We start from the raw sequence: 144,179 nt of genomic DNA, 5'->3' as shown, positions 1-144,179 counted from the left end.
AAAAGCAAGCGGTACTATAAAGATTATACAGGCGGCTTAAATTATAAAAAACCACAATGAAAACACGCTAATATTTTATTTCATGTATTTCAAAGGACTTATGATTTTCAATAATATTCTTATAACTTATACAAAATAATTTCCTATTTTTGCATATATTTTGCATTGCTACCATAAATCAGTAGTTTCTAAATCATATGCTAAAAATACTAGGGGAAAAAATGCGAGTAAAATACGGAATTCCATTTTCCCCCATAATATTTTAAATACTGCTTGTTGCCTACAAACGTTCAATGAATCTATGAACCACTTTGATGACTAGCTACTAAAAACGGCTGATTTCATCTATAAATTATCACATACTTACCTGTCATGGCTGAAATCGAATTTTTTTTTTCATTAATTTTTGCAAATGCATCGTTTTTGAATTTGTCTATACAACAATGAAGAATATTTTCAGTATTTATAATATGACCACGTTTATCATATATCTAGTTTATATATTCATAAATGTAGGTTCCAAATAAAATGCATAACTTTTGAAATGTACATATTTTCCTGGGTCTTGCAGAGAAAGAATCAATCTAGTTATATGTTCCAATCAACGACTGTTACGTAAAATTGCATATTAATACGCGCATATAAATACGGCAAAGTTTAATTTTTAATGGACTCAAATCAAATATTATCGATATTAAACTTAAAAACAAAGTGACTCGATACTGTATATTTTATTTGTGTTCATACTTTCTCTTTCTGGCAACTTACCAGACTTTAAAAGGCTCCAAATCTTCCGCAAAATCCTCATAATCCTCTTTTTCAGCATAAAAACAAAGATAGGTGGTAATAATATTCCTGAAAGAGAGTTGTCCAGCCGTTCTTAATTGGGCTCTTTCCTTTAGTGCGTATGCAAATAAGATTCTTATTTCTTAGAGCATTCCTTAGAAGGCGTTAAAGCAATGAAAATATGCTTTAAATGTACGAGTACAGTGTACGTCATGTCATAGACTATAGTCGTAGATTCTATGAAATACATTTCAAGGAATAACACAGCAAAAATTTAATGTTTCTCCATCAAAGAACTATACAAGCAATGAAATAGCGGCTCGAAATCCTTGTTTACATTTCTTCTACATATATTGCGAAATACTTGTTTACATCTTAAGTCTTATAAACTTTAAGCATATGCTTCATATGTGCTTATGGTTAACCATAACCATAATCTAATTTATAACCATAAGCATATGGCCGGGAGAAGACATTACGAGCACATTCAAGCTCTTGTGTTGTGCTATGCTAAATATTATCATTTAAGGCAAGTTTTATATTCATAAATAGTTTGTGGAGTTATTTTAGACTAACAGTTAATTTTTAGTTAAAGCAACTCTCCTGTCAGTCTAGTTTTTACTCACGCTTTCCTGACAGAATGCTAATCAGATAGCGCGCATGTATTCAAAATAAGAGTAGAAAGAAGTGCTCTTTAAGCAAAGATTTTGGAAAATAATTTTAGAGCGATTAAGCTTATTTTGGTTTATACAGCTGTGCATGCAAACATACAGTATGATGACTGGTGCAAGAATCGGCAGGCTCATCCATTAATTTATTAATCCATCTATTTATTAGCCAACATTTAATTCTTTGTTAGTAAGATAAAGATTATCCAAACTCTAATAACCTTCAGTTGTTAAAACTAGATATAAATTATCTTCTTTTGACTTAATACCAGTATAAAATTAGATGAATTTTTGTTAGCATAAATTTAGGTATTTTGCATAATGAAACTCGAAAGGCATACGAAACGAACGTGCGCCAAGGTATATATTGGCTAGAGAAAGTAAAGCTCGTGTGCAATGCAGTATATTTGATTTTCACCCTAGCTACTTGTACCTGGCCAAAGGTCTAATCCAGTAGTACTTTCTTCTCTTTCAGGTACGATGGTAAAGTATATTCCTGTTTATTTTTCTTATTGCCTAAAATAGGTAAGCCTGGTGATTTAGGACTGATGATGATTCTCTGTAAGTTATTCTTTTCAATACTTCAGTGTTTTAATGTCCTTGAACATTATTACTTTTTGTTATAGTGAAGCAAAATTATCCTATTTTATTAAATAAATATTTCGTAGTTAATCTTTTGACTTATGATTCTTTAATTCTGTGCTTGAGGAAACATACTCATTACGCCTTCAGTGCTAATGCACAACCAACATAAGATTATGAGACCTGAGAAATTGAAATTTTGTAATGTTGTAAGATTCCAGCGGCATAAAGTGTTAAAACTCTTTGTTGAAAAAAAAACTAGTTACAAAGTTTATAAGAATAATTGTAACAAGTAATAATGTCTATTCTAAAAGAATCAATTTGTATAGAAAAATTAACAGATGAAAATTATTCAGTGTGGAAATTTAAAATAAAACAACTTCTAATAAAAGAAGGTTTAGATGATGTTGTATTCGAAGAAAAACCGGAAACTGATACTGATATTTGGTTAAAGAATGATCGTAAAGCTAAAGCTTTAATGTGTCTAAACATTTCGGATTCGCAAATTATCCATGTTTTACATAGTAAATCTGCAAAAGAAGTTTGGCAGAAGTTAAAATGTGTCCATGAACGTGTAAATTTAACAAATAAGTTATTTCTTCTTGGAAAACTATATTCCATTAGATATAATGAAAGTTCTAAAATGCAGGAACATATCAAAGGAGTACTAGAGTTGGCTGAAAAGCTGCGTAGTATAGATGAAGAAATTAAAGAAAATAACTTAATAGCAATACTACTATGTTCTTTACCAAATTCATACAACTCCTTAATAACTGCAATAGAAAGTAAATCGGAAGCTGAATTGTCGCTAGAATATGTTAAAAACAAACTAATAGATGAGTATTGTAGACGTGTGGAAACTAAGAAAGTTCAAAAGTACGATTCAGTTGCTTTAAAAAGTAAAAGCGAAAATAAATCAAAGTATGTTACACAATTTTGTACTTATTGTAAGAGAAATAACCATACGATAAATGACTGTTTTCATTTGAAACGCAACGCTAGAACCTCCCCGAAAACAGATGTAAATAATAGTAAAGTAAGAAATTATTCTCAAAATTATAAAAGTAATGCATGCCAAATAGCAAATACGCAAAGTGTAGAAAACATAACAAAACTTAAAGAAAATAAGTATTTTAAAAGTATTGAAACTGAAAATTCGCAGATTCAGTTTAATCAAGTTCTAAAAGTGGAAAATAAACATGAAAACACGCAAACGCAAGAATGGGTTATCGACTCGGGAGCCTCAACTCACATGACTAGTGATAAGAATTTTTTCTCTCAGTTAAATGACTCTAATAAACAAATAGTAACTGTAGCCAATGGTGCTAAATTAAATTATTATGGTATTGGTGAAGGCTTTTTTAAAGTTCAAAGCTTAAAGGGTCAGGTTACACAAATAAAATTGGAAAATGTATTGTATGTACCAGGTTTAGATAGTAATTTACTTTCTGTTCAATCTGTTACCAATAAAGGTTACATTGTTACATTTGATAGTAATAAGTGTTACATAAAGCGTAACAATATACTCGTAGCCGACGGCAAAGCTCAGCAAGGTTTATATAAATTGATCGTAAGCCCAATTGATGAGAAAGCATACTTAGTTAATAATGTTTCATGTTCAAATACGAACTGTATACTAAAATGGCATCAAAGATTAGGCCACAGAAATATAGATGCCATAAAAACACTTGAGAAAAATGATTTGGCAGACGGCATTAAACTTGGCAAATGCACTCATAGTGTGGAATGTTCTACTTGTGTAAAAGCGAAAATAACTGAAACACCTTATCCCAAAACTAGTTTTAGATCTAAAAATCCACTGGATTTAGTGCACACGGATGTGTGTGGGCCAATTGAAGTCAACAGCTTAGGAGGGAAAAGATATTTCGTAACTTTCATTGATGACTATTCGCGTTATACTCAAATTTATTTTATTACTTCAAAAGATGAAGTATTCGCCAAACTTAAACAGTATGTTGCATCGACAACAAATAAATTTAGAAAGAAAATAAAGGTTCTCAAATCCGACAACGGTACAGAATACTGTAACGAAAGTACTGAAAATTATTTATAGAAACTCGGCATTTTTCACCAAACTTCGGTTCCTTATTGTCCAGCACAGAACGGCGTCGCAGAAAGGAAAAATCGCTCTTTAATAGAAAGGACAAAAGCTATGCTAATAAACTCTAAATTACTGAAAGGATTCTGGGCTGAAGCAGCAGCTACTGCTGCATATCTTCAAAATAGGTTACCAACTAAAGCCACAGATAGAACACCATATGAATTGTGGAATGGTAGAAAACCAAACTTAAGTCACTTACGAGTATTTGGCTGTACAGCATTTTATTATGTGAGCAAACAAAAACGGCGTAAATTCGACAACAGAGCTGAAGAAGGAATATTCGTAGGATACGATTTACGAAGTAAGGGATACAGGATTTATGTAGGTGGAAGGAATATAATAGTAAGTAGAACTGTTAAATTTTCAGAAAACGCGTCTTTACCTGACAAACTTGCAGAAAGTAATGCTGAAGATTTAGAATTAATTCACTTCAATAACTCGCAAGATGATGAAGAAAATAATGAAGAAACATCTCTTGGCGATGATTTTACAGAAGATTCAAAAAGTTCCGAAGAGTTAATTAAATGTGAAGAAAATGTAGAAAGAAGGGTTTCTAGCAGATCAACCAAAGGGGTCCCACCGGAAAGATTCTCTTATAAAGCAGAAGACGAAGAATCAATCTTACTTAAAATTAAAGATCCAGAAAGCTTTGAAGAAATTCTAAACTTACCAAAACGTGAACAAGAAGCTTGGATCAAGGCTATGCAAGAAGAAATACATTCTCTAAAAGAAAATGAAACCTATAAACTTACAGAATTACCACCAGGAAAACATGCAGTAGCCAGCAAATGGGTGTTTAAGACAAAATATGATGAAACTGGTAAAAATATAAAATATAAAGCACGCTTAGTAGCCAAAGGATTTACTCAAAAATACGGCAGTGATTATGATGAAACTTTTTCACCAGTAAAACACACTACGATAAGAGTTTTCTTAGCATGGGCAGCGTATAATAATGCCAAGGTACATCAACTAGATGTTAAAACAGCTTTTTTGTACGGCAACTTAAATGAAGAAATATATATGGAACAACCAGAAGGATTCGTGGTTCCAGAAGAAAGACATAAAGTTTGTAAATTACAGAAGTCGATTTATGGTCTCAAACAAGCAGCTAGGTGCTGGAATGCAGAAATTGAAAATACACTGAAGATTCTGGGGTTAAACAAGCAGCTAGGTGCTGGAATGCAGAAATTGAAAATACACCGAAGATTCTGGGGTTCAGTCAAAGCAAAGCAGATCCGTGTCTTTTCACAAAAGTGGTTCGTGATAAAAGAATTAATTTAATAGTGTATGTTGATGACATCCTAATAAGTTCTACAGAAGAAGGACTAATTCTTCAAACAATTAATGATTTAAAGAAACGTTACCAAATAACGCATCTTGGTGAAGCTAAATATTTCTTACGCATGGAAATAAATCGCAAGGAAGATGGAAGTTATCTCTTATCACAGAAAAATAAAATAAATCAACTTGTCAAGCAATTTCAACTTGAAGAAGCGAAACACGCTAGCACACCAATGGAAACGAACTATTATAACCTAAACAAGGAAGAAAATCTCCTAACTTCAAATGATAAATTTCGCCAAGCTATTGGAAGTCTTTTGTATATATCGTCTATCACAAGACCAGATATCACAGCTTCAACTCACATACTCAGCAGAAGGTGTAATAATCCACGTCAAAAGGACTGGAATGCTGTTAAAAGAATCATTAGATACTTAAACACGACAAAGAATCTATCCTTACAAATTTGGTCGAGTGAAGAACCTAATATTACAGTTTATTCAGATGCTGATTGGGGACAAGATATTGAAGACAGAAAATCTACATCAGGAAGTGTTATTTTATTAGGAAGGAACTGTATTTCATGGTTTTCAAGAAAACAAACTTGTGTTTCTTTATCCTCAGCAGAAGCTGAATATGTTGCACTATCGCAAGCTAACTATTATGGCTATTAAAATTAACAGAAGATTTCAATCTACCCCAAACTCTACCGATAAAGGTATTTGAAGATAATCAGTCAACTAAGACTTGTAGAATCTGAAAAATTCAGTTCACGCACTAAACATATTGATACAAAAGTTCATCATATACGCGACTTGAACAACAAAGGAATAGTAAAACTTGCTTATCTTTCAACAGAGGAAATGGTTGCTGATATTATGACTAAACCAATTCCTAAAGCTAAATTTCAGTTTTGCAGGAATGAATTACAATTGGTATGAGTTTCATTAGCAAAACAGGGGCAATGTTAGCATAAATTTAGGTATTTTGCATAATGAAACTCGAAAGGCATACGAAACGAACGTGCGCCAAGGTATATATTGGCTAGAGAAAGTAAAGCTCGTGTGCAATGCAGTATATTTGATTTTCACCCTAGCTACTTGTACCTGGCCAAAGGTCTAATCCAGTAGTACTTTCTTCTCTTTCAGGTACGATGGCAAAGTATATTCCTGTTTATTTTTCTTATTGCCTAAAATAGGTAAGCCTGGTGATTTAGGACTGATGATGATTCTCTGTAAGTTATTCTTTTCAATACTTCAGTGTTTTAATGTCCTTGAACATTATTACTTTTTGTTATAGTGAAGCAAAATTATCCTATTTTATTAAATAAATATTTCGTAGTTAATCTTTTGACTTATGATTCTTTAATTCCGTGCTTGAGGAAACGTACTCATTACGCCTTCAGTGCTAATGCACAACCAACAATTTTAATGAACTCTTTATCTGGCACGGTTGCTCAAAAAGCAACACGTGTTTTGAACATGTTACAATAAAGGGCTAATTGTATTTTTAAAACATAAGCATGCATTTACATATATAATAATATGTTAAAAAAATTGTCTTGCAGGGAACACGAGAAAGATGGTCCACAGAATGTTCTAATTTACTATAAAACGGTCCTCACTTGAAAAACGTTTGAGAAACACTGTTGCATAATGTTATGGTAGGTTCACTGGAGTTAATCGAAGCTACAGAATGAGCATGATGTCTGTTCATTGCTTCCTCAAAAACAAGCTAGCAAGCTTGAAAGTACTGCTGCTTTGCGGTAAATACTAATATGTATCAATCCTTGTTAGTTTCTGAAGCCCATGCAAAATCGTCCACTTATTCCCTGTCTTTATCGATGTGTACATGGACAAAGTCAAGGGAGTACGCAATGCCGAGTTTGTGCAATTCTTTATTCTTTGTTTTTTTAAGTGGAAATAGGTCGATGTATACATGGATATCGAGTTTGTACAATTCCTCTGACTTGTTACTTTCAAGTTGGCGATTTTGAAAAACGCGCTTAGCAATAGGTGGTTCTTCATTATTTGAAAACATGAATGTTCTGCTATCCCCATCTGAACTGTAAAATAATCTTTGAAGATATGTAGATATTTAAAAGTAATAGTCCTCTTACTTGGGTTACAACTATGCTAATGCACATGGAACAACTGAAGCAAAAGATACCATCAAAAAGAGTGTAATTTTTTTTCGGCAGAGGAAAACGTCTTCATCAGCTACTTGTTATTTTGCATAAAATCTTTCTGCTTCCACTTCTCGTAAAATAGGATTTGCTTAAGAGTTTTGAAGGTAATGGATCGTAATAGCAATGCATTTTAATATTTCAAGCACAAACTTCCAAAGATCAGTGATGCTAAAAATAAGGAAAGCATATTTGTAGGTCTTCAAATCAAGGAGTTGATGAAGGATAAAATATTTGAAAAGAGCTAAATTTGAAAGAAATGTCTGCTGGGCCGTCTTTCAAAAAATGACCACAAACTTTCTAGGAAACTACTGATCTAAGACTATAGAGAAAATGTCAGTCAACACTACAGAAACTAATGAGATGAAACATACTTCCTAAAGCATATTTTGAATCTTACCTCGACCTTTCCCTGAAAACCGTAATGATGTGTCTAATGAATACCAGGAAAATTTCCATCAAGAAATTACAGAAATTGAAAGACACTACCAAGGAAAAAGCAATCGATATATGTTAGCTGAATACGGCTGTCTACTCAGAAGGGATTTTCTTGAAGCAAAATACATCTTAAAATCTACTTCTGGTGTTTAATGAATGTAAATGATGTCAATTAAGATATCCTAATGCACTGCAAGCAATTTCATCTTATTTATATTTCTTGAACTCATGCGATTATTAAAATACCCTGGATTATGGGAAAATTTTATATACAGAATTGGAATTAGAAGAAATATTGTCTGCAAGAATCACTGTTTTACTTCCATTTAACAAGCAAGAAAAACATTCTACTTGCCAATTCAAGAAAGGTTCAAATTGGTTTTATCAAATTCGCATTGTTATTTTATTTTGGAATTTTGTTCTTTTCTTTCAAATTTAACAACACTTTTATAAAAATAGTTAATCAGAATTTTAGACATTTGGAAAACATATTTCGGAGAATTTTTTATTACTATCATAATTTTCTTAAATTATTTTAATTCGTTAAGTTTTACGGTTTTTTTCGTTATAATGTAATTTTATTACATTGCGAGGAATGAAAAATTATTAAATTGTGCTATATGTTTATAGTCAATTTTTTTATAAAACTTTCCGAATTATTATTCTTCAGTTTATAAAAAAGAAAGTATTCACTTTCTGTAATCAGCAAATTTGGGTTCTTTTAGCATCTCCTTAATTATAAATTTCTGATGAAATATCCTTCAAAGCTTTCATTTATTCCTTTTTGTTATTAAAAAGTATTCTTTATACTCCTTAGCGTTATTTTGTTCAATTCACTTTCTAATACAAATTTATGATGAATATCCTGAATACATGTATCAGACCCAGACTTGAAATTGTCAATAATTTAACATAGAAAATTTTGGGGAAATAAATTAATACAGCTTAACAAATCCTGTACAATTTTTTTTAAACTGATTTTTTAGCGTCATGATGAAAAATATATTTTATAAAGTACACCTACTTATGATGGCATGCAAAACTCTACCCACTGTTTATAGAGTTATTAGTAGGTAGTTGCATTATACAAAACACGTGGGTTGTATTTGAATGACCTTTCTACTATGCAAAGCTGATGGTAGGCGAAGATGTCTTAATTTTATATTAACTATTCGTTTCACAGGTCATCAGTATTTTTAACACTCTTCGGGGTTATTATTTTTCCTTCAACTTCGGAAGTTCAGCGTACAGAACAGTGAAAAAGGTAATGACAGCTTATTAGTTCACTGACATATTTTGAAAGTACTACTCTATTAAAAGTTCGTAAATTATTTGTAAATAAGAAAGATGAAGTTTCAAAATGCAGGGACAAAATGTTGCAAATGGTGAAAAGAATTATGAATATAAAATTTTGACTTGAAGGGAACTGAATAGTCATAGGAAATGACGCAGAAAACTGCATATAGAAATTTTTCCGTTTTTGTAGACTAGATTGGATTACGGGCAAAGAACACTAAGGCTATCTGCTTAAAGTAAGGGATCATTTATACAGAATTGTTAAAGGGAAACTTCTCGCATTAACGTTTCGCATTAACTTCTCGCACACGAGAAAAATTATAAAAGCTCCCAAGCAGCCAGCCCAATCACCGAGATTTGAATTCGGAGAGAATTACTAGTGTTTAGTTATTTTACCGCCACTGGTGGATCTGAATTTTGCAGAAACAGTGAATATAAAAATTTGTTTCTATGTATTCTACTTCCATCAGCGCTTCATATTTTAGGTTGTTTAGTATTTCATCAAGATGATAATTTCCTGACAGAAAAAAAGAATTTGTTAAAACACTTGAATAATTTTAATTCTGTTCCGCATAATCAGTTATGAAATTCGCTTTAATAAACACCTCTTGTTCTTGAAACCCTTGACCTCCCGTTCTTGAAAGCACTTATAGTTTTAAAATTGATTTCATTTACCATACACAATGCATTAAGTTTGGATGCTTTCCCAAAAGAACTGAAGTTCTGAGCCGAGAAAGATAATCCGAAGGTCGTGAAAATGCTTTACGGAAGTGTCACAATTCGAATGAACGAGGTTAACGAGACGGGCTACACGACGGGAGTTTGAGATTAAAACGATTGAGACAATCCCCAGAATGGTATATACCGATATACTTATTTAGCATCTTCACTCGACAGCCTTGCTATTGTCATGGACCTCTTAAGCGAGTCCATGGCTATTGTGCCTTGACGTCATAACTGTACGATGATATTGTGTGCTCGTAAAATTTTCTCTAGACAGAAAATCGGTAACACACAAGTGCACAGCTTGATTCAGACATTTGCGATTAGGTGTTTTTTCAATTTCGTATTAGTTCATAATTTCTAATAGTGTTGAATCCAGATCTGAGATCAAATTTCTTGCTCATTAAATTTAATATCTCACATGTGCACTAGGAACTTAATTGTTGTATCACATTTCTTCCATGTTAGCGTCCAATTTAAATTTCCAAATTGATTTCATTTTTAGACATACAAATGAATACGCAGAAGAATAGTTTCATTATTGCTTGAAACTTTGTAGATTTCAGAATTTTCTTAGATTTTCAAAGTTATAATTCGATTTTGTAGTCAGAATTGTCAGTGAAAGATGTTTCTCTCATTAGCAGGAGTTCTGATACTTCGCTCATCCCAAAAGATAGACCAATGATCATTCTAATAAATCCACATATCTAAGTACCTTTCATTTTAGTTTCTGAATAACTCTTCTTATCTGCTATTCAGGCCCGCGCCAAGCCTAATGGTCGCCGTCGTGCTAAGGTCTAGCGACCGCCTTTATACAGTGACGCCTTTTGCTTATGGTTAATATTTTTTAGCCTTGGGTCTTGAAATTCCAGCAGAGGTAAATGTGAGTTAAATCTGTTTACGAACGTCAAGAAACAAATTGTATTGTGGAGATTTATTTAATTTATCTAACAGTCAATTTTTATTTTAAAGCATTTTTCTTTTAATCCTTATTTTCACCCACGCTTTCTTGGCAGAATGTCAATAAGCTAGCGCACGTGTATTCAAATGAAGTAGAAAGAAGTAGTATTTAAGGTAAGGTTTGGGTGGTTATTTTAGATCGCGTTATGACTATTTGAAGGCTACGTTGCTATCTTAAATTACCAGCGATTTGATTTCTATGGCGATGAGCGCTTCTAGCCAGAGTTTTCCTGTGTGTTAAATTATCTCGTGAGCCGTTAGGTTAAACTTACTACATTTAATTTTTAAGTTCAACGTTACCTGTTTGAGTTAAGCCGGAAGTGTTGGCTTTTGCATACGCCCAAGTGAGGCCATCTGTAAACTTATATTGAGTGAATAAAGAGTTCTTTACACCCTTTTATGCTTAAGACTTTAGAATAATTTTTCACACAGTCTTCTAGGTCTCGTTAGTTTATGCTACCCAAGTCTACGAGACATATAGTACAATCGTAGTTTCTTAAGATTTATACGTAGGAGTTATATAAAATTTATTGCAGATGAACAGATATAGAAAAGTTTAACTAAAATAATCATGAATTCAAAAGGTCAATTTATTTGTGAAGCAATATAAATCCTATGCATAAATTGTATCACACATAAATTTAAATAAATAAAGAGAATAATATATTATTATTGTAATTTAGTAATGTAAATTAAGTGAATCGTTGCCCCTCTTCGTAGTTAAAGAAATGGCAGTATACTCCCGGTTAACCAGAAATGGATTAATAGGGACTTGTCTAAAAAATTGTTTAAGTTTGTTTGTTATATTAGTTTCGAGCCTGCGGAATTTGAAATAAAAATGTTGCAAATAGCCTTTGGAATATGGGACACCTGTTAAATTTTTAAGGAATAAAGAGTTCAGGAGCTATTCGTGAGATAAAAGAGAACTATGTTTTGTATTATTTTGAGTATATCTAAATTAATTTGGCAGGAAGGCACATACATTTCAATCTCATGCATGAAAGCATTATGGGACAAAATAGGGTTTTCATGATAAGCAGTTTGTAGCTGATTTATAAAAGACTTTTTTGGCTACTTAAGAGATAGTGTTTTCCAAACGTTTGAATGATTTTATTATTAATTGTGATGTGTGGAACTTACGTTTCACGTCGAGGATTCCTCAAGGTTCTTGCTTATACTAAATGATAATTACTTAGTTATTGTACATTTAATGAGATAATTATTGTATAAATTATATTCCATAATATAGTGAGATAGTCATTTATTTTATTTAAGTTACTTCTGTTTTACTGATTCACCTTGATTCTCCCAGAAAATGCAAATTTTAGGAGTTTTATATTTGTAGAGTCTGAAGCAGAAAGAGCTAGGAATTCTTGATTGTTGGTTCATCACGGTTCTGCCAAGATGCCTGGCGTTTAACTAATTGCAGCAGTTTATCACCGTATCTGATAATAGGACTGGTAAGTTGGAACTGATGTTTTATTGACATCGAGTTTAGATTCCGATAAGAATATTATTTTGAGCCTTTGAAGAACTTTTGATTTTTTTTTGGGGGGGGGGTGCAGTACCGGTGCCAGTACTGGCGAAGTTGTAATATATGGCAGAATTTAGAAACAGCAAAATTTTGGAGTCATCGGACATCAAAATTTAAGAGCAGCGGATTGCATTAGAAGGTAAAATTCCTGAGCAGGGCCTCAGCGGCGGAGATTGCATTGGGAGGTAAAACTCCTGAGCAGGGTCTAAGCAGCAGTGCTTAAATTTATACTTTTTAACTTACAATCTAATACATTAGGTGCATTAGGTACTTTTTTTAAAAATTTTCATCTTTGAATAGTTATGTCCATCTCTTCTGGGTTACTTCATTCAGATACATTCTACTAAGTTTATATTAGGAGATAATATAATCAATATTACTTTCGTAAATAAATGTATACATGTATTTTTTGAGATTTGCAAAAGAAGGAAGGGGGAATGATTTTTTAGCAATGGTGAAAGGAGTGCATAGGGCAAAACATGTTGAGAAGCATTTTTTCAAGATCTAGTTTTGAGAAGAATGAATTTAGCTAAGCCCCTAAGTTAGTTTTCGTTTAAGCTTGAATAGCGTTGTCGTATTTTTATTTACTTTTATTTTCCAATATAAAAAACAAGACTTGAGTGCTCTGATTTAGATTTGTTTATACAGCTGAAATAAGATCGTCACGCTAACAGGATGTTATATGCAGTGGTTTCAAACTCAAAATACATGGCGGCCGAATGCTCAATCTGAAAGCAGCTGACGGGCCAAGAACGTTTTTTAAACAAAATCTAAAAACGCTTCTAACGATTAAATAAAAGAACTAAATTTTGAATTTCACTTATAATATTTTTCAAAACATATATAAACAATGATAACAATAATAATGCAAAACAAGAATTCAAATTTTTGTTTATTTTCTGTGTAGAGACATTAGGATTTTTTTGGGGGGGGGAAGCAAGCAAGATGAGCAATCGCTTTCGCCGGGAATCGAACCACGGACTTCTGGAACACCTGCCCAGCGTACAGAACCACTACACCACGAAGGCATGCTAAGAAAGCGGGAGAAATACTTTATATACTTCCCCTTTTAAAGGGCGACTGCGGTTTTTAAGGGACCCAATCGCCAAATACTGGGTGAGGAGAATCATCATCCAACACCCTTTTAGTTCGAGGGCCACTGTAGAGATATTAGGTATTTTTTTTTTTTTTTTTTTTTTTTTTTTTTTGTATTTTCCAGAGGTTTTGGTATTCCAGAGGTCCGTGGTTCGATTCCCACCAAAGGCGTTTGCTCATTTTTCAAGTCTCCTGCTTTTGGAAGCAGGCCCAGCGTGCAGAACCACTACACCACGAAGACACGCTAAAAAGGGGCAAGAAATACCTTATATCTGTTTGAAGTCTAAAAGTTTGTACTTGCAAGAAATTCATTTTTATTGGTTATACTTTGAACTTCAAGCGTATTGACAGCTAAATATTAATTTTGAACTGATATTTATTTCACGTAACTCCAATATGTCGGATGAAACACTAAATAACTTACTTTTGATTTTAATTGTAAAACCAGAAATTTCAGAATTCTGAAACGGCACCATCTGTCGATTAGAAAACTAAATTTACTAACTGTACCAAAGTTGGAAATTTCCCCACCTTTAGTCACGTGACGTCCTATGGGTGTTAGTATAGTCCCATCAGGACTTGCCGGTATCAGTGCTCACCGGTATAATGCTATCCTAGTATAGTACCGACCCGCTATAGTGCAGTCAGCGTAACTGACTGCCTTACTGATGGGCTCGGGCTCGAAACCCTGAGAAAGTGTCTGTACGGCAAGGGCGCAATCAAAATACACGGAGAGTGAGAAGTCCTGTCGAGTGGCTAGTGGTAGAGGAAGAGGGATAGGCCACCCCCCGTTCCCCGGGGTGCTATCCATCAAAATCGGCGCTTAATTGTTAAACAAGGCCCAATGATACCTAACATACCTTCGGTCTACATCTATTGCTATCGTTAAAATTGGGGGCGGAACAGTGCTAAATCGCACTGACACCTGTAAGATGCTCAAGGCTGTTGCCAACGGCAGGCGTAAACTTGTGCTCCTTGCCAAGAGGAATTTATTTCATGGGCTTGAGCTAACTGTAGGTCAGACGAGTGAGCATTAGCAACAACAACAATAAGTCTGACCTTACAAAAGTGAAGCCAAGGAAATATCAGCAACGTGACAACACGATTTATCATAGCCGCCATACAGCGTGCGGATAAGACTACGAAACATATTGTTAAATAAAATTACACTGAGAACAAATATCAATGTCCGCAGGGTCAGAAAAGTGTCTTTACGCATAATTACCATAACATACCAGTGAAACTTCATCTGATCTTCCAGGTTTTGCCTTGTATACATCTGTGTTATAGTTACCATTTATACATTTTCATGTACCTAGATTTTATTTAATTTGAAATAGTTATTTGCAATCTTTGGGATTTTTCTATATACTAAGTAGAAAATCTTTTATGTTAAGAATTAAAATTAGAGGGGGAGACGTATAAACTTTCAATGATGAATAGCTAACATGTAGACAACACCGTCCGCTTATGGCAGAGGCCATGATAACACAGCCAACTCTATAATGGCCTTGAAGCGCAAAAGTCACGTGATCGAGATGGTCGATGTGTTGTTGTGGTAGTGTATGGTTGTGAATCCGTGGTGGCGGATTTTTTAGATGTATATTTTGCTATTAAGTGATTTTAAATCACTTACGCTAAGGTAAATAATATTTTTATCTATACTTTGTTTTATACTTTTTTAATTTTTAGATTTATTTGGGAAAATTTGTAGCTGTTCTCAATCCTATTCAAGTAATTTCGTTTTAACATAACATCGAATACATTAGTTTGGACGTTTTGCATAGTGTTGTTTTGAATATTTGTTTGGAATAGTACATTAGGAATTCCTTATTTTGATTATTACTTTCTAATGGCATATTTGACATTTTGTCCCAATAAAATAAACTTTATCACCACAAACATTTCAGGCATAAATAACAACTATAGATGCATTCATTCAATTGATTCCATGTTTGTTTCAAAAGTATGAAGCTGAATACATATTTATGATAAGGATTCTATCTTTACTTTTGCGAATATTAATTGATTATTAAAATTTACTTATTAATGAATTTTTTATAGAAAATGTTTTTTCTGATATTTTAGCAGTGCTAGTTTATGTTTCAGGTTATGATGCCATGAAAAAATTAAGGGTGATAAAATGCAATATTTGCCAGGACTTGTTGCAAAGTACTCATTCAGTAGATACAGCAGATGATATTTTTGGTTTTCTTAAAGAATTAGATTAGGGGGGAAATTAAAAATTTTCCATCTGAAGTTACTCTATTAAAATCTTCAATTGTATATTTCTTATTTGGTGAAATTCTTGGACATGGAAAAAACATGGAAAACGCATTTCTTATGTCAGGAAAGCAAATGGATATTTTATATAAGTTATCTTGCATACGGTTAGTACACTATACAGTTACTTTAATTTAACAGATTCTTGCACTTGTGGAATGACTTTACAAACTCGGTTAGAAAATATGTTTGATAATTTGTAAAATAATGTTAAATAATTATACAAAATATAAAAATGACAAAATTAATATAAAATGTTCATATAAAAATGTTAAAAAAATTTAATTTCAGTTAATAACTCAATTGTTTATTTTGATTTATGCTTTGTTTCTGCATAGATTATGTATAATATGTAGCATGTATGTATATGGTACAGCTCCAAGTTTTATGAATTTAATTTTAATAGTGGTATAGGCCTGTAATTTGGGGAAATCACTTTAAAAAAACCAAGCCTAATCACTTATGTCTTGGATGCTTTGGAAAAAGTGATTCAACATAAAATTGGAACTGGTACAAATAGATGGCTATCCTTTTTTATGAATGCAATTAGCATTTAGCTCTTTGAAATTATCTTGAAAGATTTATTTATAGTATAACGTGCATGTAATTTCATCTTTATATTCAAATTTTCTAGCATTTAAGGAATTTTAATTCATTTTCCTGTTTTGATAAAATTGAGATATGCAGATTTTATTAGTGAATGGAGTGAAGAGAGATGACTATGGGTATTTGACTTTTAAAAATTTATATAGCTGATGCGATGGTAGCGGCATGGAGTTTTACAAAATAATTCTTCCCTTAATATTTATTTTACTAGTATGAAAATCTAAAATTTGCATCCATAAATCTATTGAATTCCCCCCTTATGTGGATTTTATATTATTTTGGCAATAAATTTGATTCAGATTACATAAATGAATTTCATTTTTATCAAAATTACATAAATAAAGTTCGCATGAGGTGATTCTCAATGATATTTTTAGTTACATAAACGAAGTACAAATTGTTTAAAAAATTATTGAAAATATGCATTTTTACCGCCTGTAAAAATATTGCACTATGAAAAATTTAATGTTAATCATACGACCTACTCACGTTTATTAATTTTACTTATATTTATTTTAATACAAACTACTATTTTCGGTAAAGTTGAACTCCGGGATTATGGTAAAGAGAAAGAAATCGACTATTTCGATCACGTGACCTTCCGAAACTGATTTCGCTTCAAGGCCATGATACAGTCGGCTGTGCCATGATAAGTTGTGACGTCACACCGTGACGTTTCATGGCTTCATCTTCATTTCACAGGACGTATAATACACAACTGCGCATCAGTATCGCCACTGAGGGAGGGGTTTCAAAAATGGACCAATGAGCTACTACTGCTGTTGTGGCGTTGAATCTTTGAAACTGTACATATGAGCGCATGTTGTTTTTTATGAGTCATGATCAGTTGATTATGAACAGCGATGGCTGCTAACAGTGACGGACGTACGAGCTCTGAGCTCCGTAATGTCAATGCAAATGGTATCCTGAATACGGCGCCGCCAGCGGGCAATCAACCTTCTTCTCCTCCACCTTTACTGATACAAACCGAAATGGAAGTAACAGCAAATACTCCACCTGCCTCTCCTTCAGCACTAGAGTTATCCAAGAGCGCAATCCAGATATACTCACTCAAGAATCGGCACACAGACCTCCTTTTCGATATCCAGCGTCTTCAACGAACAGAGACACCGAATAAGGAACTGATGATCAAACAGTTACAGGATGAGGGTGAGAAAGTTTTATTTTCCTTACATACCCTCTGCTCTAAACTCGGCATAAATTTATTCACCCTCCCGGCCACCGAAGAGGAATTCTTCAAAGAATGCAAAAAGACTTCTAAAACCCCTGATTCGGATCCCAAAACTCAAAATTCTAACGCCAAAACTCAAATCCACCCTCATCCTCAGCCAATCAAAATCCTCCAAAAGAAAATACCAAAAATGATTCAAAAAAACGAACCAGACCAACTGATAATGAAGGATTTGCAGTTCCTCCTAAACATTTAATTGCCAAAAAACCACTTCCCAACACTAATAATAATGAAAACATTACAACATCCAATTCTTTCACAAACATACAAAACTCTGATAACACTGAACACTCAACGCAGCAGCCGGCTGTCACTCAAACACCAAAAATTCAAGCACCACCTCCAATTTTCATAAAACCGCGAGCTGATTGGTTCTTTCTCCTCAATCAGTTACGCCGACATGCACCAACTGTTCTTTCCAAACAAAACATAGATTTTCTTAAACTCACCACCACTAATGAAACAGACTATAGAACAGTTGTTAGATTCCTCACAGACAATAACATTGAATTCAAGTCCCACACACTCAAATCAGATAGACCACTTAAAGTTGTCATTAGGGGATTACCCTCAAATACACCTCTCAACGTTGTGCAGACTGCGGTTGAAGTGCTTGGCTTCAAAATTCACAAAATCTCTCAACTAAAGAAATGGAAGACCAAAATGCCAATGCCTCTCTTTTATTTACAAATCTTCAATAGCCTCAAAGCCGAAGAAATCTATTCAATAACTGAACTCCTTGGAACTGAAGTATCCATGGAGCACTTCAAAGGACAGAAGGGTCCCTCCCAATGCTGGCGTTGTCAGGGATTTTTTCATTCATCTGAAGTTTGCACCCTACCAAGACGATGCGTCAGATGCGCTGGGCCGCATCAAGCCAAGGAATGCACTAAACCCTTTGAAGAGCCGAACAAATGTGCTAATTGTTCGGGTAACCATGCTGCTAACTGGCGTTCCTGCCCGAAGTTCCCAGGCTCCAAAAACAGACAACCTCCAAAGCCAAGTACCAAACCCAGTCAGACCGTTGACAACACAAACAAATTTAACTTACAACATAATACATTTCCAGTTCTGCCGGCTGCACACACTCCCAGTGCAAATAATACTCGCCCTGGAGTATCATACTCTGCTGCCCTTACGGGTATGCAACAGACTGCACCCCAAATTCTTCCAAATTTATCGGTCCCCTTAGGAGCAAACTCGACTCTAAATTGTACCGAGATCCTTTTGGCTATAATCCAAATTTCAAATCAGCCTGGCATTGACCAGAGCAAATTACTTCTGGCATTCAAAAACGCCTTACCGCAGCTCAGAGTGGCTCCATCTGGTGCTGACGCGGCCTACTACATCTTTGAGAGTTATATTACTCTCCAATTCTGATTCCCACATTCATTAAAATTCAATACTTTGAAAGGGTTGAAAAATCTCAAACTATGCACCTGGAATGCTAATGGCATTCTTTCCAAATTCCATGAGTTTAGAGACTATATAGAAGAGAAGGATTTTGATATCATTTTTGTCCAAGAGACCAAACTCCAGCCAGGGAGAGCTCCCAAGCTTGTAGATTATGCACTATATAAAAATGACAGACAAGCTTCCAATACACGTGATGTTTATCATGGTGGCACTTGTATTTACATAAAGAACTCCATCCCGCATCGTAGAATTGACACACCAAATATGAGCAAACTTGAAGCAACAATCATCGAAATTTTTATTCAAAATTCACCATCCCTAGTTATGATCTCTGCCTATCTCCCACCAGGTGGAAATTTTCCTGTGGTAGACTTCAATAAACTGCTCAATTTTTCAAATAATCTTATCATAGCTGGTGATTTAAATTGTCACCATCAGCATTGGCGTTGTCATAGATCAAACCCTGCTGGTCGTGGCCTCCTAAAATGGGCTCAGTGCGCCCAAATTAAAATTATTGCGCCGGATTCCCCTACTAGATATGGTTCACGGGGTGCCCCTTCATTCATAGATTTGGCACTCTTTCGAAACATCCCTTTTGGATATCACGTGACTGTTGAAAACTGTTTATCTTCAGATCACAACCCCGTAATCATAGACCTTAACTGTACTACTTTTAATCAAAATTCTCCGGCACTCGTCTCTACAAACTGGGACAATTTTGGTTTCAAACTCAAAAGTAAAAATTTGCCCTCCCTTAAAATTAAATCCAGCCATGATATAGACTCGGCAGTTGATCACTTAACGACCATTTTAACAGATACTTATAAGGAAGTATCAAAACCCACCCTTAGACCCAATTTTCGTAAATTACCTCAAGAAATTAAACTCAAAATTAAAGAAAAGAATAAAGTACGGAGACTTTGGCAAAGAAATAGAAATCCAGGTTTAAAAATTCACTGACTGACTGTTTGTATATTGCCAGAATGCAGCACATGGCCGCTTGTCTGGCTCCATAAATTACCATGAAGGCACATCGCAGTAGTACAATCATCAGTTTAGAGAGGTAGTTGGTAAAAAGGGGGCCAACATCGCAGACCAAGCAAGGAGACGATCATGGACAGACGGGTAGTGTGTAAGTCATCATGTGCAATAACGAGAAACATAAATACAAAATACATAAATAAATACAACTTTTAAAATAAAGATACAATCATAAAGTAAAAAATAATATAAATTACAAGATGCTTTACAATATTTACAATTCTTGATTATGTTGGAAAATTAGAGTCGTGAGTGAGGTGAGCCGCGAGAGGTCTCAGTTTTTCGTCGTCAGAGAGGATAATATACTTAAAAGTATCAAATATAGCAAGATGGTCACAGTTTAGTGCTTTATTAAAAAATTGTGTATTCAGCTTGTGCAGATGTTCTTTAATTGAATGGAGTTGAAAGTCATGATGCAATGTGACGTTACTAACGTACATATGTACATTAGTCATTTGTCTAAGCATTTTATTCTGTATAATCTGTAACTGGTTAATTTCATTATCTTTTACAGTGGCCCATGCAGGTGACGCATAAGTTAAAATAGGCCTGATCATGGTAATATATAGAAGTCTTTTCCTGCGAAGATCCAGGCTGGAGTATTTGCCAAGTAAAGGCCTGAGGCAGTTAATAATGCTGTAAGCTTTTCTCTTCAAGTTTTTGATATGATTTTTCCAGGTGAGTTGTCTGTTAAATACAACTCCTAAGTAAGTGGCTTCTTCAACATGCGGGACTGTTTCCCCAAACAGTGTAATATTTTCATTTAATTGTATAAGTCTGCGTTTCTTCCTAATCATTAATAGGTTTGATTTCTGTGCATTAATAGAGATACGCCATCTTTGGCACCATTCTTCAATGTCAGGCATGCGTAGTTGTAGCTTGAAAATAGCATGTTTGGCGCTAGCGGACTTAACGGCTAAAGCCGTGTCATCCGCGTAGCAACCAAGAAAATAGTTAGGATCATTGTCAACATTAGGGAAGTCTGCAACGTAAAGGAGATATAAAATGGGTCCCAAAATTGATCCTTGGGGGACTCCAGCATTTATTGGTTTGACACAAGAAGAGTCATCTCCTATGGAAACTGAAAAAGTCCTGTTAGAAATGAAAGAGACGATAAGCAAGATGATCTCTCTGTCAAGATTGTGATGAATTAATTTGTAGATAAGTCCTTCATGCCAGACGCGGTCGAAAGCTTTCGCCACGTCCAGCATGAGGAGAGCCACATTTTGATTTTTGTGCAGTGCGTCACCGCAAAACTCAACCAATCTAATCAGTTGCTTGGTGGTGGAAAGTTGGCTGCGAAAACCGAACTGCTCAGGTGGAAGTACAGATAAGTATGGTCTTAGTCTGGTAAGTATAATTCGTTCAAAAATTTTCGCAAATCCGGCGAGCAGGCTAATGGGCCGGTAACCATCCGGTTTTGTGATGTCTTTTCCGGGCTTTGGAATTAAAATCATTTTTGCATGCTTCCATGCAGTGGGAAAATAGCTCATGTTCAAACATGCGTTAAGGATGCTTGTATATTTAGTGACACAGTTATCAGGTAGATTTTTGATAGCGTTGTTGCTAATTGTATCATAGCCAGGTGCTTTCTTAGCTTTGAGTCTTTTGATAACTTCTTTAACCTCAATAGGCGAAGTGAACTTGGTAGGATTTCTAGCGGTCGGTGCATTTAGCCAGTCTCTAATGAAATAGGAAACTTCATAAGTAAAATTGATGTTTCTGGGTTCTCTGTTCGGCATAAATTGTTGTTCAAAATGATTAGCAAAGATCTGTGCTTTTTCACTATTGGTGGTGGCAACGTGATTGTCCGAATAAATAGGCCTATTGCTGCAAGGCTTGCGTTTTAAGTTTTTAGCAAATTTCCAAATAGAGCCGTCAGCAGGGTTGAGATTGAGAAGTTTCTCTTCCCAAACTTCGTTACGGTATTCAGCAATTTTCTTTTTAATATCTCTGTTTAATTTATTCCAGTCTCTTTTAACATATGGACTCCAGGTCAAGTGCCATCTTTTGCGTAATTTATTCCGTGCGGAAATAAGATCTCTAATATTGCGGGGGAGAAAATTGGCGAATTGCTCTCTGCTAATTTCTTTTGAGGCATTATTAATGGCAGATTTGACGCCATTAGTCAAGTTTTCAATTGCAACGTCAACATCTTTCCTGGTTTTGAGTGGACCGATATTCGGGGGATTAATCTGAAGAATATCTTTATAGAGATTCCAGTCAGTGAGTTTAATTTTATTTGCATTTTTATCCCTGGCGACTCCTAGGGTGGCAACCACTGGCAGATGATCAGACGTGAGTTCGTGGAGAACTTCAATAGTCATGGGAAAGGAAGTATTAGTAAGAAGGAGATCTAAAATCTCTGCTCTGCGAGGATCATTTGGCCGGTAAGTATATTCAGCTGGCGCCTCTAATGCAATGGGGTGATTCGTAATAAAATCATGTAGAATTTTTCCATTTTTATTTGTCTGTCTACATCCCCATTCTTTATTTTTTGAATTAAAGTCCCCAGCAACGATAAACTGATGATTGTCAGGGCAAATACTTTTCAGAATATCTTCATTAAGCTCAATATCGGGTGGGTTGTAAAAAGCACTAAAATAAACAGTCCCTATGTAAGGTAGTAATATTGAAACTGTGACCATTTCATTTGTGGAGTTTCTTTTATCGGAAATAAAACAAGATTGCAGGGAGTTACGTACATAGATTGCGACTCCTCCACCTCTTTGATTCAAGCGATCACATCTATATGTGCGATAATTATTAATATTTATGTTCTTACACGGAGTGGCGTAAGTCTCAGAAATTAAAGCGATGTCAATCTCATGAGTAGTGAGGAAATTGTGTAGTTCCGTGATTTTTTTAAGAATGCTGTGAGCATTCCAAAAAACTGCTCGAATGGGGGCCTTATTAATGTTGTGATTGGCCATTATGGTCTCCGGATTGATGAGTTTCTTGAATTACCGCTTTGGTCTGTTGAATTTGCTGTGAAAGCAAAAAGCCTGAGCTTTTAATTACATTAACAAGTTCAGCCAAGTCGGCGAACACCTTTTTCGCTTCACTAATCGTGTCAGAATATATTCCAGTAGAGAGAGCTTGTGCGTAGCTTTTGCTTTCTACTACTCTGCTTGTGTAGGCTTTTACTTTCTCTTGTTTTTTCTTAGGGAATTTGTCACATCCTCTAAAATTCGATGTATGTTCTTGAAGGCAATTGGCACATTTTGGTGGTTTTTCTTTATTTTTATTTGGGCAAAGATAAGATAAATGTTCTTCAGCGCACCGAACACATTTGGGCGTAAAGTAACATCCTGCTTGAGTGTGGTGGAACCCCTGACAACGGTAACATTGTAGGGGCCCAGCTCTACCCTTATAATCTTCAATTCTTACTCTAAGCCCGCATAGGTTAGTAATGTTATGTATTTCCTTCGATTTATCCTTTCTGGGTAGTGAAACAAGGAAAAGAGGCAATTTAATAATCTCACCATTTCTCCTGCTAGTCATTTGTTTGATAGAACTAGCGACGAAATTTTTAAATTTTAATTCCTCATTAATTTCTTTGATTTCTGTATCATGAAGTAGTCCCCTAATGACTACTTTAATATCTTTATCTTGTGGCAAGATAAATGAGTGATGTTCAATTTTTGTGGCTTGAAGCAGCTTAACTATCACCCTGTAGTCTTCGTCATCTTTAGTCATAATTCTAATGCCTTTAGGAGTTTGACGGCTATCTACTTCAATATTACGCTCTTGAAAGGTTTTCCTGATATTATTCCAGACCTTGTTAGTCACTTTAATGGTAATAGGTGGAATTTTATATTTTCTGACAAAGTTTGTGTCAGTTATCTCATTTTCGTCTTTATTTTGTGGGTGTGTTTCGGTTTGAGAGTGTTCCGTTTCCGGAGCAGTCGTATCCATTGTATCATTTTCGGTTTCAGCAGTAGGGGGTAATCCCTGTTGGTGTTTGCTATTTTCTGTTGACTCATGTTGTTTATCTTTTGATTGTGTGTCATCATTAGATTTCTTATCAATAATATCAGAGTTAATGTGCCTAGTGGCAAGTGGTAAGTCAGTCGGCATATCTTGTTTTTGCTTTTTCGCCGGCGGTTTTGCCGATCTGGTGCGTACTGTCTGGTCGCCTCTTCGTTTAGTATAAAATTCTTCGTCAGAACTAGATTCCTGATCGAGTGTGATTTCTTTTTCGGAGTTTGTTTGGTCATTATCATTAAATGTTAGTGGACTGCGCGAACGTTCGTTGTCACTTATTTTATCAGCTTCGTCAGTTTTTTGTGTATGTTTCGTTTTATTAGTATTACTATTTCTGTCAGCTAAGTATGCGTTGATGCATGTAAGCATGTGCACGTAGAATTTGTAGTCACGTTCTTGTTCGCAAGTAAGCGCACCATCATCGCAACGCTTATGTTCTAGCTCTTCAATGAGCTGCTCAAAAACTAGGCTAATTCTGTCCATGATCGGTCCGAAAATCCAAAAATTCGCAGCGCCCAAGTACGCAGTAAGACCCGCGCCCTGGAACCGGGCCCGCTCGACGGCGTCCCGGCAGACAGATGGGCGGGCGGAAACTCACAAGGCTCCTGACAATCACCTGAAGTGAGAGCTAGGGAGTAACTATGTGAGTTGAAATCCAGCAAGGAAACAATCAAATAGCAGTAAACACTCAGCAATTAGGCGTGATAGCAAGAATATGGCAAGATAAGCAAGGCATAATCATAATCCGAATAACCGTCACTGCGTTAGCACGTGTCCGTGCTCATCGAAGCGTGAAAACGGCGATTTGGATTTGGCGGAACTCCCCACGATTACGTCCTTCGCAAGCGAAGGCAACCCTGAGAATGATAAAAATTCAACTCCGTGCTCTCCAAAATGAGATCAAGGCATCATGTGACCAGTTCTTCCAATCACAATACACGAATTACATTCAGTCCCTAACGACCAATGATAACAGTCTTTGGCGCGCATCAGCCCGCCTACGCAAACACAAATCTAACATTCCGTCCTTAGCTACGGACGCAGTGGTGGCTCACGCAGACGCTGAGAAATCCGAATTAATTGCGGATTCTCTTCAAACTCAATTCACACCACATAATGAAGGAATTTTTGCGAACAGCGCAAGTTCTTTCCCACAAGATGTTGAACGTTTCCTCTCCTCGCCTTTCGCGAGAGATATACACTATACATCCATGAGCGAGGTAAGTGAATACATTACCAAGCTCAAACCCAAAAAAGCCCCTGGTATCATCCATGAACCGGCAGGTTCCTATCAACGGGCGCCAGAACTGAAGTGTCCTATCCCGATCGACGTCTTTCTTTGCTTTTCGATCCTTAGTCTAGTAGTTTTTGTATGACATATCTTTTCAGCTAGGATACGCTTGTAGATGTTTCGATGATATGGCATAATCGAAAAGTAGGATGATAAAAAGCGACTGCAATTAGAAGCCGGAGGGTAAGTCCGCGGAGGCAGCTTTTCACGGTCGGCGTGCAGTAAGGCAGAGCTTCCTTCCTCGGTGAAGTCTTGACTGGAACTGGAGTAGTCGCGCTGGCGTGTTGGAGGAGCTGGTGGCTGTCACGTGCATGCGGGCATCCAATGCCGTCTCTTCGAGGCGAAAGATTGTAGTTTTGCTGAGGGGTATCACATGCAAAGTGTTTGGATTGGTGGAAGTGTTTGTAATAGTTGTTACTGTATGTTGAATAGTGTAATGTGCCTTAGTCGAATGAACCAAAAAGAGTTTTTCCTTTTTTTTTTTTTTTTTTTTGTCAGAGATTTTTCAAAGTATTTTCTATTATTTTTTTTTAATTTTTCTAGTTCATTATATTTTTCCATTTTTTCCACATTTTTTTTGATAGATTTTCTTAGATAAACATATAAGTACATGTAATCTATGTATATATATATATATATATATACATATTTTTTTTTAAATATTTATACCATGTTTATGACTAAGGCACAGTTCTTAAAATGGCTCTTGGTCGTCTTCGATTGGCGGGAAGGTTGATGTCATATGTGAGTGCTGGTATGCTAGGATTATTAGATTTATGTAAATTTGTGTAGAATTTAGTGGATACGTGTTTCATGAATTCATATATTTGGGTAATGTTTAGTTCTCTATGAATGGCTTCGTTCCTAACATACCAGTGTGCTTTTGAGATGATGCGTAGTGTGTTGTTTTCTAGTGAGACAAGTTTATTGAGTTGAGTTTTGCATAGATATCCCCAGGCAGGGCAGGCATAAGTTAGGATGGGACGCAATACGGCCGTGTAAATGAGTAATTTATGGTCTAAATCCAAAACGCTGTTTCGAGTGATTAGGGGGGGGCAAGTGTATGTCTACTGCCTCGAAACTTTGAGATTAAGTGGTTGATGTGGGGCAAAAATGTGACTCTCCTATCCAAAATAACACCTAGGTATTTGGTCTGCTTGACCCAGGGGATCCTTTCGTTGAACATAGTTAAGCTGAATGGTATATTTCTTTTCCATGAGAAGAGAATAGCTTCTGACTTGGTTACATTAATTTGGATTTTCCAGGCCACCAGCCAGGACTCGATAGCATGAATATGGTCTTGTATCTGTTGTATTGCTGAGCTAAGTGTAGCACTTTGCGTGAGAATCGCTGTATCGTCTGCGTACATGGCGAGTGTAGTGTTGTGTGTATGTGGGATATCGTTCGCATAAATATTGAATAGTGTTGGCGAGAGAAGGCATCCCTGAGGGGTGCCCGCTCTGATATGTTTTATAGTAGAATTTGTTTTATTAATGCGAACGACAAATGTTCTATCTGCAAGATAGGATTTAATGATGGAGATGATATGTTCTGGGAAACCCAGAGTAATAAGTTTGTATATTAGGCCTTCCAGCCAAACACGATCAAATGCTTTGGCTATATCTAAGAAGACTGCAGGAGTTTGCAAATTATTTTGAAGACCACTGGAAATCTGTTCAATCACCCTATATAGTTGCATGGTGGTGGAATGATCCTTCCGGAAGCCAAACTGTGCAGGAATAATAAGATTTTTTTCTGCTATAAATTGGTTTATGCTATCTAAAATCACTTTTTCTGTTATTTTGCTGAGAATGGGAAGGAGGCTAATTGGTCGATAGGACGTCACGTGGTCTGCAGGTTTATCCGCCTTCAAAATTGGTGAGATAACTGCTATTTTCCACGCCTTGGGAAAATATCTAAGGTTCAAGATGCCTTGAATAATCCTAATTAACCTGCAGAACATGAGTGCCCCCATTTTTTTGATCATATTTGCACTGATATGGTCTATTCCTGGACTTTTTTTCTTTTTCATCTGCTCGATATAGCCAAATACATTCGACGGATTGACTAGAATCGTGTTGTCTGCGGGTGTATTTGTAAAATAATGTGTAAGGGTTTGTGAAACTGTGAGTTCCGTTTGAGGGTGTAAAATGTTGTTGAGTGTAAATTGAGATGCATAGTAATCCGCGAGGGACTCAGCTTTCTCAATATCTGTGTGAGCGATTCCTGAGGGGCCGTTAAGGGGCGGAATGGTTTTGTGGCTTACACTATAACTAGAGATCGCTTTCCAGAGCGAATTAAAAAGCCCCTGGTATGGACTCTATTTCTAATCGTATGATTAAAAATTTACCCACCAATTATCTATTTTTCTTAGTAATGCTTATAAATTTTATGATACAGCATTGCTATTTTCCTCAAAGCTGGAAACAAGCACTTATTGTGCCTATTCCAAAACCAGGCCAAAGCCTTTCTAATCCTCAAAATTATAGACCTATCAGCCTCCTATCCTCGTTATCTAAGATATACGAGTTTGTGTTACTTAAACGCCTGAATGATTTTCTCCGAAATCACAACGTTCTGATTGATGAACAATTTGGATTTCGAGCAAAACACTGCACCACGCACCAGCTGCTGAGGACAGTGGAGTTCATTCACGAAGGGTTTCGTAACAAAATGCTTACTGGCGCTTTATTTCTTGACATAGCCAAAGCATTTGATAGGACTTGGCATATAGGAATTATTATCAAGCTCATACGACTTGACGTTTCGGCCCATTTAATTCATATTATTAACTCGTACCTCACTAATAGATCTTTTTCTGTACGAGTTAATTCTTTCATTTCGGCACCCCGTCCTATACTAAGCGGCGTCCCCCAAGGGTCACTTTTAGGCCCAATTTTGTTCAACATTTTCATAAATGACATACCAAAATCACCTAGTATCACTCTTGCACTTTATGCAGATGATACGGCCATCCTAGCTCAACACACACGCCTTGAAAACTTGGTCCAAATCATTCAGAGATATCTCTCTAGCCTTGAGCACTGGCTCATCACTTGGAAAATAAAAATCAATGTTGCTAAATGTGCTGCTATGATATTCAAACGTAGCCCCCTCCCGTACCCTTCCATTAATTTTAAATTCTTTGATGACTATGTTCCCTGGTCAAATTCTTACAAGTACCTAGGAGTTGTACTTGATTCAAAATTAACCTGGCGCCTTCACATTGAAAATGTTCTCAACAAAGCGAAAGGTGCTAGAGCCCAACTTTACCCATTTTTAGCTCGAAAGAGCAATCTGTCAATTAAAAACAAAATCCTTCTCTATACATCCATTATAAGACCTGTCTTTATGTATGCATGTACAATCTGGGGTACTGCTGCAAAAACTCATGTGAAAAAACTTCAATCTTTTCAAAGTAAAACCTTACGTATGGCCCTGAATGCAGCCTGGTACGTCCGTACAGATGTGATTCATTCGGACCTAAATATTAAACCTGTAGATTACCATATTAAAAAGCTTAGTCAAAATTTATTCCTTAAAATTGAACAGATTGATAACCGAGCACTTCAGCAGATTCCAGCATACGATCCTGCTATTCGCAGCTCACAGAAGAGACCGAGAGCCGTGATTGGCCGAGAGTTTGGCATCTATCCGCCATCCAAAAGGGCAAGACACGCCCTCTCAACTTCAGGATTGTCGTCGTATCCCTCGTGAGAGTAGCACGTCGCTTGCGAGTGCTCGTTCCACCAGATCCGGTTCTTCGATTTCATCACCCTGTCCTAGGCCTAATCTCCGCGCTTGCGTGGCCACGTGCCCAGAGATTTCGAGTTTTGACTATCGTACATGTAAGACGTGCATCTGCTCGCTCCTGATTTTGTGATATTAGAACTCTTCTTTTATTATACCTGATCAGAGTGCATGCCGCTGTAACAGTAGGCCGGCATTGCAATAGACTCTGATTGCTTTCCCCGTTGCTATATTCTCTGCCATCCGCTCCACCATGGATCGAATGATTGATTTTATTGCCGCTGAGATTACCAACTTAGAATGCGTTGAAGAAGCTGATGGATCTCTCTCATCTAAAGATGCACGAGACCTTAAATTCCTTCGTCGTCTCAAACTTTTCATCGACAGAGAATTGAATGCTGATCGTTCTTCTACTTCTCTTCCCAAACCAAACATAGCTCCTAAGGTTAATGACAACGATTCTTCAATAACTGGAATCAACAAAACTAATGCCAGACGAGCCAGCAGCCCTGCGCGCTCAGATGAAGAGCAATCGAAAAAATATAAAGCATTGGATGAAGACAGCTCCGATACGGACTCAGGTCCTAAAGGAGATATTACTAGAAGACCAAGAAAACCCTCTCGAAAGCCTACCCTGACGAATTCCTCTGATTCGACAGCTGAGCCGACCACGGAAACAACTTCTGATAATATGGATACAGCCCCAGAAGTACAGGTCGCAGATCCGGCTACCGAAACACCAAAAAATAACGTCATGGACACTTCTCCCAGTCCGCAACCAATGCTGACGCTACCATCGACCAATCCTAACACGAGCTCAAGAAAACCACCGCCTATCATGGTTAAAGATGAAAGATTCAAATTTTCAGAAGTTAAAGCACTCCTCATCGGTTATAATCTGCAGGCTGAAAAGGATTACTTTGGTCAATTAATTCAGAGTGGATTTAAAATCCATTCCAAATCCCCTGCGCTTTATAAACAAATCGTACAGGTCTTCAAAGACAAAGGTATTCGATATCACTGCTTCGAATTGCCTGAAAACAAATATGTTAAGGCTGTTATTAGACATCTCCCCAATGACACGGACGAAAGCGAAATTGCTGAGTATTTAACTCAAAAAGGTTATAGCATCATCAGAGTGAATCAACTCAAACGAAGACGAGACGGAAAAGTCATAAATATGCCTCTCTTCTTGATCACCCTGGATCGTAAGGAAAAAAGTAAAAATATCTTCGACGAAGAATTCATCCTAGGAATGAGGATTAAAGTAGAAAGATACCGAGGTAGAGCTGGACCCCTGCAGTGTTTTCGCTGCCAGGGATTTCACCATGCTCAGACACATTGCCACCATGAACCTCGGTGCGTTAAGTGTGGAGACGCTCATCAATCGTTTTTATGTAAAAAAGACAAGAATACTCCCCCTACGTGTGCGAATTGTAAGATGACTGGACACACTGCGAACTTTCGTGGTTGTGAAAAGTTTCCAAAGCCTAAAGCTCAGGTTCAGCCATCATTTTATGCAGATCGAGTAATTAGTAACAAATCCTACTCGCAAGCCTTAGCCAGTGGACTTGCCCCTGAAGCGGTAAGCGAAGCTAAAACCATTCTACATGAACTTAAAAGCTTTGTCGCAATTATTCAAAATTCTGGACTTCCCCTGCTCTTCAAGCAACTAACCCAAGAAAAAAACGCTCTACCTCAAGAAAATGTGATCTCAGATAATGGGCCAACACACTAATAAGGCAAATTTAATCCGCTTCATGGTGTGGAATTCAAATAGTCTCCGCAATAAAATCTCAGAACTGCAAGAATTTCTGTACGAGCACGATATTGACTTCGCGCTCATTACTGAGACACATGCTCAAAGATGTTACAGTCTGAATATCTCCAACTACAGAATCTATCGCTGTGATAGAACTAGCCATCGAGGCGGAGGTGTCGCCATCTATGTGAAGAGAAATTTACCATCTTGCCTAGTTAAAGAGTGTAAAGACTTTGGTTGCGAGCTGATTACAGTGTGCATTACCCTTGCGGTGTACAAAAATATTTATTTCAGTGCTTTTTATAATCCACCGCATAATGTGTTAACTTATAACCTACTAGACTCAATCCTTCCTCCTGATACTCCTACGATCCTGGCAGGAGACCTAAATGCCAAGAGCATCGCATGGAATTGCCGTAAAGGAAATACAAACGGTAAAACTCTACAAAATTACATTTTAAGCCATCCTGTTGTTATTTACACACCGGACGAATACACTTATCGCCCGGACAGAATAGAATATTCCGACATTCTGGATATTGTTTTGTCCACCACAACTATCCCTATCACGCTTGAAGTATTGCACGAACTATCCTCGGATCACTTACCGATCATTGCTACTTTAGGAGTGAACAAAAGTAATACTGCTTCCACTAGGAAAATTACTGACTGGCAGCGCTATGAACTCTTCATGAAAGACAGTGTTCTTGATGTCAGAAATTTGATCTGTGTTGATAACATCGACTCTGCAGTATCCTCATTTACCTCAAAAATTCAAAGGGCTATTGAAAATGCTAGTGATACAGTTGTAAATACAAACACGCTCTTCCGACTGCCGCCTAAAATACGTCAAATGATGAGGCATAGAAATCGCCTCAGAAAAATTTACAACCTTACCTGGGATCCTGTCGCCAAAAGGGCGATAAATCGCCTAAACCGGGACATCAAAACTGCTGTGAAGCAACACAAGGACGAACTCTGGTGTGAAAAAATGTGCAACTTAGATTTCCGTGACGGATCTCTTTGGACTTTAATAAAAAACCTCAAAGCAAATTTTGTTACCAATCGTCCCATCTTCCATAACGGAGTTGTTGCCCTTTCAAATGAAGATAAAGCAAATGTTTTCGCCTCGCATTTGGAACTACAATTTACGCCAAATGATTGGCCTGTGGACAGAAACTTTGAACTTTTCACCCTTACTCATGTGAAAGATTGGCTAAATGCCCCCACAGCACGAAATATTCCCAAATTTGCTACCCCTGTAGAAGTGTCTCAAATTATTAAAAAACTCAAATCACGCAAAGCTCCCGGAAATGATGGCATTTCAAATACTGCAGTTAAAATGTTACCTCCCTGTGCAGTAGCGAATTTCACTAGCATTTTAAATGCGTGTTTATTTAACTCCTACTTTCCACAGCAGTGGAAAAGTGCAAAAATTATTTTAATTCCTAAACCTGGAAAGGACCACACGAAACCAGATGGCTATCGACCTATTAGTCTCCTGCCTGTGCTCGGAAAAATTTATGAGCGCATTATTCTCTCACGTATGCAATCCTATCTAAACATGTTGCCTCCGGAACAATTTGGTTTCCGCCAGCACCTTTCTACTACGAAGCAGTTGTTACGCATTACTGACTTTTGTGGCTCTGCTTTGCATAACAAACAAAGTGTTGCTCTCCTCATGTTGGACGTGGCGAAAGCCTTCGACCGCGTCTGGCATGAGGGGCTCATATCCAAATTAATTACTGCTAACGTGGACCGAGAAATGATCTTGACAATTCACTCCTTCATTACAAACCGGACTTTTTGTGTTTGTGTGAACGGTGCTATCTCCTCGTCTAGAAATATCCATAGCGGTATTCCGCAAGGGTCAGTTCTAGGACCTTATATGTATCTATTTTATGCTGCTGACTTTCCTCAGGCATCTCAAAATAACGCTATTTTGGCCTGTTATGCAGACGACACTGCCCTGGCAGTAAAGTCTGTTAATATGAATCACGCCATCAAAACACTACAAGATGTCATTCCTAGCATCGAACGATGGTGCGCGCAATGGAAAGTCCAAATAAACGCAGCCAAATCTCAACTTCTCCTCATACGCAGAAATAAAAGGAACACACCTGTCAAAAGAGGACTTTATCTATTTAACGAAATTGTTCCCCATGCCAAGTACCTCGGAGTGATTATAAATGATCGCTTAACGTGGACTAACCATATAAATTACGTCAGGGATAAGGCCTTACAAATTATCAAATGTCTCTTCCCAATTATTGGTAAATACTCCACTCTCGACCTGGGAAAAAAGCGGCTCATCTACATGTCTGCGATCAGACCGATCATGACTTACGCCTCCCCAGCGTGGGCCGCCCTGAGCAAAACTGACCTCAATAAATTATGTGTTGTGCAGAACCGCTATCTCAGGATTATTACGAATGCTCATTATTCCGTGACAAATAAGTGTCTACAAGATGACCTCAAGATCGACCCCTTAGATAAGTTCATCGCAAAGCAAAATCGGAATTTCTTCAGAGAAGCCCAGGACTGCAATCATATGCGTCAATTTAACCTCTTTGAATATGAAATATTGCACGAAGACAGGCACCTTAGACCATTTACTGCATTTATCCTCAATGAAAATCAGAACTTTCCAACCTAAGTTTTTACCCTGTGTTTACTTGGAAAACTGAAATGCTTAAAGTTAAGCAGCCACTATCGGGGTCAAGGCACGGGAGGGTGACCTCCCACGGGACTACGAACTAAAGTCTTCTACTGCTTACTGTAGATCTCTCACTGCTCCTATTGGTTTCAAATTTCTTTTATTTTATTTAATTTAACTTTTAGTTTACTGGAAAGTATGTTTTTATGTCTCTGCAATTGAATATTTTGTAAATAGCAAATTCTCATGATTTTCGCATACACGTCTCAACAGCCAATCAAAAGACCTCTACTAAGAGATATCTTTGACTGCTTCTGCTGGACTCCCTGCGGAATTTTACTTTTGTATATAGTCTTTCTAGTTGTGAGAAAAATGCACTTTGATGAGTTTATGCACTGAATATTTGTAAAAATGCACACTGTACCTGAAACTCGGACCAGCATCTCTCCAGCCTACCAGACACCGCTATAGCCTGACGTGACAAAGTAGTCACACCTTCTTTCATCTTGCATCCTGTCCTCCGGACACACTCAAGCATTGTAATGCACCTGCAATGTACTTTTTAATTCATGACAGCCGGTATACAGCTTGCTATCAGCAAGCTACACACGGCAATAGTGGGAAAAGGAATCTCAACTTCAGTTCCAGCCCCCGCGCCATGAAGGAAGGACGTCTCTTCAGCGAGCTGCCATATAATTGCTTATTTCATCCTCTGCTACTACCATCAAGATCTTCAAGCAAAGTTATCAATCTGTTTACTTAAGAATCACATCTCCCGCAGATTTCAAATCTGCCTAGGAATTTTTTCATCGCGATCTCAATAATTATTTGCACTCTCCAACACAAGCCACATGCCAATGAGCCTATTAATCGTAAAATCTTTCCTATCCACTTTTTGCTTTAGTGTTTGTACTGTGTATAAAAAATTATAAAAAACCAAAAAAAGTATAAAATATAAAATACAAAAAAATTTTAAAAACCTAAAAACTTATAAAAAGATTATGATACTTAAGTTTTTATTTTCTCATCTCTATCCCTAAACTTTCTTGAGCCTGTGGCTCCCTCTAGTGTGCATCAAGTAAATCACTTATGCCAAATTTTTCCTATTTCTGCTCGCTTTTAGTAATTCTGATGTGGAGGTAGATGGTTTTGAACCATAGGAACTCCGAAATTTTTAAATCATTGGCATTGTTGTTTTTTATGTTTTATTTTGAATTTATTTCGAAGTTATAAATATATGGCATATAAATGCTGCTTTCATTTTAGTAGAAGATGTCGTAGTGCTTGCATTTTATAAGTTTATTTAGTCGTCAACATTTCACTTTTACGAAACTTATCACTCACTGATATTCGGATTGCAGTGTAAGATTCAAAATATGCATTATGAATGATCTGATTGTACTCATTGTTAACATTAAAATTATATATGAATAAATTAAATATATTCGTTGTGAATAAGATAAATTCATTCTATTTGAAGAGTATTTATTGTTCAGGCACTACATTTAAGAGTGAACAGTTATTAATGTGAAATTTAACACAATGAACGTGTAGCAAATTAGAAAAGTTCACCTTGAATAAAACCGTGATTTGTTTATTATTATACAACATCTTTTCCACATAGACTGCAATAAAAAATGCTAAGACTTCTACTATTGACATATATAATTATGCTTATATTTGATCTAACTTCACACTGAAAATTTTCACAAGGAATCCACGATGCTTTAGTTATTTTGCGCAGGAAATTGCGTAGCAAAACATTTTCAAGCATCTTGCTTAAAGCGCGGCAAAGGTCATGTCAAATAACTGACATATATCTGGAAACCCATTGATTCATTCTAGAAGCTACTCCCTCGGTGGCGATACAGATGTGCACTTCCGAAATATGCGCACGAGACATATGGGGAAGGCTTAGTCTATTAATTCTAACCTCCTTGGCAATATTATATCCTGCAAATTTCTTGGAAGTGTGATGTCTATAGGAGAGGACTTGTCAGTCGGCACTCTAATGACCCAACCCATTGTAAGCCGCAAACGTGAATATTTTGTGTCAGGTGAATCTTGCGCAAAGGAAATATATGTCAATCCTCAGGCTTGTCAATATGCGATTACCTAGTCTCAAATGTGCGTTAATAAACCCACGAGAGTTGACAAAGTCAGTGTAAAATTACAGGAAAAATCTACCGCTAACGTATCTAAAGAGCAGTTTAAATGGTTCAGAATGCTCGGAAAATGTGTTATTCAAAAGGTTAACGTTTATTACGCCACTGCAAATAGCATTGGAGTAATAAATGACATTGTATATATTATTGTTTGCTAATATAAAATGAATATTTGAGAAACATTTCATGATGTTGGTTTCAGTGCGAAACTCGTCGTTAGGTCTATTCTCCAGTTTCGGCATTATTTTCACATTCTCCAGTTTCGGTCTTTCAAGGTAATATATATATATATATATATGGTAAAATGTTAATATATCATATACATATGATGTAACATAGTTATATAATGTATATTTATATATACAAAAATGTTAACACTACATTTTTGTATATATAATTTCGATGTCTCCTATGCAGTTGTTCGGAATAATCCTGAATTTTTACAGTAATATTTATTAATAAAAGTATTCTGAAAGTCAAAATTCTTTTCCCGTTAACGCGAACGTCCTTGAAAATTCCACGTTTTTCATTTATGTAAATTGAGACACATAATTTTCGTATCGGAAACTTGAAGTCAGTTTGGTATTATAATAATGGTTTTCAAGGGATGCTTGTTACGTATTTCAAATAAAATGCGTCATATCGTAAAAAAAAAAAAAAAAAAACTGAGAAGAAAATTTTTTAGCATTGCAGACACAGCTGAAGTATTGGACATAAATTCTACATTAGACCTGATAGCAAATTGCTTACTAACAAATAAAAAGCATATATGTGACGTTTAATAGTGTCCTGATTCTGTATCTGATTCCTGGTTTTATTTCGAATTCGATCGGGATTTACCACCATATGTACATACCATATGTATATTTTAGAAATTCAGATAAATAAAAAATATGCACTTCAGTTTGTCTTTTTATTTTTTTAAAATTTTTTTTACTTATTACGTGCTCCCCCCTTAGGCACTACACGGAAAGGAAGGGATGCGCCGTGGAGATCTTTTTAAGGGAAACCGGCTCGTATCCACGTTACACATGGGCAAAACCACGAAAATGCCCATGCAGCCAACCCGTTCGCCAAAACTCGCACCCCGGACCGAACTATCAGTGTTCAGCGCTTTTACTGCTCGGCCGCTGGTGGACCCACTTCAGTTTGTCGCTCGAATATTTTCTTCGGATATTCAACCTTCTGAATCGACTTTTCCAGAGCTAATTGGTTGCAATGATTTTTTTTTTTTTTTTTTTTTTTCTTTTTCACAGCTTTTTCCATGTACCATGCAAATTAAAGGTACTTCTTCAAAGGCCGATTACTCTCGTCCGCTTAATAGCTTAATAGAGAAGAAGAAAATTTCAGACCTTAAAGGCGAAAGCGAACTGTTTGTGGATGATTAGAATAATATAGAAACCAAACACGAACTAGAAATAAAAATAAAACCAGTGTGACATTTCTAGAATTTAGGGCTGTGTGAAAAGGCAAAAAAGTAAAGTATTTCGTTATCTATTAGCAAGTAAATAACCATGTTTTTCAAAATTTTATAGTAAATGTCATTAAATTCAACCATCATATTCAACATATTTAAATTAAACTATCAACTATCGTAATTAAACAATGTTTTAATCTTAGAAATATTATAATACTGTTATTAATGAAAGCATAATACGATATAGAATTTTAATATAATGCACAATAAAGCACTTAAATTAGTTTAAAATTATCAAGCTTTAAATTGAGGCAAGAGAATGAAAGTAAATTTTTCTTTCATTTCTCAAATCAAAGGTCAATTATTTGAAATAGCTTTCCTGGTCCTGTGGAACTTCGAAGTATAAAATATATCTTGTCTGATATACAGCCATACAAACATGGGCAAAATTATTCTATTCAAAAGCTATGCAATTCGATCTGTGCAATCTATTTCCAGGAAATTATCGGCATGGTACGCAGCTGCCCTATTAACTATGAAACCTTCCAGCAAAAAAATACGTTTTCTAAGATATTCTTTCAAGGGAAAAAGAAACCGCTCTCTGTAGAATAAAAAAAGGTCAGTGTTTTTTTTTTTTTTCGTCATTCTGGCAGAAGCGGATCGAAAGACAAAAAAAAAAAAAAAAAAAAAAAAAAAAAAAAAAAATTATTAATAGTGAGAAATGTGGATTGTAGGACCTGGGTCTCTCATTTAAGGGCGTCTAAATTCTTCTTCACGACTTTGGCAAAATGACGGCCTGCAGCGTGGCTGACCGTTTTCACGAAGGTTACCAAACATTTAACCTTAATTGTCCTTTGCAAATGAAAGCATAGAATTGAAACCTTTGTTTAAATCCTTCGCAGTTATGAAAAGGAATAATTACGTATTAGTTCTGCTTTGGACGTATCTAGTAGAAGGGGCACCCTCAATATGTGAACCATTAAGTTCCATGTGCAATTTCTAAGAGCAATGAATATCTTACTAATCACATAGCTTGACGGTTCACGTAGGACATGGTAGGCTTCTTATATGCAAGAGCAAGACTACCGACGGAAAAAGTTTTGTTTATCCTCTATAGAAATAAAAAAATGAATCAGTTTGTAGAGTTATTGGCTTTTTTTGAAGCAGGAGACGTGAAAAATGTGCAATGCCCTCGACGGGATTCCAAACCTAGACTTTTCGGATGCGCGTCGAGTATGCTTCATATTACACCACGAAGGTATGAGGAGAGGAGGGAGAAAATACCTTATAAGTTTATAAATTATTCAGTGCTGGAAACATATATGGCATAGTAAAAAGGAAATACAAATAAAACTATATTACTAAATCAAGATGGCGAAAGAAAAATTTTACCGATAATTTATCCCCATCACCGAGAGAAAAAAAAACTGCAACTTGCTACTTTATAAGAAACAAATAAAGGTTTTAAATGCCTCACGCAAACATCTACAATTCTCAGAAATGCCATGCAGTAAACTGTTCTAATAGTTTTTAACTTGACTGCTTCCAGCGTTTGGCTTTATAACAGTTTATGTCGAAAAAAAGATTATCCAAAACTCAAAATGGAAACGAGTATATGATTTATTAAATTAAAAGAAATCAAAATTAAAAAACAGACTCTGAAAAGATCTTGTCATTTTGAAATTTCAAAAACCTGACATTAGTAGATTATGAAGTTTTTACTTAATATTTTTGTACTGTCTAGATCTGTATTAATTTTCGGGTCAAACCGTTTAACTTGGCGGGAAAACGATTGGTGAAACGGGCCGAACTATACCTTAATAAATTATTATATCAATATTTAATAAAACAGTGCTTTAAAAACGGGAAAGCAGAATATAGCAATTTTAATAATTGGGATAAAATCATAGAATTTATATAAGATTTTCCTCACATGAAATAACAAAGTTTGAAAGTCGCACTAAACGTGAAATAACCATGAAATACCTATAAATAGAAAGAACCAAATGAAAAATAAAATATTTTATAGGACTGTAAAGCTACTGGAGATTTGTCGAAAACAAGATAAATTTTCTAAACGATTTAATAGGCATCCTTTTGTCATACACAGAGTTTAGAATCGTTATCAGAAGTATCAGAAATTTCCAGAAGACATGAATCTGAACATCTGATGATTACATTGCTGGTTCTTGATGGTTTTCTGTGTCAAAATGGAAGGTTTCATAGGTCGCAGATAGCGCAACAGCTCTCTTCGGACCACTCTGTGTTCACAAAGAACAACAGGATTTTGATGAACTATCTCTTAGGTTTCCAAAAGCTGAACTATATAGAAGTTGCCTCTGTTCTCTGGCGTTGTCAAATACGTGCAGTACCTTCTTAACGTGTGGCACTATGAAACATTGCCTGGAGCATAGCAAGCATAAGGGACCACATTTTGATAAATTTTATTATTATTGTTTAGAGAGTTCGAGAAAAGGGTGGGCTCGACTAGTAAAAGCCCAGCAACACATGATTTTGTTAAGATGGCTTTGATTATTGGTCCGTTTAAATTTAGCCCAATTATTACAGCCTAATTACAGCCCAATTATTTTAGCCCAATTACAGCCAATGAATTAGTGTTTCTTTTAAATTTATAGTCATGATTTAATCTTCGAAATTAGTGTCAACGACTTTTGTTACAAAGAAAACTTGTAATCGAATAGAAGTGACAAATATCTCAGAAAGTGACAATGATAGAGGAAATAATTTATTAAAAATAAAAATACGGTAGGTTACATTCTCTTCACAATTTAGGAAAAAATGTTTGTTATTAATTTTCGAAATTTGATCACCTTCAGAGAAAATTCTTGCGATGCTACTTATGATTTAGTTAAATGTCTTTTGTTTGTATTTAGAGGGTATATATTTAAAATTATTACCTTCTATAGTCTTTCTAGTGGTTTTCTGATTGATAAATTTAAAGAAAAATTCTTAATACCAATTTACTTAATATTGCGTACCAAATTAATACCAAAGAAGATTATTGAAGCCGTGACAGATAAGAACCATGATATTCTATAGTAAAGAAAGTCGAACTAATTGACTTCCTCTTAATGCAAAATCAACGCCGATATTAAACATGCTCAAATAAATAAATAAATAAATAAAATTTCCTCTTAGTGGCAGTATTTCAGAATATTAATGAGTACACAAAGGAAAAAATTCTGGAGTTCTAATTGCGAGAAGCTCTTCAAATTGCAACAAAAGCTTATAACTCAATCTGAGTTTTTGGTACACAGAACAGGTCAACCAATAAAACATCGATAAAAATATGATGAAAGATATAGGGAGATACAATTAAGATGAGTAGTATCTTAGCTTATTTTATTTGTTTATTGGAGTTCTTCCATTCCCAAGACAAGCATTATCTGATTTTCAAAGGTCTTGAAATCACAACATCTTAACTCTATAAATAAATACACAACTATCTAAAATGCCATGTCAGTAACGTCACATTTCTGCTGATAAGGGTTCTATCAACATAATACAGAGATAATCATATTTTCTTTATTATATCCTTCGTACACGGTCCATGACAAGCGTCATTACCACCTAAACCCATAATGAAGAAGTTTAATGCGTTTTAGTTTAATTTTGAATATTACCAGAGCAAAATTGGAGAGTATGCTGCCATCAGAGCAAATTTAATAGCAAACTCTGAAGCTTCTTTGGGAAACGCTAGCTGCGCATGTAAAAGAGTGCGAAAGAGAAAAAAAAAAAAAAAAAAGTGGGGGGGTGGCAGTTCTTTATCTCTTGTTCTACTGGGCCGATTGACAAAATTCAAATTGCGTTTTTAATGTCTCGAAAGCACGGCTTAAGATATATATTAGATTTATATATAGCACTATTCTAACATACGTATTTTGACACAAAATAGGACTGTTTCTGAAATAACAAACCATTTTTATTACATGTTTCGATTCTACGACTCAAATTATACCAGACTGCCAAGTTTTGTAAAAATCGTACGAGTAGTTTTTAAAAAATTAACTCAAAAAAATTTTAGCTCCTTAATGTTAATTGAATTAGACATATATTAATTAATATCTCTTTTTTATTAAACTTTTTTATTCTTCCTTTCACATTTCGAAACTTAAGTTCATCCAAATAAAATTCAACCATTTTTTATGTTTTATTTTTAAAATTTCTATTTTTAAATAATTTTTATAAATTTTTCGAAAAAAAAATTTAAATTATAACCTATTGAAATTTAGCATCGTTTTTTGAGCGATAATAATGCCAAATGTGGCTTATGGATTTTTGTTACAGTGAATTGCCACCTATTTTTAACCTTAAATTTCAAATAACTTTTTATGGAGAATTAATAATATGAAATTTTTTCCCTCGGTGATGCGTAATAAATATTTATTAATACTATATGAAAAGCTATTTATTTTAAAAAATATAGATCATATTATTCAAATTTTTAACCTTTTTTAAAATTTCTTTCGCTTTTCCTTTTTTTTTTTTTTTTTTTTTTTAATATTTGTAAATTTTTACCAACGGCGTGTTATCGTCTGCTACTTTACTTTGCATTTAAATTGAATTGTCTAAAACTGAGAAAGTTCGTTTGATGTTTATTTTTATAATTTTTTTAAGCAAATAGGAAGTTGAAAGTTTGGGTCATGTCCCTGCTTTAAAAAATATATACTATATAAATATAAATTTTTACATAAATCCTCTTAAAGAATGTTTTAAGTAGTAATTTTCTCTCGTGTTGTAGATTATATAAAAAATAATATAAAAAACATGTCTTTTAATATAGAAATTATTAGGCTTAAAGACTCTAAATCAGAGGTGGGCAAAAGTCGGCCCTTTTGCTTACTTTATCCGGCCTGTTGAAAAATCCTGCATGCAATTTTTTTAATCTCTTATATGCCGTAACATAACGTATATATATATATTATATATATTATTTTATAATAATATATATATATATTTTATTGTAATAATTAAATTATTTATTTGTAGGCCTTTGTAAAATGAGTCAATCTAAAAAAAAGAAAAGCTGATTTGGAGTGCAGAAATTTCAATGAAGCATGGACTGTAAAATACCTTTCTTTTTACAAACATTGATAAGAGAGCAATTTGTTTAGTTTGCCAGGAAACAATTGCTGCTTTCAAGGAATACAATTTAAACAGGCATTTTAAATCAAAACATCCAAAATATGCATCACTTTCTTTAAAAGAACTTCAAAGTGCAGCAGAAAACATGACAAAAAACTTAATAAGCAACAACATATTTGTACCAAACAAAGTGATATCGAGAAATATCTACCACAAAAGCAAGTTATGCTGTTGCACACAAAATTGCTAAGTTCTGCAAACCTTTTACTGAAGCAGAATTTGTTAAACAATGCATGAAAGAAGTGTCGGAGATATGTTGTCCTGAAAAAACAAAAAAAAAAAAAAAAAACATATTTTTGAAAATGTAAGCCTTTCGAGAAGAACAATAGTACGACGGATCGAAAATATTGCAGAAAATTTACTTGACCAGCTAACAAAAATTTCTGATTTTACATATTGTTCTCTGGCTTTAGATGAGTCCTCCGATATTACTGACACAAGTCAATTATTAATATTTATCCGAGGTATTAACAAGAAATGTGAAATTAGCGAGGAACTTATTAGTGTGCATCCAATGAAAGATACAACTACCGGTGAAAACTTCTTTATCGCTGTTGAAGAGTGTTTAGTTAAAGTAAATTTAGCTTGGAACAAAATAGTAAGCATCATTGCGGATGGCTGTCCTAGTTTAACAGGGACAAATGTGGGTTTACTAAAACGAATCAGCGGCAAAGTAAAAGAGTTGCAGCCAAAACAGGGCTCACCAGCGGCCGAGCGGTAAAGTCGCTGAACACTGGTAGTTCGGTCCGAGGTTCGAATCCCGCGAACGGGCTGGCTGCATGGGTGTTTTCGTGGTTTTCCCCATGTGTAACGTGTATACGAGCCAGTTTCCCTTAGAAAGTCCTCCACGAAGGCATCCCTCCCTTTAGGCAGATAGCCCTAGTGTGCTTTGCCATAATTAAATACACACACACATACACGCAGCCAGAACAGGATATATTATGTTTGCACTGCATTATTCATCAAAAATTGTTATGTAGAAAAGTCTTGAAATTGAATCACGTCGTTACTGTTGTGACAAAAGTTGGGAATTTTATCCGGGGACGTGCCTTAAATCATCGACAGTTTGTTGAATTTTTGAAAGAAATTGAAAGTGACTTTTACGAAATTCCTTATTACATTGAAGTGCGATTTCTTAGCATCTGTAAAGTTTTGGACAGGTTTCAATATTTACTTGATGAAATGGTATTCTTGTGGATAAAAAAAAAAATAAATAAATAAAATAAAAAAATAAAAATAAAATAAATAAATAAAATAAATTTAAAAAAAAAAAAAAAACTACATGATTTTCCTGAATTGCAAAATGAGGCATAGCTAAACGATTTCTCGTTTGCAGCAGATACTGTAAAATAGTATTTGAATAAACTAAATATAAATCTACAAGGGAAAAACCAATTCGCTTTCAATATGCACTCAAACGTCAAAGCATTTATGATAAAATTTAATTTATTTGCTAAAAACTTTAATAAGAAATTACTATTTCCCTTCATTACAAATCATGACGAAAATCATTGAAAAATACCGATTTTCTTAAATATAGTGCAATAACACAAGACCTGCATTCTGAATTCCAAAGAAGGTTTCAAGATTTCAAAGCTATTGAAAAAACTTTATCATTAATTAGTCAACCTTTCAATTTTGACGTGCAAGAAGCTCCTGTTGAAATTCAACTAGAATTAATTGACTTACAGTCAAATAATTAACTAAAAGAAAATTTTCACTCAAACGAGTTGAGTGTTTTATACGGTGCTTTGAATACAGAACATTTCAAAAATTTTTTGAACTATGTTCAAAAATACCTAGTTTTATTTGGTTCAACATATATTTGTGAAAGAACTTTTTCGTTAATGATTTACACGAAAAATAAATATCGATCACAATTTACTGACGAAAATCTACACTCGGCATTAGGGACTGCTACAAGTGATTTGGATCCAAATTTTGAAGAAATAATATCAAATGAACATTCCAGATTTCATGTTTCGCATTAACTAAAACTATTCTATTTTAACGTTTGATGTTTGTCTTTCCTTTTTATAATTCTATTTACGGTAGGGTACGAACTGCGCCAAATTTGATCGAAGATTCCCGTCCCCTCTCTCATCTAATCCACAAACTGCGCGACGTTTCCTGTCCCCTATTTCTTTCCCAAGAAGATTGGGTGATACAAAAAGTCATTTATCTCCATTCTATTGAGACTGCAAGCCTTTATTTTCGTTTATCAATATTGTAAAAATTGTGCATGCAAAAGAAATATTAATTTAAAGTCTGGCGTGTAAAGTAAAAATAAATTTCTTTTACACACATTTTAAAGTTTTATGATGCTTAAAGGAATGATGAGCCAGATCTTTTTTATTCTCTGTAAGAATTAAAAACTTTCCAAGTTGTAGATTTTAGTCGCTGTAATGACATACACAAAACTGATACATAATCAACCTATCAAATATCGGATTTGTAGCTCACCTTAAATAAGTTTCTTGTCTAGATAAATATTAACAAATCTTCTTAGATAGCAGAATGGTTTTAACTTTCAAATTTACCATTTTAGGTAAACAATTCTAAGTTAATTTAAAAATTTCTCTTTATTAAATCTAAAAATTGGACTTCTTAAGTCGTTCTCAATTCACACTAATATTATTGCAATACATTCCCGTATTAAGCTTTCCATTTTTAGTCATGGAAGTTATTTTAAGGTTATTTAACTTGGTTACAAATTCCATATTTTAATACTAGAAACGTTTAAATATTTATTCTGTTTTCCACTTGATGTACTTTGGCATACATTTAATTTCTAATACACATTTAATTAATAAATTAATAATTATGAGCGTCAGCAAAATTTTCATAATTAACAAAAAAAAAAAAAAAAAAAAAAAAAAAAAAAACTCCCTTATATTTATATTCTGGGATTTTCAGTTCCCTTTTAATCCATTCCTTTTTCACATATTGTTGCACTGTACTCAAGTTTTCATGTATGTAGAATTTATATATTTTGTATTATATTTAAATGATAATTTTTACGAGTTCTTGCATCATAACTCTAGTTAAGAAAAGATATTTCTAACACCTTGGTAAAGCTTAATCTTCAGCATGTAGCTTATTTTCTAACCTAGTTTCAGGCTGAATTATTTGTAAAATTAATTACTTGAAATTATTTGTTAACAAAGATGGTCGCTAAATCACGCTAATAATACTTCTAACTGCTGTAATTTATAATGCGACGAGTTCGTGTGATTTATAATATAACTCATTTATAATTTTTTCAGCAGTATTGAAATTAATACCAGGTACTGTAATGTTATACATTTAGATTACAATGATTTAGATTGCCATTGCCTTCTTCACTCATGCTTTTATGCTACATTCCTAATATTTCATAATGGCATACAGGTAAGTTTAACTCATTCATTAAACATGAAAATCTTTAATTTAGCCCACTTTTTTTCTTACGTGTGCTGTCTCTTCTATTTTCTTTAATATATTGTTCAGCCTAATTTCAAAAGGTCTTATGATCAAGCGGAAAAGTCACTAAACATTGGTAGTTCGACCCGAGTTTCTAGTCCCAGTGATCCCCCAGCTATTTCTTTTTTTGTACTTATTTACTGTGTAAAAATTTCAGTTCATGAAGTAAAAATACTTTTTAATTTATTCTTTAAAAATATTGCAAAAGTTTTCACCTTTACCTTAGCATATCTTTTTACAAATCCCTCTAATAAGAAAAAATAAGGAAAAAAATTAACTCGGTTGCGGTGATTGATACCTCAGTTCAAATTATATGTAACATTTTTCCAAAAGCATAGAGTTTATATGGATATAAATAAATTAAGGATTATTTCTCCATCTAATTTTCTTAACATGTTTATTGCAGAATTTTCTTTTCACACTGTAGCGCTTAACTTTATGAGTCTTCTATAATCATTCAATTTCTCTAGCCATGGCAGCTTTGCATACCTTTTGACAAGTAGTTATATTTTTAACCACTGTATTTTAATTCCTGTTGACTATCAGTACATTATTCACTTGTTTCACAAGTGCAACTTTTATTTTATACGCAAATTTACGTAAAATAGCATTAAAACTTCAGGTTATGCGGAGCTCCTAATCGATTGCTTGTTTTAGATTGAATGAAATTAAGCTTAATGTTACTGTTAATCAGCTTCTTATTAATTTAATTATACATTTCTAATTAATTATATGTTCAGATATTTCCAAGTATATTACTCAAACTTTTGCATCCCAATTTTTAATTTTTGGTTAAAAAATAAACTTTTATTTATTGAGAGGCCTGATTGATTATATTAATTTGCAGTATTGTTTATCTAATTCCTTTCTTCTAGATAAATTTTAGAAAAAACTTCTTAGCATAAGAATTTAAATTTACTTACAATTTATACGTCAGTGTTCCAAATGCATAGTAATGTTGTAATAATAGATTTCACGCTAAGCTTTTTTTAAATTTAACTAAATTTAATTTCTGCAAACATTTACATGATTACTTTAATTAACAAGAAATATTTTTAGCACATTTTAACACACTTTGATATGGAATAATTTTTTGCACGCTAGTGAACTCTAGTAAATTTTCCAGTCTAGTTCAGACATCTTGACTATTATTGATGTAATTTATTAAAAATATAATTTGTATGCTTTATAATTATTTAATTTATGATATTATTATAATAAATGAAAGATGTTTATAATGCTAATATATATGTTTACAAATACCTTTTATTTTCTTTGTTAGCTCTCACATTTATTATTGAGGCCCACCAGCGGCCGAGCGGTAACGTCGCTGAACACTCGTAGTTCGGTCCGAGGTTCGAGTCCCGCGAACGGGCTGGCTGCATGGGTGTTTTCGTGGTTTTCCCCATGTGTAACGTGTATACGAGCCAGTTTCCCTTAGAAAGTCCTCCACGAAGGCATCTCTTCCTTAAGACAGATAGCCCTCGAGTGCTTTGCCGTAATCTAATAAACCAAACCAAACCATTTATTATTGCTATTCAAGTAATTAGCCTGCTTGTTAGATATTTTTTACTTGTTCTTGTGATATGTAATTCTATTTATTTATTTTTATTTTCCTCTTGGCTACAATTGGCTTCGAAGAGTTAAATTGTAACCCTGTAGGCAGGAGGGGGAAGAAATTTTGATTGGCGCAGTTGGACTATAGTTCCACACGGGGGGGAATTTTCATTAGCGCAGTTGGAGTACACCCCTATTTACTATTATATTTACAAAATATAATATAAATATAAAAATGTAATAACTCTAATCAAAATAAAATAATTAGTATCGTTAAGATATAAATAAATAAATATCAAAATAAAATAATTTGTATCGTTAAGATATAAATAAATAAATATCAAAATAAAATAATTTGTATCGTTAAGATATAAATAAATAAATAAATATCAAAATAAAATCTTTCATTAACTGATTTATTTAATGACCATTAATTTAATATAATAGATCATATTTCTTTAAAAATTACGTGACATATTTTACTGGGCACAAATTGTTCGCATATACACCTAAGTAAGACAATTTATTATTACTATTATCTTTTATAAACTGTTCAATTTCTCTGTCCGAATGCTTTAAATTTAAGAGTTTAAAATTTTAAAGTTTTAAATTTTAAAGTTTAAAATGATACTTATAGTGTTTTTGTCAAAAAAATGTCTTGGGTAGGGAAAAAACTCCATTCAAAACATTCGCGTGTGAACAGCATACGCGGTATAGTCCTCCGGCCTGAGAGACATTTTAAAAATTTCATTTTGTTCCGCGCTTAAAAGTATTTGCTCACCACTGCTCTAAATAATACGATTTAGATTGTTTGCACCCGATATAAAAATCGGGCCACTCCGTGGTACAGGATAAACGCTGCTGGAGTGGTTTATTTCTTTCTCATTTAAAAAGTCATTTAATTCAAATATTTATCCTTTGGACTTTGCTTTAAAACTTTATTTATAGTTAAAATGTCTGGAAAATGAAAAGCTATCTTCAGCTGAAAAGCATTTGATGCAAAGAATATTTTAAAAAATTTGACAAGAATGCAAAATTTATGGAAGTGTAACAATCGAAAAATCTTAATTTTCTTGTGTCAGCACTGAAAATAAATGTAGAAGTAAAGAAGAAAATTGGGGGGGGGGGAAGCATAAATTTAAAGAGAATCTACTTCAAGGAAGTTAGGTGTTCAAAGAGAAAACACTTGGACGTGCACACCAGTAAATAGCAGCAATTAAGTTAGCACTAACGGAAAACACAAAAACCATATCATTGCAGTTTAAATTGAAGAGCGACTGGTTTTCGACTATATGGTTGTATAAATTTAAGTTACGTCATAGAGCATCATATCGAATCATAGACGGAATATCTCATGATTTCTCAGTCGAATTATTTGAAGATTCAGGAATTAATATTCTTGGAATATGTGCTAAAGAAGGAATGTTCTCGGAAGATTAAAGAAGTGTTTAAATCCAGTGATATTAGGTTTGTCTTACAAGCTCAGGTATCAAAACGATTTTGCAATTGCCCGAGTAATTGACTTGTAAATGGCTGAGAATTAAGCAGATGACTTTTAATCCTACGTTATCCAGTCAAAATTGGATTATTTAATTATGGCATAGCACACGAGGACTATCTGCCTAAAGGGAGGGATGCCTTCGTTGAGGACTTTCTAAGGGAAACTGGCTCGTTTACACGTTACACATGGGGAAACCATGAAAACGCCCATGCAGCCAGCCCGTTCGCGGGATTCGAACCTCGGCGTTATTCAGTCAGAAAACGTATTCCAAATGTTTTGTATTGCACGACAATGCATCTTTTCATTATTCAATAAACCAATCGGAGAACCGCTTCCGTTCCGAAAATAAATATTTGTACTCGATCGTCCTGCATGTTCTTCAAATTTGTCTTCTTGTGATTTTTTTTCTTTCCCAAAAAACTAAAGTTGCCTCTCAAAGGAAAATTTTTTGATATGGAAGAGACAAAAGGAGTCTACTTTTAAAGGCATGTCAAAAACAGATCTCTACAGGCCTTCTCTTCCATTACATGCTGTGCGTTCAGACAGAAAGTTGCATCAGCGTAAATTCTGTAATCTATTTTTATTACATTCTGATTACTTTATTAACATACAGTGAATATATACTAAACCTTTTACTTAAGCTTCAGTAATTCGGAATTTGTGACGGAACTAGGATTTAGAAGATAAGTCAAATTGAATATTTCGATAAATCGAATAAATTCAAGGTCGAATTTTCAATATTTTATTTTCGGAGGGAGGGGAAATTTTTTCAGTTTTGGTCCATTATCCTAAGTATATTTGCATTGATTTTTTTTTTTTTTTTTTTTCATAAAAGGGAAAATCTTACGCATGGTATACATATAACGCATAACTTCAAATTAAAATTTAATAATATACAGGGTGGTTATAATTAAAGTTCCACTTTGAAATGGTCATAAAAGGAAAACTACTGGGCCAAATGTTATCAAACTTAGTAATCCTGTAAAAAAGGCCATGGGAATTTATTTTCCGAGAAAAAAAAAGAAAGTTCGAAACCTCACCACCAGGGGGGAATGGCGCTGTATGCAATGTTGTTAAACGAAATAAGGGTCGAAATCTAATTTAACCTTTTGTTATACGGGTTTAACATGTTGTATACCCTTAAGAAACTTTGAACTAAGCAAATTACCATTTAAAGGCGTTAAAGTCGATAAAAATCGAGTGCGCCATCTGTGCAAGGGAGGAATTCGGCCTTGAAAACCACGAATTAGCGATTAGAAAATGTGAGATCGCAAATAAATCGCAAAAGTGCGTACAATCTGGAAGTCGTTTTCTTACAGATCGCTAATTTGTAATTTTTGAAGCCTGAATTCGGCCCTAAACATGAAGATACTGATTCAAAACGCTTTTAATCGATTTGGGCCAAAGAAATCCCTCATGCTATGTACCTAATTCCATTGCATTCTCCTACTGCATTCCATTGCATAGCATTCATTCCATACCGTTTGGTGTGGAATGACAGCTAGTTTCATAACTGAACTATTTTTCTTTGAAGAGCAGTAGACAGCTGGACCCCTGTGACTGCAGCTCGCTTAGAGTCAATGTTAAAATTGTTCGTGCAGTAAAGTGGTTTTATGCGGGGCTGGGCCCCACCTCACATGTGTCGCAGAACATTTCACGAATATAGGCCGACACTTTCCCACTTCTTGGGCACCTCGGTCACCAGACCTCAACACCTGTGACTTTTTTTTGGCTATGGAGTTATCTCAAAAGCACTGTTTATGGTGATAATCAGAAATGAAAAGTGTGATACACCGACATGTCCGTAACATTCCTTCTGATATGCTAAGAGCTGCTGTTGAGAATGCAGTAACAGGATTTAACTTGCTTTCGGAAAATGCTGGGCGCTACATTGAACATGCTTTGTAGCACGTTTCAGAAACGATTAAACATATTTTAAACCGATGTCTTTATGTCTTATTTCATTGACCGATGTCTTTGTGTCTTATTTCATCACTCATTTCATAGAGCGTCATTTCCCCCCTGGTGGTGAGTTTTTGAATTTTTTTTTTTTTTCCCCCGCTGAGAATAAATTTGCATAACCTCCTTTAACGATTACCAAGTTTGGTAACCATTTGGGCCGGTAGTTTTCCTTTTATGACCAGTAGTTTATTATTTTCAAATTGAAACTTTAATTATAACCACCATGTAAATTAAACTTTAAAAGTTTGCCATTTTGGTTCAAGTTCCAGCTTTAAAAATATATACTTTTATATTAATCCTCATAGAAAGAATATTTTAAGAGGCTAATTTTTTTCTCGCATTATAGATTGTATTAAAAAAATGACCTTTAATATAATTTAGATTGTTTGAGCCTATATAAGAATCGGGTTACTCGGTGGTACAGAATAAATACTGCTGTACTGCTTTATTTCTTTGTCATTAAGCAAAAAATCTTTTAATTAAAATATTTATCCTTTGGACTTTGCTCTATACTTTATTTATGAAAATGAAAGAAATGAAAATCTATCTTCAACTGAAACGCAGTTCATGTAATTGATATTTAAAAAAAAAAAAAAAAAAAATTGACAAGAATGCAAAATTTATGGAAGTGTAGCAATCCAAAAATCTTAATTTTCTTGGGGGTGAGCAGCGGAAATAAATGTAGAAGGAAAGAAGAATATTAGAGAGAAAAGTAAGAAAAAATTTGAAGGGGATTTTGGCTGTCAGAAATACCAAGGTGTTTCGAAATGTTGGATACACTAGCAAAACGTTGGACGCGTACTTTAGCAAATACCATTAATTGAGCTTGTGGCTAACGGAAAAGACAAAAACGATATTTATTGCAGATTGAAGTGAAAAGCGACTGGTTTTCGACTATACGTTTGTATAAATTTAAATTACGTTATAGAACATCATATCATCATAAACAAGGAATCCCATGGTTTCTTAGTTGAATTATTTGATTATTCATGAATTTATCCAGTGATGTATACGTTCTACCTAAAGACGTTTTCTCTCTTGATGAAACCAGTCTTTCCTTTCATCTCATGCCTTAAAATGCTTAGCCTCTAAAGACTGATAAAGGCTCTGACCAAGTACTGATGAAATGGATTGAATTGGATTATTAAGTTACGGCAAAGCAGGACTATTTGCCCTAAAAGGCCTTCGTGAAGAACTTTCTAAGGGAAACCAGCTGGCATACACGTTACAATGAGAAAAACCACGAAAACGCCCATGCAACCAGACCGTTTTCGAACCCCGCAGCGAACTATCAGTGTTCAGGGACTTTACCGCTCGGCCATTGCTGGCTTTATGGAATGGAAAGCGATAAATTTATTTAAAATGAATGTCAGAAATACCAAGATGTTTCGAAAAGTTGGATGCTTTTTAATATACTTGGAGAATGCCTGAAGGAAAAGGATAAGCCAATAAGAAGAAAAAATAAATTTTTGCATAAAATTTGGTATTGTTTTAATTTAAAACTTTTTAATCGTATGATATTTGATTCTTGCGATTTCAAAAATAAAATATTTGACTAAAATATGAATAACATTTTAAGAAACTAGATGTAGGATGATAAAATTGTCTAAAGCAATGAGCACAATGTTAAAGCTATTTAAAGCAATATATGCAAGTCATCTTAAGTTAAAATGTCGGTTATACATCTTTATCTTTTCTGAACGGAACATTGAAAGGCGTGTTAACTGTGCTTTACTGTATTTTCTCTTTTAATATATTCAGTTTTCAGATGCATCGTAGTCTGGAACACAAAGTATTCTTCCAAAAGAAACGCAATTCAAATAAATAAGTAAAAATAGTCAATTTGAAGAGACAATGCAACACAAACAATTAAAATAAAAGTCTAAAAATTTAAAAATTACCTAAAATAATAACTGTGATAAAAATAAATTATAAAGAAAACTATTTGAAAATTATAATGGTAATAATAATAATAATAAACGATGCACCTTATATTTAAACTACTCGATTCAAATGGGTAAATAAAAATTTTTAAAACAGTTATTCGAAAGAAACCATGCAACTTAAACAATTAAAATGAAATTCGAAAAAGAAAAAAATATTTAAAATAGTAACTTAAAAATATTATATAAAGAACATTATTTGAAAGAAAGAAAGTTGTGATTTTTTTTTCCTCTCACGGAAAAGGAAAATAGGTTGCCATATATTAAGAAGTTCGCCACGTGAACTCTTCTTGGCCCAAATTGAAAAAAAAAAAAAAAAAAAAAAGCGCCAACATAAATTTGTGAATTTCTCCATAAATTTCTTAACAAATTTTACAAAATTTCATATTTGGCATAATTTGAGTCGTAGAATCGAAATATGTAAAATAAAAATTGGCATGTTATTTCAGAAAAAGTCCAATTTTGTGTCAAAATACCTATGTTAGAATAGTGCCATATATAAATCTAATATATATCCTATATTTATATATATCCGCCTTATATATATAAATCTAATATATATAAGTCGCGCTTTCGAGACATGAAGAACGCAATTTGAATTTCATCAATCGGCCCAGTAAACGAGAGATATAGAACTGTCCCCCCCTTTTTTTTTTGTGCGCACTGTACATATGCAGGTTTATTAAGCAAACGATATCATTAAACGTGGATATTCCATCTGCATCATGTACTGCTCGAATAGCTGTAACGACTGGTTTGATTATGGCCATGTGTTTTGATTATGATTTGATTATGACGTTATTACGGAGCAAGCTAACCGCAGGCGATGTTTTTGCATAAGTTAAAAAATCTGATGTGTACACCACATGACTTCCTTGCACGGAATATTAAATTATACGCATTTTTTCTTGCATTTCATTTAAAGAAACTACTCTGATATGCGCCCTCAAGTCGCCAAATTTCTCGCCAAACATGTTTGGCGACAAACTCCAAGCTGCCATATTACTATCTAAATTTTTTGTTTACATTTCGAACTTTAAGCCTAAAATGACTCCAAAAACGCGGTTTTCGCATATGCAAAAACCACGTTTTGAACATACAATTTAAGCTAAAAATCCGAAACAAAAACAAAAACTTTAGATAGCAAAAACGTAAAATTTCTAACCAAAATTATTTGACAAGAATCCATGTACACAGCGATATGTTTTAACTTAAAAAAACATCTACGAATGACACAATCTAGGCAACGAACGATTCTACGAACTATTCGCACCTCACTTTAATAAATTAACATAACAACAATAAATTTCAAAGAATACCATATACACAGCATCCTGTTTAAACATAAAAAACATCTTTGTATTGCACAATCTAGGAAACAAACCAATCTACGAACTACGCACACCTCGCTTTAATAAATTAACAAACAAAAATAAATTTCAAAGAATACCATGTACACAGCGTTCTATTTCAACTTTAAAAAACATCTACGAATTGCACTATCTAGACGCTATGCACTTTTCAACAAAATAAACTAAAATAACTAAAAAAATTTCGAACAATTAAAAAAAAAAATAATAATAACAATAACGACAGAAATTCATACTAAAAAGACAATGAACATAAAATTCTACAAAATAATAAGAAGAATAAAATAAAATGCACTTACCATAAATTAATGCTTTTTCGAACAGCAGAAATACCAATTTCATTACACTACGTAATCACTATTGTATTTATATGACAGCCAGGCACACTATCCAGAAAATTCATACTATGGTTCACAAATAAATAAAATCACAAATAATCACAAATCCCTACTTCTATCATGCACAGCCACTAAAAATAATCTCCCAGACCCTCTTTCCACACCTCCAAATACCCACTGCCCCTCAACAGGATGGCCACGATGATATTTCCTTTTGCCGAACTTCACCATTTTATCTTTCCCCCCTTATCTTCGCAAACCAACGAGCTCCAGCGAAAGATTTTTCAACGTCAACAGGGTTGTCATACAACACACAATCGCGCCAAAAACCAGTGCAGAACACATATCGCCACATTTAATGAAATTAGGGCGTATATCAGAGTTGTACCCATTTAAACGTATTGGATTGAATAAAATGTATTTCGTCGATAGCACATAAACAATAGAATAAATGCACTCTTTAAAATTTACTATATTTGTTTACCATAGCGACACTCTGGCGCTAGCTTCACTTAATAGCGTTACATTTCGTTCATATTATAAATCAGAATGTATATAAATTTATACCATTTGAAGAATTATCTAATCGTTGTCACATGTTCTATTCAAATACTATAACAAATCTAGAACGATGTATAAAAGAAATTAAGAAAACAAAACAAAAAGAAACAGTTTTTTACAGGCGATTGAGTATTTCTCATTCAATTAATTCAGTTCTCACTTCCCAACAAGGCAAAAATACATAAAAACTCAAAATATCTATATTAAAAATTACGAAGTAAATCTTAAACACGTATTTCCTCGAATAAATTCCAGAATGGATTAAACATGATTTAATTTGAAATAATAAAAGAAGGTTGTAACTGTTCACAATCTGCCATTGAAATAATAATAATAATAATAATAAAAGAAGGCGTTATCTTTGTTGTTCCGAAGCTTAGTTTCTGTAGATTGGCAACAAATCCGCTATTTTGCCAAGTTTGGAATGTAAACAAACATGCCCGCCATCGCTAAATTCATTAGGCTTAACTGCACTTGGACAACTTTTAAATTATTGATAACTCCACAAATATTGCATGCAGATTTACTAAAGCCATAAAAACCTTGGTGAATCTTTACATTATGGTAACTTGGCAATTTTTTGGCGAAAATTTGGCGACCAACCCTGCTACAGCAACTTGCTAGTTTTTTTTTTTTTTTTTTTTCAACGCCATTTTGTTTTTACGAAGTAAAGGCATGTTTTTTATTTTTTATTTATTTATTTTTTTTTTTACTCAATTCAATTCAAAATTTTTTCCAACAATCTGCTAGCCGAATTACGCTTATGCTAGAACTTTTATGGAACAAAAGTGCTTAATCATGACGAAGATTAGGTGCGAAATTGGGAGAAAGTGCAGAATCGCCCACTGCTTCGCGCGTTTTAAGAATTGCACATACGTGATATCCATGTACACGTCGACCTATTTTCACGTAAAAATAAAAATCCCGTAATTGCACAAAAATGGCATTGCGCACACGCTTGACTTTATCCATGTACACATCGACCTATTTTCACTTAAAAAGTCAAAGAAAATTGACAAAAATCCAATTCTTCTTACTCTTGTAAAAAGCTCCAAACAAATAAGTGGGCAATTCTGCACTTTAGCAGCGAAATTGTTTCTAAGTGCTTATTAGCTAAAATCACGATCGGAATTTTCCGGAAAATGTCACATGACATGTCTCATGATCTCTGATTTCTCTGAGACAAAATAATCTGTGATTCGAACTGTGTAATTCTCAGATTATTGCTAAAGTCCTAGCTAGTAACCTTTATCGCCTTACCAAAATGTTGCCAAACTACCTGTTACCATATTCTAAAGATTAGCCAAAACCTTAACCGAAAGCTAAGAACAACATAATTCAATCATTTTTAAAGCAAAATATGCACAACTTACAAACATATAAGAGTAAAGAAAGTGAGATTACTGAGCCAGTTAACAGAGTGGATATATATATATATATATATACATATATTTATATACGTTTTGGTGCGACCGATTGCAACTAAATTACAAGGTGCACATCTACATGTTATAGCAGTCCTATATACGAAATTTCAACGTTCTGAGGCTACTCATTTTTCAGTTATGCGAAATACGTACGTACAGAAGCCACGAAAAATTCTCTTCAAAATTCAGTTTTATAATTTTTTTGGGGAAAAAGAGTCTTTTATTCTGTCCTTACGTACATATGTCACGCAAAAACATCGCTAAATTGCATTCGACAGCGGTCAAAATGGATATTTTCGTTGAATATGATGCCTTCTTATCCAGGTTGTAATTATTAATACTGTTGGGGAATTGCCTTGCTTTGGTTCTGAATGCTTTAAGTTTAATTCAGCTGAAAAATAATATAGTATACTGCTAGAAGAAGTAGAACAACTGCAAATAAATATGCTAATAGAAGTAAAATGAAACCTTATAAAATTTCGACTTCATAATTGAGTGATTCTGCTATGCAAAAAGAATACTTTAAAGTAACTTGCTCGCAAAGAAAAGATTTCCAGAAACATCGAATATTTTGGAAGTAACCTAAAACTCAAGGGTGAATGCCTGAGATTATACAGGTACTTGTTCATGAAAAAAGAATAATGAAAAAATATTTCCCATCGAATATATTCGCTCTCTTTTATTTGGGGGGGATAAGTAGATGGTCGCAAAGTTTTTTAAATTCTTTTTTTCCTTTTTAGTTAATAATAGGATTTTTAGTTAATAATAGGAGTTAAAAATAGGATTTTTTTTCACATTTTTTATATTTACACATTTAACTATTTTTACTGATTTCATTCTTCCTTAATCAGAAAGGTATATTGTTTTATGTACATAACATCACTTTCTCCAATCAGATTTTCTTTTTCCATCAATAACTAAAGCATATAATAGAAAACAAAAACATTAAAATGCCTTTTTCCATTACATATTATTACATAAAAAAATTATGTACATGTTAACAAAATTAAATTAAGAATACTAATTATTAGTTAAGAAACTAAGGCGAATAAAATAAATTATACATCGGTTGTTGCTTTCATCTCTTTTCTAAAAATGATAAGTATTTCACTCAGTACAACACCTATTTCAGCTAGTGGAGATGTAAATGTATTATAGCAGATTAAACAAATGCATTCATATATCTTGTATTAGTACACTGGCCTCTGCCATTTGGGCCCACCAGCGGCAGCGTGGTAAAGTCGCTGAACATTGGTAGTTCGGTCCGAGGTTCGAATCCCGCGAACGGGCTGGCTGCATGGCGTTTTCGTAGTTTTCTCCATGTGTAACGTGTATATGAGCCAGTTTCTCTCAAAAAGTCCTCCACAAAGGCACCCCTCCTCTTAGGCAGATAGGCTGACTAGCCTCCTGTCGAGGATTTGTCGTATATCACATAAACCACACTAAAACAAGCCTCTACCATACGAAATGCCTTTGAACTTGGGAGCACTTATAGTTCGACGGTATGAATGTTTACGGAAATGGTGGTGGTAGACGAAAAATTCTGAGACCCCTGGAATTCTATCTCTGATTTCTTCCCAATCAATGAAATGTAGCTTGGCCAAATGTTGCTGCCAGAGCAAATACAATTTCATTTTATACTTTCATTGTCAATAAAATAGTTAGTGACCAACCTTGAGTTATCTGAGACGAAAAATTCCAATCGAGCTGAAGTTTACAATTCATTTTTATGCTGAAATAATTATACCTCCAAATAGTAAATATGTTAGAAGTCAAAGATTTAAATTTTTATTGCAACAAATTATACATTTGACAAGTTATGATTTTTAGCTAAAATGAATTGATTAGATTTTATGAACCTGGCAGCAAATGCAAATTAACATTTTGGTACTCCATCTTTATGGATCACGACTGAAAATTTAATTTTTTTAAGAAGGATTTACTTTACTTTCCTCGGCCTTACATTTGATACATTATATTTGATAATTAAAAATGTCAGAAGATTCATCAAACTAAGAAACAGTGCGTAGGAAACATAGAAATAAAAATTAAGCATTAATAATTGGAAATTTTGGCAATCCATTCGTAAACGCTAAAGAACGAAGGTTTGCGCATCGTTGACCTATTAGTGTACCAATTTTTATCTTTTCTTAAACGGCGCTACAGCCAGTGCAAACGGTGCGGCTGCACTGAGCGGCAGAATTTATGGGAAGCAAAATTTTCACAATTTAGAGAACTCCAAGTAGCAAAATTTAGGGAAGGCAAAATTTTTAGAATTTAGGAAGGCACCGGGCAGCCTAAATAGAACTCGCGGGCGGCAAAATGCCTAACGCCGACCCTGATTCCACCCTAACAATTAAAACAGGGGATTTCCATTAACAGTTGGAAATTTTATATAATGTCGTATACTATGAGTACATTAATTATCTCCTAGTAAAATTGAATTATTGCGAATTTTTATTTAAAATTTTAATTACAATTAGTTTCTTCAATGCACCGTTTTCCTGTGTTATTTATATATTACATTTAAAATCTTCAAATTGAATTTATGCTTGTAATTATATAAATAAGAAATATTTATTGAAAATTCTGATTAAAAGTATTCTTTATCGCAACATATGAGCAAGCAAACATTCCCAATGAATTCAACTTTTTAGCAGCTTCCAGTCTCACTGCTCTTCTACATCAGAAACTTTCCTAAGTTTTGGGGAACAGTGTCGCCATCTATGTCGACCCCTCCCATGCCTGCGCCTGAACCTCTGTAAGCGTAGCGAATTTTTCCTGCTAGTCTCGAAAAGTGTGAAAGTTGCGAAGTGTATTGAAACGGAACACTTTTATAGCTCGCGGTCATTTCAAAAAGTGGACTAAAAATAATTTCACCATGGCATATCAAGGACCAGCGTATGGTCTTAGCCGGGACTGTATGCTAAAGGTAAAATTTTCTGAAATTTATTAAGTTTTGGTATTTAGATATGTTAACAGGTGGCTGTGTTAGTACAGTGCCGCTGCGAACCATGTTATAAGAGCAGGAGTTTCAGCGCGTGGTTTTGTTTCATAGTATACACATTGTACCGATTTTAGATGAGATTGTAAATTAAAGGTAATATTTTTAAAAGTATGTATAATTTTTCTTAACAAGTGTGTCATGCTCAGAAATACGGCATCGCTGTAAATCATAAAAACTATCAAATCATAGTAACCGGATAATGTTAATTCTGTTAATCGCATCCAAGCTTAAAAATAAAAACTTAAAAATGTTGTTTTCAAGATGAATATTGTTTATTCTTATTCAATTAGGTTAAAATTATAAGAAATATTTCATAAATTTTGTTGCTGTTGTTATTTTGAGCTTTCCGAAACAATGTTTTATAATCCTATATAAAATTAATAAGAAAAAATAGCATGCTATTAAGTGTGTGGAATTATTCAAATTGATGCGTGTTAATTTTTAAAAATAATTTAGTAAATGGTAAGTCGTCAGTTTTATTTGTTGAATTATACAAGGAATTGATTAAATGCATGATTCATAGTTGTTACTTTTGCTGTAAGAAAGTGGTAAACTTATTTACAAATAATCTGCCTTTCATTAAAATGCATCCTATATAATCATTATAAATTGGGTATTTTTGTTAAAAAAGTATGCATGGAAGCTAAGACTTTATATATTTTATTAGAAAGAAGGTGTAATCAAGTTTTAATTCCATAAAATAATTATATAAATTTTCAGAAATTTGTTATTAATATTTATATTACTATAATATTAGCATATAGATGATTTTACCAGTGCAGGATTTATGTATAAGCTACACAAGCTATAGCTGATACCCTCAATAATATTAAAATATAGTACAACTACAGTGTTTGTTCTCATTATAACAACAACCAATTTCCATGTAATAGCAAAAGAGGGGAAAATACATATTATTTTTTAAAGGAACTATATGAAAGATGTGTGAAAAGAGCAGATAGTTTTTAATTTTATTTGAACTGGTTAAAACTTTGCTGTAAATTTTTATTTTAAATTTACAAGAAATTATAAAAAATGCTAAAATTTTTTTCAGAATGCAAGATTTTATTTTTAAATTTAAAAAGTGAACCTAAAATTGAAAAAGTTCTAAAGTAACTAATTAATATCGTAAAAATTTTAGCTAATCTCAGTATTTTTTATGTGAATTTGAAATTTAATTAGGGATGCATCACCATAATTTTTGATTTTTTGAAATTTCAGAATTCTGTAAGAGTTTTAAATACTTAATAAGCAAAGACTGATAAATATTTTTAGTATATACTGTGAACAATAAATGTAAGAAATTCAAAGCATCCTATTTGTTATCTTCTGTATTCTGAGAATCAAAATAGCTTGAAGCAAGGAAAAATAAAAAATTGAAAAAAGTACTTTTACAGTTTTCATTTTAATACTCCTTTAACATATTGATGGTATTCATGTAAAAATTTGAAAATTAATATTTTAAAGAAAACTCTCAAAAATTGTAGTCTACCCTCTTATTCTACTCAGCTTGTTTGTCGTAAAAAAATCATTGAGCAATAATTTATTACATAAGCCATATTTAATATATATTATGAATATTAGTTCAATATACAGGGTGCTTATAAAGTCCCAGACACATTTTGATGTTTAATAACTCATAAAATAATAAAGATAGATTAAAATTAATAACATAAATGGTCAGACTCAAAAAGTTTCATGACCCTTGTCAATGAACTTCCACGTGTGCCATCTTCGTTGCACGGAGAATTTCAAGTCTATGTTCAATTTCACGCCAGGCAAGCATGTCGGCATCCACAGAGGCTATTGCGGTTGTAATTCTAATAAAATTCTGGAATAAAACATCACATACAAAAGTACTAGAACAAACACATCAAAAGTAAACATAACATTGCAATAGTTGCCAAAAACACAAAAGAGAAAAATGTAATTAATAAGCAGACGATATTTAGAAAAGTACAGATATTTAGACTGGAAAATGAAATTATCTGAAATTAACTACATGCGCAAACGATATTTACAAAAGTAAAGATATTCAAACCTGAAAAGGAAAATATATAAGTTATTCCATCAATAAATGCCATAAGTTTGTTTATATCTTCATTATTTTATGAGTTATTAAACATCATAATGGGTCTGGGACTTTATAAACACCCTGTATATTAATTTATTAAATAATTTCTAAATATATTAATTTTATATGCTTAAAAATAAATATTCAAAAAACTTTTAATAAAATATCACCTGTTCTTCCACTAATAATTATTTATTTTTGAAAAACATTGTTTTTTATTAATTCTATTTCATAGGAAAAGGAAAATCTGAGTTGCTTAAGAATTCAAGGTGCTATAAAACTGTCTTTTCAGTCAATTAAGGTTAATTTATTTCATACATAAGCAAGATGCTTTTGTGATAATATTTCTTTAAAAAAATTTAGCTAATACATGTAAAGTTTGTCCAAATATATTTTAATTTTTAATAACAGATTAACCATTAGTTTTATTAAATGCAGTAAGAAATTTATATAAAAAGTATTCACAATTAACTATAATCCTAGTATAATATTTTCAAGATTATGCATAGCTATTAAAGTATGAGAACTTTTATTATAATCTGATGTCATTTTTAACGGATGAAATTTACCTATGCATGTTAAATATTGTTTTGGAGTGCAGAAACTTATTCTTGTAATGTTGATGAAGAACATTGTTTGGCTTGTTTGTAGGCTCAAGCAAAATTTGACTTAAAGCAAGCCCTTGTTGCTCTAGATTGGATCAGAGATGTCACAAAGTTAAATCTTGACCCTCGGAATCATGATGGTGGCGTAAAAGATCAGTTTGATTTTGCAGATGTGTTAAAAGATGGAACAGCATTGTGCACGTAAGTATGGAGCCTGTTTTCTAAACAGAATTGCTTTTAATCTGAGTGATAAATTAAGATTATAAATTCGATCTTTTCATATATTTTTTAATAAATAAATTTCATTTTGTTAAAATAAAATTCACATTTGAAATAGATCCCTATTTTAATTGTCATGTACATATTTATGCGAAATATAGCTATTCTTTTGTTAAAATTGTAAGAAAGGCTTTATGTATGTGGCCTTTTTTATGTAAAGATGCGTATGAAAACAAAAATGATTACAGATATTAAATTTCTGCTCTGACAACATTTAAGAGTTTTAATGTTTTATGTGATTTTATTAATTAGAAAATTTATCAAACATTGAAGGTGACTCTAATAGTGCAGTAGATAGCTTAATATCATGAATGGCATGCTTTTCCCCAAAATAAGTAATTTTCAGCATTTAATGTGGAGTCACTATTGTTTAGGTTGTTCAGTTATTGAAAAATTCAGCTATGAAGTAATCAGATAATCAGTTCACTAACATGATTTGTTCAATATCTGCATGTAATCTATCAGTTTAATATGAATATTGTGTGTCCAATATTAATTTAGGGAGTTAAAAATAGTATTTAAATATAATTAAATGATACCAGGAGAATAATATCCCAACAGTTTATTAGTTCAATTTTCCCCCAGATTGTATTCATAAATTCTGTTAAAAAATCTTTTTACCTTACCTTTTAAATTGCTCATGATTTATTCAGAAAAAGAAATTAAATTATTATTAAATACAAGTTTATTGTATATTATATATTAAATACAAATCAGATAATATAGTATGCATTAAATACACATTGGAGATAAGCTTTTACTACATTTATTTAAACAGATATTTTTATTTCAGTATATATTTCTTTTGATAGTTTTCTTAGTAACTACCTACACACAGGACACTTATAATGGCTACTAAGTAAACCTTTATTTACACCAGTCAATTAACGCTCTTTTCCCCTTTCGTTCCAAATCGTACAGAAACTTCAAATTAATCTTCATTATTACATTCAGCCATTCTACCGTCTAAACAATAAAACCAACACACCTCACAAAACATCTCATGATTCAAAATTTCCCAGAATCATGCACCCGCTTACATCACAATAGGGTTTCCATAACATTCAACTACTCAGGCTACCATAAATGAAATAACAACTTCGCCATAATACAAGGGGTACCTTAACTCTATTCTAACCGAATATTTTGACACCTCGCTGAGATTTCGCTAATCGAAAAGTACCATTAACTTTTTTTTTTATTATTTTAGTACAATTATCTTTTTTCCCCCCCAAATATATAAGTGGATAGCTTTCAAAATAATGTAAAAATTATTGAAGCTGTTGCTTTGCATGAATATTTAATTAATTTTATTTAAAAAAAATAAATATATTTGTAATATTATCAGTATAATATAACTGCCAACTCTCCTGGTTTTTCAATGTGTCTCCCAGTATGTCATTGTATTTAAGATTTAATTTTTAGCTTATAGTAAAGGAATCTGCTAAGAAAAATGTTTCCTTACAGTTAATGAAATTTATTGAATTACAAATTGCATTTACCCCATACACTAATAAATTTCAGAATAATTTTTTTTTTAAAAATTTTATCTGAATTGTAGTTTTTTCTTTTTATCCCATTTTATCTTATCACACTTTTATCTGAATTGTTTGAATACAGTATAGACATTTGCGGAACTTTATATGAAGAATCAAGCAATGTTTATCAATTAATGTTTGTATTTAATTGTATTTTACTTAAGTGTATGGTACATTATAAAGTTTATTCACACTAATCCCATGTATGTTAATTATTAATTTTACTTCCATCATATTAAGTTCTTGTATAAATAAAAAGATTTCCTTCCCTATACAGGAATTTCTCAATATAAAAGTATAAGGCTATTAAAAGCTGAAATTAGTGAAAGAACATAAAATAATAGAATATCTGAATAAGTATTAATGCATTTTACAATCAGAATCATATTATTAATAGTTCAGTAATGAATATCACATTTAAAGTGAATTTTGGTACACTTGGAATTCCTTTGAAATTGTATCATTGTGGTTTCTCAAAACTAATATTATTAGTTATATTTTGAATTATTAAGCATAATATTGTGCAGTTTATTTAGATGTTTAAGAAAGAAAAAGTATTTAGAATCTGTATTAGGTATCTGAACCTTATTTAGTATTGATGCTCATTTTCCAAAGTGTTCAAAAAATATTACAAACATTTAAATTCTGTGTTATATTTGTGAATTGTATCTAAATTAAGCCTGATATATGCTTAAATCTAAAGGAAAGTAACTTGTTTTATATGTAGATTTTTTTAAAGCAAATTAATATTTTGGAAGTTATACTAATTTTTTAATACTTGGCTAAACTGTTTAAATAATTTTAAAAAGGTGACTTTCAAAAATGGAACTTTATAATACTGTTTTTAAAGGATTCAAAAATAACTATGGATTTAATATGAAAAAACACTTTAATTGCAGATATTTACAAAATTTAGAAGCAATTATTCTTACAAAAAACGATAGAGCTAATTTTTTTAAAACATAAATTTAAACAGAGTTGTGTTGTAGCTGGTATTACTCAAACAACCTCCCACCTTGCAATTTGTAGAATACCTATAAATTGCAACAAAAGTTAGAAATCAACAGTTCAGAAAAGTTACCTCCTTTAAAAGCTGTGATATTTGTGCTCATAGACAGCACATTTTAAATTTTTTTTAAAAAGTGTAAAAATCTTTTTAATTATACAGATCTAATTAAAATGTATTGGATTTGGAAACAATATTTTTATGTAAATTTACATTTGCAAAGTAATTTTTTTATGTTCATAAATAAAAAGTTAATTAAAATTTATTTTTTAAAAACTCATTTCTTATTAATTGCCCAAGATTGATTATAATAAATCCAGTAGCTAAATTTATGAAACTAAAACTTGCAAATTATGTATGTACATCTGTAAAATCATTAAAAACATTCTTAAAATAAAAATTTACCTTTTTTAGATTGATAAACAAATTATTACCCGGAGCTGTTCCGAAGATAAATACAATGAAAGCTCCTTTCAAAGAGGTAAGAATTTAGTAATGTTTCATTTTTATCATAAAATGATAAAAACTTAAGTGTAAATCTTTTGCTATAGATTTTAAAAGCATATCTTATTGTGTTAAAATTTATATGCATTATTGGTAGTTATTCATAAAATTTATGTACATTATGAATTGTTTACAAAAATAATTTATTTATTTTACAATGTATCTTAACAATTAATTACATTTATAATTGGAATTAAAGCTAAAAACATAATGCACAATACTCTGATAATCTACTCTCCACCAAAAAGAATTCTTGAGGCAAAGCAGTATATCACCAAAATAGTTATGTGGCAACCCACTGTGTCACCAAAAAGTATTTTTAGCAACTCAGGCATAACTGTAGCACAGGTCTGTTTTGGCCAGTTTGCAATGCCGAGTTTTTGCAATTCTGTTGTGTTTTTTTAAGTGAAAGCAGATTGTTTTGCTCATGGGGAGAGCAATAGTGTAAAAAAGAAACTCAGGTATGTGTGTAACACATGTCTGTTTTGGCCAGTGTGCAGTGCTGAAACTGTATCATGCTCAGTTTGTGCAAATCTCTGATTTTTTAAAACAAAAACAGAGCACTGTGTACATAGAAGAATAACAGTACAAAAAGAAAGATTTCTTGGGAAATTAAGTGTTTTATTACTGATGTTTCTTGCTTTTTCAATTTTATTGATTGACTGTTCTTATATGCAGTTTTTGGTGTGCAGCAATTTTGAAAATGGCTGTAACATTTTGCATCATTAGCTTGGCGAAAAATTAGTCACCAGCAAGTTGACCTTTTGGCAGAGATTTGTGGATCATCAGAAAGTATTCTAAATAATTACCATAATTTCCAGAAGAAACGCTGTGGTGTTTACGTATTTAAAACTTTAATTTTCAGCGTGTGCGTCATTTCTCCCAATGTGGCTCTTCAGAGTTTGATTCTTGTTGTTTTAAGTCTACTTGGTATTGCAGTGAGTTGATGAATGAAATTGCATTGATTTCTCCTTCAAATTCTAAGCCAATTTAAGTACCAGCCTCAAGGAGGCAATGTTCTAATTTTATCTTCATAAAATTGATAGATGTTGAAGAATAATCAAAGTTGAACTCATTATCCTGGAATTACATAGCTGTATATATGCACACACTCATATCTATGTCTTTTCAAAAATTATATAATTAGTATCAAGCTCATCTCATTAAACTATGCTTAACATGGATTCTTAAGTTATTTGTCATTAGATTTTTTTATACACTAGATCAACAGTTATTTTGCAAAATGAGTTATTGTTTATGAAAATGTAATTCATTAAAAAATTTGGTACTATTTGGTTTTGAGGGCCGTAAAAAATCGCCAAACTATTGTTGATGGCAGTGCTGCCAAAAATAATAGCGGTAACCCTAACGCAAGAAAGGAAGTATAATAGTAAATAACTATCTAAGATTGATGTTTTAATTTAGATGAAAAGTTAATTTCATATAATACTTTTTATTATTATAATTTATATAAAAAAGGCTAAACATGACTGAATGGAAGCATAAGAGTAAATAACTATTTCAGATCATTATTATAATTTATATAAAAATTGCTAAACATAACTGAATGGATGTATCACTATTGAGTTATCGCTAAAGCATAATTTCATCTCGTTGGTTGTTCAAACATAATTTTCTATAATGAATGATGCCTTTTCTATGAAAAATTCTCGGTAAAGTGCAGAATCATCGACTTATTTGTTTGCCACTTTTTACAAGGGTAAAAACAACTGAATTTTTGTCAATTTTCTTTTACTTTTTAAGTGAAAATAGGTCGATGTGTACATAGATAAAGTCAAGGGTGTGCGCAGTGCCATTTTTTTTTTGCAATTCTGGGATTTTTTTATAAGTGAAAATAGGTTGATATGTACATGGATACCGAGTATGTGCAATTCTTAAAAACACATAAAGCAGTAGGTGATTCTGCACTTTACTCAAAATTCTATTGTAGACTTTTCGTCACAGGCAATTTACAAATTGTTAAATCCATAGGATATCAAAAAAGTATTTAAAAATTAAACTAGTATTTCAATGGTGTCTTAAGAAATATAGAACTGTATAAACTTATATAAACGTATGCAATCTGAAATCAGCGCGTATGCTAGATTTTGCACGCTGTTAAATGAGCGCATACATTTTCACTGCAATTTTTTTACGGCCCTCAAAACGGAATAGTACCAAAAATTTTCATAAAATCATTCTATTGTATAAATATTGAAATAAGTTTAGAACTTCTAAAGTTTTGCTTTTTTTTTTTAATATAGTAACTATGTTATTGGTAAAATTCCATTCGCAGTTGCCTCTCAATTTAGCTAATTCAATATCCCTAAGTTTCAGTTCTCTGCAGTTTGTGAGAGACTTCAAGAGGTTTTTAAAATTTTAAGAAATAAATGGCTTACAAATTAAAAAATGCTCGTTAAGCAAGAATGAGCCATTTTGTTGCAAAAATAGAGCAGCCCATACTTATCATATTACAGCAGTCCTGACTGTGAGCACAGATATGCATGTACATTTTGAACCAGTGTGTCTGATATGTGGTGTGGATTTAGTATTTTTTCATTGTTTTGCCCTCATATGTGGAAGATAAAATACATTATAAATGTACCATGTGAGCTAGAATAGTGTATTTAATATTGTGTTATGCATACTTTATTAATTAAGTTGTACTTATGTATGTATGTTGAATAAGTATTTCATTTTATATTTATAGTATTTGTTATCATCTGCATTTCTACATAACTTAGGGTTCTAGTATTTATTTGCTTCATTGCCATTTTAGGTATAGAACCAGGACCGGATTTAGATTTGACAAGATCCCTAAGCTATTTGAGATGTGGGGCCCTTTATGAGGGATATGAGTAAATTCTTTTTATGTGGGATATTGCTAAAATTTTTGGGAGTGGCTCCTATAGCTTGTGCAGCTTATACGTAAATCCGGCACTGTATAGAACATCTTTAATTGTCAGTTAACTCCATTCTTATGTGCAACTGTGTTTGCATATCACCTTTCCCTTCCGTCACATGTTCATTGTCTGTTGCCTCCCTGTAATGCATTCTGAGTAATATCCTGAGGGAGGAGACTGCTAAATGACTGATGTGTTCAGCTATATTTCGTGACCTTCCCCCCATACACCAGCATGTTAAGTGTTATATGCAGAACTTCAGCTGATGCCATAGACTGTCTTCTGATGAAGAAGCTTAGGAAAAAATACTTTTCCAAACATCATCTAACGATGGCGCTAAAAGCATTCCTGTATGAGTTGTATAGTCAGAAAGGAGTGAAAGAAATAATAAACCATGTCAATACAAAGTGTTTAATAAAAAATAACAACATGTAACAGGGGACATCCCAACAAATGGATCTCTTTGGTAGCAAGATCCCAATTTGTAAATGTAAAAATATATTACAAAATAACCTTTTGTTAATTCAACACATCTTGTGATTGAGTAAATGAGGGGGACAAAAGCACTTCATTTACTCGATTGATTACAAGACAAGTAAATTACAAAGAATTTAGAAGAAATAGATTACAAAAAAAAAAAAAAAAAAAAAAAAAAAAAGATTGTTGAACTAACCAACCAATCTTCCAGAATCAGTCAATAAAAGAGAGAAAAAGAAACCAGGTTAGGAAAAAAGAATAAAATAAGAAACTGAGGGACTAGTAGTGATAGGCAAGGTAGTTTGTAGTGCCTTTTAATGGTGAAACAGGTAAAGGATAAATAAAGGATGTTTTTTACAAATGCATAATTGTCAAGTGCACAACCATTAGATCGTAAAAAGTCTCAAGATTATTTATATTGTTAAACTTACGATTAAAATATATTTTCTTAGTTTCTTGATATGTCCATAATAATCATGATTTTTGTACCATACTAGTAAATGAAATGTTTTCATTTGCAATATATATGCACATATAAATTGTGTTATCCATTAAAAAATAATTATTATTTGTTTGTTTCAGCGGGAAAATCTAGAAATGTTTTTAAAAGGTTGTGAAGCATATGGTTTGAAAAGGCATGATCTTTTTCAAGTAAATGACTTATATGAAAGGAAAAACTTATATACAGTAAGAATTTTTATACTTGTACATTTGTGTGTTGTATGCTTTCATTTCTATTGTAAATAATTTTTTAAAATAAAAATATTTTTCAGGTTGTCAATTGTATATTTGCATTAGGTGGAATGGTAAGTAAACCATTTATCATATTTTTGGGGAAGGGTTAAAGAAATTCCATAACGCATAAAACACAAAAAGTCAAAACTATTTTCAAATAACTTTATTCAAGTGGAATATGTATAAATTTCATCTGAAATTTTAAAGACTTTATTATTTTTATTTATTGACGATGAAATTTTGACTTCGCTCTGTCATTGACTGGTTTCAGTTCAGTTAGTCTTTGCTCAATAGTGATCACCATCATTTTTTATGTGACTGGTAAAAGACTATTAAGCATACATGTTATGAGTAACTGTATTTATGGAATTACAATATATGAATTATAAATATTAATATGATTTGGATGGATATTTCATTATAAAAATATTTTGTTTGGTTTACATTAAAACCTTTTAGTTTATATATCAATCTATGGCACTATAAGTTTTGAATTCTATTTATTATTCTTTCCCCATGTGTAACATGTATACGAGCCAGTTTTCCTTAGAAAGTCCTCCATGAAGGCATCCCTCCCCTTAAGCAGATAGCCCTCGAGGCTTTGCCGTAATTAAATACACACACTATTTATTATTCTTGTTAAACAAATTTTGATACCATAATCTTTGTATGGTTTATTAAGTGTTATTTATGATGCATTTTATTCTTTTGTAAATGATAATTTAAATATTCTCTATCTTACTTTGAGAGATAGTTTACATGTATATGAGGAATTCAAAATTGATTATAATTATGTTACAAAAGTAGTTTGTTTTAATATCATAACTGTTATGTGCAACAAAAGTAGTTTGTTTTAATATCATAACTGTTATGTGCATAAGACTGTAATTTGATATAAAAATATTGGGAAGAAAATTCATTATTTTGAATTATATCGTGCAGTAGACTTTCAGTTATCTTAACTGGAATCACAGCATATCCATAGATTTAAATTAATGATTTGCAATCAGATACTTATTTTTTACAATGGAAGCGAGAAAATAATTTTGTTTATTTATCATTTTTATTTCAACAAATATTTCAGAGCTAAAAGAAATTCGTATATATTTTATGAATAAAATGCCATTTCTTTTTAACAATACCCTCCTCTTGCTATTTCAAATTCACAACTGGTTATTCATTAGGCTAAAATAATGCAGTGAAATTAATTTTTATATATACAGGTCTTTAAAAGTAAGACCGTAAATAGGCATTCAGATGCAAATTCACATACTAAGGAAAAGTTATTTAAAATGTATATTTAATATCCTTGTGTCTTGATATAATTTTCCTAAATTATTTGAATCTGACTATACCTATAAGTAAAAACTGCAACAATGCATAACCTTTTGAGTGGCATCATTGCCACTCAGTGGTAAGCTTTTGTCATTGGTAAACTTATTAGTCCAAAGGGGCTTTGTGGATGGAGAGATTATTATTTTCGTTTTGCGATTTTGCTTCGAATCACTCTGAATGTCCATTTCACTTTTCAAACTGTTGCCACCACATATTATCACCCTTTATCATATTTAAAGAAATTAGATAATAAAGACTCTGCATAAATGTATGTATGTTTCATGCAAATTTCGAATGATGTAACCCTACTGCGAATATGGCCATCTGGAAGCCCAAATTTGGAATTTGTTTTGTTATCGATTTCATAAACTCTAACGAATTTTTGATTAACAAATTCGAGGATTTCAAAGCGAGCAATGGCAGCGTTGTACAGAAAAAATATTTTTATCTCCAGTGTGTGAGACTGTATATCAAATTGTAAAACTATGCTCAATTTAAAATTATTTTGCGATATTGCTCTTGAACTTAATTTTATGGTTTAAGTGCAAAGAACATGATATTTAATAAATAAAGGTAACACACAAAATGTTAAAAAAAATATTTTATCTTCTTTCTCTTAATGATCTAAATAATATTTTAATGAATTAAAGTTTATAGAAATGGAGACTAAAATAATTAATACAAATTTAGCACATAAATCATGTTTAAATAAATTTTTTTCATAAGCAGATCCAACTGTGCCAGTGAGAGAGTTAATTGAATTTCTGCAATTCATGTACCATAAGGGTATCAACTTCATTTGAACAAAATTTTTTAATCTGAACAATCATAAATATTTACAGATTATATTCTGATTATCATAAATATTGTATTGATTGATCAGATTCACTTTAAAATGTAATTGAAAGTTGTTGTAGCAAAGATGAATGGAATGCTACATAACTGAAATGACAGAAACTGTACTTTTAATACAGCTCACTTTTGGACCATTCATTGCATTTGAATTCAGAAAAATAATCTTTTTCTACTAGCATTGTGATAAGGCAAACAGTAACGGTTTAATTTTCAGGAGCTCAAAGAATTACACTTGACACTTTGAAAAATTAAAGTGCTGAGCTCATATTTTTTTTTTTTTTTAATGAAATGATGCCATCAAAATTAGTTGAATTTTGTTCATTCTTGGTGTAGTTGCAAATATCTTTAGAACTGTATAAAATTCCATCAATGTCAATTGTTTTACCTTACCATGTATTCAATGGATAATTTGGTTTTGATATAAGTTCTTAAATTTCAACTATTCGAAATGAAATAATTGATTAAATGGCACAATCCACATATCTAGATATTCTAAGTAACTGTTGTATTGATTTTCAACATTTCAGAAATATTTATTCTGTTTATCTTGAATTAGATCTTAAGCTTTCACTGTTTAAAAGCCACACATTTAAAAAAAATCTTCAGGTTCAGTAGCCACACAGACTGATTTTGAAAATTGTTTCTGGTCATTAATTTAAATCCATAGAAATGAGGACATATAGAGGAGCATAATACTTAATCTTATTTGTTTATAAAGAGGTGATAAGGACAATTAGAGTTTTGATGTATTTCATTTTATGAAATCTGTGAAAATCATGTTGAATGGTTAGCATGATTGAAATATGCTATCAGAGTACATCAAGACCGTATCATTCACATACTGCTGCTATCAAATTTATATTCTTATTAAAATAGAATATTTTATGCAACATGTTAAACATTTGTAAATATACTATAATTTTGATAATAAGAAACATATCACTGGAAAAATATGATTTAAACATATTTGCAAATGTGTGAAAATTTTATTTTGAACATTTTTATAAATAAATATTATTGATGCTGTTTTGAAATATTAATGCTCTCTTTGGAAAAAAAGGAAGTTTTCTTCATATTAATAAATCAAACTTTATTATGTTTGTATCATGCAAATAAATTCCAGGCAACTGTAATCTTAATTTTTAAATGATTATGTTAAATTTCATGCAAGTTGCACTGTGTAATGTACGAATACATAATACTAATTGACTGCATCTTTAATAGGCAAAGAAAAAAGGATATGAAGGTCCCACAATTGGTGTGAAAGTTGCAGATGAAAATAAAAGACTATTTACAAAAGAAATGTTGGAGATGGGGAAAACTATTATAGGTTTGCAATCTGGATCAAATCAAGGAGCGTCTCAGCGAGGAATGACTCCATATGGTGCTCCTAGGCAAATACTGCCAGATGGCAGGTGAACATTTAATAAATTTGTTTGTATATGTTGCCATCTGATGCCTTTTTGTGTCAGCCAAAGGCTTTTATTCCTAATTGTCATTTTGCCCTTTTTTTTGACCGTCTAAAATTCATATTGTTCTATAGATCTTGATATTCCATTGTGATATTTTGTTCCTGAGTTATATTCCATCAGTGTAACTTGAGATGTTTTAAAATTAGTTTTATTATTTTATACATTCTATAAATCATTTTTCACTTATGTATCTATTTAATCTAAAATTCATAAGGACAGTACAATACACCTTAATAGCAGCTGTTTGCAGTGATTTAATATATTTGTTAAAATGTGGAGCATACATATGACATATTTTGTATACTTCTCAAATTAAATATCTTCCATTCTTAAATTTGGTGATTATATAAAATATTTTTATCAGGCCCCAAACTTCATTTTATTTATTATTTTTTAAGTGTTATGAAATTGTGTTTCAAATATTCTTTGGTAGCTTTGAAACCTCAATACCTTTAATATTGTGCATTTATAAATACCTTTAATATAAGTGCATTTATAAAGTTACATACATAAATTATACTATACATGTATTCACATTCAGTCATATTGGAGATGATTTTGAAGACTGATTTTTGCATTTATGTTGATTTGCTGTAAACTTTGTTAGTAAATATATCAGACTGTGTTTAAAAATGTGTACAATGTGAAATGTTGCCAAATTTCTATGAATATAAAAACTTGTACATTTTTTATCAATAAAATATGCAAAAAGTTTTATTTTATATTCTTGCATTAAATGTTTGGGAAGAGAAACCTTTATTCGTAAATGATGCAAGTTATAAAAGAACTGTATTTCAAAGCTGCTAGTGATCAGAAAATTGTGAAATTTTGTGGTGGACAAGGAATGAGAATTTCTTTCAGTGAAAAAAAAAAAAATTATACATACAGCCATACCTTTACAAATTTTGTTACAAAAAACATGTTTCACATGATGGCCAGCATTTTCAGCTACCATCTGAAATCTCAAGATGACATGTTCTACAGTTGACAAAGTGCATGCTGGGAAATGTTCAGCATGTAACGTAAAATGCTGGCTTTAAGATCAGGTAGAGTTCTTGGATTGTCACAACTTAGAAGATAGAAGATGTTTCAAATTTCTCCAAATCCAAAAATCGCATGGTTTGAGGTCTAAGGATTGGGGAGGCCACACATTATGAAAGTGCAGGCTAATTAACTTATTTTTCTGTAAAATGACATTTAAGAACATTCATAACACACTGTGTAATATGTAATGGAGCTCCAAATTGCATAAAGATTGTGCTTGGAGAGACACAACAATTTTGTTCTCTAACATAATGCATTGGACTTGTGGAACTCTTCGAAAAAGTATGGGCTGAGAATAAATGATGCAGAAAATCCATACCATACTGTCACTTTTGGTGAGCGCAATGGAACCTCTAAAACAGGGCATGGATTTTCTGATTCCCAAATTTGGCAGTTGTGAATATTCACTGCACTGTCCAAATGAAAATGCACTTTGCCTGTCCAGAGGATAGTGCAGGGCCATTCTGAATTGACTTCAAAGTGAGCAAGAAGCTGGAGTCAAGCATCAAAATCATATGGATGCAACCGCTGCAACTAATGAAAATTTATCAAGGTCATATTGGAGGATATTCTGAAAGATCCTGTGGACAGTTGAACATGGTCTATCCAGTACCTGTGCTATATGCCAGACACTGGTGTCCTCGGCTACCTGAAGTGCAACCTCCTGTACTGCTTCTGGCGAAACAGGTTTCCTTCCTCTTCCAGGATGAACAGAAAATGACCCTGTTTCTTCAAATTTCGTTATCATTTTCTGAAGGTTTTTAACATTCATTGGACCTCCTAGAATCCCCTTTAAAGTCCAAAATTTCCGTAGAGCAACTACTGTTTTGGTAGAATAATTTTGCTAACAAAGTGTATCTCGTGAACTTAAGTGACATTGTGAGCAACAAGCACACTGAAAACAAAGTCTCGGAGAGTGTTTTTAGGTTTTATAACAGCTGCTCCATGATGTCAACAAAAATTTAATTTTTACTACAGGTTTCTGAAAATAAAATGCGTATTGGTGATGCTATTTCTAACTAATTTTTTTTTTTTTTTTAACCCTGCTGAAAGGAATTCTCATTTCATTAACATGTTGACGGTGGTGTAGATATTCATTCTTTTTTTTTTTTTTTTTTTTTTTGTGCAGCGGCGCTTGAATTAGCAGTCCGTCCATTTTGTGAATCCCCTTAGTGAAGTAATAATAACAAACAAAAAAAAAATTTTTTTTAATTCATATGAAGGATCCGCGAGGAAGTTGAGAAAGAAACGCAAAGAATGCTATAAATGCATAGCAAGTCTAAAAGGTACTCAGTACATCCCGAATAGAGCAAAGAAAGTAACAACATATTGTGATAACTGCAAGGGCAAGCTGGCAGTTTGTTTAGCTTGCTTTAAAAAATTGCATAGAAAAAAATTATATTTTATTTATAAGTTAGATTTCAAGCTATTTCTTCTGTATTGAATGTTTGGTTGAAATGTTAATGTATACTGTTGAATAATTAAAATAAAATTTTATACTGCATATTTTTTATATATACAAGTTCGAGTCATGCTGGCCAGCAGAACAGACAAGTATGACCAACTGGTGAGTCAGATATATAAATAAGAGAGAAGTATATTCAACATTTTAATTTAGGATGACTTGCATACATTGCCTTAAACGGTTTTACCATTGTGCCCGCTTTACGCAATTTTATCACCCTACATTTAATTTTTTAAAATAATATTCATATTTTAATCAAATATATTTTTTTTTGAAATTGCAAGAATCAAATATAAAATTAAAAAATTTTAAATTGAAAAAATACTAAATTTCACTCAAAAAAAAAAATTTTTTTTTTTTTTTCCCCTTAATGGCTTGCTATTTTTCTTAAGGCATTCTGCAAGTATATTAAAAAGTATTCAACTTTTCAAAACATCTTGGTATTTCTCACATTAATTTTAAAGAAAGTTATTTCCTTCCATTTCAAAAGGACCCACAAACAGCCGAGCAGTAAAAGTTGCTGAATACTGGTAGTTCGCTTTGGGGTTTGAATGTTTTCGTGGGTTTTCTGATGTGTATGCCAGCTGGTTTCCCTTAAAAAGTTCTTCACAAAGGCATCTTTCCTTTTAGGCAAATAGCTCTGCTTTGCTGTATCTTAATAATTCAATTCAATCCATTTCATCAGTATTTGGTCGGGGCCTTTATCACTCTTTAAACAGGGTTCATAGCCACATTTTAGTTAAAAAAATAAGCACCTATAAGCACTTTTCAAGCATATTTTAAGAAAAAAAATAAGCGCCTGTCTAATTACATTATACACAACTGCATAACCTTAAAAGAAAAATGAGACTTGCAATTCAAAATATGAGCAATGCAATATTTATTAAAAGAATAAGCATTACCTCAACCATGGAAAACAATTAACTTTTTTTTTTAAATTTTAAATGACAGTTCAATTTACAGAATTCGTTTACAATGAGAGAAAAAAAAACTATGCAGAACTAAATTATATTACAAGATTTAATGATGAAATTTCAGTTCAAAGTATAAAAAATAAATAATAATAAGCCATATTAATTGTATTCGCTTGGCACCTAATAATAAATACAATTTATTTTTCCTCTTATATTAATATTTAAAGAATTTAACTTAAATCAAAATTCTGAACATTTTCTAAATTTTCATTGCATAACTGTTTTCCCTTAACATATATTCCAAGCAAAGTAATTTAAGTAAAAAAGAGGAACATTTCTGAAATCAGGAGACGGGAAATTGCTTCATGCAGTCATCCTTTAACAGTAAAAGCTTAACTAACCCGCATACTCGGAAATTGCCGAATATTCCGTATAGTCGAGCGTAAGTGGAAAAAAAGGAGGAGGGGAGATTGTAGCCGCTTTTTAGATTGCTCGGCTAAATAAATGATTTTGATATTCCGATATGTGCTTCATATAAAAATAGACCAACGGAACTGAGAAATATTCTGCTTAGAAAGAACAGTAAAACTCTTTTTAAGTGTTCATAAATAAATCTCAGACTGAACATCAAAATTAATTATCTCTGCAAAATACCGCAAACGTTATTGCGCAATACGTGCGGCGTAATTCTTCCATACGTGATATTACGCAATCGGAATCAACAGCTGCCGGTATTCGGACAATAAAGAACTAAATAAAGGAAAAGAAAGAGACTTACTAATCTGGGGTGTTTTTGATTCTAATTTTGAACAGACCGTTAAATTTCCGGAATAGAATCATTCTTCGCTTGGGTTGGGTAGACCGCAAAACTTTTATTTAGTCCTATTCAATCCAGATTGGACAGTGACAAAAAAAAAAAAAAAAAAAAAAACTCGCTGCTTCAATATTAGAGATTTTGCGAAGAAAGGGGAGAACCTCCCAACCTCCGTACTGTATAATGTATTGGGGAAAAAAAAAAAAAAAATATTATTATGACTATTCGATTACTTTCCTTTTATTTAAGCCATTCCGAATATTATTCCTTAGAAAGCTAATTTGTGTAAAAATAAACCCATTTTTGGAAGTTTATCTACACTTCAGTAGCTACTGCAACTATATTATAAATATTCATACATATGCTCACAATATAAGCATAACGATCATAATAAACACGAATATGAACTGACCACGCGGAACGAGAATGTAAATTATTAAAATCTTGATAGAAATTCAAACATGTGTAGTATTTGGGTGAATACCGAATGTATTGGAATTTCTGCGGTTTTTGCAATTCTTTGACCAATAGAACGACGTGCACCTGTCTGTACTCTCGCGCGCACCATAGGTAACGTTAATGCGGAGAAAGGGGGAAAAGCTATTTCCGGGAGTATGATTCACCATCTGACGTTCCATGTAAGGAAGAAAAGTTGTTTATTTAGTTTCGGCTTTGGTACGGGGGCGAAATAGCGCGTTCATTAAAAAAAGCACTAAAAGCAAAAAATAAGCACTAAAAACAAAAAAATAAGGGCTTTAACCCTTTGACGGTTATGGAAATGAGCAGTTTCCGTTTACTTAATTCGCGCAGCATTAGGAGTAAACAGTAGTCGAAAGTGGCAGCTGTTTTCCCCCGCCGTTCTTCCGAAAATGTCACCCTTCTCTGGCGATGCCGTAGATAGCTCGCCTCGCGCGTTTTAAAAATTTCTTAAAGTATTTGTAGTACATAAATAACAGTTTTTACGTACTTTAAAATAATTATTAAAGAGTAAATTATAAATGATTATATAAATAATAATAGTTAATTATAAATATAAGACAAATATTAAATTGAAAGGACTAAATAAATACAACTAATGTAAAACTTTATGAAGCACAGAATAAATACAGTAATTACCTAAAAATCTTTTTGTGTGTGATATACTTTAAAACATGGAATTGCACATAATGGGGCATTATGCAAAAATGTTGGTTTCCGTAACAATATGATTTATAATCTCATCAGTAAAAAACAGCTCAAAATACTCTAGTGGATCAGAAATATTTGTCACGCAAGCTTTCATGCCTACATCACCAGTAAAACTAAATCGGCTAGGAGCGTGAGAACTTGAATCAATTATACACGACCGTCGAACACTCGAAAAATCTTCCTCATCGCTTGAATCGTCTTCTGAGCTTGAAATACTGTGAACAAAGTCTTCATCAGATTCAAAACTTGATAAGCTTTCTGTATCACAATCATAATCATCATCATAACTATCTAACATTCGCTTTTGAGCCATTTTAGTGTACAAACACCCTAAAAACCATGCCAAAATACGTATAAAATGAACAAGGTCAAAAAAAAAAAAAAAAAAATCCACCTTCATTATGCAAAGAAATTCATGGAACTCGTACTGCCATCTGTAGACAGTAAAACTAACTAAATTTCGCGAGTAGCATTCGTTTGAAACACAATCAGTGCAGAATAATTATGGCAAACTAAGTCAGCACGCATTGGGGAAAAATTTCACTACGCGAGTAGTGCTCCTTACTAACCATTTCGGTCAAAATCTTGCTCCCGAGCGGAACTCGTTTGCGCGCAATATGAAGCACGATTCGATTGCAAGTTGAACTTGTTCATAACCATCAAAGGGTTAAAGAAAAAGTAAGCACCTATAAGGGCCTTTATATTTTATTTTCAAATATAAGGACTTAGCGCTTGTAAGGACCGCTACGAACCCTGTTAAAGGCTAGGCATTTTCAAGGCATGAGATGAAAGGAAAGACAGGTTTCATCAAGAGAGAAAATGACTTTAGATGATATCTATATACGTTTTAGAGACATTAGGATTTTTTGGAAGCAGGAGACTTGAAAAATGAGCAATGCCCTTGCCGGGAATCGAACCACAGACCTCTCGAATATGCGCCAAGCATGCAGACCACTACACCACGAAGGCACACTTTGAAGACAGGAGAAATACTCCCCCCTTTTAAAGGGCGACTGGGAAACACAATCCCCAAATCCTGGTGGTGAATAATCAGCATTCACTAACTACCTTTTAGTTCGGGTGCCACTGTAGAGACATTAGGTTATTATTATTATTATTTTGGAAGCAGGGGAAATGAAAAATGAACAAGCCCTCGCCGGGATTCAAACATCAGACTCTCAAACACGCACTGAGCTTGCAGACCATTACACGACAAAGGCATGCTGGATAAATTCCTGAATCTTCAAATAATTAGACTGAGAAATCATGGGATGTTTCGTTTATGATACAATATGATGTGGTAGAGACATTAGGTTAATTGGAAAAGCCTGAGAGATGAAAAATTAGCAATCGCCTTTTAAATTAAGGAAATTAAAAAGAAAAAAATTAAAAATTTGAATAATATCTGTAACTTCAAAAAAAAAAAAGCTTTTCATATAGTATTATAATAATATTAATCATTCATATAGAAATATAATAAATATTTATTATGCATCAAGGGAAAAAAATCATACAATTAATTTCTCCATAAAATAAAAAAATTATTAAAATTTAAGGTTAAAAATAACTGACAATTCACTGTAACAAAATTCATAAACCACATTTGGCGTTATTATTGCTAAAAAAAATTTCAAATTTCAAAACGTGAAAATATGTAAATTCGTGTACATCTTAGAAAATTTTGAATAAAAAAACTCATTTTTTGCATGTATGCTTAGAAATACACCTACTTTAAGATGATGGTAAAAATTTTATAGGTTATAATTCAGTTTTTTTTTGAAAAATTTATAAAAATTGTGTAAGAATACAAATTTTAAAAATAAATCATAAAAATGGGTGAATTTTATCTGGAATGAACCTAAATTTCAAAATGTCAAAAGAAGAGTAAAAAAAAGTTTAATAAAAAAGATATTAATTAATATATACCAAGTTCAATTAACATTGAGGAGCTAAAATTTTAAAAATTACCTAACCGATTTTTACAAAACTTGGCAGTCTCGCATAATTTTAGTCGTAGAATCGAAGTATGTAAAAAAAAGGTATGTTATTTCAGGAAAATGTTCGATTTAGTCAAAATACCTATGTTAGAAGAGTGCTATATATAAATCTAATATATATCCTAAGTTGCACTTTTTAGACATAAAGAAGGCAATTTGAGTTTCGTTAATCGGCCCAATAGAACAGGAAATATAGAGCTGCCCTCTTTTTTTTTTTTTTTTTTTTGCGCAGTGTACAAGCAGGTTGGCAATGTTATTTTTAGAAAATTTCTGAAAACAGTTTAATATTCTTTATTGCCTAACTCTCAGTGACAAAGCCTGTCAGCAAATAATTTAATGAATGAATCAATCAGCCACATGATTTCAATCCAGATATTATAACCAGAATATTTGAAGAGAAATTTTTTGTTAACTACGATACTGTGTATGTAGAAAAGTATTTCTTGGGTTAGTTAAGAATGAAAATAGGGAGAAATTATTAGAGGATCATAAGAGTAACCTGTGTAAAGGAGAACTGGAATAATTTCTGTAGCAGCAGCAAAAGGCAGTTGTGAAAGGAGCATTTTCAAATGAAGGAAGGAAAGATGATCTTAGTTCTTTGATTTGCAAAATTTGTACAAATGAGGTAAGGTCCATTTCATGAAGCAATATCACCCTGAATAAGGCAGTAGCAAGCCACAGTATTAGAATTTTTATTTAAATTAAAATGCAGATCTAGTGAGTTTTAAATAGAATTGGGCAATGTTCAGATGAAGCCACAGAGAGATTGTTAGTTACGTGATATCTTTCCTTCATATTCCTCACCACCTTCCTCTTATACTGTAAATTTTCCTTCATACATGTAAAGTTAAGTTTTTGTCTACTTTATTAATTTAATATTTAACGATTTTCATTAGTTTTGTAATCTGAACTCGTTGATGAATTTGGATTGTTTACAAAAGTTTAAGTAAATAATCATCTGTGGTGCACAATAATGGATTAATTAATTTTAAACTAATTCATGTGAGGGAAGAATTTTCAGTTTAATAAATACTGTGAGTGACAAACAGCCTTCAGGAATGAATTACATTTCATAAACTATTGTTAAACATATTTGAAAAGCATAACTCATCATTTTGTAAGTACTGCATTTTCATTCATTTAATCTATCGAGAGAAGAGAATGAAAATTAATGCATTTGTTCCTCAAATAGCAAAGGGTGACTTCTTTCATAAACTGCGTTAAAGCTAGTGCACTTAAATTTATTTGTGTGTATTGCAGAATGGGTGAAAGTATAGTCCATTTTTTCCAGTTCCATCCTCATTTTCAAATGAAAAAATATTAAAAAGAATATTTTCAATTTAATTTTTAATAAAATTGCAAAAGGTAAATTTTATGAATTTTTATTGATTAAATACAAAATGTGGCAAAACTCCACATATGAAAAACCAGGAAGTTCTACACAGTGGCACCATTTCAAAAGAATTTAGAATTTATTTAAATTTGCTTGCAAAGCATGATTCAGGTAGCTGAACTATTCATAATGTGATCCCGATGTAAAATATATTATTTTCGTAATACTTTTATTGAGAAAATCCTCAGTAGAGAAGGAAAGTTTTTATTTATCATAGTGCTTTTAAATGATGTAAATAAAATAAATAAGTTTACAGATTATTGTGTGGATAAGCTTAGTAATGTACCAATTTACTGATGCAAAATAAAATTAAATAGCTATTATTTGATTAAAAAATTGGTTGAATTTCCATAAAATTTTTGAAAATGTTTGCAGCAGATTAAGACATTTCAAATAAAATTTATAAAATTACTAGCAGAAATTTGCACAATGCAACATTTTCCTTAGTGAGACATAAAAACCAAGAGATTGGTAGATATCACAATACACTAAAAGAGCTGAAAGCAATGTAAATGCCATGTTGGTAATGGAATAGAAGCATAGTAATTTAAAGCATAAAATAAGCCCCTCCCAAAAGGCAACCCTAGACTGGTGCAGATTTTAAATAAAAATTTGCTGATTTCAGAAGCAGTTTATGCTAGTCTCTTTTTTAGAAGCTAAAAACACTCAGGAGAATTGTCATGTAGAAATCAACAACATTCAGTGTGCTTATTATATTTTTTAAATTTTCAGTGCCATGAGTTACAATGAAAAAATAAAAGGGGAAAGGGATATACAGCAGTATTTTCCATTTGGTGTGTCATGAAACCCATGAGTTGCATTTTAAGTCTACTGAATATGAGTACATGTTTTAAAATTTTGCTTTCATTTCCAATGTTATAAATTCTGCAAAGTAGAATTTTCTGGAAAAAAAAAATAAATCTGAACAAAATTCCTCAAGATGATTTTAATGTTCGTTTTTTAAAGATCAGATCTTGACAAACTATAAGATACCAGATACAGATTTCAGATTAGTATTAAATAGTAGAATAAATGTATTGTAGATTCAATTATAGTAAATAAACTTGTTATGATCAGGTATGCTTTTTGAAAATTAGGAACCATGGGTACCCTAAATTTACTACATATTGATATCGAGCTATTCTGCTACAAATATTATGCTGTTCTCAAATGTAACAAATTTAACTTTTTTAATCAGCAGTCCTATATTTATTTAGTCATCTAGCAAATGGGCTTCGGCTGCTTTTCTCCTTGTGTAATGTCATTTCCCTCAAGAATAACTTCTCTTTTGATAGTTAGCCCTGGTATGCTTTGATGTAATCAATATATCAGAATCTTAAATTGTAACCTGGGACCTGTGATTTAGCTATTCAAAATTTAATTGTGTAAACTAAATTTCATATGTGATGATTTCAATTTGTCTGCAAGCAGCTCAGATTTTGCACAATTTTTTTTAACTCAAAATGAAATTCATCCAATGAGCTTTAAAACCATTTATCTTTGGAATTTTAACTTTGACCCTCTCAACATTGTAGACGTAAAATTCTGTATGGATGGGTGGCCTTTGTATTCATTAACCATGAAAATTTCTGCCAGCTTTTAATGTGCCTGATTTCGAGTTGAATGTATATGGAAGAAAAGGAATCAAGGTATAAAGTGAGAAAGTTTTTTAAAATTATATTCAAGATAATACCATTGATTCATGACATTTTATGGGACTAGACACTTCAGGGCTAAACCTGTAACACTCAGAAGATTAAAGCGGTACAGACTGGCAACTACACTTACTAAATTAGGCACCAATAAATCCAAATTTTAAATGGAATTTATGAAGCACTCTTTTTATTGCTTAATATTAGCATAGAATGATTTATGGATTATGTACTGAATGCTTCAATTTTTTTTTAAAACATACACATCAATTTCTTATGTTTAGATAACAGGATATTATGTCTTAACTCATTGTTTTAATTAAAGTCATGAAAACAGGCTTTAATGAGGTAACATTTTAATAAAATAACTAAAGCAATTCCTATTTGACTTCAGAAAGTATGGAAAAACATTTCTTTCAAAACTTGAAAGTATTAAATAGTATAATTTTGGACGACATACCTTTCATGCCATAAATCTTAGATATTTAACAAGTTGACTGCTGTGGGGGTCACCGGCACTCAACTTGGCTACAGCGCTGTGGGTGCCACCGGTGGCCGGCGCTGCGACCAATAGTAAAATACATAATCAGAGTAAATATCAATACTGATAAATTTTTAAATAGTACCATTATTATTAAAATGGTTTGAAAAATAATAAATCGTAAAAATTTAAATTATAAATTAAATAATGGTCTACAGAGCCTAGGTGGGTCACCGGTGACCCTCACCACGAAAAATGCATTAAGCACGATTATATAACTCACATGATCTTCTGTAGATAATATTTCAACATAATATACATTGCATAATAAAAATTTCAAGTTCATAAAAATTCAAGCAAACCACGTAAAATGCACCTGGCAGTCAACGTGTTAAGCAAGTTTGATAATAGCTTTTCAATTACATTTTAGATGACATACCTTTCATATTATAAATCACTGATATTTAAACAAGTTTGATAACTGCTTTTCAGTTACATTTTTTCCAGTTTAAGTTTTACACTAGGATTATAGTTTTAATTATATGAAAGCAAAATCCACTTGGTGGAAAGGAAAACAAGGAAAGGTAAATTGCAGAATGTTACTAGAATAAAAAACTAATTTAAAATTTAACCTTATGAATGTTGGAACTATGAATAACACATTTATCCTGAATATGCATGGGACACATTCTTATCATGTTGGCAGAAACTGGGATTTGAAATGTGATCAGTTTCAGAAGGAAAAAATATGAATTTTACACCTGCAGTCACAAGATTAAGAACCTCAACTACTTTTCCTAGTATAAAATTCTTAGCTTTATTAATACTGCTCTAATTTTTCACACATTGCTAACATTACCTTGCATTCAGCCCATTAAAATTGTGTTGATCGATAAAGTCAAACTAGAAAACATAGTAACTTGGATAATATGCAAGAGCATGAGATTCACATTTAGTTTATCACCACTTTTAATTTTATGGTAGTTTATAATCAGTTCTTTTAAATGTTAAATAATCACAATTTCTATAAAACTGATTTTTTGAAAATGTGTTCCCCCCCCCCAAAAAAAACTGTGATAATATGTATGCTTTTATAAGTTGTAATTTAAAAATTTAGTAAAAATATACTTTTTAAATAAATTAGAAAACAAAATGTCTGGACCTGATTACCAAAAAATAATTTAAGCAATGTCCTTTTAAATCTTATCTTTTACTACCATTACAGAGATAAAACTTCTCATAAAATTTTCACAAAGGTGGCAGTTTTAGGTAGAAAATTAAAATTTTATAAAAATCCAATATATCTTTTCACTGTTCTAAATTTGTGTTAAAAAAGAAGGGAGCACCCTTAAAAAAATTCCCATCATCTTGAAATTTTGTATGCAAATTCCTTCATACCAAGTATGCAAATGATTAAATTTTCAAAGCCAATGAGTTACCATTCATACTTCGGTCAAAGTGTATGTTTCTATTGCACAATTATCACTGTATAAAACAGATAACAATTGCAGATTCATCTTTTCTCGCAGTTACTGTTGCAGTTTCTTGGAGACACAACTAATAATGCATTAGGATTTTGTCAAAGATTTTATAGATGACTTCGAAAGCGGTCACATAGTAGGGATGCGTAAAGCGAGCTGGTCCATACTGAACAAAAGCCACCACCAGCACCATGTGGATATGACTGTGCAAAGATACTGGCGACAATGGTTACTGCAAGCCTCATTAGCAGAATAAACGCAAAGGTGCATGAATGTGAAGCAAGATTGTATGATTGTGCAACAAGCTCAAACTGCCCCAATGGCATTATTGTGTGCTATCCAAAGTCTACCTCTTCCACACCACTTATGACACCTTCCACCATGTTACAATGTATGGCTGAGGAAGAGTTGTGCTCACAGCAACTTTTAACCCTGCAATATCAACAGTCTTCTAAGACGGGTGTAATACAAGCTGATAAGCATCACATAGTGTTCGGCAATGAATCTTGCTTCAGTGTTGGGGCAGATGACCATTGGGTCCCTTTTTGGAGGGTCAGGGATCCCAGTCAGCCTTTGTTTTATAAAGGCACACAACCATTACTCCTGGTGTGAGGTGCTATCTTTTATGAAAACAAATAAACCGTTAATGGTATACCATTCTGGAGCCATTTTTCAACAGGACAAACTCCCATATGGCTCGCATATTTTTGGGCTGTCTCCCAACTGTTGCTCTTCCATGGCAGCAAGGTCACTAAACCTTTCACCAATTGAACATGTATGGGATATGTTAGGCTGCCAGATTCGGGCACTCCGAAATGTCACAGTTTCGCAACACTTGAAGAATGCCTAACAGACTGTATTGCAGAATGAAATTAGGAATCTTATCTCTCTTTATCTCAAAGTTAACAATCTACTGTCAAGGAGGTTCACCAATTACTGAACTAAACATTCAGTGTTCAACTACTGGTTGCTCACGAGTCCTATGGCTTTGAATTTTTAATATCATTAACTATGTACAAGTTTTATGCATATTTAATTTTAATAAAAACAATCAATTTTTTGTGGCATTTCATTTATTTTGCAAAAGACTGTAGTAGACTACATTTAAGTATTTAATATATTACAGTCTCACCCCTTCTTTGAAACATAAAGGTGCAATTAAAATTTTGTCAAAATAGATGGTTACAGCCAGACATAAAACTGTTTTCTTCTTGGAAGATGGGTACAGTACACATGCCATCCATTGCTGTTATTGACAGAAAGATTTAAAAAAATTTTCAGAATAAGCTGGCATGGCGGAAATATGCATTATGAAATTAGGTTACATCCTTATTTTCTAAGCAATGAATGTACATGTATCTTCACTGTTTAAAAATGATATGGTGGAAGTTTACTTTCATGAATTAGCTATATATATATTGCTACATATTATGTAACTGTATTTACTAATATTAATTGAAAAAGAAATTGTAAAGCTAACTAGTAGTTAGACACAAGACCTATTTGGTCTTAAAAATTTTTTGCGCTAAATGCTGCAAAAAAATATGAAATAATAGTAGTAGGTAGAAACATTGCAGCGATCTTGCTAAAAAGTTACCAGGAGCTGTAGCTCCACGAAAAATTTTAACGCTCTATTACTAAAATATAAACTAAGAAGAAATTTTTTGTCTGGAAAAACTAGAAAAAATTGTAAACTCCTGAAAAAGACTGCCAAAATTAATGTTGGAAGACATGCTGATGCATGCAAAAAAATAATCTGACCGTTGTGATATGTGAAAAGTTAACTCACATAAAAAATAGATTGACGGAAAAAAAATATATATACACATGAAAAGTTAAAACATATAAAAAATATATGGACTGAAAAAATGCCAATACATAAATTGCAAAAATTAAAATGAAAACATAGTTTGCAACAATACAAAAATACAATAATTACATAGCGGAAAATGGTAAATTAATCCACTTGTACCCTCAATTGGCTTTTCAAGGGAAAAAAACTGAGTGTCGACCTAGGCTAAATACCATTACGCGTTTCGCCGAAACAGACCATTGAAGCTCTTGTTTAATGCGAAAATTTTTTTAATAAAAAACATGAATATTCCCAAATAAATCTTTTTTGGAGCTTCACTGCTCTGTTCCTTTTTCCCGAGACGCGTCCGCCGAAAAACACATTAGGGTGTTAAAATTAATTGCAACTCCGAGCAAAGTAAAATTAAAATTAAAATAAAATAATCAGCGGTCTGCTATTAGTAAAAAATTACAACAATGTATGGGCTGGTCGGTCCTGTATAGCTTAAAGAAGATAAAACTTTTATAAAGATAATGGTGCTGTAATCAAATAAAAATGCAATTAAATTTGTAAGAAAACAAACGTCGTAGGGTCTTATTAGGACCAAAAAAACACAGACAATAGAAACGAAAAAACTGACCTGAGACGTGCCGTCCTTTGCATCCGAAAAATTTTTAGAAAGGGGTTCAAAACCCCTCTGTGAAAAACCAACCTTCCTTTTCGTCGTGTGACGTAGGTGGGGGAAACAATAAAAACTGCATAGGCCAATGGGCTGAGATTGTAGTTTGGCAGGAATTCCTGCCCCCTTTTTTTTTATAGAAGGGTGTGAAAACGAGAAAAGACACGGAAAGAACTCAAAATGGCGTCAGTCAAGTTGTTAGAACAACAAAACTGCTAAAAACAAGTGAAAATGGCTAATTCAGCTAAAATTACTTATTTTTGGCCACAAAAGAAAGAGTAAATTGGAAAAAAGTCATTTGTTAATAAAAGTCGTCATTCTTCAAGCTAGAGGGCGGTCAAGCTACTATGAAAAATGAAAAGGCCCGATTTGTTAATAATAGTAGAGTTTGGCCTTCTAAGTAATTTAAAACTATTAAATAATAGTATTAAAGTATAGTGCCAAAATCTTTGGAGGAAAGAAAGTGTATTTAGGAGAATAATCTGTACATTTATACAATTTTTACATTAGATTATCTGAATCAGCCATCCACTTTATACCATCCCATTGGGCTTTAAGCATAAAATTTCATTATCCAAAACAAATTATCTAAAAATTGGTAAGGCTAATGCCAGTTTTTTTAAGGTATTTTTAATTATTTTATGAGGAATTTGGTTATTTTTCAAGATTGTGACGAAGTAAAGTATTTCTTCTTGTATGTGTTCTGTAGTATTACATATTCTTTTCATTCTAAGCAGCTGTGAAAAAATTGTGTTAATGATGATTCTTTTGGAAATATTAGAATTCCAGTTGGTTAACTTTAGTGTAGAAAAAGTGAATTCTCTTCTCTTGTCGTAGACTTTAATAAAATTGTAATCAATAATATTTAGGTCAAGGTAAACTATATTATTTCGCACCGTATTTGTATTATTTAGTTTTAAGCAAGTTGGGTAGATATTAGCAGCTTCTATTTTGTTATGGTTGTTAAAGGCTATGATATCATCAATGTAACGATATATGTGTTGGTAAAATTTATGTTCTTCTTTGTTTAGTGAACGGACAAAGGTTAATTCTTTTGTGAAAAGGAATAATTCACACACAGCGCTCGAAAAATTCCCCCCCTCCCATTGGGATTCCTTGAATTTGTTTGAAGATGCTATTGTTAAAGAGAATAAAATTATTGAAAAGCACGCTCGAAAGATAAAGTTGCCATTTTTCGTTATCAATTATTGTCGAAATCTGTGGAATTATATCTGGTAGAGCAAGTAAGCTGGTGTAAATTTCTTCAAGTGGTAAGGTAGTATAAAGGTTCTCGAAATCGTAGCATTGTATATTTGGAGTGAATTAATTGTCTTAATCACGAGTTCGTTACTTGAAATCATCCAGTTGCCATGTAGATCCTGAAAATCATAGTTATTAATCAAGTCACGTATTAAACGAAGTTTTTTTGCAAAAAGATAATCTATTTCTTTAAGATAACTTTTGGTACTATTGGCTATAAACGTGAATTTAATAGGAGACTTATGAAATTTTGGAAGCGCATAGAGATTAGCAAATCTGTTATTATAGTTCTGGGGACGTATCTTAAATCTTTTATGTAGTGCATTAAATTTATTGATAAGAATTTTGGTGTTGGCATTAATTTTTTGGCAAGTGCCATTACTATTTAGTTCTTTGTGCAGAAGGTCGAAGTAAAACTTTTTTCAAATAACACTAAAATTGTTGCTAGCTTTGTCAATTTTTGTAATGATAAAATTATCTTGTTGTTCTTTGATTAGATCATAGAGTCTTTTCTTATTGTGTAAAGAGTTGAAAGAAGGTGTCTTGAAAAGTAAATGTTGAAATTCTTTAATCAGTGCAGCTTTCCATTCGAGAAAAGTAGTAGTAGGTAAATTGGATTTATTATTAACTAAGATGATAAATTTATCAAGATCTCGATTGAATTGTTTGAGGCATAAATGTTTATTGATACTGAAAGTAGGACGAAATTTGGTTCCAAGTTGTAAAAGGGCTCGCAATTCTAAGTCTGATGGAAAGGATCGATGTTATATCTGCTAACAACTTTGAGCAGATGAGCAGTTATCACTATATATGCTTGAAAATAAAGTAAATTACAAATTCAAGTGAAGCATAATTTAAGTGTATCAGCTTTATTTCAATTAAAGAAAATAAAATTATGCATTTACTCTTAAAGCTAAAAATACAACTTGAGAATAATGCGAATTCCAAAATACAGATAATTTGAAATTATGATTAGAACAATTCATAATTTACCAACTTATGTACATAATTTTACAATTTATATAAGCACACCTTTAAATTTAGATTTTAAAAGCAAATCAAATACTGTACAATACTACTTGTAAAATTCACAGGCTATTTATTTCTAATTTATTCTACATGTAAGAAATACCTTTGACAAACATTACAAAAATTCTAGAAAACTTGCAATAAAAATTTATCATCAAGTAACAGTATAAAAATATATTTTAAAATTGCATATCTTCAGCAATTGATACTTATTGTCAGAAAAACAAAACATTATTATGAAAGAATTTGGCCCATATAAATGAAATAGCAAACATACCATAATAATGTTTACTCAACAGACAGTTAAATTTTTTTTTAATTAATGCTGTAATTAGCATTATGACTATTCACTTATAATATCATGAACTAATTTATAAGATTATTAATATAATTTATCAATTTTAATGTATATTAAGCCTTCAAAATATTTTAAAAGGGAAAAAATCATTAAGAAATATCTAGAAGAACATCAACTTATTATTTATCAAATGCATGGAATATTATCAATACAGAAGCAATTGCACAAGTGCGCAATTGTGCTAGTTTCACATGTAGTTTATAAATGCTGACTGTGCAAGCTTAAATGATTAAGCATTTATGGAATAAATGTTAAATGTGCCAGATAATAAGCTCATTTTAACAGTGCCTTGACAACATACATTAACAAAATGCAATAGCAGAAGTACTCTTTCATCACGTATTGAAAATGCTAAAAAAACTGCAAACACAGTGCAATTAAAAGAGTTGCAGGGACCTAGAGCAGAAAAATATAAAAATTATTTTACTAGCAATATTTACATATGCAATAAAGGAATGCTTTTACAAACTGAAGTTTTTTTATAAGTTGTAACATATGTTACAAAACATTGTACATTAAAAAATATCTAAATATGCATAATAATTTAGCTGCTATTCTTTTGTTAATAAATATTTGATATTAAAAAGAAGTGATTTGCATATACATTTCTTAGCTTTTTCTATTAAATAATTAAAGAAAAGGTATTTATCATTATTAAAATATATTAATGTCAGCGATTTATTAATACAGATGCTCCCCATTTTACAAACTTGCAGATATGAACATACCTCTTCTCAAAGACTGAAATTTGTTTGGAGTGGGTAAAAAAAAAATAAACAAATAGCTGTGCATGATGCCATAGAATGCTATTATCTTATTATGATGAAAGAAAAGAAAACCTGTTTTAGATAAGTCCAGATACTTACTTTCTTATGAAATACACATAAGAAATTAGTGTTACCAGTCTATCTATAATGCTAACTCATTTCACCTCTCACACAGCTTCCTTAGCACAAATGTGCTCTATACTTGTAGATGAGTTTGACAAAACTCGTATTTCAGTACCATACTTTTGCAAACACTGAATTTTAAACATGAACATGAAATAGAAATAATTTATTTGTAATGATAAAATTATCATACGATCTTGCTTAGAAGATGGCTTTAACAAAGAAACTGCACAATGAAATTCAAAGACAGCTAAAGATAGCATGGAGACTATTGCTATCTTTAGTGCTGAAGTTAAATGAGTGTTCAACTGAAAGAAGAATTTCGCAAGATCAAGTTGTACTGACTGTACAGCATATTTCAGACTTACTGACATCTCCTTGAACGGGAAATCTTTAACAAAACTTAATCCTAAACATTACGCAAAAATATTTGTGAAAAATCATTACTGGGCTTAAACTTCCAAAAGATCAACTGAAGTGAAAGAAGAAAGTAATGAATGCAAGAACTTGTACAGTTAAATTTACTCATGTAATTTCTGTGAAAGCTATTTTTATTTAAATTTAAGAATAATTATGTATATTTTTATTTTTGTAATTAAAAAATTAACTAAAATCTGGTATTTTATTTTCATAAGATCAAATGTGAGCTCCTTATTAAAATTCTCATAGTTCACTAATGATATACAATAACTTAGAAGAGAAAACCGGGATACTTGCAACCATGGCAAGTTTCATATTTCTTTATTTTCATTGACAAACATTTTTTAAGCCAACATGCATTGACTGGCACAAAGGGATATGCTTGTTCTTGAAGAATTACACAGGCATCTTTTAGATTTTGGAAATACATTCGATGATAGAATAATAGTGATTTATATTTAAAAAGGAAGAAAACAACGAAGTTTAATTTCAAGTTAATTTTTTTTTTTTCAGAGAGGGTCAAAAAAACAAAAGAAAACAAAAAAATTAACAGGCCAATACAATTTATTCTAAAACTAAGCAGAGTATGCAAATATTACAATTGAATGAAATGTGATGGATGAAACTAATTCTGAGAAGTGATGCTAAATGATCATTTGTTAGTTTACTTCTAATAAAATTCTTCCAAAGAAATGTAGTTCATGGTAGAAAACACTTGTTCACATATTTAAGATAAACACAGCATTAATTTTCTGGGTTTGAGATATTAAATTTGGGAAACTTGCTTATGATAATTTATAAAATCAGAAAACTGAAAAAAAACTTCTTGAGATGATTGCTAGATAGTAACGCATTAATTCAAACAGCAAATCCGGCTTCACGATTTATGTTGAAAGGCATGGGAAAAACACCCAATTCTATTTAAATGGCATTGAAATCTGCACTCAAACTCAAAATGCAGTTTTCTCAGGGCATCTTCGCAACCCTTCAAAGGCACTGAATTTAACCTTGGGAAATGAGACAAACCATTCTTAGCTAGCTGCCCAGCAAACAGATCAAGTTTTAATTTAAACTTTTGAGATGGGCTGAGATAAATAGATTTTTTTCCCTTACATCTTATCATTAAGCTGTTCATATGACAAAGAACATCTGTGAAAAATGCAAAGTCGGAAAACAATTTTGTATCTTCCAGTATTTCTTACTTCGCAGAACATAGTATCTCATGGAAAAACAATACAATGTCTTCTCACTCAAAAACACATTAAGCACTACGCCACCTTACTTTTGCGTTAATACAGAACTTCAAATTACATGGACTGAAGAAATGTTCGATTCCATGTGAATAAATCCACAAGATCAAATAGTATTTACAAGTCTCACAATTATATCAAGCACAGGTTTCATATTCAGTGCAGATTTATAAAAGGCATCTTGATTGTTTAACACATGTAAATGGATAGTTTGATTAGAGTTCAAGAAATCTAGACTTTTTTCCCTGCCTGGGTGTTCCATCAGTTGTACTATTACATATGTTTCTCATAGTTTTTTTTCAAAACTGAAATCCTTTCCAGAACTTCACACACACACAAAAAAATCATACTTTGTTGTAGTTTCCTTTAACGATGCCATTTCCTAGGTAATTTCAAAGTTCTTATCAACACCTCTTGTAAATAATGATAGTTGAGCAGTATCATTTATATCAGTGCTTTCATTCATAGTTATGAAGCATCAAATAAACCAAACTCTGCGACTTAACTGTGATGTCAGACTTTTATTGATGGATTTGCCTCTAGAAGTCACTGGTTTTCGAGGTAAGCTCGTCTCAAAATGTCTTTTCTTGTCCGAACAAAAAAACAAACAAAATTACAAACTTGGAACATGCACTGTTTAACGAACTCCCATCACGGAGAGTTCTATTACTTCTAGTAATATTGCATGTATAGCTTCCTCCTAAATATTGTTTACTTTCTTAAAACAAATTTTTTGACCTGATAATTCTTTACAAAGATCTCACGGTTTTCAGCTTTCCCCCCATATTTGGACTTTTGCTTCATGATTGGAATTCTTATGCTTTGATGTCAAGTGATAGGAAATGCTATATTCTTTGAAGACTGTTAGGCTGCATTCAGACGGGGGCGTAAAAGGCATAAGTGGTTAAAGCCGAGCTCCCTTGCCAAGGCAACCAGCCTGTGCTACGTCACAAAATCTGGTTTAGGGCTCGTTGCATAGGGGTTCAAACTTTTCAACTTTACGCCGAGTTTGGGATAAGCGTCGACCAATCAGAGCGAAGCTAAAACGAAGCGGCGTTCTACAGATGATTTCGCTGTCATAAAACAAGCAGAGCGAATGCGGGAAATCAATCGAGCAGGAGAACAGTGCGGGAAAGTTGTAGCCACATCCACGCATGTGCAAATTTAGCTTCTCTCATTGGCCATGGTTTACACCTCGTTCTCGCAAGTGTGAACGGAATTCCCGTATTTTATGCCCTTATGACTACGCCTCAATGCCCTTTACGCAGCTTTAGAGCTTCGTTGCAGTTGATACACACTGGTTTATCTTTTACATATATATTAAAAAAATCCAGATCTTTAAGAGCAAGACACTCTGAATCTGTGTTTTATTATTAGACATTTTGAGTTTGAAATATTTTACAAATATGCACAATAATGTAAACAAGTACAGGCAACACTGTACTTTTGAATAATTCTACCACTAGTCACAATACTATCTGTTTGCCAACTTTGCATAAAAAAATAGATGTAAATATTAGATAGAGCTTATGCCCACATACAAGTATAGAAAGAGATTTATCTATTTGTTGTGTGGTGTTATCCTTTACCAATATTTGCTACTAAAACTAATAAAGATAATTATAAAAATAAAATTTCCATGTTCATTAAAAAGTACTTGTAATCATTTAAGAGGATTAATATATATATTGCTTCTTGGGAAATTGCAAAGGCAAGGTGTTAAGTTTTGTTATACTTGTGATGCAAAGAAAGCTATTGGTCAGAGCTTAAAATGCATAGAGTAAATATCAAGAGACGTCTGCCATATGATCTCGCTTTCCATGCCGATCATATGACATCACTTTTTGTTTTGGCACAAGTTGTACATTAATATTTAATATATAATATAAATACATGCAGCAAGTCATAGTTTGCCTCTTCGTGTGCACGGCTTGAATATAAATCTAATGCAAGCCATGCATTGTTACATATACATCTAATATACATATTCGAAGTTGCAATTGTAAGGCTTGAAAAGCACTTAACCATGAATTTCCTTAACTGGACTAACAGAACAGGAGATTCAGAACTGTCTCCCCTTTTTTTCACTGTATCAGATTCACACTGAATAATAACAGATAATGATCCACAACCAAAACCTGTACTACTCATAAAGAATATGAACCCAGTGTTTTCAACTCATACAACTGTTTCATACAATTCAACCATTTTTATTAGTGACTGAGATAACAAATATGTAAATTACTGATAGCCCATAGAAGATACCATAAAGCCTACTACAATTAGTAAAACCTGATATAATGCTCCAAAAAGCTGCCCAGAAGGTAAGCTTGATCAGATGTTTTGCTTTGTCAATGAGATAACCAAAGCTTCAGAACAAGGGATCAAATTTAAAAACTGATTCCACATCTGAGTGATAAACATCCAGCCTACGATATGCTTTCAATAATGCTATGTTATAGATAAATAATTGTATCAAATGGCCACCACTGCATCTTCAAGTCAGTGTCAAAATTTCATTACTTTTATATCTTCATTTCATCTGTAAATAATATGTACTATTAACACTGTTGGAAAAAAACTAATATATTTCCCTTCCAGTGCTCGTGAGTGTAGGTTGCTCACTATGACTTCGCAGAGCAAAAAACTTCCATCGTTATGAGAACGGAATGCCACGCACACTGATGATAATTTGGCTCTGGATGATGTTACTCTTGCCAAGGGAGACCTGGTTTCGCATGACCTAAGAATACCGAGGAACTGGATTCTGATATTAACAGTGCAAAATACACCTTACATAGTATAAAACAGGAGGTACTTAGTAGCATCTACAGATACAAAAATGATGGACAAATTAAAGAAGCCAGTTAGAGAGGTAAACTGAATTTCTATTTTAACTGACAATTAACCATAACTAGGAGAAATTCTAGAAGTCTTAAATGTAAAAATGCTAACCTAAAAAATACTGACAGTGATAATAACATAGATTTTGAAGGATATATGCTTGCTTAAAACTGCTAAGCAATCTAAAGCAGATCATATTGCTGGAAAACAAATTAATGCTTTAGAAAATGAAAATATTGAGATGCCCCCCTCCAAAGTTCAAGCTGCCCAAGAACAACCAGACATAAAAACTCCTGGTATACCAACTGTAATGGTCAACCTAGGCAATTATTCTTCTGAGGAATTTCTTAGCACATTGGAGAAAAATATCCCAGCAAAATTCCTAGGAAAGCTAGGTGACCTTGCCCTTCACCAAAGGTGATCACAGAAAACTCAGCTCACGTTTACGGGAAAGCACACGCACTTAATGTAGTATCGCAGTCCAATTAAAGCTGTACTTTGTAGGCTTCCCACAACTATCGGCAAAAATAAAATTATGTCAGCTTCTTTAGAACAAAATTTCTCAATTAATGCACCCCAATATTAAGGCCCTTATGCAATTATTTCTTGCTAATATTATTCAAAAACAAAAACAGTGAAAAAACTTCGGAACCGAAGGATTTGATATACTTCCCCATATTGGAAGAAAAATATATTACAAAAATCAGATCCTTCGGTATGCTCTACTGAGTGATGCTGTGTTAAATGTGCCTCCCCCTTCAGAACAGGATAAAACAGGGTTCGCCCAAATAAGGGTAAAATGGAACGCCCTATGTGCATTACCTGTCAAACAGTAGGACATCCTTATCCTATCATGGGTGCTATTTGATGCCTTTCCCATGCCACTCCATCTCTCCGCAATAACAGTTATGCTCAGTTAGTAGATCACTACCTACTCACCTTGGCATGCACTGACTGACTACGACTTTCCCAGCTTAATCACCACAGCCTCACTGTGAACTGCTTCACTCTTCATACATTGGACCGTATATCTATGCCAGCCAAATAAAAAGTTATGTACAAGACCACACGACTCTGTTCGGTGCTTGAGACAACAACTTCATTGCTTAAGCCCGTGAACTAATATGTAAAGCTGTTAAGACTTAGAAGAAGATACTGAGGAACCTGGCTGATATGCTGATGACTACACATATTTCTCAACAAACAATACATTTGATATTAGATACTTTTTTTGTTTTCTAGGAAAACTCACAAAATTTAATAAGTTATTTATTTCCTAAAAGTTGATGAAAAGAAAGAAATGAATTACAAAATTTCAGTTTAACTCAATATTCTATAGCAGAAAACATAGTAAATACAGCAAAGAACTTATATTCAAATTTGGTACATATTATAGAATACTTTGGCTTATTTTTGGGAAAATATTCCATGAACATATGGTAAATGCATTACAATAATCTAAGATTCTCCACTGATTTAAAAGGAAAACCTGACATCACGTGCATAGGATGTTGTAATTTAACAGAATTCCTCAAAGATAACTTTTCCTAGGTAAGTTTAAAAAAAATTCAGTAACTATCAAATTATATGACAAAACAAAGATTAATGAGAAATGTAACTTACATATATCAGCAACTATAATAGCACACAACCTTTGTTTTCCTTAAAGGGATTTTCTGACTGAGAAATTCCATAGACGAGGACATCAGATTTTTGATGTTCTAAGCAAAATTTCATCAAACTAAAAGAAAAAGTTTATAATATATTTAAAATACATCTTTTCACGTTTATAATGGTGATAAACAGCATCTTATACTATATTTTCTTGAAACAATAATAAACAAATATACAATGATATTATGTTATGAAACAAACTTTTTTAGTAATTAAAAAAAAAAAAAAAGAATTAGCTCTTTTTACATATTTTACAAATGCTTTGAGAACTTCAAAATTTTACAGGAAGACATTTTTTATAAATTATTTTCCTGTAAAGTATACTACAGCAATATACTGATGAAAGTTGACTTTTATTATAAAGTACCAAAATTTATACAGTTACTATGTACATCTTGTAGTAAATTTCATACAGTTACAAAATTATCTCAAACTTGTGAAACTGAGCCACTGATTTAAATTCTACAGTAAAGAAGTTATATGATCTAATAATCTTGTTTGTTAATAATTTGAATCAGTTGAGTTTAATCAGAGGTGAAATGCAATAGGTAATGAAATACAGCAATTTAAATTCTACAAGGAAGAAGCTATACGATTTAACCTTTGAGCGATTTGAAACTTTGGATCTGCCTTGAAGACTTACCTTTAAACAGTATCTATTAGGCAAATTTGTATAATTATTTACACTACCCAACATTGAAAATGCAACATTAAGAAGGAGTGGCCAGAAAGTGATGAATCTCGCAAACAGAGAGAGATGGCAACAAACAATATGTTATCTTTATTTCAAAACGATATGCATAATACAGAGAGAGAACAGCATTGGTTCAATAAGTTGCAAGACCACCTTGGATGGCAATATACGAAGCAACATATCTAGGTACAGAGTCAATGAGACAACTATATGGTGTCCAGAGGAATGGCTTCCAATTCCTTATCAACTATTTGCTACAGTTCATTTTCTGAACCTGACAATGGAAGAATCTGCAAATAGCATCCAATCACATCCCAAATGTGTTTGATTGAAGAGAGATCAGGAGTGAACAGTATGCAGAGAAGCATCTGTACATCTGGTAGAGCATATTGGCTGATGTGAGCAGTGTGTGGTCAGGCGTTATCCTGCTTATAAAGAGCAATGGGCACTCTCTGAAGGTAGGGGAGTATCGTCAGCCACAGCATGTATTGTTGGGCCATCATACTGTCCTGAATACAAACTAGAGGTGATCTGGAATCATAAATGAATTGCACCCTAAACCATGATGCTGCATTATCGAGCAGTGGGGCGTTCCACAATTGTTGCCGGATTGGACCTGCCTCCACAATCGTAAGTTACGACTATTATTGGAGAAACAGAAGTGTGACATATAAAACCCTGTGCCATTCCGCCATCCACATCAAATGTAGCCATCTATGATGTGAGGTCAATGGCAGTCTTCTTAATGGATTCCACGAGTGCAGGTCACTAGCCAAATCGATGGCAAATGGTTCTGGTCGATATGGGCACATCTAAGCTGTCTCAAACATGCTGCAAAATGGAGGTAGAAATGACTTGCTGGTGCACCACTGCTTGTTGGTGGATGCACTGGTCCACATATGCTGATGTCACTCTGGTTGCACCGGCACCCCTCGAAACTACCACATTTCCTTGCCAACCATCATCACCACAGCCGGTGCATGTGGATGCATCCAGGTGTGTGTCAGCTGAGATTTGCCAAATGGACCAAGCTGCCCTTCTCAATCTGATCACCATCCCCTTTGTAAAATCGTCTGTCTGTTGGAAATTGCCTCCATTGATAACAGCCTGGCATTCTCTGCTATTACACACATCTGTCCTTCGAAACAAGAACAAATTTTCTACAATGGTTTCCCTAGCAAACATAATGGCACGGCAATTGAACATTCTGCAGGCTTCTTCAACATGCGCTGGAGAGTTCTGTATTTCACACCATTCGAATAACTTAATAACGTGCATCTACCCTGAAATTTGCATAATTTTTGGATCATTCATTCTCGGTGTATTTTAGTCTCTATTTTCATAAACTTACACTCATCAATATAACATTTATATTATTAAATTATACACTAATATGTGTCATGTGACAAAAAAATCTCATGACCAGATAAAGTGATAAGGGATAAGTGATGGTGGATGTGGGCACTGTCCCTTTGCCGCAAAGATTAATCAATACAGCACAACGTCCACCCTTATCTAAAGTTAATTAGAGATTGCATATAGCTACGTATAGAACATAATAATTATTCCTGTAATTACGCAAGTGAGCTTGGGGAAGCTTTCATGCAGGGCTAGTACACATACACTACATGTGTGCAGAAGGGGGTTGCAACTAAATTACTTCAGTTAACACATAAATAGTGCTGTGCATATACATATTTACATAATTATGACATTGCATGTCTTATATATACACTATGCAATACGGCATTGACATTATATATGAGATAATAGTGGTATTACATTACCATTATTGACATTATATTTACGAATTACATTATGCAGATTCAACTCTGTAAATACATTGTCAAGAGCAACATTGCATATAGAACATATTTATAAGACTATATTTGCTCTTGCTTTTATGTGATTGAGCTTTAGGACAGCGTACAGGCAGACCTGATATATAGACATTATAGGTGCTCAAGGCAGCTACATCTGAGGTCCTGCTATACCTGTGAGATTTTTGTACAGACACATACTTATTTATGACAGTGTTTGCATATAATGCAGTACTGTAAGTATTTTCTATATTATATTACGTAATTCGATATAACATTACATATGACTTTACATTACTATTCAGAAATGACGTTACACTTGCGTTACGTGGTATTACATTTACAGTTTGTGCAGTGTTCGGATTCAGCAGTGTTTTTATCATGTCCAATGTTACATTAGATTTTGATACATATTGAGCAATATAATTGCTCTGGCAGTTATGCAAATGAGCTTAGGATGTCTGACATGCAGGGGCATGTAAGCATACATTTCTACTGTTCATAGGCGCATCTTGCTACATCACTGCGGTATTCGCAGGATTGTACTGTATATGTGCTTTTGCATACATATTCTAAGATATTGTCCTTTGACTGTTCAGTACATCAGATGCGACATTTACATTTAAATACACATATTTAAAGCAGTTAGGTTGTGCAGCCACTTATGGGGATGGGCACTGGGTAGCATTACACTTACAATTCAGGTCTAGACAGAGCCTGAAGTCAGTTGTGTACTTTCTTTGTCTGATACGTCATCCATATTAATATTCACTGTTAAATTAGTGGAGATGTTCGCGCATACTTGCTGATGTGCATGAACTATTTTATATAATGGTTCTTAAGTTATTTACATTGCTTGAATTTTGATTAGTACTGCTGAGATGTTGCAGTTCGCTTCGGATATACAGTACATGTACACATACGTGGTATACTTGGCATGTTTGACTTACTGTTGGTAGAGTTTGCTTGTTCAGCGCTATATTTGCATTATCTGAGGAGACATTTCTCAAAAGCCATGCACTAATTATTCGACTGCACAAAGGTCAGTGCCGTGTCTGGCAAGTAAATTCATGATTTTAATGATCTGTTGACACAGGTGCTTCTGCTTGATCATGAATTTACAGAAGGCCTGCGTATTGACAGTTGGAATATGTATGTGCAGTTTGCTGGTAAGTGGGCAGGTTGTGACATAATGCTCCGGAGTACCCAGGTGGCCACAACTGCATTGATCTGTGTCAGTCATGCCATGCCTGGCAAAGTACTCCGGAAAAGGCCCATGGCCCGTGATATAGCGCACCAAGTGTGTATTAGAACATAGCCGGGCAGGGTTTACGTACATTAGATGGTAGTGTGTACGCCTGCCTGTTTGTGCAGTGTCCCATTCTTCCTGCCACTTAGCGAGAGCCTGCAGATGGAGATGTCGTTTCAAAGTAGAGTGTAGCCATGGAATTTCCAATTCCTCCGCTTCTATGTTGAGGGCTGCATCTTTCACGAAGAGATCGGCTGCCTCATTACAGGTGTTCCCTGTTTCCTTCACAAAATAAAAGCAGTTTTGTTCCATACATGATGTTTAGGTAAATATATATTTACACGTGCCTCTTGGCGATACACAGACACCCCGTTTGTGCAATTCTTCGACTTGTTTTGGCTTTGTGTGGCGGTGATTTTTGGACATTTACCTATTTTCACTTAAAAAAAAATCAGATAATTGCACAAACTAGGCATTGCACACTTCCTTGACTTTGTCCATGTACACATTGATCTATATTCACTTAAAAAGTCAAAGGAGCAGCTAACAAAATATATATATCTCAACAAACTATATTTTAAATCAAGCAATGAAATAACATAAAAAAGGAAATTCATCTTAGTACTACACAAAGGGAATATCCATTTACCATATTTACGTCTTCAGCAGTAGAGTAGCGAGCATAACTGGTGCCGGGGCAAAATACCTTTTTTGGTGGCCCCCCTTGAAAAAAACACAAAGATATGATGAAAAACTTGTTTGGAGACCCTTTTGTGCTCCTCTGCAAGCGGTGCCAGGGGCATCATACAACCTCTTGCCCCTCCTCGCTACACCACTGGTCTTCAGTCAAACAAAATTCCTTAACAGCATCCAAAAACTTCCTAAAATTATCTGAACTAGAATCTGTATACTGGCATTGCCACATAAATTCACAAAAATAAGAGTAAAACATATCCTTCGTAACTCTGATATCGTCCGAACATACACATTTCCTTCCTACAAACAGGACGCTTAATAATGGTTACTAAGTAAACCTTCATCTACACACCAGTCAATGAATGTTTTTCCCCTTTCGTTCTAAATCGTACAGAATCATCAAATTAATCTTACCACAATCTAACCATGTAAACTACAAAATAACAATGAACTTATCCAAAATCCGACACACACTTTCCAACAAATGATGATTATTTATTACTATGATTCAAATTGACCGCAATCACACAACCAGTTACGTCATAATAGGGTTTCCATAACATTCAACTACTCAGGTTTCCAGAAATGAAAAAGTAACTTAATGATTATCCAAGGGGCACCCTTAAATCTATTCTAACCGATGTCTGAAAAATATCGTGTATAGATCAAAATTTTGCTTAAGTTCTCCCTTGAATTTACATTTCTAAAAAGGAAATACACACACACAATTTCACAACAATTTTAATGTAACTGAACATTTATACATTTTCTAAATGGTTAAGAAAAACTATTTTCTTCCGTAAAATCAGAAGTGGTTACAAGAATTTTAGCATATTCATATTAACTATAATTGCATACTAATTTGATCTGATCTTCAGAATAATAGTCTTTTGATCTCCCATTTACAGTTCTATCACATTTCTAAAAATAATTTAAAAAATGACACTTGATGCAATTGTTACACATTATTTATAACATAAATATACTACATTTATTCAAATATTACTACTTATTAAATACTTTTTATAAATATTTATTATTATGATAATACCTATTTGTTTTCAATACATACCAACATTATATTCTCTATTGAGAAGTGCTAGCAATTGCAAAGTTTATAGACAAAGGATACTTTTAAACAACCAATAAAACTTTTTATCCTTCGAGATTATTTACAGTGACATTATGAGTAAAGATCATTGCGCAGGAAATACATGATGAAATAAATTATGTAAGACATCGCAAAACCATGAATGAAAAGTGCTAAAATAGCCTCCAAACATGAGTGAAATATTTCTAGATTTATTTATGACAGCCTAAAATCGCATGTCTTAATCTCACAGACATGCGAGGAACAGCTGTCAAGAACACAGAATTTAGATGGATAAAAAACTCTTATGTAAAATGGATGTATTAAAAGTAATGCATTCATTAATTTACTACAGGGGCATGGCTCTTATTGATCTAAGACTGTCACTGAATGATTGTTTGGAATTGGACATTTCTTGCTGCCTGAAACCTATTTCACCACTTTTAGAATGATGCAAAAATTCAGTTGTGGCTTTCGCTGACATAAAGTTTGGTCACACCTGATCTATTATATACATCTATTATACTTATCAGATACAATTTTTAGAATATCAAAAAGCAAAACACTTAAAAATGAAAAAAAAAAAAAAGACACTTGTAATAGAATTATTATTCTATATGAATTACGGAAAGTACATGTAATAAATAATACCGTAACCAAACCCTTAAAAAAAAAAAGAATAGATTAAGTATTCCCTACCTCAGTACCTGAAAAAGCAATCCTGCCATACAACACATAGTTAACTTTTGATTACATGATATTACAAGCATTTTCTTTTTTTGGTTAAGACGGGTGAATACTGGTAGTTCAATGTCGGCTCAAATTCTGATAAATGAGCTGGCTGTACAGGTTATTATTATTATTTTTTTTTGCATGCGTTTTGGCGACATTTTCGTGATTTTCCTTAAGTGATGTAAATATGAGCCTACTTACCTTAGAAAATATTCACGAAAGCATGGCTTTTTTAGCTAGCCCTCACATGCTTTGCATATGGAATTAAATAAACACACAAACCCTTCTTATCGTTAAAATGATAATGTAATTAATTTCATATTGCATGTAACAAAGCTTTTTAAAAGCTAGGATACTTTCTTTAACAATTACAGTGCTAATTAATGCTGTACTTCTCAGTTATATGTGAAATAACATCTTGGTGTCACTGCTTGTGACACAACATTTGTTTCACCTATGTCTTCTTATACAGTCATAAGCATGAAAAACCTAATCCATACATCCTTAGTGACTGATATTTGACATAGCTTTTATGTTGCATCTGTGAACTACACTGTCAGATTTGATCGAGTTAAATTGTGACTAAATTTCAGAAGACTTTGATAACATTATGGCATGAAAAATTAAAATCAAAGATAAATTCAACAGTACAATAAAAAAAGAAATGTTGTCCATAAATATATTAATAATAATTGATAAAATAGACATTTAAAATCATCTAACTTAAACCATATTTGAAATTTTTGTACTGTTATTAAATGTGGACTTTGAATAAAATTTTTAGCAGCATACATCAGTTGGATTTGGTTTGTTTTATGGAAAATAATGGGAGAGATTTCTGCATAAGAGGAAAGATGCCTTCAACATTATAACAAAGCTCGTTATTACATTTATTTTACTTCCATACGGCTTTATATATTGTTTCCTATGCTAACTTTAATTCAATACATACTTATTATCGTATATTGCATTTAACCGGATAATTTTTAATTTTCACTTTCATATGCTTAATATATTGTTTTCTCTACTAACTTGAATTTATGTTACTTTTCTTTAATTATTTTGATTATATGCACTAAATATCACGCTTACGCGGCTTACTTCCATATGTTTTAATATCTGACAACCATACGCCAATCATCTTTTCGCATGGATCAATCGTTGGTGAACGTGACAAGTAAAAGTGCAACGGCGCCAACGGGTTCTTTGCCGAAATGCACAGGAAATACATATGCACACAAAAATATGAAGAAATAAATTATGTAAGACATCGCAAAACCATGAATGAAAAGTGCTAAAATAGCCTCAAACATGGGTGAAATATTTCTAGATTTATTTATGACAGCCTAAAATCGCATGTCTTAATCTCACAGACATGCGAAGAACAGCTGTCAAGAACACAGAAATTAGTTGGATAAAATCAAGTTTAGAAGATATGTTCACAGATAAAAGAAATATATTTTCTATTTAAATCACTTAGCAATAAATAAATATATATTGCTGAATATTAAAATATTTAAAGTATTAATATGTTATCTTTCAATAAACGTTTTTCTACACTCATTATCTTTCAATACATGTGATGATTTTAATAACATTAATCAGTTGATATAAACAATACAGATGCAATACGCAATACCCAATTTATAAAATTACTTTAGTGCATTACTAAAGTAATTTTATGAAGTAAATGTAAAGTAATTTTAGTGTAAAAAGCAAATTAAAGTTAATAAATTTAAATGAAATTTAATGAAAATGACAATCACAGATGAGATTTAAGTTTAAAAAGGAAAAGGTGAAGAAAGGCTGGATGGCTAGACTGGAGATTACAGTCCAGTCGCCAAGTGGAAATCGCACCAAATCTGCTAACCTCTTGGCTTTAATACGAATCAATGCTTTCCGATCATTTATAGCTCATTTAAATTTCTTAAATTTCATGATAAAACGCTTTACTCCATTTTGCTTTATGTTTTAGAATAGCAAAATTTTAAAAACTGTATATAATATATATTTAATATTATGGCTGATCTTTGGAATATGGTAACTTGTAATTTGGCAACATTTTGGAGGTGATAAAGGTTACTACCTAGGACTTTGGTAATAATGTGAGAAGTACTCAGTTCCGATTACGCATTATTTTGTGTGAGGGAAATGAGAGATCATGAGATATGTCATGTGACATTAATGGACGAATTACAGTTCTTTAATCGGAAAAGGGGGGGAATCTGGAAATTTTGTATTTAGCTTTATTCTGTGTTGTGTGAAACAGTGTTGGTTAATTTTTGGATCCCATGGCCATATCTAAAGTGAATTCGAAATGGGTATTTAGTGGGATTGAAAGGGGTAATAATAAGTGTTTTTTTAAGGTTATGAGAGATAGAAGTAAAGATTGCTTATTAAGTTTTATTAAGTCCTGTGAATTATAAGTATGATTTTAAAGATCCTGAAACAGGCGCACATACGATTGCTTTTTATTTAGCGGAGGAAATAAGAAAAGTGTATCCACCACGTAATCAAGATTCTGAAGAAGATTAGGTAAGTTAGTATTTTTAATTATTTGAGGATATTATTTTTATGCATTGTTCTAAATGTAAGGAGTAAATAAAGTAATATGGTATTATTGGAAAATTGTTATTAGCAATGATTTAGTTTAAAGTAATTAGGATTGTAAGCTAATTTTTATTAATTTAATTTATGTGCTTATTTGTATTTTAAGTAGTGTTTTTGAATTTAATTATATTTTAATCAAATGATAGTTATTTTGTGAATTATATGTTTGTAGGAATTTGGTATGCGTTTGAGTGGAAGTAAACGTGCATGGAAATAATTTAAATATTTGACACTAAGTATTTGTAACCATTTGTAATGTTAGCGGTATGAATTCGTTGGTGACGTTTATAATATAATAGATAATTTAGAGGTAAAAATTTTTGGATATTTTATTTATTTTATACGTGGAAATGTTCATCTTTGGAAAGGGTATATACTTTTTTGCGATCAGGTAATTTCATATATGTTCTTTTTACCGGATTTAAAGATTCAGAAAATTGTCGTGCATTTTCATGAAATTTTTCTAATTTATGAGAAAAAAGCAGTGTACATGGATATAGTGAAGAGTGTGCGCAATGCCATTTTTGTGCAATTCTGGGATGTTTTTTTAAGTAAAAATAAGTCGACGTGTACATGGTTTAGTGATATTTTAATTAAATGATAGTTACTTTGTGAATTTTATGTTTGTAAGAATTTGGTATACGTTTCAGTTGAAGTAAACATGCATGGAAATAATTTAAATATTTGACACTAAGTATTTGTAACCATTTGTAATGTTTGTGGTATGAATTCGTTGGTGACGTTTATAATATAATAGATAATTTAGAGGTAAAAGTTTTTGGATATTTTATTTATTTTATACGTGGAAATGTTCATCTTTGGAAAGGGTATATACTTTTTCGCGGTCAGGTAGTTTCATATATGTTCTTTTTACCGGATTTAAAGATTCAGAAAATTTTCATGCATTTTCGTGAAATTTTTCTAATTTATGAGAAAAAAGCAGTGTACATGGATATAGTGAAGAGTGTGCACAATGCCATTTTTGTTCAATTCTGGGATTTTTTTTAAGTAAAAATAAGTTGACGTGTACATGGTTTATGTGTATGTGCTATTCTGAAAAACGTGCAAGGAGTTTGCGATTGTGCACTTTTCCCAATTTTGCAGTTAATATTTGTCATGATTAAGCAGTTTTGTTACATAAAATTTCTAGCATAAGTGTAATTCGGCTAGTAGATTGTTGGAAAAAGTGTTCAGTAAATAAAAAGAAAAGAAACATGTCTTTACTTCGTGAAGACAAAATGGCGGCGAAAAAAAAATAAAGGGTTGCTGTAGCAGAGTTGGTCGCCAAATTACCATAATCCAAAGATCAACCAATATTATTTTCATCACTTAATAGGATTCAAGATGACAACGAATGAGGAACTAAATTAGAAGACCAGAAATCTGCCATGCTTGGGACCAAAGGTTGTGTGGATTTAGGATTTCGGGACAGAAAAATCATAACACTAAGACTAAAAATGCAAACTAAATAAGGACATTAATAAAGCATAAAATATTTCATTTGTTTTTACATTTTTCTCATAAAAGGTTTATTTTAAAACTTTAGGGTGCCTCAAAGTACCCCCCTTTTTTTTTTTTTTTTTGTAAATTTTACCTTTATTACTATCTTTTTGCTCTATGACACAGCTCTGGTGTTCTAAAAATTTTAGGTATATTTTACTGCGTTCCAAACTTTCATTAAAAGATGTTTCCTTATTCGGTACTATTCCGTTTTGAGCACCGTAAAACAATTGAAATTATTCTTAAGACACCATTGAAATACTAGTTTAACTTTTAAATCCTTTTTTGATATCCTATGGATTTAACAACTTGGGAATTGCCCATGATAAAAAGTCTGCAATAGAAATTTTGGGTAAAGTGCAGAATCATTCACTGCTTGATGCATTTTTAAGAATTGCACATACTCAGTATCCATGTACACATCGACCTATTTTCACTTAAAAAAAAACCCCAGAATTGCACAAAAATGGCCGTGCGCACACCCTTGACTTTATCTAGGTACACATCGATCTATTTTCACTTAAAAAGTAAAAGAAAATTGACAAAAATCCTATTGTTTTTACCCTTGTAAAAAGCGGCAAACAAATAAGTGGGCGATTCTGCACTCTACAGAGAACTTTTTCACAGAAAAGGAATCATTCATTATAGAAAATTATGTTTGAACAACCAATGAGATGAAATTATGCTTTAGCTTTAACTCAGTAGCAAAATAGCGATGCAGGCATCCATTCAGTCATGTTTAGCAATTTTATATAAATTATAATAATGATCTGAAATAGTTATTTACTCTTATGCTTCCATTCAGTCATGTTTAGCCTTTTTTATATAAATTATAATAAAAAAGTATTATATGAAATTAACCTTTCATCTAAATTAAAACATCAATCTTAGATAGCTATTTACTATTACACTTCCTTTCTTGCATTAGGGTTGCCGCAATTATTTTTGGCAGCACTGCCATCAACAATAGTTTGACAATTTTTTATGGCTCTCAAAACCAAATAGTAACCCTTATTCCTATGTAATTCACAATTTACGTCAGTGTCAGAATAGTTTTCTTACAGTGTCAAGTTCAAAATAAAGCCAATAATTTCATCATTGGTCATATGATAAGCCAATGTTGGCTCATTCTGGTCATATCCATTCAACGATATCTATCTTGCAAAGACTTCTCTTATATTTTCTTTTTTTTTTTTTTTTTTTTTTTGAATGCAGAAGCAATTCCCTTGTTTTAACTTTTGCTGCATTTACAAAAAAACCAGAAAATTCAATTACTTTGGTATTATCTCAACCGCTTTAGTAGAACACACAGTGGTAACCATAACAATTCTTCATATGGTTATATGGGTAACCAACTGTAAGTCTGAATGCACAATGCCACCATTTTTGTACATGCTCTTTCCGTTCTATTAGATGCTCTGAAGGCAAATTGCAACATTTTTGGTCTTCAGCTGAATTTTGAAATATATGTTCTATTTCTATTCAAATCCATGGAAAATAGTATATACAGCTGCATGTACTTGCAAAAAAAATAATATTAACTATATACTGAAACTAGGGGCTACATTTAATAAAGGCCCATTTCAGAGTTAATACTGTTACAGCATATAGGGGATACTTCGAGAATTATGCAGCATAGTCTTGGAATAGAAAATAATGCCATTTTTCTGCCAACAACTGTCATCTTCAGACACTTCTCAAGAACAATATGCTTCTTTATTTTTCGAGTTCAGGAATAGTTCAGGCAGGTTATTATCATTATTGCAAGTTCGAACTTACTGAAGAATTATGCAGAATGATCTCAGATGGAATATACCGTATTTACGCGAATCTAATGCGCATCGTTTTTGGCCAAATGTAGTACTCAAAATTGGGGTGCGCATTAGATTCGAGTGCAAAGTTCACCGATGACGTCAGCAGTTCGCCGATGACGTCGTAGTCACGAATGGAGGGCAAGCAGAGAAGAATGTCATATGACGCTACTTTCAAACATAAAGTAATTCTTTATCCTGAAAGAAATGGCAATAGAAAGGCTGGGAGAGAGTTAAACGTAGCTGAGAGCAATGTTCGCTTGTGGCGGCAGCAGAAATTGGCAAGGAAAAGAATTTTTCAATGGGGCAAATTGACATCGCTGACGAGACGCTAATTTGGTTTGATAAGCCTCGTAACTACACCATTACGGAGAAGGGGACTAAAAATGTTATCATCAAAATAGTGAATAAAGACGTTTACTATTAATAACTGATTGTAGAAACTGTTAGCTAGATAGAAATGTTACGATTTATTTCATGTTCATACTTTACGATATGTACCATATACGGTAGTGGTAATTAACAGTGATTGTTTCACATAACAATAGCCCACTAATAGGTTAATTCGATGTTCTGCTACTTTATGTATAAATCTATTGTTGCATAAAATATGGTATCTAAATTTAAATAAAATTATCATACCATTGATTGATAGTTTATATACAAATCTATTGTTGTATAAAATAAGATTCAATAAATTCCTCATACCATTGATGCGCATTACATTCGCCGACAAACAATTTTTTTATTATTTAAAGTTTTAAAATGGGGATGCGCATTAGATTCGCATAAATACGGTAAGACTGTTTTTATGCATTTCACAGTCTACCAACAGTCAAACAGCGAGATCATTTACATTAATAGTTCAACCTAAGTTCAAATCGGTACAACTCTGATAAACACCTTAATTTCACCAAATGTGACGATATGTGTTTTGCGCTGGTTTTTGGCGCGATTGCGTATTGTGTGGCAACCATGTCGACGTTGAAAAGTCTTTTGGTGGAGCTTTTGGTTTGGTCTTAATTGCTAGTTGGCTCGTGTCGCGTGTGTTTTTGAAATGGCCTGTGTTGCGATGAAAGGCAGACGTGGTGGGAAGGTTTCAGCTGCGTATTTTAGATTATGTGCAGAGTAAATTTAGTATGAAAAGGTATGATGCTGGAGTTGTTAACGAGTCTTTTGTTCACGGATGTATTTATGGAGATCGTAGTGTATTTTTAGAATTTCTGTGGGAGTTGGGACTTTTAAAATGGAGTTTGACGTGTCCGAAATGCAGAGCTGATATGGGAACTCGGACGAAAAATGGTGTTTCTGATAGACTTGTGTGGGTTTGCAGTAAAATTGTTGCTAATAAAGTATGTGGGTGTCAGCGGAGTTTAAGGTTTGGATCTTGGTTTTCGTGTAGCAAGTTAACGTTGGAGGAAGTTTTTATTGTTACTTTCGAAATTTTGAATCGTAGGAAGGCATGTGATATAGCAAAATCGTGGAAGTTTTCTTCACAGACGTTGTGTGACTGGCGAAATTTTATTAACGAATGTATTTTGGACTTTGCATGCTCTGTATCTGAGAAGATAGGGGGGAAAGATATTTCTGCTTTTAAAAGAAGCTTTCATTATGGTAAGTGCATTTTATTTTATTGTTTTTATTTTGTAGAATGTTATATTCATTGTTTTTGGTATGAATTTCCGTTTTTATTGTTGTTTTTTGAATTGTCTGAAATTTATTTTAGTTTATATTCTTGATTTATTTTTAGTGTAGATTGTGCAATTCGTAGATGTTTTTTAAAGTTGAAACAGAACTCTGTGTACATGGTATTCTTTGAAATTTATTGTTGTTATGTTAATTTATTAAAGCGAGGTGTGCGTAGTTCGTAGATTCGTTCGTTGCCTACAGTGTGCCATTCGTAGATATTTTTTTAAGTTAAAACATGTCGCTGTGTACATGGATTCTTGTCAAATATTTTTGGTTAGAAACTTTACGTTTTTGCTATCTAAATTTTTTGTTTTTGTTTTGGATTTTTAGCTTAAATCGTGTGTTCAAAACGTAGTTTTTGCATGTGCAAAAACTGTGTTTTTGGAGACATTTTAGGCTTAAAGTTCGAAATGTAGACAAAAAATTTAGATAGTAATATGGCAGCGTAAAGTTTCTCGCCAAAAATATTTGGCGAGAAATTTGGCGACTTGAGGGCGCATATCAGAGTAGTTCCTTTAAATCTAAGCAAACGGGCTGGCTTGCCCTTTTTATGGTTTTCCCAACTGCAATTTTAACATGAGCCAGTTTTCCTTAGCAAGTGCTGTACAAAAGCTTCTCTTTTCTTTTGTACAGCACTTGCTAAGGAAGTGCTAATCACTCGTGTGCTTTGCCATTTAAATAACCTAACCTTTTGATGGAATAATACTCTACACGCACTTAACAAAATTGCACCTGTTTATTTTTGCCTGAAGCTTTGGAAAATAGTTTGTGCAGATGCATTCACTAGTAAGTAAAAAATGATTTTTAATTATTTATTGAAAATATACCTTGTATTTAATAATACACTAAGTAGAATCATTAGATTATATTGATGATGGAACATAAAAAATGCAATGCATAATACCCCAACCGTGATTCAAACTTTGGACTTCCCAAATAGGTATCAAGATTGCTTCCAATTACATTATGAAAGCATGAGGAAAGAAGGGAGAAAATACCTTATACATATTCCCTTTTTTAAATTTTAACTTGGGGTAGGAGAACCTATATCCCTTAATCGAATAATTAAAATCCACATATAGATTGGCGAACATCATAAACAATCACATTTATTTAAAATTATATGGTTAGTTCTATATCAAATAGCCGAAATTAGTTCCTGTACATACAATCTCTTTAACTATATTTCTTTTATATAATTACTGAAAATATGTGAAGTATTTAACAAAGGATTAAATCATAACTTATGCTGTTATTAGAAGCTGCAATGCATGCAGAAGTTAATCAGGGTGATTCCAGATGGAAAACGCTAATATTATATTATTTCTCATGATATTTAACAACTCATAATTTAAAATGCTGGACCATTTCAGATATATTTTTATTTACATTAATTTTTAATTATGACACTGATTTTCTAGGCTAAATACCTCATGGGCAATTATTTTCCTAATCATTCCAACTATAGTTTACGCATTTTTAAATTTCTTAAAATTGTTTCTCTAATGTTTATTACTTTATTTTTGAGTTTTCTCCCAAAAACTAACGGTGGGGAGAATTTTGTAACGTTAGAAATTATAGTCTAGTTGAATCATCTACTGATTTAAAAAATGAAAACGAGGTAAGTAATGTTATTTTTTCCTTTAGTTGTTACAAGATGGCAACAAACATACTGTTGAAAAGATTACTAAGATGATTGAATTGATTCTTCCGCTTTGGATATTGTATGTTATAAACCTATTAACACTGTGTTAAATATTAAAACGTATTTAGAGTGAAGACATTTCGTCTCATTTCATTTTAGACAAGCTGCTCTAAATTAACGACGATGATTATGTCATGCTTCTAATATGGTGGCAAATTAAATCCATCTATGATTATTATTACTTTTCGATTCTTGGAAGACACCGAATTATTAGGGTATACATGTTAAGATACAGTTCCGATGTCCAAAAAGAAAAATAACTATGAAATAATCTATCTATAAATAAGATAACGCTAAAAACATGCTGAAAATGAAGAAATTAATTTTTGTGTTTGGCCACGCCTAACACTGCAAACTTCACAGAAATACTTACTCCTCACAAGCCTGAGATACAGGAATCCGATTTATATTAGCCTCTTGACGTAGTTGCAACACTTGCTTCCTCAAAGTCTGGATTTGAGACATCATAAAAAAACACAAAGAACTAATACACAAAAACGCGGATGTAAGGCAAAGAATATCTTCACACCAAATATCAATTTATTTTGGTGCACTATTCAGTCTTTTAACCCGCAGGGCGAAAAGTTCACGGAGTATACCTTTATTTTATAAAATAAACGAATGATATCTCTCTAAAAGAAAGAAAAAAGGAAAGGAGAATCAGTAGCATTCATGTTTTATAAAAAATCTTAGAATAAACAATTATTTCACTAACTTTTACTGAATTCTTCTAGTCAGCTGAAACAGTTTAAATTTACATAAATAAAATTTTTAGCTTTCACTCATCATCTGAGATATGCTCAAAATGCAAGTTTTTTGCTCTGGAAAGGAAATTTATTTTGAAACTGCAGGATATTTTGATTTTTAAAACTATAAGAAGTTTTAAACAGCTTTTTTTCTTCCTTTATTCAGAAGACCGCTCTTCTTTTATTCATGCAGATCACAGTTAATTATAAAATCAGGAATTTTCTGTATTTTTAAAAATGAGAAAAACAGGCACATGACAGTTCATGACATTTTATATCTGCACTTTTTGAAATTTATAAGATCTCAGGAAGAACACATCTCATCTTATATTGAAAAAATGTGTCGTCTGCTTAACGTTAACAATGTGAAATTTCAGCATTCTCTTTTCTTTTCTTTTTTTTTTCCCCCGATCAATGAATGCTTCTGTTATCAGCTATTCTGATATATATATATCAATTTTTATAAATTTCTGATATCTATGTATAAATTTTTATATGGTACGTTAACCTTGTCGGATCGCCTGTGTTTCTCGATTTAAGGAATTCAGTGTTCTCCAATAATGTTACATTCAAAACGGGAGAAAAAATGGGAAAGTCCAAAAGAAGCATTAAGCAAACTTTTGGCGAATCTCTTTGCCGATACAGGTATTGATATGCCTAATGATGTGCCATCTAAATGGGAGAAGCATGGAGATCTAATTCTTCTTCCTAGTTCAAGTTTTCAGCATCCCATATGGGCAAATTTTGGTATGTATTCTGGCCCAAGTAATTTCTGAATAATAATTTTTTCATTATAATCCTTTAATTAAAATACAATTTTCGCAAGCAGCTTCTATTTTATATTGCAGTTTTTCTCAAGGTGAACAGAACAACTTTTGTATTTACAGTTAACTGTTACTTAGAAAAAAATTAATTAAAATTACTTTTTTACTTTTAAACTCACTTCTTAACTTCACTTGGTTCCGCTATATATATATATATACATGTATATAAAACACACACACTAAAACTACTAACAAAACACTCTGATAAGCAAAATTTAACTCTCTCGTGATAATCAAAATCTTATTCTCTTAACTCTTTAAGTTTTGGAGGAATACAACACAGAACTGTTAAAAACAACAGAGAAAGATAAATCTCACATTAAAGAAGTGTAATCACCAATTCAAATAAATTAAGTAAGGCTATCATATAGTCACAAAACACTCAAAATTAAATTTTTTGCTACCGCAATACAGTGGCGTAGTGACAGGGGGGCAAGGGGGTGCACGATGCCCCTGGCGCTGCTCGCAGAGGGGTGCCAAATTGTCTCCAAACAAGATTTTCCGGAAAATTTCAGTTTTTATTTTGATTGATTTCTGGAAAATGTATTTAAAATTAATAATTATTGTAATATAATTAATTATTTATTTTCTTGATAAAACTATAGCTATAAAAATCTTTGATATGCATTTTACTTTTTAACATCAACTTGGCGATTCCATTATTCAGTGAACAGTGTAATGCATCTGAAATTGTTATGTGATAACCACATTCCGCCAAAGTTTCAAGCCTGTTTTCCTCACAGCCGCACCGTCGACAGATATTCCACCACAGCAAATCACTGTGTTGCTGTTAGTGTGTTTATGAGAGACCGAAGAATGCATGGGAATCTTTTCCAAGTGCAGAAATTGTTATTGTTGACTTTTAGTTTAAAAATACCAGTGCTTCAATTCCGTTCGCACGAAGACAGCCAAGCTAGGCTTATTTAGTATTCTCATTTACTTTTATTTCTGTCCTTACTACCATTTTTCAAGGGGTAAAGCGGTTTAAATATTATTTTCCAATTAATCTCAATCTCGCTGCTAAAAGTGTCAGCCATGTTTGTTTAGTAAGCGTGAATTATACTATTACAAAGATATAATAACGTACCTTATATAATAACGTACCTTTATATTATGTTATACTCCGCAACTCTTTATGAGTATTTGTCCTTGTTTGCAAGTTATCTTTGTAATAGTATAATTAATTGGAATTCTGTCTAAAGTAGTTGTATTATTGTTTAACAAATAATTATCATAATGTGAATTTAGTACTTAGCTAACATTCAGTTTCTGCATCAGTTGAAAGCCTACCTTCACCCAAACTATCTTTTATGCATTATAACGTTTTATTATTATACGCTAGTTGATTATTGAAATATAAGAAGTGTTATTTTATGTAGCATATGCAATATATTCTAGTCTTGAAACAGCCTACAAAAGATTTTTTAGTTCAAATACTTTATAACAATGGAAAATCAAAGGGATTATTAATACCAGAGGCTTATAAATCCTTTTAAACACTATTTAACCTAAGCTCCCCAATTTTCTGTTTCAAGTTTAGAGCCCCCAAATTTCCGCAGTAACTAGCTTGTAAGGATTAAGTTAATTTTATTAATAGATAAATTTTGAGTTAAACTTTCCTATTCTTAACTTCAACTTACCACTTCCGGCCGAACATAGTTTTAGAATCACGTCTGAATACTAATGAGGAAGAGTGGTATATAACCGAGAAATTTTACTGTCTGAGAGAGATATATACCAGACATTCTGGTTAGCACGCGTCCACCTTTTTAGGCTACTCTCTCTTAAGCTATTGTTACACTCGGCTGTACTTTAGGCCCTTGATAGCTTCGCAGTCAATTAGCGTTAAGGGCCAACTCCGTTAGAATCTTGATAGCTTCTGCTATATCTCTTTAGTTAAGATTAGTTTAGTTTAATTCTCAGTTTCATTCAAGCTCAAATGTCGGCTTTTTTGTACAACTCCAAGATGGAGTTCTGTTAAATCTTATTTGAATAATAAAGAGTTCTTTTCCCCTTCTATCTTGTTGTTTCCTGTCACACGAACTGAAGCGATTATTCGCTTATCAACTCTTAAGATTCTTCACTTTCAACGTTAACTTAGCATTACACAGTGGAGAATCCTACAAACTTTATACAAAAATGCAACTCCCATTTCCCTATCACCAGTGCTGGATTTACGTATAAGTTACACAAACTATAGTTTAGGGCCCTCCAAAAATTTAAAATATAGTATAACAGAATTATAAAAGGCCCCAGTTTTCAAATAGCTTAGGGCTTCATCAAGTTTAAATCCAGCCCTGCCTATCACTAATAGTTGCAGAGATTTTCCATTTTTAATTGTATGTAATTGCCTTTAATGACTTTTTATTTCTTTAATAACTTCTCTTCCTGCAACTGTCACAAATTATTTTTTATTTAGACCATGTCAATGCCAATAAAAAAACATAGCGGTTCTCAGAATCGGAAAAGAAAACTAGAGCAAGAAAAAGAAGTTCAGAACTCCAAAATAAGAATGGAATTATATTTAATAAACAAATCGCAAAAACAAAAACCAGAAGTTAAGAAGGATAGAGAACTAAAATCAGATTCGAATTGTATTTCTGTTGCTGCTAAACGTATGCGATAACACATCACAACAAATAAAATACTCTAAAGATGATGAAGTTGGGGGCCCAAGTATATTAGAAGTCCCAAATCCATGTCCATACCTAATAAGTACAGAAAATGCAACAGAAACCCTCACTGCAATTCCGAACGTTCTGGAATTCAAAGATGTTACTTATTTAAAATTTTCTAATAATCGTCCAATAATGTCGAGCCATCTTTGCACCAAAATGATTATTCGTGGATCCGACATATTTCAAAACAAATCCAGTCTAAATGCAATAGCAACATCAGCTAATCATCTAATGCCAAAATCTTGGTTTTATCAAATCGGTAAAGAAGAAGAAGAAGGAACTGAAAGAAACCGATCTTGGTTATTATATTCACCAAAAAATAATGCACCATACTGCTTTTGTTGTTTAGTGTTTGTTACATCAAACTCTGCTACACAGTCATCTTTCACAACAGCATCTGGTTTTAATAAATGGACGAAAAAAGATAAATTGATTAGCCACGAAAAAAGTCAAATTCATTGAAAATCATTTACAACATGGAAAGAAGATTAGTTAATAAAACGAGAATCGATGAATCATTAGAAACAAATATACAGTCTGAAAAACTGTATTGTATAGTCTGAAAAACTGTATAGTCTGAAATGAAACCTGTATACCTGAAATGAAAATGCATGAACTGTATAGTCTGAAAAAGAACTGTATCTAATGCAGTACTTAAATTGCGCTGGTGCTTCTCAATTTTTAAGATAAATTACAATTTTAGCCGGAGTGCACCAGAGCCCTAAATAAGATGAGCTGCGGTACTTCTTTTTATAAAACTGAATCACAATTTAAAGGGAACAAAATTTAGAATTCCTAATGTTTTAGTTTAACAATAAGCAGACCTTGCAATACTCTATTTCCCTAGAAATACGAACTCATGAGAACATGAGACATTCAAGTAAAGTCTTCTCACTCGCGGAAACCTTTCCCTTTAAGAAAAGCAATAAATTTGGGGGAGTTTGTTTAGGAACGCCTAAATATCTCGCCATGCCATTGTAACTAGTGTATTGTTATCGATGCTTACAGTTAGTTATCCTCGCAGAAAGGAAAATTTGTGTTCTTAAATGTGTGTTAAGTGACAGCGAGTACAATAAGAGCGAAATACTGCTCAAGCACGTCCTATACATTGTCTTCCCACAGTATCCACTAATGGGGTGGAAGGGTAACCAGCAACTTAACATTTAGGAGTCCGATTTAAGACTCATTTACCCCTGACACCCATCTGCTTGATGGCTATAATTATATCAACAGAGAGCCGCAGTCAAAGAGAACATTCTCTCTCACCAAGATTACCCTCATTTTTTGTTTCCACCCACTCATACCCTTATTCTGTTTTGCCCTGGAATTTTCATCAGCTATACTTCAAGTATATTTAATTTTTGTGATGATAAAAGAACTCCCCTCCGTACGATTAGAACTTAAATTGGGCCGGAACCCACCGAATTTCGGTTCCGGTGCTTCTTAGTGTTTGTAATAAATTATAATTCTAGCCGTAATGCACCAGAGCCCTGAATAAGAAGGCTGCAGCACTTCTTTTATGTAGTTAAATAACAATTTCAGTAGAAATTTTATCTTGAAAATTTTATTTTAACAATAAAATTACTATATTAAATTTCAATTTATCTCTTTGCATTTTATTTAATTTTTATTAGTTAATTACTTCACTCTTTAATTATTTCAATAAATAATAATTAATTATATAATCGTTATCAATTAAATTATAATTAATTAATTATCTAATAATTATCAAGTAAATTATAATTAATTAATATAACAATTAATAACCGTTAATTAAATAGGTATTAATTAATTTAATAATAATTAACTATTTAATTTTAAATTTATTAATGAGTTTAATAGTCATTTTATTTATTTATTTACTCGTGTTCCTCTCTGCTGACGGTCTTCCATAGGGCTCCGGCACTTCTAATCTTAGAAATTAATCCCTGATCTAATGGCGAAATATATTGCAACGGATATATTAGCTTGTATGAAGTATCTGATTATACAAATTCTTCCTCTACGTGGTCATGTTGAAAATCTAGCGCTTCAAGACGGTACAAATATCGGAAACTTATTATCTTTGCTTAAACTTGTAGCTCAGTTTTATCCACTGCTAACTACTCATCTAAAAAATATCACAGAAACGCCAAGAGCTGTCTCATATTTATCACCAAACATCCAAAATGAATTTATTCATCTTTGGCATCCATAATTCGAAATCAACTAATAAGTGACATCAAAAGAAATAAATATTACAGACTTTTATTTGATTCGACTCCTGATATTACTCATTGAGAACAAATGTTGCAAGTCTTTAGGTATGAAGATATTGATTTTACCAACAGAAAAGTTTCCATCAAAGAATCTTTTTTAGGATTTATTGAAATACATGCTAAAGATGCAGCCTCAATTGAAAATACAATTTTAGAAAAATTAAATTTTGATCAGATTTCATTAACAAATTGTAGACCACAGTGTTATGTGATCTACAATTTTCACTTTGTGTTCACACAGTGTAATTGTAGATCACAGTAATGCTGCCGTGATGTCAGGTCTCATATCTGGCGTTCAACAAAGAATTATGAAAAAAAAAAAAAATAAGAAAGCATTATTTGTAAATTATGATAACCACTCATTAAATTTAGTAGGAGTCATTGCAGCTAAACAAAATCCAATCGTTATAACATGCTTTGGAATAATTGAAAACATATATCTTATTTCCTCACGTTCAACATTACGATGGGAATTATTAAAAAATGCTTTAAAGAAAACTGTTAAACGTGAATCGGAAACACGATGGAGCATCAAAGCAGAAGCGGCTAGCGGTATTGTTGGAGGACTGGAAGAATTAGTAGAACTATTAGAAAAATTAGCAGAGGATAGTACTACTACTAGTGACACCAGAAGTGAAGCTGAACTTTTATTGCAAAATATGCTGAATTTTAGTTTCATAACTTTTGTCCATTTCTGGCATAAAATCTTGAGGAGAATTGATCGTGTGCAGCTTAGGTTACAAGATCCCAAAATGAATTTTAGAGAAGCGTTCCATGATTTTGAGTCATTAGCGACTGAACTTGCAGAAATTTGAGACAAGATTTGTAAAGAGGCAATAGAAAAGGCTAAGTATCTTTGTGAAAAATGGGGTATTGATACAACAATCCACGTTAGAAGACGCTGAAAAATGCCGAAAAATACCGAAGAATTCTCTAGAGACGTTGGCCTATCCGCAGTGAAATTTCTCGCGTTATGGTCCGATGGTCTGCAGAAGGAAATAAATAAGCGATTTACACGACTAAGTGATCTTAATTCCAAATTTGGATTTTTACTGGACGTTGAATACTTATTAAACAAGGGTTAATGTTGATAACTTGAAAATAATTGTAAAAATTTGGGTGAATTTTATAATACAGATTTTAATGGAACAGAACTCTATGTCGAAATATGTGATTGCAAGATGTTACTTCACAGTAGAAAAGAAATTGAACTTAAAACTCCATTACAGCTTTTTACCTTTATAATATCGTATGGAGAAAATGTTTTTCTAAACCTGAGAGTCGCTGTACAAATACTCCTTACTATTTCAGTACCATTTGCTAGCTGTGAACGTTCGTTCAGTAAATTAAAATTAATTTTAACACATCTACGATCAACGATGGGACAAGATTGCCTAAGTGACCTAGCATTTTTAAGTGTAAAAAGAGAAAAATTTGAAATGATCAATTTTGATGAAGTAATTGACAAATTTGCTTCATCCAAGGCAAGAAAAATATATACATACTAATTAATTGTATTCATTTATTATAATATAATATTATATTATTATTAAATATAACTAACCTTATATATATTAACTTTTAAATTACAGTAATTTTAAATTGTTTGAAAATTGTACATTTTTTTTAATTAAATAAGTATGTAAAATAAATAACATCTTTAACTTATTCTAGATAACTATATGTCCGATTTTTCTACTGACAGACAGATTTCGAATCCAATTCCAGTCTTGGTTTTTAACAAGATTCTTTTGTCTCAAATTTAAAGCCTAACCTGAGCCTGTGTCCCTATATATCTCGAAAAACTGTACGGTATTTTACTACTTGCAGTGACTATTCGTAATATATTATAGAATATTTTAAGCTAGGTACTGTGATCTTTTATTTTTTTATATTCTTATTAAGAGTATATTCTATATATTACATAACTATATGTTTTCCGTGGGGGCACCAGAAAGATATCGTGCCCCGGCCGCCAGTTATGCTAGCTACGCCACTGCCACAACAAGATTTACCCTGGTTTTAAACAAGGAATGACAATGCTTTCTGTAAGGATCACATGGGTGACCTACAGTAGACCACAAGATAAAAATTCAAATGAAACATATAATAATTAAATTAATAAACACATTTATTAAATATTCCAAACATTTTAAATTAAGATAGCTGGCCAGACTACCCCTACAAAACATAATCTTAAAACTGGCTCATAATTTCTCATCTGTTCACATATCTTTCATTATGAGTATGAATCTTACAAATCATTAATTAAAAATTCAATTTAGAATATGGAACAATTTATCTTCAGACATTTAATAAACCACTAAATTACTTAATATAATACAGAATAACATTACTTCAGTGAAACTTTCTTTTAGAAATACTTATTTTCCCTCTAATTAATTCAAATTATAACTCCTGACAATTAAACATTAATAAAAATAAAAATCACTTTCTCAGCTATAAATTGAGTAACAACAAATATTCATATTTTCATCTACATAAAAATGATAGCTCAAGCTTTAGAATTTAATATTTCCAAAATCCTAAAGATTAATTATTAAAAGAAAAGCAAAAATTAAAAATTAAAAAAAAAAAAAAAAAAAAAAAAAAAAAAACTTGCAGCTTTGGAAACACATTAGTCCATAAAAGTATCTTGTCTGCTTAGCACAGATGGTTTAGATCCTCTTAAAAATGGTTCTCGAACGATTACGTCTTGACTGCTCATTCAAACCTCGAGACGAATAAGGTAAACTTTAGGAGAAATACTCGTTCTTTCATTTCTTCGGTGGCATCTTAGCAGATGAAGTAAATGCCTTCAAGAAATTCGAAGATCTTCCTTAAGATGTTCACATCATTACTCTAAATAAATGTCCCTACGGTGTTCACACAAATTTGAAAAGTTTGTGCTGACTAAGTGGATAATGGCAGGCAAACAGTCAAGTGGAGAAGATGCCAGTCCATAATCTCAGCACTAATCTGCATCTTCAGCGTGAACCTTCGGAATTATAACTGGAAAAGAAGCCACTTCCTTTTTCCATATTTTCATCAGTAAATCTGTATCTCTTTCAACAATAAATCTGTCCACAATGACGAAATAGAAAACAATATGCAGGAGGATAGGAATAATAATAATAAAAAAAAAAAACTTCGCCACCGTCTATCGCAATGAGAGCCTGCATGAGCTCGGACAGGTCCCCGCAGCCAGAACCAAGGGGACATGGTAATATCTTTTTTGCAAACTGTGGTCGACACCCGAAGGGGTTGCCACAATTTTTCTCTGCTCCCTCTCAGAGATGGTCAAGTCTAACTCCAAAAAAACTCACAAAATTCTCTGCTATCCCTCAGAAGAGTTAGTAAGGACTCAAAAAAAAAAAAAAAAAATCTGCTATCGCTCCTCTGCCTCTCGTGCAACGATTTAAGAAACCTCGGTTGACACTTAAAATTTGGAATGCCTCTAATTCACTATTTGCTCAAACATTAATAAATTAAAAAATGAGCCAATCTTAAACAAAACTTGAACTTCCTCTAGCCAACTAAAATAGAGGTGATAAACAACGACCAAAATTCAAAGAAAGTCAATCCCCTCTACAAGATGACATACCCTTTCATGTGCAAACCAGAAAGATATTTTCCAACCCATTAACTCTGTCAAATATCACCGCCCTTTAGAACTATTCACCTCCGAAAGAGTAAAACACGTGTTGAACCTCGAAAGAAAAGAGGAAATTGCAACTGGGCAGTCCGACCCCTGACCCCCCAAAAGAAGCTGCCTCTTGAGAAATGGAAGTAAGAACCCGCCTTTAACTGTATCAAACTCTTCAGCTAAATTTTAAAAAGAGCTTTGCTGTAATGGAACAAAAAGTTTAAACAATACTAAATATTATACATTAATTCTTAAATAAGAACATTACAAATTCCTTATTCACAGTAAATTAATATAATCACTAAGAATTCCCTTTTCATAGTCAAATAATGCTTAATAAATGTACACACACACAAAAAAAAAAAAATAATAATACATAACACAGCTCATTTTCTAATGTCATTTAGAAGCCAAAGTAAAAAGGTGCTTCATTAAATGGTCAATCAGAGCTGGATTAACCATTAAGCAATATAAGCACATACTTAGGGCATCAAAGAAAAAAGGCACCATAAGAAGTTCCTTAGGAATTCAGGATGGGGGGGGCATGACAAAAATTTCCCATTACCAATTTTACTGTGGAATATATGGTGCAGGTTAACCAAGACCAAGAGATAATGAATGGGAAAAAAGCAGGCATAAATTTATGTGGGGTTACAAAAACCTTTTAAGAGCTTAGAGCAGGGGTGGCCAACGTGTGGCTCGCAAGCCTGATATGCCTCTCGTAGGCAATTTGTGCGGCTTGTGCATATAAAATATATGTATGAAATATGGTAAACTAAAACTATTCAGTGTCCAAAAAGAAGTAATTAATTAGTTTAGACTTTTTTACAAAGTTATCATGGATTTTTTCTGTTTAAAACCTCCTACACTACTTCTATAATGATGTAAATATGAACTTGTAGCTTTTAGAAAATCTAGATGCGGCTTTCGAACATTCCTGAATTCAAACGTGCGGCTCTTACTGACATGAAATTTTACCAACCCTGGCTTAGAGTCTGTAAAAGTCTTCATCTGGTCCTGTGTTCAATGTAAATGTTACTGTAAAGTCAGCAAAAAGTGAGTTTTAACTATACAGTTCCATTATAGCTTTAATAATCAAGAAGTTGAACATGCATGTAAGTTATATGTGCTTCGAATTTTAGTTATTTGTGATAAATGATGTAACAAATAATAATAAAAAAAATTCTTAGCAAAAAAGGTTGCATTTAGATTAAATCGCATTAAAGATTTAATTGCAGTTATTTCTGGTTGATACAGTTCTTTATTTTTTCATAGCTTTCTTGAAATAAACACATATAACTAAACTGGACAAAATGTATGCACATATATAGGTAGCTGCATGCATATTTTTCACATATTGACAACAATGCAACTGGAGTGAGGCGGCAAATCATATGTTAGTTGGATAGATGCAGATACATGAGAATCCGTCGTGTTTTTTTATTTAGAGTTAGGTTGATTAAGATAACATTACTCAAAGGCTATTTGCCTGTGGGAAAAGATGCTTTTATGGGGCATGAAAATTGGATTGTATCCATGTTACATATGAAGACAGCTAGTAAAAGCATCCATACAGCCACCCCTTTGGCGGGATTCAAACACAGGCAGAATTACTAGTGTTCAGTGACTTTACTACTAGGCTGCTGGTGGGCTGCTACTACTCGGCTGCTGGTGGGCTGCTACTACTCGGCTGCTGGTGGGCTGCTTTTTAATGAGAAGAGTAATGTTATGTTATTGGTGTTTGATTAAGAATTGTGAAGTTAATCTATTTCTTAGTAGAAGAATGCATCATTTTATTACTTTATTTTATAAAAATTTCAGTTTGCTCAGGGAAAGTGCTAGGCTTTTGCTGTTCAGTGCAAACTCTTTGACTCCTATATTCTAAAATTTTTGCTTCCCTCAAATTCCTCATATCTAGTGTGGTTGCATTAGCCTTTCATTTGAGTATATTTTGATAAAGAATTTTACTTTTATTTTTATCATTACGTAGAAAAGTGTATGTATCATATGCATTATATAAAAATCATATGATAGGTATTAATTTTGAAGTGGTACATTTCAGAAATATTTATTACAAGCATTTTCCTGTTTTTAGGACAGAAAAGGAAAATAACTAAATTAAAAAGGAGACTTAAGGGTCTAACAAATAAAAGGTTAATTTTATCATACATATGTAATATAGCGAACAGTGTAAATTTATAGCTTGCTGTTTAATCAGTATGGTAATCAGTATATAGTGTTTTCATTCTAAAAGGTCACAATTTTAAGCCTAAGGAAAATATAGGCATTTGTGAGCAGTGTCTTTGTAGAATAAAAGCATTAAAATCCAGAACAGGTATTCTCAAGCTTTTTTGAATCATGCACGCCTTTCAGCATTAGTAAAAAAAATCATTCCTCTTCCATTCCAAAATTGAAAAAATACATAAACATTTATTTAATTTTAATGTGCTTACAAATTAAACAAGCAAAATATAGAAAATGTTAATAAATATGAAAGCTTGAATAAAAATAGTTATTTTATATTCATAAAATAAAACCAAATACTTAACAGGCAATTTAAAGGCTAACCACATTTTCTTTCTGAAGCTATGGAATTCCCACCTACCCCTGGTCTAGAAGTTTTGTTGAGAAGCTGACAGCAAGTCAAAAGAGATACTGCACCCTTGTGTGATATTACCTACAGTGTTCTTGATTAAATCTACAGCTAGGTTTTATGTTATGATTTTGTATAAATGTTAGGATATTTATAAAATTATTTACTATCATATGTGTGAATCAGAGAGATTCCATATTAAAAGTCATACATTATAACTTTTTTTTTACTTAGTTCTCAATTTGATTATGGCTCACTATATTCTGTCATATTACAGTCAGTTATTCGGTGGCCGCAGGCCACGAGGCTTGGGTTCCTGGGCCGAAGCCCTATCCCAGATTAATAAATAGCCTAACGTATAAGTAGCATATCTGTAATGCCTGACTCATGTTCATTACTTCTGTCTTCGAGATTATTATACACATAATCTGCCCCTCATTTTATCATTACAGTACAAAGTCCATAATACAGACGTCCATTATCCGGAATGATCTATAATCTGGACCTCAAAGCCACAAACTTATGCATGCATGTAAAGCATTTATGCATGCGCTTTTAATGCGCACGTCCGCTATGCATGCGCGTAAAGCGTTTACCCATGCGCAATTCCGATAGTGAAGAAAGTGACAGAGAGGTTATTGAAAACGAAAAAATTTCGATTGACAAGTTAGTTGGTATTCTCAACACAGGAATTACAGGACTTGAACAATGGAATTTTGTAACTGAACAAAAAATTATGTCTGTTTATAGAATTAAAGAGAAAGTATTAGCACAAAAAACGAAGCAACTTAAACAACTTACATTGAAAGAAATGTTTAATAAAGTACACAAATAAATATTAAGCTTTTTTTTTTGTAAATTTTGATACCCTTTAGATCATAATTGCTCTTTATTTCATAAATTACGGTTTCATATTTGTAATTGTATAATTTCTGCATGCCATCTTACCAGATTTAAATTGATGATCTATAATCCGGAAAAACCCTAATCCAGAATCACTGAAGTCCTGATGAGTCCGGATTATGGACTTTGCACTGTAATAGGAACATTGCTCTGCAATTTTGTTATTAATTATTGATTTTCTTATATATTGTATCACACTATTAATGGCTCAGTATTGTAAAGGGTTAGTAAAAAGTAGTCATCATTTTAATTAATTAATTCAGTAATTGAAAGTACTAATAATATATTCTTTATATCCTAGAAATCAAATGCTTTAATTTCTGTATATGATACAGTTACCTCAGGTTTAAAAAAAAAAAAAAAAAAACCTATTTTGATATGTATGGGTATCTGTATATATGTGTGTATATATATGTAAAATGTTGTATGATCTTAAATTCACTTAGTTCGAAAACAAGTTTTTCTAATACTTGTGCAGTAGCTGCAAAGTAAGATAATAATAATTTATTTACTAAAGAAATATTGATTATATTATCTCCTAATATAAATTTAGTAGAATCAAAAAAGTGTGAACCCATATGTAGGAAGTTTAATTCTGAAAATTGTGTTTTAAAGTAACTTGAATGTAAATTATTAAAAATGTTTTACAGGTACTTGAATTAAATCATGAATAACAAAATTTCAAACTTTGAAAAAGAAATTAAATTAAAAAGCAAGTAATTATTACTATTGATCAGAAATTAGTTGGCTTTTCAAGGGGAACAAACCAACTTCTGTTCAATGAACAATAATTAATAAATACGAAAGTGTTTCGTCTTTTACTCAAGTAAGAATGGTTATGCCAAACTAGCAAATTAAATTAGGCCAAATAGTTCCGTGAAGTGATGTGATTTAGAACCAAAACAGAGTACCAAAGAACTCATTCTGAATTAAGCATTTTCGCTAATACAAATTTTGAGTAAAAAGCAGTTTATGTAGTAAAATTTATAAAATACTTGAGTAAATGTCCCCCCGACACCTTCGCTTTTATGCATGTTAACTCAAAACTATTTGTATAAAAATTAAACAGTGTTAATCTATATCGATCTATCTATATATATATGTTACTGTGAAAGACCAAAAGGATAGCATTCACTGAGTCACTTTGGTGTATGTTTGAAATATTTGCCTAATAACCTTATTTCTCATTTACATCTGCAAATGCTGACATTCACCATGCACTGATAATGAATGTTGAATAAAAATATTTTTATTATGTTTTTATTAGAACATAGTATGATATATGCCAAGATAGGAAAGAACTTAAGTAGCAACACATGTACATAAACCATTGAATGTAAATTAAACAGTACATTCTGAATGAGAAAAGAAAATGATACTAATAATAAACTTAATTGTGTGACTAATATTATACAGTCTTATTTATTGCAACAACAAATGGTGATGGTCTGAATGTATAAGAATGTAACCAAATATTTTATCTTTCATCCATATATTTGGAAATATCAACATTCTCTGGTGAATGTCGATATTCCCCAGTTTTAGTCTTTCACGATAACATATATATCTATTGATACTGTAAGTAAATATTTTGCTATCTTTCCAGGAAACAGCCTTTGGGATGTAGTTTCAGCTGCATTAAAATGTAACAAAATTGCTAGAAAATATAAAGTACAAAATAATGATTTCAGAAGTCCACAGGCTGATCTTCTAAAAGGCTCTGATGGCTGGGTTACTCATGTAGACAATAAGATAAAGTATACATTATTTAATTTTTTTTAATGTGCTATGTTTGTGTAGATGTATACAGTACAAAGTTTGAGATTTGAAATTGTTGGGACTTCAGAAATTCTTGAAATTTCCATATTTTAGATTATCAGAGTAAATCTAATAAGACGGCATGTAGATAAGGCAAATTAGAACTTCATTGATAGTTTACATCAGAAAAATGCTAACACCTTAACAGGGTAAGCACCAGAGCTGGTGTGGTTGCATCAGGAGCATAAAGTTTTAAATTTAGGGAAGCAATGAGCAACGAAAGTTAGGGATATCAAAATTTTTATAATTTAGGAAAGTCACTGGGCAGCAAAATGGACAGCAGTAGCCTTGCCTGCTTTACAACCACTCAAGGGCATAAAAGTGCCACCTCATTGAACCAAAGTGTGATCGTGGTCAATATCAATATAGTTTCAATCAATGTAGTGTTATTAGCTATGGTGCAACATCCTAGCCAGCAAGCGTTTGAAGGCGATTTGCAGAAATCTCAATAATCAGGAGAAAAGTCACATTTATGGCACACTTGTTTCTTTTTGTGGACCATACCTAGATTTTTAAGGAAGAGATTTTATTATCATTTTATTTATTATTTTTAGGCTGATATCCAAAGTTCTGGATATCAATTGTCCCAATTTCAGATTTTGTATTGTATATTATTTTAATATGTTTATATATAATTTAATGTAAAGTAGAACATTACATAAGAGGTTGCAAATGCTATTTTTTTTTTTTTTTTTTGCTTTATTAATGCTCTTTTTTATAAGTTATTATTGACCACCCAGAGGGTATAGTGGTTAGGGAAGCCAGCTGAAGGGCCCCAGTTCGAATCCCAGAGAAAGCATGGATGTAAATTGTCTGTTCCCTCATAGGAGGTAGATGGTGGCTGCCTATTGCCATAATAAAATGGTCACCACTTATGGCCTTAGGACTAATGTTATATACTGTGTACATGGTTTAGAATCATTTGATTTTGTGCGTATATATGTATATATACAATATAAAGTCCATAATCCGGATTCTTCGGGACTTTGGCGATTCCGGATTAGGGTTTTTTCCAGATTATAGATCATCAGTTTAAATCTGGTAAGATGACATGCAGAAATTATACTTTTAAAAATATGAAACCGTAATTTATGAAATAAAAAGCAATTATGATCCAAAGGGTATAAAATTTTACAAAAAAAGGTTTAATATTTATTTGTTTACTTCATTAAACATTTCTTTCAACGCGCACATGCATAAAGCATATGTGCGTAATGTATGCGCATTCTCTACATGCATGCGTAAAGTTTGTGGCTTTGAGGTCTGGATTATAGATCATTCCAGATAATGGACGTCCGGATTACGGACTTTGTACTGTATATATATATATATATATATATATGTAAGATATAAAAAAGTATGATAGCTGTGCTAAGAAATGATTGGCAACCTCAAAATTGACTATTCTAAATTTTATGTTCTCCCCCTAAGTTCATCTGTTCTCCCACATCTTTCCAAATTACATAACGCTGCTTTCAGAAGGGAACTAAAACCTAAAATTAACCAATTGCAGCTTAGCTATACATATGCACCTGTACTAGTATAAGTACTGCTTTGTGAACAATTATGTCATTCCTTTTTCTACTTTTGCCATCTAAACATCTCTGCCCTGCTATGGTTTTCTGTCTAAGATGCTTATGTTGTACTTTTAAAACCCACGTAAATAAAAATAATTATATTCAGCTATGACCAAAAAGTATATTGTCTACTATGAAATGATTTGATATACGTGGAAATAAAGATTGTGATACTTCAAGCTCAGTTTTGTTGGCAGCATCATCATGCCTTCACCCTCAGCCGCTATGACTGCATTAAAATATCATGTATATATGTATGTATATATATGTATGTATGTATATATATGTATGTATGTATAGATGTGTATGTATGTATAGATAGGTAACATAGATTGGTATAGATAGGTATGTATGTATGTATAGGTAATAAGTAGTAAATTAGAAAAAAATCTGAGACCTAGTTGGTCATATATATATATATATATGTATATGTTGTATGAACTTAAATCCATTTAGTGCGAATACAAGTTATTATTACTTGCGCAATTGCTGCAAAGTTAGTTAATAATAATTTATTTCCTAAACCGTATTGATTAATTGATTATATTATCTCCTAAGTTTGTGTGTGTATGTATACATATATACACCATGCATGTGATTTTATATACATGAGTGTTTGTATATATGTGTATATATATATATATATATATATATGTATGGTGTGTGTGTGTGTGTGATAAAATCAAACTCGGAAGTAATGACTAGCAGGAATTTTGATGGTGTAGAAGTGTTGATCCATAATGAATAGGAAATTGGAGAAGGCAGATTAAATCTTCATTTTTTATTTCAGCAAATATGTTGTGGCCACAGTCAAGTTGGCACATTAATTGTGCCTATTCCAAAAAGCTTACATTTTAGATAAGTTGCATAATTGTAAGTCCAGCTAGGCCAAAGCCTTGGAAGCAAGTGCATTATGTTCAGGGTGAAATCTTAATTTAGACTAGGTTAGTTTTGGTTTTCAATGCATTTTGATTGGATTGATATTGCTGTAAAGTTGCTATTGGCTGTTTGAGTTTTAGTTTCATTTGCATCATCAGAATTATGTAAGAGTTGTATAACTTGGATTAGTCTCGAAAGGATGTAGTGTTAATAGAGGTTACTATTTTTAGAATACAGAAGGGAAATTTATGTTGATAATTTAATTTTTCAAATATTCTTTATTTTTCTTACATGTATATGTATATTTTAATGGTGAACCCATAATAAGTATTTTATTCAAAAATAATTTTTTACTGAGTGTAGTTTGCCTTTTCTTTCAGGTACACATATGATGTTACAAAATGCATGTTTAGTGCTGGAAATATATCCGAGAAACTTCGTATATCAAACTTTTCTTGTGAAGGTGAAACTATAGTAGATTTATATGCTGGTTAGTATGAAATTTAAATGTAAAATGGATTCATAATTACAGTATAAGAAATATTGAAATTTTGATCTTTTAACATAGAGCCCAAATGTTCAGAACTTCATTTTATGAAAATTAATATATTTTAAGATAATTTTAATCTATGCATTCTGTTAAATTACTTGTCCCTTGGAATTATTATGCAAACAGATTTTGTCATAAATAAAAATAAAAAAAAAAAAAAAAAAAAAAGGATTTTCTCTTACTAATCAAATGTATGGATTATGATAAGTATAATTTTAAGGAGAAAAAATAAGTAATTATTTGCCTTGGCTGCAGCAGTTTTCAAGCTCTAAGATCAGTACATTTGGGTCTAGTATAAATTAAACATATTATTAATTAAAAAAGAAATGCATTTTTAATTTATTATTGCTTTTGAGAGAAACTTAGTTGCTACACTGGAAATAAGCACCCTAGGTGAATGCCTGTGTTGTGTATGCGTTGAGCCAACCCTGGTAATTATTATATCTCATTTTATCAACATAGGACAAAATACAGTCTTAGTGTAATCTATTTCATTTACATCTTTTATTGAAGTGAAAATATTTACATTTTTTTCCCTGCAAATTAAGATCTAGAACTTGAAATGTGTTAGATTTTTTTTATTGTTATATTCTTGTTTGAATATAAAATTTTATAGATTTGTATTAACAAGAAATAATTTTTGACGCTGTTAATGGTATTTTCAACTAGCAATTTTCATTCATTTTTTAGAATTTATTGGGTCTCTGAGTAGAATTTTTAAGTTGCTAAAAATTGTTGTTTAATTTCATATCAAAATGATAAAGTTTAGCATTAACAAAACTATGTTCTTGAGAAGTGAGTAAATATGACTTTTTCATAATATAAAATATTAAGGAAAAGAACAAAAATAAGGAATTGCTTTAACAGCAATTTCATGATAGAAATAAATGGAATTGATGCAAAAAAACTGGTTTGGGTAGCAGAAATTTATCTGAATTTTTATTGGATTAAAAAAACTGCTTTTAAAAAATTTCTGAAATTAAAAAATTTTTCTTTGATGACTATTTGAATGTTATTAAAACATTTTTTCTCTAGTTGTACTTCCAGATATTATTTACTTGTAATGTTTGTTTTATTTGCAAAATTTAAGCAGTTATAATTGTAATGTATAATTGACTTAACAGTGTATATAATGTTTTTTAAAACAGTAAACATTATTTTCTTGTTTTTGCATTCAACAAATATTTGGAAATTTATTCATGTTTGAAACTTATTTCTAACATTCTTTCAAAAGTACAGATTTTGAAGCATTTTATTATTTTAGTTTAGCAGTATGTATTTGTATTTAGCAGTTAATTTTTATATATCACAATCAGGACTGGATTTACGCACAAGCTACACAAGCTATAGCTTAGCCCCCCCCAAATTTAAATATAGTGTAAATAGGATTAAAATATATTATAACAGATTTATAAAGGGCTAAATGTCTCAAATAATTTAGGGCCTTATTAAGTCTGAATCTGGCTTTGATCACAATGTATGAAAAATTTACATTCAAATCAATTTAACAGAAATCCTTCTTTATTAAACATTTCTTTCAGTGTCAGTTTAACTTACTTCACGTAATTTCTTGTTGAGTTACAAAGTTCCATTATTTAAGTTCTGTAATTGCCAAGTTCAGAACTCCCATTAAATTGCCAACTGATATTTTTTTATTCTCAGTAACCTCTTTGACTTTTTTCCATTGTCTGTAGCAGTACTTTTTGCATTTAGAACTATGCCACAGATTTCAACTAGTGTCAGATTTTAGCATAGCTTAATGCTTCTCTAGCATCTGCTATACACTACTGGCAATGTGTCATGACACTAGAAACTAAAGACAAGATATTCCACTAAACTTTGTCTTGCTTTTTTGCTTGTGAAAGTGCTTGTAAAGAAGTATAATTTAGTTACTTATTATAATTAGATCAATTTCTGAATATGATTAAGGCTTAACTAAATCTTGAATGCACATACATTCCCATATGTACTTTTAAGGCTTATTTAAATAATAAATTTGTTATTTTTCATTCAAACCAGATTGAATGTAATCTTTTGGTTTTTGAGTATCATTTACAAAATCTAAATGTTTGTATAGGGAAAAGCATTTCTGTTAAATTTCTTCTCGTCAATATAATCAATGCTTCACAGCAAAGCTGGCTGAAGTCAGTAATCATAGCCAAGCATAATGTCAACATGAAAGGTTAGCATGCTCTTTGGTATTCAGTTAGTAGTACAGTCAAAAGTCTTTAATCCGGACTCGTCGGGACTTCAGCGATTCTGGATTATCGATTTTTCCGGATTATAGATCATCAGTTTAAATCTGGTAAGATGACATGCAGAAATTATAAAATTAAAAATATGAAACTGTAATTTATAAAATAATGAGCAATTATGATCTAAAGGGTATCAAAATTTGCAAAAAAAAAAGCTTAATATTTATTTGTTTACTTTATCTTTATTACATTTCTTTCAACGTGCGCATGCGTAAAGCATACATTACGCATAGCCGAAATTAGAAAAGTGCAACCAGAAAACTATTTGATTTGTATTCGTGATATTTATAATGACGAGGAATTTGATTTAAATGATATCAAAGACGGAGTACATCGAGATGAAATACTACATTTAATAAGGAATTATAAGCCGAATAAAATAAAAACATCTGCCCTGAAGATAACGATAGTGCTGACAGATCAACTTCCAGTTCATTGCGCGTCGCGACGTTCCCCCCCTTTCCCCGCGCAGAGCAGCGTGAAATTGATAAACAGATTTCGAAACGGTTAGATAAACAAAGTATATGCCTTTATCCATTTTTTGTAGCAATTCCACTTTTTGTTTGATGGACATCGAATCATACTTTCGTTTTGTAGATCCTTTGGGAGCTCCAGTATAGGAAATTCTATTTGACATAATCGAAAGTTCAAGCTTACTTTTATAAAATTGCTATTACAGTCTGCAAAAAATAATAAGCCAGATACAATTCGAAGATTAAGGAACAACGCAATCATCAACATTAACTTAAATAGATAATTTTAGCTTATACTGTCCGTTATACATTAAACGCGCACGCGAAAACGTATTCTGTGCTTGCGCAGATGCATATGCGCAGTCGTAAAGGTCTTGTGTGCACGTGTAAACACTTATGCGCATGCTTCAACGCGGCGCATGAGCAGAAAGATTTTAGCTTTGAGGTCCGGATTATGGGCGTCTGAATTAACGACTTATGACTGTACAATTTATTATGGTGTTATTTATCAAATGTTCCATCCTTGAAATCCGAAGTGATTTCTCTTTTTTTAAATGAAGGCATTTTCAATAACGGCTTGAAGAACTGTCCAAGTGGTCTTCTCTGATCTTAAATTTTTCAGTTCACGATTGGCTGGGGGCCAACAATGTTGAGTATTGATGGTTTAGTCTTAGATTAAGTTTTTGAAGTTTTCCTTCTTGTCTTCTATGAATCTAATTAAGCAATTAAATTTAATTTATCATATTTGCATGAAGTTGAATAACTCTTTAATGAATATGGTATGCTCATGTTAATGGTATGCTTTCTTAAAAACATGAGCTACTAGGAAATTTGAATGAAATAAAATAAATATAAATAAATAAACATTCCGGTTTGCTGTGTTTTAAACCAAAACCAAGACACTTTTAATCAAAACATTCATTTGGCCATAAAACTACTTTTGCATTTTTTTAAATACTTTATATCTCTTTGTATAGCTTGCTAGGTTATAAGTTCTATTTTAAATTATATTTTATAACTGGAACAGAAAAATATTGTTTTCAATATTTTTGAAACCTAAACTTCCTTAGATTTTTTTTCCTAAGAAAATAACTCATTTTTATTGTAGCAGCATTGAGCTGTTGTAAAAAAATAACATATATTTAAAAATAAAAGGATTTTATCATTACAACAGAATGACAAATCTGTATCGTTTGAAATAAAAATAAATTTTAATTGGAATGCAATGGGGAATGTTAACAACTCATATATAGTTGTCTATTTTTTTATGTATTTTGAATAAAAGTTTTTTAATGGCAGTCTTTCACTGTTTTTTCAATACAACATTTGTATTTTTAAGAAATGAACATTTTTTTTAATAATAGCCTTATCATGACTTTTTTTCCATACTTTGACTAAAGAGCATTTGTTGTTCTATATAATGCTTAGCTATTACAGTCAAAAGTCCTTAATTCGGACACCCATAATCCGGACCTCAAAAGCTACAAACTTTCTGCGCATACGTCGCGTTGACGCATGCGCAGAAAGTTACTTTACAGCAGAAAGTGCCTTTACGGCTGCGAATATGCATGTGCGCATGCGCATAATACGTTTACGCATGCGCGTTTAATATATAACGCACGGTATAAGCTAAGGTAAAATTATCTAATTCAAGCAGATTGCGTTGTTCCTTAATCTTCGAATTGGATCCGGCTTATTATTTTTTGCAGAATGTTAGAGCAATTTTATAAAAGTAAGCTTGAACTTTCGATTATGTCAAATAGAATTTACGATATATATTTACTAATATGTAAAGGATCTACAAAGCGAAAGTATGTTTCGAAGTCCATTAAACAAAAAGTGGAATTGCTGCAAAAAAATGGATAAAGGCATATCCTTCGTTTCTCTAACCATTCCGAAATCTGTTTATCAATTTCACGCTGCTCTGCGGCGGGGGGGGGGGGGACGCCGCGGCGCGCAATGAATTGGAAGTTGATCTGTGAGCACTATCCTTATCTTCAGGGCAGATGTTTTGATTTTATTTGGTTTATAATTCCTTACTAAATGTAGTATTTCATCTCGATGTACTCCGTCTTTGATATGATTTAAATCAAATTCCTCATCATTATAATTCGCTTCCAATAGTGAAAAAAGTGACACAGAGGTTATTGAAAACGAAAAAATTTCGATTGACAAATTAGTCGGTATTCTCGACACAGCAATTATAGGACTTGAACAGCGGAACTTTGTAACTGAAGAAGAAATTATGTCCGTTTATAGAATTAAAGAGAAAGTATTATCACATAAAACGAAGCAACTTAAACAACTTACATTGAAAGGAATGTTTAATAAAGTAAACAAATAAATATTAAGCTTTTTTTTTTTTGTAAATTTTGATACCCTAATTTAGATCATAATTGTTCTTTATTTCATAAAATACGGTTTCATATTTTTAATTTTATAATTTCTGCATGCCATCTTATCAGATTTAAACTGATGATCTATAATCTGGAAAAATCGATAATATGGAATCGCCGAAGTCCCGATGAGTCCGGATTAACGACTTTTGACTGTATACACAAAAGTATATAATATTTCTCATATTTCATACTTTGCCTAAAAAGCCCAGGCATTCTATAAAATGCTAGGTATTCTAAGGCATTTTATAGAAACTTTCTGGTACTTTCTGGTAACACATATAAAAGAGAGTATCTTTTTAACGTTAACTCACATATTAGGTTTCAATGAAACAATTAGCAGTCTAAATTGCTTTAAAATATTACAGGTTTAGTGAATAACATGCAGGTAATGTGAAATGAAGACATTAGTTTTACAGAATTAATGATATGGTACAGTCAAAAGTCGTTAATTCGGACACCCATAATCCGGAATGATCTATAATCTGGACCTCAAAGCTAAAAACTTTCTGCGCATGCGCTGCGTTGACACATGCGCATAGGCGTTTACGCGTGCGCGCGCATATGCGTGTGCGCAAGTGCAGAATACGTTTTCGCGTGCGCGTTTAACGTATAACGGACTGTATAAGCTTAAATTATACAATTATCTATTTCAGTTAATGTTGATGCTTGCGTTATTCCTTAATCTTCGAATTGGATGCAGCTTATTATTTTTTGCAGACTGTAAGAGCAATTTTATAAAAGTAAACTTGAACTTTCGATTATGTCAATTTCCGATTCTGAAGCTCCCAAAGGATCTACAAAACGAAAGTATGTCTCGATGTCCGTCAAACAAAAAGTGGAATTGCTGCAAAAAATGGATAAAGACATGAAGAAGGTGACAGAGAGGTTAGTGAAAACGAAAAAATTTCGATTGACAAGTTAGTCGGTATTCTCGGCACGGCAATTACGGGACTTGAACAGCGGAGCTTTTTAACAAGAAATTATGTCTGTTTATAGAATTAAAGAGAAAGTATTATCACATAAAACGAAACAACTTACATTGAAAGAAATGTTTAATAAAGTAAACAAATAAATATTAAGCTTCTTTTTTTGTAAATTTTGATACCCTTTAGATCATAATTGTTCTTTATTTCCTAAAATACGTTTCATATTTTTAATTTTAGAATTTGTGCATGCCATCTTACGAGATTTAAACTGATGATCTATAATCCGGAAAAATCGATAATCCGGAATCGCCGAAGTCCCGACGAGTCCGGATTAACGACTTTTGACTGTATATATTTAATTGGCAAAAATAATTGTCATACCTTTCAACAAATAATTTTCATATCTCAGAATTAATTAAGGAGTAGAAAAAAAATACTGCAGTGGGATATTAACTGAAAAAAGAAGCTATGTTGTGTTTTAATGAATATGCAAGGAAGAGTTAATATGAAAAGAGAAATTATAAGAATGGAATTTTCAATTGAATTTTGTTAACAAAGGGCTTTAATAATGAATTTTTTGCATTGCTAAAAACCTGTAATTACTTACTTATAATGATTTTTATTTTATTATTATGGAAATTAACAGTTCTTACCTTATATTTCTGACTCTTTTAACAGTTTTGGGTCATTAGATGCTGATGAAAATCATGTTTTTGGAACATGTTTTGAAAATTGTGTTTATTTCAGGTATCGGCTATTTCACTCTACCATTTTTAATCCATGCAAAAGCAGCTGTAGTTCATGCCTGTGAATGGAATCCATATGCTGTTGAAGCATTAGAAAAGAACCTTATAATAAATGGAGTGCAAAAAAAATGTGTGATCCATTTTGGAGATAACAGAGAGGTTTCTGAATTCTTATTTACATTTCCATTTAAATGCTGCGTTTTTAAAATTTACTGCATATTTTATGCATGAAAAGTGTTTTATTGTTTAATGTCTTTCCTTATTGTATTTTATATGTGATGAACAACAGCTCAATTTGACAACAAGAACAAAAAGAATGTATTAAATAGAGTTTTTTATTGCTGATCGGATATTTTATTTTTTCCATGGAGTGACATCTATAATACATAAAATTTTTAAGTGCCAGTAATTTTATCTTTGATTAGTACAAACTATATGGATTTTCTGTATCTAATAAATGAATTTTTTTTCCAACCTTTAACTTAATTTTCCTGAATCTTCTATAGAAATTGCAAGTCAGTTCAATAGTATATGACAATATTTTACAATAGCATGTAAAATATTTAAAAGTGAACTTATATGAGCATGAATAAATAAATCACTGTACAAAGACTGAATTTGTGTTCTTACCTTATTGCTAGAAAGTACAAAGTACCTCTAAGTGCTCCTTTCTAGTATAAATGCACTATTACCATTGTTTCTTCCACTTTTGGAATGCTGCCTGCTGGAAATCACTTTTTTTTTTTTTTTTTTTTTTTTGTTGGTGTGTTGTACTCTCAGTGTTTTTTCTGAATTTCTTCTATTGGACTGGAAACAATATCCTTTCAGAGTCGTTTTGAGTTTGGTAAAGAGAACAAGAAAATGGGTTTTTTAATTTTAGATTTATTATAATTTTGTTTATTATTAAAAAATAGTATTCATACAATTATCATTTTGTTCCAAAACTCCTTAGAAAACCCAAGTAGTGGCTTGCATTAGAAAAATATCAAGCTAAGAAGTGTATTACTGACTATAAAAACTATTTATAGCTGTTTTAATAAAAATATGCAAAAAGTATGTGTAAGTAAAATTTTAAGAGATGTGGTATGTTACATATGCTTTCAGTAATAATTTAATAAGAAATGAGAAAAAAAAGGTTTGATTTAAAATGAAGTTTCGATTTTACAAGTATAATTTAGTTCTTGATTTTAATTTCATTAAAAAGGAGCTCAGTCTATTTTGAAGAACAAAACAGTCTTCTTTTAGAAATAACAAAACTACTCTGGTCTAGTCATTAAAATTCTGGAAATGTGGCATAATGTAAAACAGAAGCAAATTCCAGTTTATGAATTGAGATCTATGTGAGGAATGGAAATGGATTGTATTGTTGTGCTAAGTTTAGTATTTGCAGATATATTCTCAGTAAGGTCCTCTGTAATTATGCAGAAATCGAAGACCCAAGTTCATGCGTTCTTCTTTTTAGACATTGTTTGTTATATATGACATCTTCTGGTAATGAATGATAAAAGAGAATGTCCTGTACTAAGATAAACAAAAAGGGGGGATTTTTAATAAGAAAATTAATACAGTTCTTCCCTTCTTGATTTTAAGCTGGATGTTTATCATATCGACTTGCTGTAAACATTTTTTTCTGTCTACTTAGTGTTTATGGTCAGAATGAAGAAGTGCCAATTCAAACTACCTAAAATGCCTGCTTGAATAATTTCATAAATGATAAAGAATTGCCAAAATTGCATTGTAACGCAGTTACACGGATTCTGTTTTTTACTGTAACGAAGTTCAAGTATTACTGTCTTCATACAACTGTCTGAAATTTTCAGCAAATGAATAAAAATAAATCAGTAAAATAAAACAAAATGACGCTCATCTTTATGTTATATATATATCTATACCCATAATCTTCTTGCTCTATATTCTGTTGACTAATGGTAAAATCTTTTGCACAGAAATTTCACATATTCATTTGTATTCATGTTGTTATGATTTTATTCAACTAACAGATAATATTAATTTAAAAAGCATAATGGGGTAGAAGTCAAATGAGCTAAAATTAGTGTTATTTATGTATGGCATTACCAAATGAAGTATGTACTCAAAATGTAATTTACTTTTGATCTTTTACGCAAAATGAAATCTTAACTGAAGAATGTAATTGCTTTTCTTAACAAATTGAATTTTTAATATTATTTATAGTTTCGCAAGTGTATGAGTAGTTAAAAATGAATTCTCAACAGCAATAAGTCATTTGAATATTACGATTACTGCTTGTGCAGGAATTTTTTTAAATTCACTTAATTCCTTCACTTGTAATTTATTTATTTATTTATTTTTGTACATGTATTTCTTGAAAAGAATTCATAAATTCTTTATAGGTTTGCCCTGAAAAAGTGGCTGATAGAATAAATCTAGGACTTATACCTTCTTCAGAAAGAGGATGGCCAACTGCTGCCAGAGCTTTAAAACCTAGTGGAGGAATTCTGCATGTTCACGGTAACGTCACTTCTAATCTGGGTAATACGCTACAACCCATCAAAAGTCCCAAAGAAGGAAACTTCTTAAAACCAGAATGGGTAAAGTGGTCTGAAAGTGTTTGTTCAACATTCCAAAATATTTTTCTTGATATATATGAAACAGACTGGAATGTTAAAGTACTAAATATCACCAGAATAAAGTCGTATGCTCCACATATTGATCATCTCGTGGCTGATATAAAGTGTACACCACAGAATGTGAAATAAAGACTTTTTTTATAATTTGAGGTGTTTATTTTAGGTCTTTTTACGGATGTTTATTTTCATTTAAAAATTCGTAGTTGTGTAGCGTATTTTATGCTTTAATATTGGTAGATCTTTCTGGGTTTGGATCCCAGTGACTGAGTGAGATACGGGAGTTTTACCTTGTGTTCTACGTTAATAAAAACCAGTTTCCCTTAGAAACTCCTACTTAATGATATCCCTTATAAAGATAGCCGTCGAGTGCTATGCCTTAATATATAAACTAGCCTAATCTAAAAAAACATTTTGAGTACGGAATATGAATTGTTACTGTGGTCCGATAGAACTTTATTTGAGAAAAGAAGTAAAAGAGAAACGGAGTGTTTACAAGAACAAATAAATGACATTTCGTCATAGTAGTATATAATATTTTTAAATGTTAACTATGGTAGACTTCGATTTCGAACTAACTTATGGCTTTATCATTTTGAAATTTACCAGTCTTTTGAGAAAATAAGACTCTAGAACACTTTATTTGACCTCTGTAGGTCTTGCTAATTTACAAAACTATTTCTTAGACTGGATATCTTCTAACTAACGGTAGTGAAGTAGTGAAATGTTATGAAAAATAAGCTGCTAGTAAATTATTTAATTATCATCTATTCTAAAACTAATTTCTATTCTTCTTATCTTCATATAATAGCCTGTTTGGGAATTTTCATGATTTCCTCTATGTGCAACGTGAATACTGTGTGATTTCTCTTAGAAAACTCTCCATAAAGGTGTCTTTTCCTTAGAAGATAGCCCTTGCGTGTTTTGCTTCAGTTCATTGAGCAGATAAATATAATGATCCAAAAAGGGTAAAATTACTATACATTGGCTGTTTTGACCTAACTGGATGTCCGATAGGCTGGCTTTCCAAATGTATATTTACATGAGTCAAGTTCCATTAAAATGTTCTTCACGAAGACATCCTCTCCTACGCATTTTAAACCAAACTTCTCACGTGAATATCATTTGACTACATGAGTGTCTTTGATTGAGTTTTCACTCTTCAGTAGAATTTAAATGAGATAGAACTGTAAAAGAAACGAAGACTAAGGTAATATTTAATAAAAATCTGCCATTTTAAGCTTGAGGTGATTCTGGTATTTTAAAGTAAAATAAATAAAAACATCAGTATGAATTAGAATCAAAACGTTGCACTCTGTTTCACTTTAAAAATTATTTAAAACTGAGTTATGAGTTACTTTGCAATAATAATTACTCAATCAGCAAGAAACATTTATAAGAAATTCCTTAATTTTTTTATAAATACAGCTGTGCAGTTCTTAAAATTGCAGTTCTCTCCAGTCTTTTCCTTTGCTTAAATCTCTAGGAAATCCTAAACTGTTTTTTGGACGGAAATCTCCCCTCCCCCGCAAAAAAACTTCAAGTTTAAGAAAATAATCTGTCATTTAATTAATTGTGATTTTTACAAATTGATTAATACTTAGCAAGATTGCTTAGTATATTCAACTACTAACGTGATTTGCGCATGCGCGCAGCAAGAAATAAAACAGAACTTTTTTAACTGAACTTTGAGAACTCGTGATGGACGTTTGAGTGAAACATGTAACCCTTCTCTTATGTGTTATATATATATTTTAGTTTAGAGATGTGATTGTAAATTAAATATCTTATTATCTTAGAAGTCTCTCTCTTTCTGTGAGTAGTGCATCGATAAATGAAATTAAAATGTTCCCGGATATGCCTTTGGATTAGAAAGAAGATCGATTAAAAGGTAAGTCTTTTTACCTTTTATTTTCTAAGAAATTAATTGATTAAACATTTTTTGGCACCCCGTGCCGCGAATGAAAGCGAATTGTTGATACTTGTTGAATTATTGAATATTAAATAATGACGGAATTCATCGATACATTGAAAAGGAAACGCGGCCACATAAGGGCTGCCGTTACAAAATTAATTGGCCGAATCGAAACTGAATTACCCAAAACAGAAGTGAATGCAGAGGAACTAGAAATTTCCTTAGAACTCTTAAATGAAAAACCGAACGAGTTAAAACAAATAGATGCCGATATAGAAAAATTAATAGACATAAAGGATCTAGACCAGGAATTAAAGGTGTTGACGAATATCGTGAAAGAATAACTACCTTTAAATACAAAGCTTACAAAAAATTGAAAAAAATTAAGGTAAAATCCTAGTATACGGTGCAGCCTTGGCGCGATTTTGAAAATTATCGCCAACACCAAAAATGACCCAAAGAACGTCTATGTATATACTATACACTATATATATTCTTTGAATGACCCGTTTACTACTCATCGTATATGTTTCGTTTTTACTGCTCATCATAAAGTCGCCAAAAGAAGCCAAATCCTGTATGCACCGGATACTAGGATTAAACCGAAATTAATATAGAACAACAAAAATTTAGTGTGTTAAGAAGCACTGAACAGTTAAGTGAAAATATTATAGAAAACGTTAAAATCGAAAGTTATAATGTGAAGCTTCCTAAACTTACGATTCCGAAGTTTTATGGCGAGAGCTGCGAATGGCTGACATTTTGGAACACTTTTTCATCAGCCATACAC

General features: G+C 32.3%; 3 protein-coding genes and 2 non-coding genes across 5 annotated transcripts; 2 read left to right on the top strand and 3 right to left on the bottom strand.

Annotated features, from left to right (window-relative positions):
- The first annotated feature begins 59,333 nt into the window (after positions 1–59,333).
- LOC118186321 (myophilin-like) lies at positions 59,334–74,098 on the top strand. Its single transcript, XM_035356403.2, has 6 exons — positions 59,334–59,518; positions 62,319–62,473; positions 65,510–65,576; positions 69,562–69,666; positions 69,753–69,785; positions 73,129–74,098. The coding sequence occupies exons 1-6, from the start codon at positions 59,468–59,470 to the stop codon at positions 73,321–73,323; spliced, it is 606 nt and encodes a 201-aa protein (XP_035212294.1). The 5' UTR covers positions 59,334–59,467; the 3' UTR covers positions 73,324–74,098.
- Positions 74,099–90,384: 16,286 nt separating this feature from the next.
- Positions 90,385–114,148, bottom strand: LOC146996818 (guanine nucleotide-binding protein G(I)/G(S)/G(O) subunit gamma-12-like). Its single transcript, XM_085818778.1, has 3 exons — positions 113,971–114,148; positions 97,951–98,068; positions 90,385–91,319 (listed from the first exon to the last, which is right to left on the bottom strand). Exons 1-2 carry the CDS (start codon positions 114,063–114,065, stop codon positions 97,963–97,965), a joined length of 201 nt encoding a protein of 66 aa, XP_085674904.1. The 5' UTR covers positions 114,066–114,148; the 3' UTR covers positions 90,385–91,319; positions 97,951–97,962.
- Positions 103,688–103,824, bottom strand: LOC118197140 (small nucleolar RNA SNORA79). The gene has a single exon (XR_004759525.1). It is a non-coding gene; the product is annotated as a small nucleolar RNA SNORA79 (small nucleolar RNA).
- Positions 105,541–105,676, bottom strand: LOC118197141 (small nucleolar RNA SNORA79). Its single transcript, XR_004759526.1, has one exon. It is a non-coding gene; the product is annotated as a small nucleolar RNA SNORA79 (small nucleolar RNA).
- A 514-nt stretch (positions 114,149–114,662) lies between the features above and the next one.
- Positions 114,663–141,621, top strand: LOC118197138 (tRNA wybutosine-synthesizing protein 2 homolog). The gene is made up of 5 exons (XM_035368639.2): positions 114,663–115,090; positions 128,852–129,002; positions 131,900–132,009; positions 138,870–139,027; positions 141,241–141,621. Exons 1-5 carry the CDS (start codon positions 114,904–114,906, stop codon positions 141,604–141,606), a joined length of 972 nt encoding a protein of 323 aa, XP_035224530.2. The 5' UTR covers positions 114,663–114,903; the 3' UTR covers positions 141,607–141,621.
- The last annotated feature ends 2,558 nt before the right edge of the window (positions 141,622–144,179 follow it).

This window comes from Stegodyphus dumicola, chromosome 6 (assembly GCF_044657685.1).
Source record: "Stegodyphus dumicola isolate Sdum_Otavi_A_Nest chromosome 6, ASM4465768v1".
Lineage (NCBI taxonomy): Eukaryota > Metazoa > Arthropoda > Arachnida > Araneae > Eresidae > Stegodyphus > Stegodyphus dumicola.
The sequence above is the reverse complement of the archived record's forward strand: the minus strand, read 5'-3'. Positions and strand labels throughout refer to the sequence as shown.

Bases quoted from the DNA above. Each gene is read 5' to 3' on its own strand.
- LOC118186321 (XM_035356403.2), top strand. From the start codon at position 59,468: ATGGCATATCAAGGACCAGCGTATGGTCTTAGCCGGGACTGTATGCTA. The intron at 62,474-65,509 runs GTAAGTATGGAG...TACCTTTTTTAG, and splicing joins GATGGAACAGCATTGTGCAC to ATTGATAAACAAATTATTAC. The intron at 69,667-69,752 runs GTAAGAATTTTT...AATATTTTTCAG, and splicing joins AAAGGAAAAACTTATATACA to GTTGTCAATTGTATATTTGC.
- LOC146996818 (XM_085818778.1), bottom strand. From the start codon at position 114,065: ATGATGTCTCAAATCCAGACTTTGAGGAAGCAAGTGTTGCAACTACGT. The intron at 98,069-113,970 runs GTAAGTATTTCT...TTTTTCTTTTAG, and splicing joins GTATCTCAGGCTTGTGAGGA to TTTGATGAAATTTTGCTTAG.
- LOC118197138 (XM_035368639.2), top strand. From the start codon at position 114,904: ATGTTACATTCAAAACGGGAGAAAAAATGGGAAAGTCCAAAAGAAGCA. The intron at 115,091-128,851 runs GTATGTATTCTG...CTATCTTTCCAG, and splicing joins TCCCATATGGGCAAATTTTG to GAAACAGCCTTTGGGATGTA. The intron at 129,003-131,899 runs GTATACATTATT...CTTTTCTTTCAG, and splicing joins CATGTAGACAATAAGATAAA to GTACACATATGATGTTACAA.